Source organism: Vicugna pacos, chromosome 22, assembly GCF_048564905.1.
Source record: "Vicugna pacos chromosome 22, VicPac4, whole genome shotgun sequence".
Taxonomy (NCBI): domain Eukaryota; kingdom Metazoa; phylum Chordata; class Mammalia; order Artiodactyla; family Camelidae; genus Vicugna; species Vicugna pacos.
Window position 1 is genome coordinate 10,411,777 of NC_133008.1, and position 144,179 is coordinate 10,555,955.

A 144,179-nucleotide genomic window follows, 5' to 3' on the forward strand; every position below is an offset into this window, starting at 1 on the left:
TCCCCTTGTAGAGTGGCTAGAAATGAAGGCTCTCCACTGACAAAGACCCCAAACCAAAGCTCTCAGATACTGCGCTTTCCTATTAAATAAATATGTGCGTGTTCTCTTATTTTACTGGACATTTGGCCTCATGCAGATGCCTGAACGCTCAGAGCCTGGGCTCAGGCCTCACACGCACACTGAAGGCTACCAATAAAAAGACCTCTGCAGGCCGCATGAGAACCAGGAGTGCCGCCAAAAACAACAGCCCGCTGACATTTACGGGCTTAAATAAGCAACGCACGCCTGCCGGCAGGTCTCATACAACCGGACATCTTTCCATTTCAGTTTGTTCTGCTTTGGCCAAAGAATATATTCTTAACATTTTTTAAATGTTACATTCCCAACCATGGAAGCATAATCTACTTATGTTGAAAATAAATATGTTAAAAGAAAGCTGAGTTAAAAGTTTTATTCATTCAACATCTCACATTACAAATATTTAAAAATTATATGCATACTGGTATAAATAGTCATTTGCAAACTATTTAATAACATTAATTTTCCACTAGCACTTCAACAAATGAACTCTTTTAAAAAAGGAACTGTGTTATATAACTTAAGAGTAGAACATACAAAAATAGGAACTTAACGTGAAAATGACTTTAATAAAAAATGAATTACCCTTATTTAAAATGCTATAATAAATACTACAACCTCCCCATACACAGTAAAAACTATATGGAAATTCAGCCAAGTAGTACAATTAACTGACATACTTAAATAACTTTTCCTTCTGATAATATGAGCAATACACTGGAAAAAAAAACATTAGGGATTAGTAAAAACTAGACACCCACTTGCTAAAAGTTTCACTTCCAAAAAATATAACAAAAATCTGATGAAAATTATAAAACCTAATTATACTTTAAATTTTAAAAATATAAAAAATAAAACAGTTGAATACAATATTGTCCCAATTCTTACAATGCTATCAATCACAGTAGCTTTAAAATAAGATAATAAAATAAAGCAGATGACTAAAACCTCTTTTATTCCATTTTTAAAAATAATCTCAAATTTACATTAGTAGAAAGATTGATTTCTGATTCTTTTCTTTAGAAACACCAGCAAGAAAGAGGATTACTCTTAACAGTAGAAAATGACATTTTTAAATGTCTGCAATTAAAAACAAAGAATTACACTGCAAAGATCTTTCAAAAGTTTGAAATAAGTATTGCACATAACTTGAAGTTAACTTGCCACAATTCGTCACATTCAAGTTTTAAATCACCTTTTAACAGAAGATTCAACTCTTCAAAACAAAAAGGGTGAATTATCAAGTCTTTCCAACAGCACTCTCATAAAATGCTAAATTCATTCACTGCAAGTTTTACATATTTTGCATTCTGCAGAGGTCTGTGTATGGAGAAGTATATATATTATACCAAAGCGTGGGGACCAGAGGGGGGAAGGGAGAGGGTTCCTTTACATAGAAAATAATCAGAAACACTTTATTTTACATTGCAAAAATAACCATGTAATTACTCTGTAACTACATTGTAAGTACATGGCTGGTGCCATGCTAGTGCGCGAGAACTACATGCTTGGTAAATTGACGTGATACCCTAAAATCTGTAAACTAATTACATGTTAATTATGTTTTGAGTTACATGGTAACTCCCAACTACAATCCCATGTAATCTGAAGGACATGTAATCAATAAAGTTCAGAGTAATAGATAATAATTGTTTATGCCCTGTAAATTGAAGTGTAACCAAATAATCTGTAAACACGCTTGTCACACAATCACAAGTAAATATTAGTAGAATAACGATTTCTTACATTAGTCATGCACACTAACATTACACACCTGGCCCACGGCAGGCGATTTTTTTTTTCTTTTTATATAATTTAAAAGAGCAGACATCTCTGAATCAAACACTTAACATCAATTTATTAATATTAAAAATGGCTAAACATTCACCCAAAATGTCTGCGTTATGAATAATTTTAAAAACTTAGTAAGAAGCTGTAGACAATTTCGTTATTTTAAATTTCTACCCTATGCTTACGCATTTAAATTTTTTTTTTTTAGGAACTACAGTGTTATCTGTCATTTTCATGCGAATTTTTTTTCATTAATTTGTGACTTTACATAGATTATTTCTTAAATTATAGGTACACCAATAGCTGGTGCTGGGGAAGGAAATTTAAGCAACATGCTTTCTCTTCTCTGCAGACTCTAAAATAGCATTGCCAGTGCACAACATTCATAATTTAAAATGTATGCAGAGCACTGAAATGTATAAAAAGCAGAATATAAGAAAATAAAATTTATTAAAATTATTTATATTAAAAAATGAAGTATATGAAGATCTCTCAGTAATAAAAGTACAAAAAGCTACTCTTTGCAATATGAAAAATTGAGGTATTGCATAAAGAGATATCCCGTCAGTGAAAAGTGTGCCTAAAAATGTTCACTGTTGGAAAAACAAGATATACAAAAGTAGTGCATAACAAGTATACATTATGTGCATGACAAAATAAGTTAGCTACAAAAACACTGTACCGAAATTCAGCAGGTCATGTACAAAGGGAAAAATTATTATTCAAAGCGAGTTCTCAAACAGTGTTATTTCTTGTTAACTCATCACACCTGTTTACTGAGTAGGACCGGCACGATAGCACACCCCAAGCCACCTACAAGCATTTAAAAGAATAAAAAGAGGCAAATGAACATTCCGATTAGAATTATGTAGTTCAGGAGAAAAGAAAAAAAGTCCCTGACCAGCTACACCAGAGCGCCCTCCCCTCGCATGGCTGCTTTCTGTATTTGCAGAGGGTTCTTTTTAAAAAGCAGCTCCCTTTCTGGGTCTGACTGTTTTGACAGCAAATGCCTCCATTTTGACCTTTGGAACTTAACAGGTATTGAGTTCATTAAAGCCGTTATTAAAAATAAAGGACTGCTTTTCCCAAAGAGCATCAGTAGGGGTCATCAGCCAGGTGGTTCCACCGCAGTGTTGGGGCAAGTCTTTGGTTTTGAAGGATCCAAGACGGTGCTGTTAGGTAGCACAGCTAGCAAGATGGCCATTAGTTTTGTTCTGTTTTGTTTTGTTTCATGTTTTGCACACTGATTCTAATCCTTTTAACGTCAGATAGGGCGTTGAATAAGACAATGGCAATTAAAATAAAAATTACTTCCGTGACCAGGGCTTCAAGAGACTATTTTAAACTTACCCCTGAAGCATACTGTTCAACACATAATAATGCCTTTCAAAAGCTAGAATTTTATTTATAATAAAGCATGCATTACTTGATGAAGTTGGCACTTCAAACACTGACTATGTCCCATGCTAAGTTCTGAAACTGTAATGTTATTTTATTTTATAGGAAGAGTAAGATAAACATACGTACCTTTGCACAGATTTACACAGTTACTTAGTTCAACAGTGCAAAACACTTTGCAACTACTTAACTTTTTTTTAACTTTTTTTTTTCATTTTCTATGTTACAGCTAAATTACAGGATACCCAAAGTAACTTTAAATCTAAAAGTAAGCCAATCAGCAGCCAATTCGAATATAGGTTTTGTCTTCCAGTTCGGGCGACACATGTAGCCCAACACAAAATCAAAGTGATATCCTTGAGGTATCTCTAGATCTGTTTTTTGTTTTGTTTTGTTTTGTTTTGTTTTGAACGTCAAAATGGAGAGCAAAGGCTGACACCTGATGAGTGTTAGTAAATTAGGATATAGAGTTCATATATGACAACAAAAATAAAATTTATATATTTGTTCTTCAGAAGAGGAAATGCTAATTTTTCCCACCAGTTGTCATTAATTTTCGCTTTGGTAGGTTTCCTGGGGCTGTGACCAGACAAGTAAGTTTAAAATAAATAAGTGCGCTCCCCTAAGTAGTAAAGGTACCCATTTTTTACATTCTAAATTTGAAAAATTGTTTCAAAGAAAATAAACCTAGCTCTACCTACTTTACTATTTTTTTTCTGATGTGGTAGTAACTTTGAGGCATAATGAAATTATATTCCGCCTCTAAACCCTTAAAATTAGTTATAATGCTGCTTCAGTCTTGCTCATGCATTTGTGTTTGCTTTAACATGCTCCTTCCTGTTAATAATGGTTAACTTCCTCCACTGCTGTTACAAGAATTAAAAAAAAAAATAAAGGGGATGGAAAAACAAAAAAAAAAAAAAAAAGAGAGAGGCAAAAAAGATGAAAAGAAAAGAAAGAGAAAGGCAAACGCGCTTCCCTGGGGGAAACCCCGCGTCAGGAGAGACGGATAGTGTTACTGTTACGTGGTTATTTTAATAAAAGTATTCTTATCTGTTATATTATTAACAATAATTTAATTAAAAACCCAAAATACTCTATTGTTTCATTTCTCTTTTAATATTTCTCTCTCTCCTCTAAGAAAGTGTTGCGGGAAGTTTGGATCCTCTTGGTCTCCAGCTAAACAAGAGGAGAGAAACTTCCAGGCAACATGATGGCAATACGAAAAGGGAGTTCATACGCATCGTTTTCAGTGACACGAGAATCTACAAAACACCTATATTATAGGTCATTCCTCCCGTTGGGCTATTGTTAAGTTAACAGACTGCACAAAAGGACATGCCAGGTGAAGAGGTTGAGGAGGGGGTGAGAATTAACAGAAGAGTGCACTCATTCTGAGGCCTGGACACGAGCACTGTCATCATCCTTTAGTTCCAGCGGAATGAAATATGCCGAGGACGGTCACCGCCTTCCTTCACCAGGGGCTTGTGGAATTCCCTGCCAGCACGAGAATGAATAGCAGCCCAGCAATATTCACAGTAATACTGCAGACAGGTAACATTAGCACAGAAGAAGGGAGCGAATTTTCCCCCACAACGGGCCCCCTGACATTCATCACACAGCTGATCATCCAAGACATATGGCTTAACTTCCACCTGCAATCGAGAGTAAAAGAGAGGAGTTTACATCGGTGAAGGGATGTGAGTGTACATTGCCGTCCACGGTCTGAATGAGTCTGCGCCAAGCTGCCCAAAAGGAGGGGTCAATAATTCTTTTATCGAAATTAAGACAGTCTGTCTTTTAAGAACCTGGTAATAAGGCTTTTATACCATCGTTTTACATTTTTGTCTTACTAAATGAGCACTTTTCAAATGAAGAAAAAAAAAGATTCCAACAGAAATTAAAAAGTGAAGTCAACTTAATGTTTTAGACTATTATGAGGTTAAACCCACAGGAGAGTTTTCACAGTCAGAAGCCGTCACTTTAATTAGTAGATCTGAATTCTCGTCACATGTGGAATTATAATTTAAACAAGACCAGCTGAGAGATTCCCTGTGCCACAAAACAGCACTTTAAGGCACAAATCAGAGGGAAGCTGCCTGGCTCCTGCATCACAAGCATCTGAGCTGCAATAAGGCCTGGGTCCTGGTTTCTATTTCCAGCGCACACGTCTTGGGTTATAATCAGAAACCTCGAACTCGGGGGAAAACAAGACGCAGCCATAGGACTCCTGGTCTAAAGCCCCGCTTTGTTCTTTGTCAGGAAGAATGGTTTCCTTCAGTCGAAAAGTCAGAGGTGAATTTATAAAACTGAACTGTTCCTGTGTTCAATAGGCCAACCTGTCATTTGAGCCTCTCAAGCATTAAAAATAACCTGGCTTTTAATTCTCCAGCGAGAAAAGGGTGGGTTATTTTTAGTCTTGGAGAGGCTCACGATTGAAACGCCATTGCACCGAGCTATTCCTACCACTGGTGCCGTCCGCTGCTGACAAGGAGGCCTAACAAAGATTAGCCGGGAACAAAAAGAGTGACGTGGGAGGCAGGAAGAGCGGAAGTGACTAGAGGACTCGGCGTCCGGCCCCGCGGCCGTCCCATCACATCTCCAGAGTGACAAGAACGCTGGTCAAAGAACTGGATCGTAGAGGAATACGACTTAAGTCTGAGTTTCTAATGGCCAACTTCACAACCCTGAAACCTGTGCTGGAGTGAAGTGGTGAGGCAGGAGGCTGTTTACTCAGAGGCACTGTTTTTTAAAGTGTGAATGAAATACAAGGAGGCGTGTGAAGGTTACATACTGCAGCTAACCTTGCCTCTTCCTCTGTGTTTACAATAGAATCCACACCTTTCTCCTTAATATGATCACAGTATGGTATGACGACCACTAGGACGATAAACTTCCAGCTGCCAGTAAAGTGGAATTGGAAAAGGAAAACGAGCAGAGGGTATAAGCTGCTACTGACTTGACTGTTTCTACGTACTGAATTGAGAACAGCACCATACAGTCCATCAGTGAAGACTTTTTGAGCACAATGCCTCAGAGAGCTGGACGTCTAAGCAGCCCTGATGAAAGCGCCAGTCTGCTGTGAAATAAGGAGCTGACACCAGAATATAAATCATCGCACTGCTTCCTTCATCAAGAAGGTCTTTCGATGTAAAAAAAAAATGTCTCATCTGAACTAAACACTGTGTTTACTACTGCAGTGGATTCACATTCTGGTGTAAATTCCTCTCTCTCCACAAACTCGTAACAAGCCATTTACTGACTGGCAGCGGGTTCACAGGCCACACTCTGAGTGGTATTGGTATAAGACAGAGTTCCATCCACCAGAACATAAACCCATAAGGACAGGGACTTCTTGTCCCAGGCGCTAACATATTTGCTGAGTGCATCACACACAAAGATAAGAAATTTGTGACTGCAAAGAGAGAAGACACACAGTGGAGCGTAGAGCCTCAAATACAATATATTCGAAAACAGAGGGAAGAGTTACCTTTGAGGTTTTCTCCAGCCTTTTGAGTCAGAGGGTAAACGCAACAAAGAGGAATTTAAAGTGAAAATAATGCCAGTGAACTACTACCTAATTTCAGGTGGTAAAACGGGTTACAAATGCCAAGGGTTCAACTTCTTCTACTTAGTCTGTTATGATGAAATATTTCTAAGAGTACAGTCCTAGAAGTGAATTTATTTAATCATTTGTTACACAGTGCATAGGAAAATAGGTCTTGCTGAGGTACTTACTCTCCATATCCCAGGCTTAAAAAGGTCAGACCTCAAGGGCATTCGTGTTTGTACACTTGATATAACATCGTACAAAGGACTTGGTAAATATTTATTGAGTGACTAACTGAATGGATGGAGGTGATAGCTTAGGAAACATTAAATGGACTGCAGCAAATTGACTCTAGTGCTCTGGGGAGCTAGTCACAAAACGAAGAGAGAGCAGAAACTCACAGCAAACTCTCAGATGCGTTCTAGACCACGCATCTAACGGGTCCTCTAGGTGTAACTGTCAGCTGTCAACATGCCGTCATATAAAACTGCCCCATTCCAAGCCTGGTGCCAGCACAGTCAGAAAGCCATTTCAAGAACTTTCCAGAGCGTAGGCCAGGACTTACCCGTTTGTCTATCTCTCCATGCTGCAGCTGCACGAAGCGGGCACTGATAGCAGCGATGTAGCTCTGTTGATTAGAGAATGCCACGCGCCCGGCTCCTTTCGGGTATTTCAGCTCAGGGTCAGTATCAATCCCAGCGTAACACACGCCGCCGTATAGCCGGTCCATTATCATGGCGAGCTCCACTGCACAGGGAAGGAGTAAGCAGGGTGTTTGCAATCAGGACAATTCACCTGGCTCACCAAAGGTTTTGTCGAGAGCAGCTCATCTGTCGTTACAATCGTCATGCAAGTGAAACTAGCCCTGACTACCAGTTGTCCGCTGTGCTCATCTTAGTAACTGAGGGCAGGGGCCCTGCGGGGTGTTCCACGTACATTCACTTTGGATCTTCACAACAACCCCGTGAAGCAGGTAGCAGCTTCCTGGGGAAACTCAGGCACAGAGAGGATGCTCAGTCTGTGCAAGGGCACAGTGTTTAAGTGACTGTTGAGCTTTGTAGCCTGATTGCCTGCTCTCTACCATGATGCCGCCATATATTTACCAGTTAACAAGGTACTGCTTAATATAAATAATCATTTGAACACTAGAAAACTGATCGCTAGACTCCCTGGGGGTCCTTCTAGCGTATTTCCATCAAAACCCTTTCACTTTCCCTATAGTCTAGCTATTCGCCCATTTTTCATAAAGAAACTTGAAATAATAAATGTATCCTCCCCATGAAATGTTACAATTTTGAAATGGCTTTCTTGTTCATTTTATGTTCTTCATCTCATTTATGCTGTTAAACCTCAAATTATCTGAAGTTGGGGGTGACATTTCTTCCGTAAGTACTGCTCTAAAAATAAGATGCACTGCTGAGAACCCTGTTTCAGTTCAGAGCTCGGTGAATAGCTGCAAAGCACACGAGGACTGGGAAACAAGCAGCAAACACTGTGACCCATAACCCGCTCCTGAGAGACTTCTCTCAGATGACGATGCGACCGGTGAGCATCAGCACTCTGCATCCCTTATCTCATTTAACCCTCAAAACGACTCTACATAAAGTGCATACTTATAACTCCATTTGACAGATGAGGAAATTGAAAATCAGAGAAATTAATTTGCCCAAGGTTATTCAGCTATTAACTGGGACCAGAGTACATGAATTCAAACCCAGACCTTTGATTCTAGAACTTTCACTCTTAAGCCATTAACACAAACGCTTATGGAGAATTAATCCCTAAAAAAATCTTTTAAAAATCTTTATATTTCTTATGGTAAAGGATAAACAGGGTTTTTTGTTTCTTTGTTTAATCATACCAGCTCGCAATGGTCGAGGAACACCACCAACAAATATAGTTTTTCGTGGATCAAGAGGCTGTGAACCATCCATCACAAAGTCACTGTCACTGAGATTCCAAGGCCGAATCTGTACCTGGGGAGTGTGCAAACCAAAATGTCTCATTCTGAATACAATTAATGGGGGAAAGATGTTTAAAACTATTGCAGAGTATTTCACTTTCAAAAGTAATAATCCATATCAGTACAAATGAATAAAACTGTAAAACTAGAAAGGACTTAAAAAGTAGCATATCCCAACCCTTTATTTCATTTTTAAGAGTAAACTAAACCAAGGTGGAAAGTTCAGCTTAACTGCTTATTTATTATAAGCCAAATTACTTAACACGTTCATAATTATCTGTAAGTTAATTAGCTATTTTTCAGCTTATTGGGGCCTCCAGTCTACCCAACCCCCCAGTACCCACGTAATTTAATTTTGGCATGATCTTTGACGTTAATTAGCATAAAGTACTAAATACACGAGGATCGTGTGGCCAATTCTATGTGCAGGAAAGACAAAAAACTCCCAATGCTAACAAATCTGTTTGTTCACTGTTTCAAAAAGCATTTCAAAATAAAAATATTGATGCTACTTGCAGTAAAACTTTTTATGATAAAACACTTCAGTGTGTGTGTCCATTACATCAGCCAAGAATCAAGTACCTCAATTGAACTGTTCACATTTATTAATTGTTACTAATGTCACACCAAAGGCTGAGGGATTGATAATGGGGTATTCCCAACATGCATGCCAACCAAGTCCCAAAGCCAGAAGGTCCCAAATTTAAATATCTACGGGGACTGGCAGGGAACAAACAAGTCAAGTAGAAAGAGTCTAGGCCACACAGGAACCCCGGGACAACCCCAAGACACCAAGAGATACTCCACAAATGCCTGCTTGAGCTGAGCCCACTGGCGCCTCCGTTATGCACTCCACCTCATCACCAGGCTCTGGCTGAGTGATAACAGATTACTGGTTTGCCAGATCTGTCAAAACAGACTAGTTGCTACTATTCCTAAAGATTAAAGAAAAACTTTTTCAAAGAGAAACAACACATAATGTACATCTATGTACAGACATAATTCATTTTACTTGGTGAGAGTCCCATATGCAAAACGTTAAGGAGAATATTGGATAAAACCTTCATCAAAGAGAGGAAAAAGACAGACAGATACATTTGTGGTTTGAGTTCCATTACTCAGAAAAAATTCAGCTACTTTATATTTATCAAATGTATTCCCAGGGGGAAGTCTTTTAACAGAATGATTTACCAATATTTTAAGTAACAAAAATTTCGATGTGAAAATCATGTCCGCAAATATACAAGACGTCAATGTCAGGAACTTGACAACAACAAAACTTTTCCATTTCGATTCTAATTACAAACATGTCAATTAACGGACACATTAAGACGTCTGTGGGCTTTTCGGAGCTAATGAATAGAGGCCAAAAACCAGAAGCTATTTTCAAGCTAGACTGCACTTACTGGCTTGTCTTTGATAGTGGGACTGGATACACACAGGTAGAGTTTTCCATCTTCTTCAATGCACGCATCGATGAGAGCCTGCACAGAGCTTTCGTCTTGAAACAGCAGGAATGCATAGCCTAATAAGAAAGGGGAAATTGGCTTATATATTTTCTTTCTTTCTTCTTCTCCTTTTCTTCTTTTTTTTTTTTTTTCTGGTAATTCCTCAAGGGAAAGGAAGCATAAAACTAAGGAAGGGAAAAAGAGTGGGAAGAAAAACCCCCAAAAAACTAAAACTGAATCCCACCCAAAGGCTGATAATTCAATATTCAGTTCAGTTTGGTATGATCTTGAAACCTCTTTTAGAACAAAATTAAATCTGAATTGAGAGTATATAGTAAGCAGAAACTTTAAAGAGACATTTAGGAAAACGTAAGTTTAACAATGAAAACTTATACAGTGAGAGTAAACACTTATGAAAAGCATATAGGGATAAACTGTACACGGATGTTGAACCTTGAGAATTACCTTTAGGAGGAAAATAGGATTTGCTCTCTGCTTTATGAGGCCAGTCCACGATCAAAGGGCCAAAGCGACGGAAACTAGCTGTGATCTCATCTAACGAACAACAAACCAAAAAGGTAGGCTTCAGTATTTTTATCATCACTTTTAGAAAATAGTTTAGCAAAAACAGTTAACATTTTGCACATTTGCCTTCCCCCTCTTTCCCTTCCTCCTCCTATCTGTGTGAATGCACTAATCTATCTATCCATCCATCCATCCATCCATCGCATCTATCACCTTCTTCTGACATGACTCTCTCGCCGAAACACAACTGCTGGTACCTACTCAAAGCAAGGTCACTCCTTTCAATCAGGAAATCAACATTCATACAACACTCTTACCCAATTCACACACTCCATCCAATTTTTAAACTATCTCAGTTGATACCTCTTTTCTTTCTGATCCAGAATCCTATCCAGAACCATGCCACGTTTAGATGTCATGTCTCTAGGGCATCGGTCTTTTTCAGGCAGTGTGCCATGGCTCCTCACTCTTTCCTGTCTTTTACGTACCTGACAGCCTTCAAACATACAGGCCATCCGCTCTGCAGGATGACTCTCAACCTGGGTCTGCACTGCTTGCTCACGCCCAGACGCGGGCTATGCATTCTGAACAGGACCACCACCGCAGTGATGCGAGGTCGCCCTGTCCCTTCACTGGGTGTGTTAACCTTGACCCGCTCGCCAGGTTGCTATCTGCCTGCTGTCTCCACCAATGAGAAACCATCTTCCCCTTTGAATTTGATTAATATGCTGTGGGGGAACACGGTGTCACCCATCAATATTCTGTTCCCTCGTTAGGCTTGGCGTCCACTGAAGACTCCTGCCTAGATCAGCTACCACGATGATAAATGCCCAACGCTGTTTACCTATTTCCAATCTTTCTACATTTACTAGTTACTACTATGCAGGAAGGAAGAGTCTTCCCTTCTCCCCCATTTATTTACTCATATATTTATGTATATCAGAATGGACCTATTTTATTTAATGGGTTATAATCTGATTCGCTCCTTATCTATTCTGATGCTCAGTTTGTTCCCAAAATTGTCCCTGACTTGGCCAGTGGGAGTTCCTATGTCCTCTGTCCTATCCCCATCCTTCTGTAAGTGCTTCCACACTTTCTGACCCAAGGCTTTCGTCTTGTTGTTTCTCTACCCAGAATCAGCTTTTCTTTTTTTTAATTCTTAAGTCCTGGTTCCTTTCAGTAACAAAAGATAGTTAGAAACTAAGATCTGGGTATTCCATACACCCATTGCTAGTGGGCATTTATTATTTCTAAGTCTTCTCAGAGGACAAAGCTAGGAAATACATGAGTATACACACGGACACATTTATAACTATTTCTGTATCTGTATGTGTGTTTATAAAAATGAGTTCATACTGACACTTGCAAGTCTACTCCAACGTCTCCCGGTTTTTCCTAGCCTTCCCCCTGTCCATGTTTGTAAATTCCCTCCTCGTGGTGAAAATCCAAGCTCCCAACATCCTCAGTACGTTTGCCCCCTTGATCGATGGGACCAGCCTTTCAGCTAGGAGACCCTGGCAGTCTCCTCCACCTTCCTCCTCTGCACCCCAGCCCTTGTTCCCTCGTTGCCCTAATTTATCAGACACCACGCACCCTTCTGCCGAGGCTGCTGCCCAGGACCCCTCCACATACACACCCACACACACCCTCCACTTGGCACCCTTTCCCCCCTCACCAGTCCTCTTCCTTGGACACCAATATCTCTCAGCCTTATGAGGAAGGAAAAGGAAGGGCATGTGGGACGGGCAGGGAAGACTTGATCGCATTTTACTATGAATTTAAACAATACCAGCCATGCTGTATTACACAGGTGGTAACTGATGAGTAGACTCTAGGAAAATAAATTTCCACGGTATTTCTGGAAAGAGTAAGCAAGCATGTGTGGATACGACCTGGGAGTAGGGAGGACAGAGGAACAGAACGAGAGATGAGAAATACATTCTGTACCATTTAGCCCATGTGAGATTAGTAAACAGGGGAATGATGTCAGGGTGACCTGGACATTATACTTGTTCACAAATGATCTCTCCTAAGCAAGGCGGGCGAGCATGGAGGGAGAACTACAACCTTCAGCAGGAAAGGGAAAAGCCCCCAGTTTGTGTGATGTGCAGAAGCCCCCTCAGCTCCATCATAAGGAAATTAAAAATAAGCACAGCAACCAAGGCTCTCCTGCCAGAGAGGTGCGCGCCCAGCCTCACAGGGCTCCTGTCTCCTGGGACATGGCACTTCCTCAGCTGCTCAGAGGTCCAGTTTTGTCTACGCTGCCCCCGAGCCAGCAAAGCCAGGATTTCTGCTCTGTTGGTTTTGTGTACTTTCAGTATTCCTTGAGGCAGCCTCTAACCATGCTGAGCCACTTGTCTGAATCGTCCAGGTTATTTCCAAGGTACTAATTCTCTTTTTGTTACTGCTTCTGATACAAAATTCATTAGGTTTTACGTGCTCTGCCTCTAACCCCATTTCCCCCATGAACTGTGTAATTCTCAGTGCACAATTCTGCAGAACACAATACTCTTCAGGAAGACATGTTTCACACTTTAGTAGAGAGGCCTGCCCACCTACATTGCTACTGTTATCAACACACTTGGTTTCGAGCACATAGCAAGATGACTAACACAATTTCCATTAATTTTGCTCAGCTTAAACCACGTCATCTGCCAAACTGGCAAATTCACTGGTGCCTCTAGGAATTTTAGGAACGATATATTTAAGATTGCTCAGTAATTTTCTGAAAAAAATTTAAACTATCTAGGCCAGAGAAAGAATTTATTCCAAGCAAGGTCAGATAAGATTCAGCTTTCGTTTTTTTGTATATAAGCATGTTAATTTACTCATCAAAGTCCAAGCAGGGCTCAGGAGTGTTAAGGATCTGACCTCAAAGGGTCAAAAAATTGACCCTGGTCTGTTATTACCCTAGAATCCACTACAGTAAGAAAAGTGAGGATTCCAGCTAGAGAAAAGAGAAGGCCACACCCAGGAGCAGTATTACTGGAGTAGACAACACTGTGGCCAGACGTTCAGCCCAGGATGAACACTCTGAACAGAAGCTACACTTCCTGAGAAAAGGATGGAGACTGATTCAGTTTGGCCTGATATTTCAGCATAGCTTCCTGCAGGACATTTTATCACAGACCAAAACAAACAAGAAAAAAACAACCCCGAAATCTGAGTTTATTTTTCAATCCTTGGCTGTTTGCAACCATTTTTGTCTCAACTTTCCAAAAGATCGATCACCTTAAGGAAAACATGGTGGCTCAGTATGTTTAATCCCAATCTAAATGGGAGATTATTAAACCTTATTATTAGACACTAAAGATTTTTAGAGAAAACTCTTCAATCCTCCATCAGCATTTCTTTCCCTTTCCATTCAGGAACCAAGACAAAAGAGATCAGGGGGTAAAAAGCAACCACAGATACATGATTGCTATAAGGTCTGCTCCTCTGATTTTCATTGGGGTCACTTAGGCCCACAGGTGACAGCTAGTCCTTTATGTCCTTTTGCTTGCTCCTTACTCAGGTCTCAGCTCAAGTATCACTTCCTCAAAGAGGATTTTCTTAACCACCTCACCTCACACGTCTTCCCGCATCGCTGTATCACATCGACCTGTTTTCTTTTCAGAACTTGCTCTCTAATATTTTCTTGCATATTTACACACTTTTTTATCTGCCTTCCCCCACTAGAATGTCAAATCTATCCAAGAAGGGGCTTTCTATCTTGTTTACCATTGTAAACAAGCCTCAGAACAGCACATGGCATTTAGAAAGCATGTAAAATATTGGACAAGTGAAAAAATACTCACAAAATGATGTAACTCAAGATTCCCTACAACTCTAGGTTATGTTTTTCAAAAATTCATGCTTAATCTAAGATTTTACACTTTTAAACAATTGACTGTACATTTAAAAGAGCACTCATAAAAAGAGATAAGAGAATGCGTAACTGAATTTGGCCAAGGCAGGACACACAGAAAGGCAGTTAGCGTCTGTGTTTGCCCACAACAGAATCCTTGAGAAGTTTTCCCAGTGATGTGCACTCTTTTTCATTTAGTCCAATCACTTGCTTCAGCTGGTTCCCAAAGTTCTGTTCCCCTTCTTTGTGTGAACTCATCTTCCACACTATGATCGGAAAATCTGACCAGAGAACAATGCAATCAAAACCAAACGCCTGGAGCCAGATAAGATGGCCATTATACTAACAGCAACCATTACTATGCGTTACCTACTCTGTGCCAGGCTGGGCACGTGCTACACACAGCTCTTTGTAAATATACCTTCATCGATGTCAGGAGGTAATCCGCCCACAAACACCTTGCGAGAGTATCGCTCCACTCTTTCTCCATTCTGGTGAGTGAAGCAGTGAGGTGAACCCAGGCCACTATGAAGAGGTTGATCCCCACGGCCATCATCCAAGAATCCATCTTCCATTGGAAACAGTGAGGACTGACCTGGAACAGAAAGCAGGAAAAAAAAATGCTAACAGAAAATGCTCCTTGCCACTGATCATCTTACACGAGAAACAAGGAAAGCAGGAGACTCAATAAAGCTTTTCTTTTTCTCACTGAACAACAAATCACTTAGATATGCTCTTGAATTTCCATCACCTTAAAGTCCCAACCGAGTCAGAGAGAAAGGACATGGTTAAACAGAGGCTGTTCAACTCTCCCCACTGGGCTCCAGACACTTCAGCGAGGTGGAATGGCAGTACAGTAGGAGAGAGCACTCTTTTGAAGGCAGCTGGCAGCAAACTGCACTGCCTTGGCAGGGTCCCATGGCCACAGGCAACCTGGACATGTACACTAAGTATTAAATTTGACTACCAGATGCTAGATGACTTAAATTTCTTTAAAACATCACATAATATAGCCTGCACAATTTCCTCTAAGAATGTCCTTAAAATAAACGTCGATTTTTTTTTGAGGGGGAGGTAATAATGTTTATTTCTTTATTTGCTTAATTTTTTTTAATGGAGGTACTGGGGATTGAACCCAGGACCTCATGCATGCTAAGCATGCGCTCTACCATTGAGCTATTATACCCTGCCCCCTAAACAAGTCAATTTTTAAAGTGAATACTCATGTTAATTTACCTAACTGATGGGATATTATCAAAACCCACTTAATGCTGTCTTTTTACTGTCCAGTCTTACAAAATTTAAGAGCTTTAGGCATGCAAAAGCTATTTTTTTTAAGTTGAGCAATTATCAGCTGCTACAGGTGGTATCTAATTCTAAAAACTAGTCATCACATTTGCTGTTAGAAAAATCCCATCATACAGAATATAAAAGCAGAAAAGACCAGAGATGCCAGTGTGGTTAATATCTTTCCCGTACTTACCTGCCAGCAAAATACAAACTTATAAATCATAAGCAAAACAAAGAACTACAAATAACTGTAGACTCTCTCTCAGGCACTGTTTGGTCACTTTCCCAGCTGCAGATTTACTTTAGGTACTACATAAGGAATTTGTTAATGGATCCGGCAGAAATGTATCTTAAGTTTTCTTCCTTTATTGAAACATTCCAATGTCTTTCTGTCACCACACTTGTCTTCCTTTCAACTTTCATTATTAAACACAAACAACCACCGCTTATTTGTTACGAATTTACCCTTTAAAACCACAGTTCAAAAAAGTTACATAATGAAGATAAAAAATGACTATAAAATTGGAGGTTATTTCTGGATCCTCAAAAACTCACTTATTTTTAAAGCTAAACTATTTAACTGTCTAACTCTCTTGTAAAAAGGAAAAACTAGTAAAGGAGGCAAAAATAAAGTTTACTCAGGCACCTCTAGGAAATGAATCTTTTAAAAATCCTCTAAAATTTCTAGAGCTTTCCCCTCCCCCAATGTTCGAAGTTTATAGGGTTAGTCATTAATTTAGCTAATCTCATTTTAAACCAAATGTATTATGCTGACTTCATTAAAAAAAAAAAAGCAGACATAAGGTATTCAAGTATAATTGAACCTCCAATATAACCAGGTATTTTGAGTCTAGTCAGACTGTATTTTCCTTTTTAAAGATTCTTAATTTTATTCTCCTAAGAAAGTCTTTCCAGAAAGAAAAAAAAGGAAACAAAACTTCAGATATAAGTAAGTTGAGTTTAAAACATAGGGCAATTATTTAGATTCAAATCCAAATCCTCCCATTCTGACTCTTTCAAAATTAGAATGTCTACAACATTAACTGTAACACATAAAGTATGTCTGGATCAAAGCTATGTTTCATCCCCCCGCCCCCAGGGTTAGAAACTGAGCAAATTTGGGTCCTCTCCAAATACAACTACACATTCAAAAGTTAGAAACAATAATGTTACCTCTCCTTCGCCCATATGTCCTTGCTGCATGTCAAATGAGAAAAAAAAAAAAAAACAACCTTTCAAACATTGTCAGAAGAATTAACCATGATTTTATCTACCAGCTTTAGAAACTGAAAAAACAAAAACTGACTAAATTCCTCATTTCTTGGTAAATATCTCAAAAAATAAGGAATTTGAATGTGAGAGGTCAATTTAATGCTTTTTTTTTTTAAGTTCCTCAAGGACACTGTAAAAGCGTATTGACCCTTTCTTGTTTTCAAGGAAGCTTTCTGCTATCACTGTCACCCGAAGTCCAAACTCACGTGAAACTAAGGCAGTGTGTAACATGGTCTAAACCAGCTCCTACCATACTGATCTGAATTTCTCCCACAAGTCCCTGCTAACTAGCCATTCAGTAGATATTTCAATATTTAATTCAGGACTTTTTCCACCATTACAGGATAAACAGCAAGTTTATACCATTTCTCAATTATTCCCTAATGAAAATTGTAACAAATGAAACCTTTGAAACTTCTGAACCTCCTTTTAGCCAAAGTTTCTTGTCCCTTATCAAACCTTCTACCATGTTCCAAATGTTGAAAAGTAAAAAGTGTGGCACTTTATTACCAAGGCTACCAAGAAGACAAGAAAAACCATGATACATACAACACTTACATGAATACTCAGAAAACGGCAGTATAAACTTCAAATCAGGAAAGCTGAGAAAATGTCTTCCCTCAAACAAACTGACACTTAAAAGTGCAGTTTGTCCAAATACCCTAATTCTATTCAACAAACATTTCTTGGACTGCCTGATCTTGCCAAGCACTATGGATAAACAGCACGTGGCCCTGACTCCAAGGAACTTAAAGACCAGACAGCCACATAAGCAAATAATGATAATGTCTCTATTACAGCAATTGGCACGTTAAATGTTAGGTGCAACAGGAGCGGAGGAAGAGGAGAAACTGGTTCTGATTAAAGAGTCAGAGACCGGAGGGTGTGGCTTTGAGAGGGACCTTAAAGGAAAAACAGGGAAAGGGCACTGCAGACCCGGCAATGTCACAATTGGAGACGCTGGAAAGCTCACGGAGAGGTGCCCAGAACAGAAGCATATGGAACAAGTCAGGTCCTAGCTGGAGAGGAAGTTTAAACAGGAAGCTGGGATAGGTTTTTGAGTTAGAAATTGCAGCACCTTTTAAGAGATCATTACACAAACTGGTCAGGGTTTTAATCCTTCGCCCTTTGGATAAATGCTAAGTTAAGTATAACTCAGTTGTAACTGAGTTATAACTTACAAGTACCATGTGCACATTTTTCAAAATGAAATTATGTCTCACACTAAAATACAATTTTATCATTACTAGATAACACCGCACGTCACCGAAGTACTTGGGTAAACGGATTAAAACCACATAAAATCTCCCTCAAGCGGTAAGGTTTTCACTTTAATAGTTCTTAAATTAGGGCGAGGGGAGGTATTTTCTCACTTAGTGAACCTGACAGAGGTTAGAAAGACAGATATCACAAGAGTAGCTGCTTGTTTAAGAACATTCTATTCATACAACTGCTTCAAAGACAAGGGAGTTTGGGGAAATGAATGATTTGAAAATCTTGTCAATCTTAAAAAGCTGATTGATGCTACTTGGATTTCTAAGAAAACAGATATTTGAAAAGGGTAGGCTTTTAAAGGTACAAAATTAAGGGGGAAACTTTCATAGCTCCATTAGTTCAAAAATAGTTTCAGGAACAGTAAAAAAAAAAAAAAGGTATAGATCAAAAGCAAAAATCAAATACTTTCTCAGAGTCTTCAAATGTATACTTTCAAACTTTGATCCCGTACCACAAAATCAAGCTGGTTAATATAACTCATGGTTAAATTCTGAGATTAAATTCTAAAATCTATTTAGAAACATTTTCCCATATTTAGGGAAAATAGGCTATAGGTATACAATGCTTGTAACTACAAACCTGCCCAAATTAGTACTGGGGAAAATAAAATGACAGTGACATTCTGGAGCATAGAAAATGAGAATATTTAAATTTTTGATTTCCACTTATTATAATGCTATTAATGCTGTATACTATTTTTATGTAGATTTTGACATGTGACATACACAGGAAATAACACAAATCATAAGTACACAGTTCAATGAATTTTCTATGACATGAACACACCTATGTAACCAAAACCCAGATATTAACAGAATGATATGTGGTGCCACTTCATCTATATATGAGAGAGGTTCTAAGCACCTTTTTCTTATCTATTTCAAATTATACTTGGCTCAAAAATATTAGGATGAAATACTTGTGACACAGATCTTCACCACTTTCCTGAGGAACATGTCAGACAGACTTCCAGTCTCAGATACTGTGAAAAAAGAAATCCTCTAGCTCCCATCAGAGTTAAACTGAATACTATTTCTATGTTTAGCTTTTATATTTATTTCTTAGTTTTGATTTATAAAGTCCTCAATAATTTAATGTTCAGTACTAAAATGGTTCAAGAACGTTCTAAATGGGTTGGAATCATCATGGCTATAAATTTTTATAACTTCTAGATGCATGCTGTTATTAGATCTATTGATAAATACTTTATTTCCAAAGGGTCTTTACCAGATTGCTTTCAAATGCCCTATATTCATCATTAAATTTCCTCTAGTAAAACATTCCACTAGTCTGAGATGCTCGACTTGCAAGAAGGTACAGAAAGACTTACCAGATCTTTTTCAAAATACATTTATATATATACATATATGGAAATATTGTTTATCTCTTAAAATGTATCTTTTTTCTCATTTGTTGTAAAATTTGTTACAGTCACAAAAGAAAGTATCCATAATAGTGGTATATTCATAAGGAAAAATGCAGCCATTTAAAAAATATAGCACATATTCCTGTGCACCAATGAGGCTCTCCAACTATGTATTGTATGGTTCTTACTGTGTGAATTCTAAAATAAAGAAAATATAAGTAGGTATGTGAGAAGATACGTAAATATTTTTTTCTAAACACAACCACTAGAACCTTTGCGAACAGGATCTAAGACGGGCAAAGGAAGAATGATTCTACTTCTTGTTTTACCCTTTTTTGTACTATTCATATTTATTACTACTGGGAGCACTATGTTACTATATTTGTTAATGGACTCTTTTTGGTTTTCTTCTTGGTATTTAGGTTAAAAGCAAATAAATGATACATTAAAGAAAAGCATCCTATCCTACATGAGGACATCTCATCAAATCTGGTAGGCCTTTAGGCCACAAGAAATAAAATATTATTAGCTTCTAGGTCAGTGAAAGACTGATCCTACTCAGGCTTCACCTCCCTCTCGCTGGCCCCATGCTGAGAAGGCAGATAGCAAGGCTACTCGGAAAAACCAGGGGAGAGGGCTCAGATTAAAAGATATTACCAAATAACTGATTTTTTCCAGTAGGACCAAAAAAAAAAAAAAAAAAACCAATCTATGTGGGGAAATTAGTCAAATGAGTAAATCAATTAAAAAGATATAAATCAAAGGCTGGAAGCTAAAAGGAGTTAATTTGTTAACAAAAGAATAAAGGTGGCAGAACCAGAAAGCAGACGATCATCTATCATCACAAAGACAGAAGCACACAACTCAACAAAGATGCAAAGAGTCATTTTAAATGATTTTATAAATCACCTCCTAATTTATTAATGGGCTCACTGTCACAAAATTATTTTAGATACAAGCTTAACAGGACTTCCTGTGTTAAAACTGGCTTGTGTTTGTACTAGCTTGTTGGTATAACCACATTCAAAGTATGCTGACAAGACATGAGCCAATTATTTATAAAGAGCTGCCTTACAGAAGGGCAGAGAATGAGTGTAATTTCAGTTTCTGTATATCCCTAACCCTCTTATCTATAAAATGAATGAAAAGTTTCTTATTTATAAAACGAAGAAATGAAGAGAGAATAACAAAAGATCCCATGTGTATATATGATGGTCGGACAGTCAGATGCTCAGTAAATAATAGTTTTTTCTCTTCCTCAAAAGTGAACTCCTATGTACATACTCTTAGCTTGGTCTTCAACAGTGACTCTCAGCTCTTCATTGCTATTTCAATGCTAATGACTACAGAGCACTTAGGGTTGACAATACGTTTTCATATTGTCTTTTTCCCGAAGGGATCGGGATCTTTCAACGTGCCCCTAACTATAGCAACTAGAACCACACTACATACATTTTCATTAAGTGACTACAACCTACATTTCTCCTGGGTAAATTATACCCTCCCTTTTCATAGATTTCTGTCCCCCACCCCTCCTTAAGCAAACAATCTTTCCCCTTTCATTCCAAAGAACTATATAATTAAGAGATGTTGTTCTATGCTAACCTTTAAAAGATCTCTTACTAATCTCGTCTTCTGGGACACGCAAATATTTTAGCTGATGCTTCTAAGTGAAAGACATCCGTATTTTGCTGTTCTAGAACTTTCCCTGCTGTAAGGTTCATTTTTGAAGCAGCTAATCCTAAGGGCTAAAGCAGTGAAATGGGAGGTTGAGGGAGAAAGTACCATGGCACGAGCCCTTTTACACAGAGGTGGTGGTGGTTAAATGTTAGTTTTCTGCGGCAAATTAAAGCTTCAAGTCAGGTAAAAAGGAAAATTAATCATTTAATCTGATGTCTATCTCAGAGCTGAACCAAGACACACGGGGGAGTGTGAGGGAAGTCTGACCTATGCTCAGCACTCTTTTCTGACTTAGCTGAGAAACTAAGATGCAGGCTTGCTTTTCATAACCGTAAGACGGATATTCTAACTGTATTCCTATTATATAAGACTAACTAGGAAAAGGTATCTGTTACGGAATGAATAGTGTTCCCTCTTCAAAATTCATATGCTGAAGTCCCAAACCCCCAGAACCTCAAAATGTGACTGTATTTGAACTAAGGTCCTGAAAGAAGAGATTAAAGTTAAAGGGCACTGGGGTTGGCCCTGACCCACTATGACTGGTTGGGACACAGTCATGAGCAGAAGAAAAAATTAGGTAAAGACCAGGAAAAGACAACTATCCACCAGTCAAGGAGAGGGGCCTCAGAAGAAATCAACCTTGCTGTCACCTTGATCTCAGACTTCCAGCCTCTAAGACTGGAAATAAATTTCTGTTTAAGCCACCCAGTCTATGGGACCTGTTATGACAGCCCTAGCAAAGAAACACAGTATCCAAAAGGTAGCTAGAAAGTTTTTTTTAAATACATTTAAAATACAAGGATTTCCCAAGAATGCCCCTCAAAAAAAATCTGTACAACTAATAACACAACAACAGTAATTTCTCTATAATTTGTAATTACTCTTTGTTGAATTACACTGGCAATGTCTTTTACAAGCCAGGAGTGGAATACAAAGGTAACGGCATAGTATGAAAACTGATGATTGAGCGCAGCCAAGGGGAAAAAAGCAACTTGACCCGCTGGATGAGTAAGCCCTTTTTATCTTCGTACGTGCAAATTCCAGTATTATTCCAATATGAACTGCTGAAGCTGGTAGACTGACTACTCTGAATCTTCTTTCTTTTTATTTACTTAGGATTTAAACCCCACTTCTTTCCAAAAAGCTTTGAGATTGCTTGAAAATTTCAAAACAAGTTGTACAATAAAAATCATAGCTGAAATTCAAATGTGCACAGGAGAAAGAAAGGAAACAGCTCGTTCAGATTTTTATCCAAACAAAGCAAGAAAAGTTTCAACTCAACAGAAGCCTGAAGGATGTAACTGCAGCAAAGTAGAATATATATAATCACCTTCCTAGTTTTTGAAAGCCTGAATAGACTATTTATGGTGGACAGGAAAGATCAGCTCCTGATAGTTTCTTAAAGTCTTAAAATTGAATAATGAATATAAGGCAACACAACGTATCAGGCTTTTATTTTCAGTTTTAAGAAAAAGCTGAATGGATTTAAGATGTGAAGGGACTGCATTTAAAAGGGCATAAAGTAAGTTTCAGGTTATGTATCTTAACAGACAAAGAAAGCACATTCAATCACAGACAAATTTTACAACTCCTCATAATCCCCTGCTTTGTGTTTTTTCCTTATCTTTAGCACTAATATTTCTAATCTCCCCAAAATGACATGAATTATTTTAATTTGACTATACACCAGGTGCTACGCTAAATTACTTTACATGCACTTAATCTTCACCGCAATGCTATGAGATGGGTAGTATTTGTGATTTTTGAATTTAACTTCATTAAACGTAATTAGTGCCTTACACTAGATTTGTAATATGGGGAGCCCCAAAACCTGAGCACTCAGGAAAACAAAGCTACTACGAATCAATACATGAATGAGATCGATTTATCCATAGAAGCAATCCACCATGGAAGATGTATCGTAAATCTGACTGAAGAGAATGGACAATGCCTAAGTCTAAATCAAGGTGACGAAAGAATTGTCTTAACATCCCTCCATCCCCACTGTGCTTTAATTTCAAGATTTTAAAGCAATCTTCTATAATCTGGACTTTGCTGTTGGAGAGAGAATGGGCCTATCACTTAACACCAGTATCTGGTCTACCTAGAAGTTCTGCTCCTCATTATGAATGCATAAATTGGCATCCGGTCCTAGGTGGATGGTTATTAAGAACTAACACTTGATCAAACCTGACAATCAAGTTTTGGGACCCTGCAAAGCTCAATTCTGGACCTAGGGCTACGGCAGCCATAACCCCATACTCCGGGTCTTGCCTGAGGAGCCAGCAAGTTTCCCCTCTCTGGCATCTTTGTTCTTTATCTTCCTATCTTTCAGTTTGAGACAATGTTAACCTCAGTCAGTATACTTTCATAATAAAATTTCCACATATATCACAATAAGAACCATCTAGTCTCCTTCTAGAGTTTACTGACCAATAAAATTTCAAAACATAAAATGCTTAGAGGAGGGGAAGTTACCTTTATTTTTTTCTTTGCCAAGTAAGGGTCATTAAAAAATAATCTATTCTTTTAAAAAAAAAAAAAGGATACCAACAGGGGGAGATAAAAGGAAAAAAAATCTCATCATAACAGACTCTAAAAAAAAAAAAAAAATTAAGTGAATTTGACTTTAAGGAAAACCCACCAGAGAGTTACTTCTTCTCAACTCAACAAAGATGAACGAACCCCAGGGGGAACTGATCTAATTTAGTGACTTCATGAAGAAACTGGGACAAAGAAGAGTTGATCATTTTGCCTAAGATCAGACAACAGTATCTCAAATCTTGGCTCACTGCATTTCCAGCACCTGCCTCTGGAACTTGGTCCACAGGAAAAGATAAACCCATGCTCCAACAGGAAGCCTTCCATTATTTCCCCTTCTCCTGACTGCCACTGTCACCGCTGTGTTTGGTTTTGGGTCTACAAACATTTATGTTGACATATTATGCTTTGGCATTACTTCTGGCAGCTGCAGCATGAAAAGACCAAAGACTGATGAACAAGTGAGGTTCTTACAGTCCCTAGGGGATCTTACACTCCCACTAACTCTCATAAATCAAATCTCCTAACTTTTCCCGGCTCAACAACTCTATTTTCTACAGAACACTGACTTCAAACACTAACCAAAACGAAATCCAGTCATAAAAATCATTTTTAATTCCACATTCCTTGGACAAGGAGTAGGATTTTTCAGCTTTGCTTTGTTTTGGAATAATGAGAATAAAGCTATTTAGTCAAGAACATCTCTTAGGTGGTGGGACTTACAATGTTAAGTTTCAGCAAATGAAAGGCATTACGAACACACAACTCTGAAATCCACATTCAACAGGAAAAGAGTGGGAGTAAACAAGACTTCTGTATTCCACCCAATTATTTTAAACTATAGTACTATAAAACAGACACTTAAACTTTATTTATGCATTTATTTTACGTATCATATTTTTAAATTGAAGTATAGTTGATGCACAATATGTTACAGGTATACAGTATAGTGATTCACAATGTTTAAATGTTATACTCCATTTATAGTTATTATAAAATACTGGCTCCATTCCCCACAGTGTACAGTACATCCTTATAGCTTATTTTATACCCGATAGCTTATATCTCTTAATCTTCCACCTTCATCTTGCCCCTCCCCTCTCCCTCTCCCCACTGGTAACCACTAGTTCCTTCTCTACATCTGTGAGTCTGAAAACAGTTTTTAATTCTTTTAATTCCTTTCATGAGTAGATGGCCCCTCCTTCCCTATGAAATTTAGTTTGCTTAATATGCACATAAAGAGACTCAACTGTGCAATGGTAATATTTAGAACAGGCAAGGAGAACTTACTGAAGGCGCTAGAATATTAAAGGCCAGTAAAACTTCACTTTCCTTGTCCTCATCAGACAGCAAACAGCGAATGACCTCGGCCTCCACAGTGTCGAGCCCCGTGGTCTTACGCTGCTTTTTCTGATTTTAGATCTGATTACCTTCCCTTTCTCCTGGGACATTTTTTTCCAACTACATGGAAATGTTTATGTTGAAATTTCAAAGGTCACTCTACAGAAGCTAATGTCAGATGAAGCCACTCTTTGTATGTTGTCATGGGATTCTCAGTTAGTCTCACTGCCACCAGTTTCAAGACAGCAAATCAGTTGGCTCTCAAAGTTTCAAAAAGTTCCTGCCCTGATTTGGAGGAATAATCATTATTCATAAAAAGCTGATTGGTTAGTAGTAACTTGCAGTCACCATTACAGAGCAAACTAATGTCATTTCTCCACTTGCTGAAGCATAACTACTGTATTTTCTACCTGGTACTAACAGTTCTGTGAATTTAGCTAGGGTGAATCAGTTATCACTTACCATTAATAAGCAGAGAGCTATCGGATCCTGGATATGAATAGTTTAGACGACCTGAGGGTAAAAGAAGGCCGTTACTAAATGTATTTTTTTCATAGGTGGTTTAAACGTATTCAACAATAAAGCTGAAGTAACTGCATTAAAAGGTATTTAAAAAGCTATATTATGGGAATAAAACTTTGCTGCCCTAATGAACACAATGAGTCAGAAGATGTATCAAACAGCACGTTCACAAACATTCAAAAAGGGAAAGTCTGAAAGTGGGAAAACAAAATTTCCCTCATATTTAACTATCTGGTTATTCTAATTTCCAAATCTCCATCCAAAATAATTTTCTTTATACCATTATGTTCTAATACCAGCTCATAATAACAACTTTCACGTTCTTCCCCCCATAAATGTGCAATTTTTTCTTTCATGTGTAGTTTTTGGCTGCTTTTTGAAAGTATATAATTAGGGGGGAAGGTAAATAACTCAGTGGCAGCATGCGTGCTTAACATGCACAAGGTCCTGGGTTCAATCCCCAGCTCCTCCATTAAAAAATAAAAATAAAAGTAGGTAATTAGCAGTAATTTTTATATGATTCATAACAAAAGTGCTAGTCTTATGGCCTACATGAAAAGACATGCTCATGAGTTTAAATTCATATTTTGGGGAATAAATACAGAAGGTAAAGAAACACATTTCATTGTACTTACACCTGAAGAAAACATCAAAACACATGGCACAATGCCCGGAGCACAACAGCATTCGATAAATGCTGGGTTAATTTCCTTTGAATTATGAAGTGGTTCAAAATTACATTTTGAGTCTAAAATGGGCACCCAAGATATCCATGGAAAAGAGTTTATAAAACTCTAAAATTTTTGGAGGATGCCCCATCTTCCAAGTTGGTAGCCACAAGTAAAGAGGGGCAATGCATTTCTGTTTTGGAAGCGTTTCTACACGTAAGTCGAGGTGTCCAGACCACATACCATGTACCTAGTTCATGCTACAAGTCATAAAAATCATTATGACAACATTTTTATGCCACCATATTATTCCACATGCCCTTCACAAGGATGGTGGAAAACCGTCAACAAGTCTTGTTCATCTGAGGAATGGATAGAGGAACTTGATAATTATCTACCATAGTCCAGCACTCTATAAATCAGGAGTGGTATGAGAATTTTAAATTGACTCAGAACTACAGACTACAAACTACAAAACTACAAGGAAGCAGCAGTCTAAACTCTGACCCCACAGAACCACAGCAGGCTCTCCAAGACAATGAAAAAGTGGGCAAGCACTAGCGGCTGAGGCAGGCTTTTCAAGATGCCAAGAAGACTCTACCTAGTTCCAATAAACACTGCAGGAGTCAGAGCTAATATGTGACCCTATCAATCCAACAGCTACAAATTTTTAACTCTTTGGAAAGGAACTTTAGGCCACAACTATTCTTCAACCTCTCAAAAGCCTGCTTCTTTGAAATAGTCTCCACAGAAATAAACTCATGCCATTAAAAAGATGAAATGGTTCTCTGTTGCTAATAGCTTTATTTAATCCATACGCAAAACTTGGGAGTCCAACGTGAAACAAAATCTGAACTCAGTTTTTCTACAATTTAAAAAACCAAATACAAGGATTTTAAAAATTGAGTTGCTAATTGTTTCACTTAAAATTCAGCTTGTTTCTGTTTAGGGAGGTGAGGTAGGGAGAGATGGGCGAGGAGGAGGTAAAAATTAATTCTGGTATTTCAATTTCTTCCTAAAAATTACTTTCATTATTTAATGCTAATGTACACAGCCAAGTATCCAAATCCAGTGAATTCCAGCTGAACTGCTTTAAATATAAGCCCAGATCACACGACCTGCCACAAGCATATCTTTAAAAAAAAAACCACAGACTTGAGATGCTGGAATAAGAATGTGATCTTAACTGTTAAAAACTCAGGGTGGGGTGAGTACTGTTTCTGAATCACTTAACTCAAAGTAGCAGCTGATTTTCTATAATGGAACATTTGCATAAATATTGTAGCTGTAAAACTCTCTAGTAAATGAACTAACAGCTATCACACATCACCACTTCTATTTATCATAAAACGTTTTTTAAAAAGATGATATAAACACAGAACAAAAACATTTAACAATATTAACTGAAGAAAATATTCTGTTATTTCTAAGAAGATATTTTAATTTTTGTAATGCTAACATGGGAATTGAAACCATGGGCTGTCCCATATGAACCATAATGTCTCTTATTTGATAACAAAGAGAACCCAAAGGACAAATTCCCAAACTAGCTGGCCCAGTTTAACAAATCAAGTTCCACCTTATCAGAAACTCACATTTGGGGTAGCTTTTAAGGAGAGAGAGATAAGACTATCTCAACATGACAGGCACAAAAATATCCCTTAAGATCTGAGTCTGCCTCAACACACATTTCCTAAAGAGATGCCACCTTCTGCCCCAGAGATAGGGAAGCCTTGATGCCTTTTCTGCTCCTTAGACTTCCAAATACAGTAGTCCTGCCCTTCAGCTAAGGCAACAGGGCACTGAAGGATCACTGGCAAAATTCAGTTTAACTCTGAAAGTGATACTTGCTTTTATTTTTTGACCTGTTCTTATTACATGAGTCCTGTCAGGCTGGACTCAGTTCTGGCCTCTGAGTAGTAAATACACCTGTAATATTTTGTTAAACCATCAGCGATGCTTTCAGTATTAACAGTGACATTTAAAAAAAAAACAAAAAACCTTAAGAAAAAACGTTCATGATGCTCCCCTACCCCACCTGCCCAATCTTTCTATAAATTCTTTAAATCATTCAACTATCTAGAGTCATCCATTCATGACATCTATTATGGAGAACGCGTATCGTTTGCCTTCTGGGAATCCTCCAAAAGGTCCCACTGTAAGCACCGCGGGACTTTACAGTCTTTTACAAGCCTTTCACATTCTCCTTGTACACCTTTCATTTCTGCTCCAGCATCCTCTCTGCTCTACAGACGCCGACTTTAACCGGCATATCTGCATTTCCTATTCCATGGCTGGATTACTGACAATCCCGCCCCTCCCCCCGAGACAGTGGTCCTTCTTCTTTGTTTCCACAGGAGGATATTTTCAAGTCTTTTTTTGTTTGCTTGTCTGTTTTTCAGATTCACCTTTTTCCAGGGTATCTTGCCCAAAAAAGGAAACCCCCTTTTTTAGATTAACTCACCAAATTTTATTTCTCTGTGTTGTAACAGCCAACCTTCTTAGGTAATCATTTCAGCTACTGGTTAACTTTCTTATCTCTTTCAAGTAATAGGCGCTTTTAGGAACTAGAGCTTTTTTTTTTTTTTTTTTTTAAACCGAGGGACCTTGAGTTTCCTGTTTGGACACCAGGTAAGCACTCTATGAGTTCATTCCACGGAACTTAAAACACCAGCATTTCACAATGAGTAAAGTGAAGTAAAATAAAAATCACTGAGATATCTAAATATGAATGTAACCCAGTGTCTGTAGGTTTTGTTTCACTGGTTTTTTGATAATTCATCTACCTACAGACATAACCCAGGTTTTGGCACATTTAGAATTGACTTCCTCAAGGGAGAAGGCAGGCGTTAGGATTTTAGGCAAGTAAATCTATTTAGTGAATGAAATGCAGCCTCTGAGGGCTCTTGGTATTGACTGTGTTATAAATACAAAGAAATACTGCCTGATCAGCAGTCCTAACCTTAGGGGACACAATGACAAGGAAAGTAGTAGCCTCTGGAGGCCAGCTGTGGCATTTGGAGCCAGAAGCCTGGCATACATCATGGAGAAGGCATACACTATATTTGGTGACATGACTCAACCTAGCCAAATATAGGCAACTGATACAGTGTGAGTCTGGGGAACCACACTACCAAATTCTACAGCCTGGAAAAGATTCAGACTCCGACTAGGCAATTCTATGCTAGGCATTTGCAAGTTGGAAAGAACCAGTATTTACCAACCAGAATGACTAAGAATTGCTGCGGGGAGGAGGTGCTCAAAAGAACAGTATGTCCCATCATATTCTTTTTAAGACGCTAACTAAAGGAACCAAGTTAATGAGATGAAAGGAGAAAAAGACTAGAAGGAAATACTCTAAAATATTGGCAGTAGATGTATCTATCACTTACAAAATTAGATAAAATAAGTTATTTTCTAAAAAGTAACCCAGATATTATTGCTACTGGCGATTCAGCAAGAAATGATATAATAAATGCTGCCACTTCAAACATATAAACAACAAAAAATATCAAACGTTCTACAGTGCTATTAGGTTTCATTCTATGACCTTCTCTTTTCCAGTCACACCAGTATTGCTGGGGACGTGGTATGGGCCACAGAATGATAAGAGGGGCTAACTCTGCAAGGTTGTCTAAAACATAGCCGTGCAGTCCAACAAAGTGACAAGCAGTGTGAAATTCTGACTTTTTTTTTAATTGACTCACAGTATAAAAACTTACATACTCCAAAGAAAAAGGAGAGGTTTTCAGAGGACAGCACTGAAAACTGCTAACAAGGGAAGGATAAGCAGGGACTTAGGCCCAGATCTAAGACAGATCAAACATCTACACACATGACCACATGTATGTACATATTTAACAAGGATGCTCCTCCCAATTGTGCTCCTGCTAATTTTATTTAGCTCACATCTAAGTAAGCCAAAGCTGTACTGCCATAAATAATTTTTTAAAGGAGGTGCTCCACCTGCCTTTCCGCATCTGCTGTTTTTTTTTTTTTACCAACACTGCCCGAGACTTGCAGCAAGATGGCGCTGTGGGGACCTGGACAATGCAAGCAAGGTTCAAGAAATGTGTAATAAATTGTTTTTGAATACCAACTTTATATTTACACAAATGCAGAACACCTATCAATATGAACTAATAAAAATGTGTTCATTATTTTCTATCATTTAATGATACAAAGGTAATCATTTTTAATAATTTATTCTATTGACCTAAAAGTAACTCCTCAAATCAATCAGTAACCTTATTCTACCTCCTGATCTATCTGTGATACAACCAACTTCCAGTAAAGACATTTCCATACAAAATTACAAAGGAGAAACTGACTAGGACTGACATCAACTGGATGGAGAGTCTTACACCCTCTCAAAGAGCCATTTAAATTACACACAGACACACACACACACACACACACACAAAAAGAGTTTAGGCTAAACAAAACTCCTCTCCAGGACGGATCTGACTTTCAGTTTAAAGGCCAGGGCTTCTAAAAAATACTTGAATTCTCTTGCCTATCTCTTCAAGTTCATCTCTCACACTGCCATTTCCCTTCCCACATCGGCTACTCTAGACAATCAGAACTCCTGGTCCATTAACTCCTGGGTTCCTTCCTCTGTCTGGAATGCCCTCCTTTCTTTCTGTCCCCAGTGTTTTACCACTCCAGCTTCCCCTGTTTTGTCCAGGTAGATTCCTTGTTAGGCCTCACATCCTATGGAAAGTCCCTGCCCCCAGCCACCTGGGGTTCACGTATCCCTATGGGCACCATACAACACTCTTTACACTTATACTATATTTAAATCACCTGTTTCTAAACTCTGTTCCTCTAGGGCAACAAAATATTTGAGGACAGATTTGGGGTCTTGCATGTCAGAGCTTAAAGCAGAGAAAGATGGTCAATAAATAGCTTTTGAATGAGTGATTGAAACAAAGTCAGCAACTGGTGGTCTCTCTGCCATGGCACACCCAGTGAAAAGGGTAGAACCGGGCCAATCCCATTTTGTGAGCTAGGTGAAATTACTTAGTTTCTCTTAACTTCAGTAAAAGATATTTCTATTGACATGTGAGAAACTCATGAGATAATTTCTACAGAATGCCCAGAAAAGTCCCCCAGTCTGGAGTGTGTGCTCAATGAATATTAATTCCCATCCCCTCACCAACAGTAAGCCAGAGGTAATCAACAATTTTCCACTTGTGAGAGAAAGAAAGAGGAAGGATTCCTCTTAGCCAAATAAGACCCAAACTGGAACCGTGGAGAAGGGAGTGGCCAACCGGGGGATTTCTCAGCTTCAGAGAAATGAGAGTTCGCTAATGTTCTTAGCTACAAACGAGGATCTCATTCTTCTCTAGGGAAGAGAAGAGAAAAAAACCTCTTTACTTTTATGGTAGCCAAACTGGCAAAGTAGCAGAAGTATTTTAGGAAATGAAAACTTCAAAACTTCAACTTTAAAATATTCCTTTTAATAAAAGCCAAGGAAGATCTTCCTTTTGTACCAACAGCTCAGATTTAATTTTTCAACTGGGATATGATAGCTGAAAAACAATGTAACAGTGGCAAAACAAACAAACGAAAAAGAACATTTATCTTTAAGATAAGTAAAGTCAATGGGATATGTTTCTACAGATTGAGGAAAGTTTCATATACAAGGATTGCTTTGACTAACTCAGGGCAGGTGCAAAGCTGGAAGATCTAAAATCATCTAAGAATTTCAGGCAGAAGAGAATGTCTAGAGAGACACCAGCACAGAGCTGACCCAATTAAGGAATTCAAAAGATTTCCTACTGCCAGTAAACCTAACAACAAACCAGCAAGCAGGAAGGCTATTTTTATCCCTGCCAAAGGCCTTCTGACTCTGGACGCTACATTTAGAGGACAGAGCAACAAGATAACTTGCCTTAAGAGGATGTTATGATACCAGTGATTAATGGCAATTTTTTAAGCTGTAAAAAAAAAACTAGGCATAGTTTTTAATCCAAAGTAAACCAGCCAAAGCCAGTTTAAAAAAAAAATAATAATATAACGAAAAGAAAAGTGGAAAAACAGACCAATGGATAGTAGAAAAGCTTTTAAGTAATCCAGAAACAAAGCCAAGACAGTAAATTAAAATTCTCCCACCTTGCAAACAGTTGATTAAAAGAAGCCTGTGTTTTAAGAGACACATTTTAAAAGAAACAGTGAACAAAAATAATTGCAGAACTGGCCCAAGGTAAAGATGATTTTTGAGAAATGGCTCTTTGTACTGACATGAAGATCAAGACAAACTTATGAAATCCCTATGGACCACAGGCTAAGTTGCTTGCAAATGACAGAACTTTAGAGATGAGAAAAGTCCCTCTTAACATTGGTTACTAAAGTCCAAACCCCAAAAAGCAATCAGCAGAGTCAGCAATGGGCTTTCTGCATGCATACCAACCAACAACTCTAATCACTTCTTTAATATAAATGCTGATGACTTTATTGAAACTTAACGAAGATCGCGCTTGAATTTCGTATCTAATCTAATTTCACCTTTTGTTATTTCTCAAAGGCCCAGTTCCTAATTTCCTTTATCAATACGCAAGGCACTGAGTCTTCCTCTTATTACCCTTCAAAACTAATAAACAGGACATCCCAAAGATGTCTGTAAATTATTTGGAGGATAAGCTGCATGAGGCCAAGAGTCTTAGTTTTTATTTCCTGATATCCCAACAGCCTAAAATAGTGCTTGGCGCACAGTATATGCCTGATAAGTATTTGTCTTATGAATGGCCTCCCCTCGCTTTAGACTTTCCATATGTATCCAAAGTGCTTCTCAAAGCGGAGTGAGGGCAGGGGTGAGGAGGGAGAGCAGCGCATCTGAATCACTTCGGGAATACAGATGCTTCAGTCCCATGACAGCCCTGGTGAATCAGAATCAGCAAAAATAAGCCAGCTTGGAAAAGTTCCTTCGGTGGTTCTATTTTGATCTCCACCCCTAAAAAGGCAGCCCTTAATAAGAAACCAGCAGGTGTGAGATCTGAATGTTTTTTACGAACGATTATGATAAAATACAGATCTAAAATTCTGTCCCGAGTCTCCTAAACAGAAATTAAGAAGCATAATGCCTTACTTTCTGTCTAAAGTATACTAAGGTAAACTTTTTTTTTTTAATGTTTGTTTCTCTCTTAAAAGCTACACAGTAAGTACCTAAACTACTAAACCAGAAGCCAGAGGCTACGTGATCCTATCTTGATCCTCTAGGCACCAGTTAGTTGAATGACTTTACAAAAGCTGTTATATCTCTCTGAAATGCAGTTTCTTCCACTGTAAATCAGAGATCACAAAAGTCACATGAAAGGTTACTGTAAGGATTTAAGTTAAAAGATAATTCTCAGAAGGGGCATATATTCTTATAAAAGCCAGAGAAATGGTCTCAGAAGTAACTGCCCTTTCACTTGACACTGGTTGTTAACAATGCTTCCTATACAGGCTGAGCAGGTCCACCACAAGAAACACGCTGACCAGCATCAAATGTGTCCTGTGGCCGACTATACCTAGTCATGGAATATGCTCAAATGTTTGTAGAACCAGAATATAAGCAGAAGCTAAAATGTAAGGTACTTCCAAACCAGGTGACTTGAAGAAGGCCATCTCCCCCTCCTAACAGAGACTGCCATATTACCCAACTCCAGGATGCACCCCACTTGTCACATGACTCCCCCTGCCTCCTGGGATTGTGCTGGATGAAGCCTAAACAGTTCACACTCCTAACCATGCCTCCAAAGGCAAAAAAAATGGCTTCAGATGCCAGAGACAAAGTTCCAAGATGACATTTAGTGGAGATGACAATCTCTGATAGGGTAAGTGACAGCTCACTCTTCTCTGTCTACTTCCCCACCATTTCCTCTATTAAATTCCCTTTTTTGTTCCATTCTTTTTGGTATTGGGGAACATTCTAATGGCAGGAGTTTCAAGTAGAACAATTAGAGAAATTCTCTACAGCAGTGTTTCATAATCTTGTATAAATATTAAGACCTCTTTTGAAGACACTTCCCAGAGGCTCCCCACCATAACAACTGAAGCCCTCATGCCCCACTTCAGTAGATGCTACAAGTAAACAACCACAACAAAAAACCTTAATAATAAAAGGCTACTGTGAATTCAGCAACACTTGTAAATATATTTTAATCGTATCACATCAGCATCCTCGCACATTTGGAAGATGATCATGCACATATACATGACAAACCTATCACCTAACTGGAATGCTTGGTTCTGATAGGTTCACAGACCCCATCAAATAATTCCCACGGCAGAAGAGGCCCTGTGGTCCACAAATGGAGAACAGAAACATTACATAAGGCCAAATTTAAACAACTGCTTCCTGAACACAGTATTTTTAGGCCTACCTCAAAACAGAAAGATGCAGTCTAGAAACAAAACCTTCACTCAACTGAATGCATTTGATTGATTTCTGGTGATAGCCCTTCTTGCCAGCTATTCAATAGGAAATGCTGCCACACCCAAGTCACATGAAGTCCACACGCTACTTTCCATCATTAAACTCGAAAACCTTCCATTTTGTCACTTAGGAATACCATGCCAGAGACTGTATAGAATTGCTGATGGTAATTTAAAGATCACTAAGTTCAATCCATCCATTTACAGGTGAGGCAACCAAGATCTAGAGGGAAGTGACCCTCTTAAGCCATGTAACTGCTAACGGCAAAACCAGGTTTTAATAACAACCCTAAATTCTTCTCTTTTTTTTGTCTTACAATTTGGGGAAATGTATAAGAAGCTAACAACGTCTGATTATTTACAATAAAGAGCAAGTGACTGATTTAAATCTATTTAATTAATCATACCAGGCATTTATTATTTGGAATATCATAGCCAGTACAAGTTAGTTTTTTTTCATTTTGGGTTCTTCATACTTCAATTAATCATGGCTACTCTTCAGAATGAAGATCTGCATTTTACTGTCGGTTTCTCATGAATTAAAAAAGGGTCCTCTAATTGGTAGACTCCTCCTCCTCTTTCCCAATATATAGCAACTGGCATCAGCCCAACTGGATTCCAAAGAGATTATGGAACTGCTTTCCCTTCAGAGTTCCATTAATGTTCTTAATTGACTGGTTACCAGGTAATACCCAGAATAAAACAAAGCCTTGCTTTTAGAACGGAGTGCACTGGTGTAGGGCTGAATTCAGAATCAGTCTATTAGACAAAATAGCGAAGCCCAGAGGCAGCCTGGCCATCTCAGTATCTGATTTGAAAAGTAGTAAATAGTTTAAAACGAGTTTAAAAGTATTCCTTTTGCCATTTTTTACTGCTGAACAGCAACAAATTTGCCGGTTTTGTTTTTGTTTTTGTTTTTTTTCTTTTCTCCTTCCCCTCTTTTAACTTTAGGATGGAGGATAGTGGCAACATGAGGGCAAAAAAATAGAACAGTGAACAGAGAAATTCACAAATCAGGCATATACAACAGCTGATAAATGAATCAGCTGCACACCATATTCAAGTAGAAATTCCATGCATGTCAGGAAAAAATAATTTTGCGGCACAATTATGCAACTGTTCCATCCTTCCTGTAGCTAAACTGAATGGAAAGAGAATCCTGGATATTTTTATGACTATGAATCAAGCAGCATTGCTTCCCCACCCTCAAAGTCAGCAAAGGACGTACTCCAGTGTTATATAACATGATCGAGGAAAGTCTTAGCCCTTCACAGAGAACTCCCCATTGTATTACTCCATAATCAAAAGGGTTTTCATTATGCAGATTATTAGCATATAGGGCTGTTCTAACAGCTGTCAGGAAATGAAACAGCAAGTCACTTCTCTACAGAATTTTATATAGAAGGAAATAACAGAAATATATTAAGTGACACTATCAGAAGGTACAAGATACTATTATTAATTTGGATGTGGTGCATGAATAAAACGGATCTTTACAAATGTTCTAGGTGGACCTCTTTCTACTTTTTTAAACTGTAGGGAGGTCCCTAATATTTAACACAGACACATTGTTGACAAAGTCTGAGAACTTTACTACTTAAATGTTGTTCAGATTTCGTTTCTGAATGGAAAATATTATTGTTTGTCCAGATGGTAATACCTATCCTTAAATTGTACATAATACTTAACGTGACAATGTAGATTACAGAAAAGCCCCTGTTAATTTGCTACCTGACTGCTGCTTGTCTTCTGACTTGGTATTTCCTAGCGTTAACTGTCACACATAGTTTATTCCTTTACCAATCCCGGCCCTGAATGTGAATCAAACAAAATTATGTCACAACAGCCATAAAATATGTAAGCCTTAATACAACTGTAAAGAGGAAAAAAAGTTAATGACTTCAAAGAATCTTTGGAAGAAATGTTTAGGCTCTTTAATCTTCTAATAAAATAAAAAGTTTCCTGTCACCTTTCCCTCTGCCCCACTTTACCCTCACCTCTCACCCAGGTGATAGCAGAGTTGTAACATTGTTTTAAGATGTCTATTCCGTTTTCATGGACTTAAGTAAGATCCTTCATGCTCAAATGTTCAGGATTAAGATAAGGAGACTGCTTGAGTAATTATGGACTCACATCATGGATGACATAAGACAAACTCCCCCTTTGTGACAACTGCTTATAGGATTTTCAGAACAAGTAAGAACAAGGGTCAATATTCTATCACACACGCGTGGAGGGTAGAGGACAGAGGATCACTACTTTGTACTTACCAGTACGTATTATATAAAAAACTGGCACATGAGGATCTGGCCAAGGCACAAGGAGCCTTTAGTATGAACCGAGCAGGTTTCAGTTCAGAGTAAGGAAGACTTCAGCCCAACGCTACGAGGACATCAGTGTTGACAAGGACCACATTTTGGCCTCCCTGGCACTTCCCTTTTCCCTCCTCCCCTTGAAAAACAAAACAAAAAACAAAACAAAACAAACCCCAAAACAACAGCAGTCCTCCACCTGGAAAAGTACAATCACGCAGTTTGAAATCCACATCTCTGTAAGCTCTGGCTACAACACACAGTGCGGTGAGGGATCCACCGAATCCTGACCGACACTAACCCAGAAACGAGGCAGTGGGTCAGGACTAAGAATACACCCCGCGCCGGTGATGCAAAGACAAACCTGCCCCACTCCATTGCCCTCTAGTCCTCACAAAGGAAGTTACCTCAACACAGAAGCCCAGGTCCCATCCTGCCGCACAGCCAAGCCAAGAGAGAGAGAGAGAGAGAGGAACTGTTAGGATGTTCCATCTCCGCAGTCAGGGAAGGGGGAACGCAAGAGGGGAGGAAACCACTTCACTTCTAAATAGCCACGCGCGAAGTTCACTGCGGCCAAGCGGAAGTGGTTCTCTCTGCTATGTGCCTTACTCCATTACTCCTGAGGCTTCTAGGACTAAAGCAATTTTCTACTCCCCAGGGACCTCAGCCGCTCCCCTGCGATGCTGCTTTGAATTACTTGGTATCACCCAAACAGAGCCAGAAAGAACCAGCCGAGTTCAGGAAAGCTCCAGCCCGGTTTGTGGGGAGCTGCCTGGAGGACCCTGAATCTGGTAGTATTTAAAGATCCCCCCATTTACCAGAAGACCACGTCACGGTAATTTGCCTGGAAGGAGAAATGTGATTCTGAATCCAAGTAAAATTCAGCTGTTTGCATTATCCATGTCGTCTTTGTGGTACTTTGTATCATGCCCCACCAGATATCCTTTAAAGGAAAATGTCCATCTGATATTTTAAAAAGGTGACGGGGGGAGGGGGGGTGGGGGGGGAGTGGGGTGCAGAGCAGTGCATAGTTGTATATTCTTAAATTGCCTCAGGCAAACTGGTTTAATAGAAAAAGTCTAAATACTGGAAGAAATTATATACTCCCCCCACCACCATTTTAAATCAATTGTTTTAATACTATAGCAACAGAGTTTATTTTAGTGTAAGTTCCTTTGGTTTCTCTAAAACTGTATTTACTTTGAAATTCAAATTTATAACTGAATGATGTTAAAACTTAGCCCTGTTTTCAGCAACACTCGTGAAAGGTTTCCAGAGCTATCTCAGTGTACATAAAGTCAGTATACGGTATCTGTTTGAAAACATCTGTATCAGTATACAACATCTGTTCTTGTAGAGAACTACCTGACTGCAATTCGGAGTGGAGGAATATTAAGAGAACTAGTGGGTCAAAGGAAAATTTAAGGCTTTTTGGTTATCATTTATGGTATCTTTTTCAAGTAGCACTAACTTCATTCCTCCCTCTACCATAAAGATACATAATTTAGACAGTCATCCCAACAGTGGCTCACTTGCTCACCGTGCCATAAAAAAATCTTACATAAAATTAACAAAACTGGCTTTGTGTACTAAACTTTCAACTGAGTTTCGTGATTTTCTTCTAGAGAGATTATTATAAATTCTTTTGCTTAGCAACAAAGAAAAGAGGCACAGATGGAATCAGCACTTACCGACTCATTTAAGCATTTGTTTCAAACAAATTCACAGCAATGAAAAATAGTGGGGGAAGGGACCCCTAATTTAATGTGTAGATAAACAAAAAATCGCAGAAGTATTTTAAGATGCAAGGTCACAAACACCTTCAGCAGTCAGGAATCAAATACATAGCATTTCTGGAGTTGATCCAGCTCTTAAAAATAAATTCTTATTAAATGAATGCATGAAGTAAGGCAGTAATGTCTTAACTGTGTAACACACTCCCACTGCTCACTCAACATATGCAATAGGTTTCTTGGGCACCATGGGAATAAGTAAAAGACTGGCACTTTAAACAAGCTGCATTTCTGAATGCAATCATCATTGCCCACATGCAAATTAAGTATTTAAAATGCCTGAAACTCGGAGCAGGGCGGATATGTTGAGTTCCTCCTTCCAAAAATTGGAAGCAAGACATATTCTATAATAATATGAAGCATAAAGGACTCTAATTTCCCAATATTCTCCGGAAAAATTAGATGATATTCTGATTCGTAATTTAGTTAATTAATATCTGAAGAACAACTCTATAATATTTTGACAATTTACAGATTGCCTTTGTTCTCCCAATAATTTTGCTGTCTCATTTGGCTTTCTAGTGAAATGAAGCTAATTGGATAGTAAATGGTTTTCATATATAGGATTTAAAATACTCAATCTCTTATTATGAAACTGGATTGCTCTACTCTGTCTGACATCTGATGATTTTCAAGGACTAGTTTTTGTCAGTTGATTCCTCTGCCCTCTCCTTCTGCTTCCATTCCATGAACTACTGCGTCCTGGTTTATACCCATATTCCTTTATTCCCTTCACATACAGGAAAGGAAAAAAAAAAGGCTCCTTAATTTTCAGAGGTCTCTCCTACTGTACACTGAATGTAATACCGCTTCATGAAATCTCTATTTCACTATGTCCAAACTATGCTTCAGAAGCCTGAAAACAGATACATCGCATGTGATTTTAGTCTATTTCACACTGCTTCATTTCTAAACAATATGTACCAACTTCACAGGTGAGGAAAAGAAAAAAAACACAAATAACAGTAAGTTACAATATTCCCCAAATAATCATCTCAGTATCTACAACAGTAAAAGATTTTTCTTTCCAGATGAATAAAATACTTGATGAGACGAATCAATTATTGTAGCTACGCGCAAGCTACCACCTCGGAGATCAAAATTCAAAAATCAGTCCGCAGCTCAGGCTCTTAGTTTACGCAACTGGGTGTGTAGTGAAGAAAATGGAATCGGTCTCTGGGGAAGAACTGGTGTTAGTTATGGAGGAGGCAATACATAATTTCATGGATAAAAATAACTTAGAGACATGCCAGCTGATCAGTGAAAGGACATGGAGATAAAGGACAGGGAGGACCCCTTTTCCTCTCAAAGAGGTAAACCTCTGCACATGCAGAAAATGATAGCAGCCTTAAAATTCTTAGAAAAACTATTTTTAAATAAACTGTAAAAAAAAAAAACTAATGTAAATTATGAAATGAAGGCTAGCTACTCCTTTTGTACATTTCTTAAAGAAAAAAAAAAAGATAAAAGGTTTCTAAACAAGCCAGTTGGAATCAAACAGCACACTCATAAAGAAACTCAAAAATTATATTTGAAAGTTCCTAGGCATATTAACGTCTTGTTAGTTGATGGCAAAAATAATTTTAAATCTACTACATTAAGGAAGATTTTTTTTCCCCAAAAGGAGAGGCAAATTCAGTTGTGTTTTTTTTTTAATTTAAATAAATAATACATCCTTACCAATTCATTCAACTGGTAGTTCTTATTTCAATTTTAGGCTTTATTATTTAAACATATACACACAAACTATCTATTAGGAATTGCAAATGAAAATTAAAAATAAATAAGGTCATTCGAAACATATTTTATAAAATGATTTTTATGGGAAAAGGAACCCAAATATAAAATCTGCCTCCATATGATAGTTTTTTAAAACAATTTTCAAATTAATCTAATTTTTTATACTTTTTTTCTAAGAGGCATATTATTCTCTACTAGACTTTAAGAAATAAGGCCCATTTTCTGTTTTCTATATTTCTAAGGAAGCAGAGCACATGAAAAGGCTACTTATTCATTTTTACAAAAGATAGGCAGTCTTACATACTTATTTTGAAAGGGCAGTGTGTTATGTTTTTTAAGATATTCAACTTTTATTATCACCTTTTAACAAAATCTCACAATAGAACCACTGTTGAAATCAAACACAGTTTTCTTAAAAACAGTTCTTTAAATCAGAAGAGAGTTTGACAAAAAAAAATTAACTATTCTTATTCGTCTGAGCAAAACTGCCGTTTGGAAGTGACGGACTACAAAGGTAGAAAGGGCAGCATCCTGATTTAAAAAAAAAAAAGATCAAACCTAAGTAGAGTCTGGCATTTTAGGACCATGAACTCATCTGTGAATTCTTTATTGCTCTTAGAAGGAAAAAATACACAAAATTCATTTACTATGCTTCAGTCACACCTTGGCACTTAAATTGAAATTGATTTTCTCATTTGATAAGCATGAAAACATACTTAATAGATTTTTAGTAATAATCGATACTATTTATTGAGTGTCTTCTCAGTGAACTAGGCAGTATGCTGGATTTCACAGACACATCACATCATTTAATCCTCACAACCTCACACACAGAATGGCAATTTAAATCCAAGTTTATCTGACTCCAAAACCCATGTTATTTCCACTCTGCCACACTTCTTACAAGCCACAATTTTACAAAACCTCTGTATTCCCACACTAGGTCAATCAGATTTAAATTTTTCCTGTCACCAGACTTAACTTTTGATTATCTCTACAGAGTCAGCCTAAAGAAACCTAATGTAGGTAAAAATTGGTAAGAAAAAATTAAAATGGGAATACAGAATAAAGGCAGAAGTTTACACAATGAGCCATTTAGCAAACTAGGAGAGAAGAAATAAACGTGAGAGAGTTGTCCTGACTGTGTCTGAGAAGCCAAGGAAACACAGTTAATCCTATTAGAATAATGTGTGCAAACTCTTATATAAGTACTAGTTAGGGGTTTACTTCTTAGAAGCATCATACAATAAAGTGTTCATACCTGCTGCTTTTATATCTGCTTTCTTTTGTCAGAGAAAAGACATAGGCACTTATCATGAAAGTGAGTTCCAATTATCACCCCTAGAATCTAGTACATAAGAGGCTCTCAAAAAAAAAAAAGGTGCTGAAGTAATCAAATACATTAAAGGAAAAAAAAATGTCCTTTAGAAACCTTTTTTGTACTTCTTCACTTTTAATTCTGAAACAATCAAAGATTCACAGCAAATTACAAAAAGTAGTACAGAGGGATCCTGTGTATCCTCATCCAGGGTCCCCAGCGGGGAGCATCTTACATAACTACAGCGCACAACCGGGAAAGTGACCCTGGTGCAATCCACAGGCCTCATTCAGATTGCTCCATTAGCTACTTTATTTCCGAGTGTGCATACCCTCCAAAGAGTTCGACCAGATGGCTGGGTTGAGCCAGGCTGGGCAGGGCTGGACCCTGAGCGGAGAAGGGTTGAAAATGGGAGGTAGGGATGGAGCGGGGTGAAATCAGAAGGTGGGGGAGGGGAGGGGACAACAGGTTGAGGGGGAGGGGAGGGAGATAGCAGCCATTACAGTACTTAACAATGATTTTTACCATCACTGAGAAATGCTACCGTACATAATTCTAGAAGAAGAGTGTGCAGCTTCTCTGGTGCTAGAGAGGGCCTTAGACGCTCCTCATTTTTCTGATGGGAAAACAAAGGGTCAAAGAGGCTGAAGGACCCAAAGTCAGAGTGCTAAAAAGTGGCAAAAATAAAGCCAATTCTGAGAGATCATCTTTCCTCAAAACAAAGTATGCAACTGGATTAGAGTCCGTCAGAATTCCCTGAGGAATTCGGTAAAGACCTTCAAAATAATCCTATTTCAAAATTAGTTCATCAGATGGATGCATATTTTTTTCACATATTATTTTTCATCTCTCCAGACCTCAAAAAATTCCTCATTAAAAAAATGACTATCATTGGTCTGTTGGTTTTACTGCACTAGTCATATGATAAACCAAACTCAAAGGAGAACTGGGCTAAGCTGGTTACCACTTGAAGCGACAGGCTCTTCGCCACTTTGAACCCCAGTGCAAAGCTGTGCTGGCACAAAGCAGGCTCAAAAACGTTGAATGAATGAACAAACGAATAAATGAACAAACAACTTAAGTGGGATGATGAAATACACTAAACAACCCAAATTTCTTAAAAAAAAAACAAACACCCTGCAGTCTAGTAAAATGATATTTTTGTGCAGAATAGTATTTCATTTTGTAGGATATTTTTCACAAAATCAGAGCTAGAAGGGCCCTTGGAGAACATCAAATCTGGTCATTCTCAACTCTGGGTACACATGAGCATCACCTGAGACATTAAGAAATAACATAAGCCCCACCCCACACCTGGGATGTCTGGGGGCCCAGACATCTGTATTTTATTTTTAAAGCTCCCCATTATTAAGTCCCTTATTATAAGAGTGGTTCTAAGTCCTTTATTCTAAAGAGGAAGAAACTGAGGCCTAGTCAAACTGCAATATCATATTCAAGGTAAAAGAACTGGGACCAGAATCCAAGTAGGAGTAACACTTTTTTTTTTAACATAATATACATAAAAAATATTTCAAGAACTACAAAGCTTCATTTTAACTCTGAAACTGTCGGCCATTTCTTAAAATGTGAAACTAGGTTAAAAAAAAATCTGTCAACATTTGAACTCTTCCTAGCACACTGTCACTGTTCATAGGTGGACAGACATACACGTTTGAGGCACTAACCAGGTTTTGCCTAAGATATTACAAAAATGAGGAGAATGGTTCCCATCTTTCCGGTTAACCGCCATCCCTTAGCAATTAGCACTCTTGTAGTTCCCTTAGCTGTTTTTATTGTGAAGGGCCGACAGTGGGTATCAAATGCTTGATTTTTTTTTTAACAGGAAGAGGTACATGTATAAAATGATGGAACTGACTGGATACAAAATAGGAACCTTTAATATCTGCCATATTGCCCATCATATTACATAGATAATACAAATTTTAAAATATTTACTAACATCAGATAGTTACATTTTGAAAATTACCTTTAATCGAATCATTTTCAGCTCTCATTATGTCAATGAGTGAACTCTCCAGTGAGTGCATGTCAAATGTCCTGGGGCGATCCTGTAAACACAAACAGCCACAGACCACTTTTAAAACAGGACTTAATTATAAAAGAGGACGATAAGCTGCATTTGATGGGACAAAGATCAAAAAGTGGCAATCTTCCTCCCTCCCATGTAAGGCACATAATTACTACATTTTATTTTTAACACTTGCGAAACACCAAAAACCACAAAATGAGTACCCAGTGCTCAGCAAAGACTGATTCGGTTTTAATAATAATTTCAGTTAAAGCATTACTTTTATGAACAGAGCAAAAACAAACTAATTTCTATCCGGTTAAGAACATTACACAAAGGTAAAAATAAAATTTGTAATCTTTCTCTGCCACTTACGACGGCAGTAATGTGTTCCAGCCGTCATTTACTAAGGTGACGTCTACACGTGCTATTCAGAACAGCTATATTTACTCTTAGGCCAAGATCTGAAAATAGTCATCCAATGTCTGTAAGACCACTGAATGGCAAAGTATTCTTGATTTTTCTGCCCTTCAAATTAAAAGGCAGACAGGGAGTGGAGAACATTGCTGGTCTAAACCCTGGCTTAACAAAATCCATGTCACAAGTGGGTGAGGAATCTGAAAAGACACAACCCTCCAAGCGCTGAGGCATTCTTCAGGATGAAAAGTACAAGAGAGAACTAAAATTAAAGTTTAGCTTGTTAGTAGAACGTAGATGAAAACATTTTCAAATTAAATACCAAAGGGGAAGCAGTAGTACACATTTCTGACCCACCTTAAGAATAAACACATCTACAGACAGAGACCACAGCAAGGGTGTTAAAGAAAAGGGGGCTGCTAAAGGAATCTGATGAGCACGATTTCATAACCTTCTCTTCAATTCAATTTTCTCTCATTATCTTTTTTAAATTTTATTTTTATTGAATTTCTTTTGGGGGGGTGTAGGTAATTAGGTTTATTTATTTTATTGTATTTTTTTAACAGAGGTACTAGGGATTGAACCTAGGACCTCGTGCATGCTAAGCACGCACTCTATCACTGAGCTGTACCCTCCCCTGCCTCTCATTAGTTTTTAATTCAAAGCTTTGGCTTTTTCAGAGAATTCACCTAATTGTATCCCCCCCTTTTAAGCTTGTCGGGATCTCACTTTTCCAGCTTCCTAGCTTACCTCTAGAACTTTCAGGTTGACAGAGCTTGTCCTCCACTCAAGAGCATCTTTTGATCACCCTGACGTGTCTCTTTTGTCCTTCTATAACACTACTCACCCTGTACTATTTTTCTTCCTTGAAATAGGGACCACTCCCCCTGACCCCACCCCACCACACAGATAGTCAGTAATGTTCACTGAATTGTTTTATGATACAAAAATTTTTTAAACTTCTGCAAACTGCGGAGTCCAAGGGCAGTTATATTGGGATATAATCCAATATTTTAAGCAGGAAGTATTACAGATTTTTTCCCCTAGCATGGCAGGGGATGAAGATGGGATGGGGAGTAAGTGCCTTAAGATGCTATTCTGCTCCCAACTGGTATGGCTCCTCCAGAATATCTTTCCCACTTTTCCTCCTGATTCTTTCCTCATTACCCTCATCTTCTCAACAAGGTCTATAGGGAGGCAGGCGGTCAGGTGGTCAGAATGAGAATTTCTAAGGGTTAATGTTCACAAAAAAGAAAAACTCTTCTGTTTTTATCCTTCCTCATCTCAAGCACTGAATAAAATCAAAACTTCACTGCGTATTCCTTTGGAAGCAAAATGCATTTGACGAATAACTTAAGAAAAAGGTTAAAATAAAATTCCACTATCTCATTCTGCTGTAGCTGGATGTGTCCACCCTTCAGCATCCTGTGAACCACACTCATAATCAGGCCAGCCACTGTCTGTATCTCCAACACAAAGCCAGTCTCGGAGGCACTAATTCTCAGTGTCTGCTCACTTGCCTGTGTCTTCTGACTGTCAGTTTCTCAAGGGTAGGAAGTATGTCTTCCATCAAATGTTCCCAATGTCTGTAACTCCAAAGGGTGATGGTGTGCCGAGATACTCAACTCTTCGAGCCACAGGACTGCCCAGGGGGCCTGCTGTGGTAGGAAGTCCCTGGCAGATGATTTCTGTTTCAATATGATCACTTTCTATATGTGCCATGATGCAAAACAGGCTGAAAAGCCTTGTTCGATGTTTCTGTATCACTGTGCCTCACACAGGAGCTGGCAGGTTAGAAAGCATGCATATGTTTGCTTAATGAATGAATTCTTTCAAGTAATTTTTAAATGTTTAAAATATTTCTTTTCTCCTATGTCCTTATATTACAGGTTTGTTTTTATACATCCCCTTTCTGGCTATAGAGTTGTAGGGGTTTTTTGTTCAAAGTAACTGCGATCGTGGTGGGGGCGGGGGGAGAGATGGAGAAAAAGACCTCAGCCTACTATTTTTTTTTTTTCAGTGAAACTAAAGTAGGAAACAACCTTTCAAGTTCCAGAACTTGCATTTTGCCAATCACTGAATGACAAGAGCACCGCAGAGAATCAGTTGATGAGGAATATTACACACAGTGTTTTTTGTTTGGTTTGTTTTACGACAGCTGTTTCCAGTAAGTAAAGAAGCAGCTTTTTCACCTATAAGTTTCCAAATGTGTTATTGGAATTTAGCAAAGCCACTTCATACTCACACCCTCACGCAGGCTATTGCCTAGAAGGTAAAGACTTGCGAAAATAACCACCACTGACTTCTAACTGGTAGAGTACCTTGAAACTAAAACCCTAAATGAATATTTAAAATTTTGGTAATGCTTTGTAGGATTAAGAAGCAAAAAAAAAAAAAACCCTTTTCACACGTATACTAGCTTTCATTTGTCACAATGTTATACAAGGATGACAGACAAATACCAATATACAAACTCTGACCAACTGGTACTGACTCTCAGATGCAATGCGTTGACAAGAATCTCCTGGCTCTGTATGTATTAGAAGAAAACAGTGTTTCAACAGATCACTAAGGATTACTACACACAAGATATAAGACCCAATGGCACAAGTACCACATTTTTGCCAACTCTGGTCTAATGTGTACTCCTCCCCATAATCCAACCTTATTTGTAAATATGATCATTACAAACTCCTTTACATTTGTATATCACGTTGTTTCTTATCACGCTGTGGCAATTTAAAGAGTTCAAAGCCACATATTTTGTCAAGTAAGCATTCTGTTCCCAGAGAGGGTCCAAAGTTTACCATTCTGATTATTCCCTCACTGATCTGTCCATTTAAAGTATCCATTTTTTTTAAAAAGGACTGAAATATAAATGTCTGTGCCATTAAGAAGTAGACAGAGGTGTACAGACACAAATAAATCCAAAGAATAAGAACAGCACAAACAATGCTGGTTTTCCTGCCCAACAACCAAAGTATCAAATCAAGAGTGCTTTGATCTCTGTATTTCACGCTTCAGTCTTACGTTTTTGGCTTGCTAATTGGGCCAAATATCATAACCACTTATCTATTTTCTAGTATCCATTTCCCAGAAAGTAAACTAACTATAAAATAGAAATCTTGTTAAGTGACAGCTCTTCTTAATGGAACTTGAGCTGATGACCAAGATATGAAGGTAAGCATCAGTGGAAACGAGCCTTAGACACCAGGAAGTCCGGCGTGTCTTGTGAACTTGGGCACGTTCATCCTCTAGACCTCTTTGCTGATCCGAAAACGGAGTTTGATTAGATCTCTAATGTTCCTTTCCTGGCTCCATAATACATTTATTTATATTCTAGCTTTCTGACATTCTAAGATGGTCTATGCTCTTCAAGATTTGCAGTTTAAGTTCTGATTGAGTATGGCAGCAACCAAAAATGTGAAGGGCAATGACTAACCAAAGTTTATCACTTCTTGCCTACAAAAAGGTGGGGTCAATGACAGATTAATAAGAAAATGATGTCTTGGAGTCTTAAAAGGACAGTCACTGACTGCATCTTCATTAAGCTATTCACAAATGCAAAATATCGAGCTTTTTCCAAAAAAGTTACTTAAAATAATTTGTTGAAGCAGGATATTCTGATTTCAGATAAAAGTCCAAAGAATCTACGATAAAGCAAAAGCCAGTGACAACTCTATTTGCTCCAAGCTATCATTGCCAGTCTCTCTCGGCAGCGTACAGGGAAGAAAAAGAGAAAAGCGCAGCTGCCCTTCACTGAGCATCCACTAAGCACCTGACATTATTCTAGGTGCCTTTTAAATACTGTCCTAATTAATCTTCAGACCTCCTTATAAGTTAGACTGCATTATTCTCATTTTAATGATAACAACCAAGACTGGGGAAAATCCACAGTTCACTGCACAGGTATGTTACCACGCAGTTCAGCAGCTTAGCCAAGATTCAAGCCCAAGTTTCACTCCAAACTAGGTGGTGCTTCCTTGGGTAAAGTAATGGTTGTGGTAGTCAAAATACCACACTCCTTAAGATATAAATTAGGATAAACAAGACACTCTGCCATAAGGGTCCTGGGGGCAGGAACATGCTGGCTAGCAGCTAGCAAACAGTAGGCACTCAATTATTACTCAATAAAACAAAAGAACAAAATGTATGCATAAGAGTAACATAGGATAATATCAGAGATACTTAAAACATAAGAAGAGATAGAGAAGCTGTATCTTCCTTCTTCCTATTGAGATGACAGATAGTGGTACACAGATTAGAGACCTAACACAAACGCATCTCTAGGTTAACTGCAGCCAACCACAGGAACTGAAGTGGCAGTAATAGTTACAATAATAATATCAGCAGCTAACATGTATCAAGCTCTAACGCCTTACATGCACAATCGCATTTACTCCTCACAAAAAGCCTATACAATGAAGTGTTCAGTTATCCCATTTCACAGATGAAGAAAGTAAAGTGATTAAGTAAGTTTATTAATGTCAGGTAAGTGGAGAAGGCAGAATCTGAACCAAGACCTTCTGATTCTAGAACGTGTACACTTAATAATCATCAATAAAAATAAAAGACCACCAATTATTTCCAAGGCTCAGCAAGGCAAACTGGATTACAACTGTGCCTAGATCTCTTTTTATTTTGTAATCTTAATTGTTATACTAAATATATTGAGTTACAGGTCAGTAACTGGTTGGTTTCAGTTTCTGTCATCTCTACTTCACAGGACAATGTCTAAAGGAAAAACTACACAAGATGCTATGAAAATCAAAGTTGATAAAAATAACCTTCTGACAAAGCAAATAAGTGTTTCACAGAGGAGGACCTGTCCTTTTAATATATACCTGAATAACCCTGACTGCCACGGCAAAATAGCTACATCAGCATAGAATTGATGACATGGCTTTTTATTTAACATCCCAGAAGCAGCCAAAAGCAGCACAGGAACCTGACGGTCTATCACTGTCAGGATGAACAACTAGATTCCAACTATGCTACAAAATCAAAATTATTATTTCATAACTTTTTCTTTTTCTTAAACATCCAGATGGATAATATAAGCTGGTGTTTCTCATATTTAAGAGTACACCAGAGCCATCTGGAGGTCCCATCAGAACATAGAGTACTGGGTCAACCCCCGAAGTCTCTCATTCAGTAGGTCTGGGTAGGATCCAAGAATTCACATTTCTAACAAGTTTACAAGTGAAGCCAGGGACCACACTTGGAGAACCACTGAGTTAAGCAATTCCATTCCACAGGTTAACATCATTAGATACTTGGGGGTGTGATTTGTAACTTACATCCTGGTTGACGGCTGTGATGCAGTCCAGCTTAAATAGTCTACACCAGCCATTTTAAGGTTTCCTTATGAAGAGAAGGGCTTTGCTCTCAAAACCCAAAACAAAGCCCTCTCTTCCCAGCTCTAAGATGCATTAATTGGAAAAAGATTACAATCAAGTTCAACTTCAAGAAATCAACCACCATGACCACTCCTCTATTGGTTCCTGCCTTATTATATTTGAGGTAGTATATTTTAGCATTACTAGATCTGGTCTAAAACACAAAATGTACTAAATTGAATATAACCACATTATTAAGAACCAAAGCCAAAATTCAGCTACTCCCTTTACTCATTATCTTCCTATAAAGACAGATATTACTGTGATCATCACTTCTCAGACTGCTATGGCTCTGTATCAGCTTATGGAAGTTTCTCTTTCTGTCTTAAACTTTGAAGGGAAAGGAAAATATTTTGGTTTGAAAGGAAAGTCTATGCCAGTGTACGAGCTGCCAAAATAACTAGGAAGTCTGAGATGCCAGCAGAGCCCATAATCAAAGGTAACTATGGGAGTTTTAATCCAAAATTTGCCAAATGTAAATACTCTACTTGGATTAAATACTTAAACCCACCGACATCACAGGTTGACAGTATAGTCAACTTTCAAGACCCTTCCATCCCTGTTGCAGGCACAAGCCCCCCTTTCCCCCAGACTCCCCTAGCACGCTGACATCCCACGTGATATCGACAAGCTCGGTTACAGCTAACCCCGCCTCCCAACACTGGACTGTGAGCACCACTCATCTCCACAGCCACAGACCAGAACAACTGTGCAGCATACAGCAAGTCCCTCATCATCGTCACCATCATTATTAAAGTGACTAACATGTCCCTCCCGGCTCAGTGTTGTGTCTCACGTGAGTAATGTATGACATATGTACATCAGTTCCTCACAACCATCATGTAAACTGGGTACAATTATTAACCCCATTTTAGGCAAATGAAGCTATGAGAAGTTAACCAATTGTCCTCAAAGTCACCAAGTAAGTGGTGGAGTCCGATTTCAGAGCAGAAGCTCAGAAAAGTGGTCCATTTAAATGAGCTTTGTCGTGACCTAGAAATTTCAATCTGTTAACACCTGTAAGGTTTGAAATCCTTCACCGTATACAGGGTCTGAATGCAGAGAACAAGCGTCAGTGGTTAAAGTGAAAGAAGGAGAAACCAGGTTTAGTACCATCTCATATTTCTTAGCAGGGTCCCTCTTTAGTAGGTACTTTCTCATTATGACCACTTTATAATGAAGGCAAAGCCTCTTACAGAGCTGAGGCTAGCAAGTGCCCCCTAATAGAATACACTATAACAAAATCCATCCATGTCTTCGGTGGATTACCCTGATTGGATCAGGAGCTCCATTTGCTCCCATGTGAACTGACGAATCAGATCTCTCCAGAAAGTCTTTTAGAAAACTTTCTTTTATTCTAACTTCACTAAATAAACACACTCATTTTCCTCATTAAAAGATCTTAAAATGGTAAATATTTCTTCTCACCACTTAACTGTATTAAAATCACAACTTGGCATTTCTAGACTTGATCAGTCAGTTCCTGGGTCAATAGACCCCTTCCTCTTATTAACTATTTGTTCATTTTCACCTTGCCCGGCGGAGAGAAATAATTAAAATCTATTCCAAGACCGGCATTTAAATCACCACTCACTAGACGAGTAATCTTGATACTGCATCTCTGAACCTTGACTTCATCAACAAAATGGGGATGGCATCTCCCTCATAAAACAGGAGTGAGGAGAAATGAGATGAGGTCCATGACAGACCGTGCACGACACGAGCCAGTTAAGAGACACGCTCTGCCCCTTCTCTCTCTGTGGTCAAACAGCAAAAGGGCCTGAAACGAACATATTTAAGTAGGTACTGTTTGTGTATATCTGAATAATTCAGCTGTGCCATGCTTTTTCCTGTAGCTCATTTTCATAAAGAAACAAAATAGAAAAAGATTTTTTTCCATCAAATAAGCTATTTGGGGCAAGAGGTCATTAGTTCGGGACAGTAGGTAAATACTACTAAAATGCAGCCCTAAGGAATGAAGTCATTTAGATCCTTCTGGCCATTCCTCTATCTTTGGCTGCTTACTGGCTGTCAGCATTCCTCTGCTCCACGTCTGCTGGGCCTGATCAGGGTCCAGAGTTAGCAGAGAGAATGGTCACCTAAATACACAATCTTTATTCCTAAACTGAGGCTCGTATCCTATAACCCACAATATCCTTAACATCTCTGAGCTTTCGCGAGCCTTGACAGCAATGTCAAGAGGCAGCCTGTGCCCGGTGTCAGCCTTTCTGGGCCCTCACAGCTCCCACTCTCACACCCTTAGCTCTTCAGAGTCTCCTGAGCAGAAAGCGCTTCTCAACACTCAGGCACAAAGCAAGAAGTCACTGGCCTGTACACTCCTTGAGAAGCACGTCTGCCTTGGTCCTGTATTCCCAGCACACAAGCCACTGTAAGCACCAAACACTTGTGAGTTGAAAAAGAGAAAGAGATGAAAAAGTGTGATGTAGTCCAAAGGCCTGCAAAAGACTCCAAACCTCTAGATTCCCCTTAAAAAAAAAAAAAACTGGTCTAGCAAATAAAAATGCAACCAAAAAGCTCTCAGTCCTGTCCTGTTCTCTCTCCTTTTGGACAGCCTTCCAAAAAGTCTAGAGAAGCCTGAATCCGGGAGAAGGCTGAGATGGAGCGAGGAAACCTGGACAATCTCCTCTCACATTTTTGGTCATCAGATGATGTTTTGTTGGATCTCTCTCTCTCCCTCTTTTTTTCTTTTCTGATGGCCATGTGACCACCAGCGCCCTTCTTAGCCCAGGAGGGAGGAGATGGGGCCAGAAGTGGTTTCTTTAGATATTAGCACCAGCTTGAGTAGCGAAACAGGCTGAACAAGCACAACAGAAATGTGGGCCTTGCTTCAGTTTCCACTATCTTTCTTTAAAAAAAAAAAAAAACAGCTAGAAAATATTTTTGTATGTTTTTTAGGGAGGAAAAAAGACTTGCTTTTAGAGATACTAAATATCTCTGAAATACTAAACCATTTACAGATGAAGTGATATATTAGCTGGGAAATAATTAGCTGGGAAATAATTAGGAAATATATTAGCTTCAAAATAATATGAAAGCAGGAAAAGAGGGTCAGGAAGAGAGATGAAAGAGGACCGTGCAGGAGCTGACCACTGTTGGAAGCCACATGACATGTTCATGTAGTTTGCTACATTATTCCAGCTATGGAATATTTTAAATTTTTAAATTTAAATTTTTCCAAAATAAGAAACTGAAGAGACATGAGGGGGAAAATCTTTACCCAAAGAGGAAACAAACAGCTGGTCACTTGATTTTCCTGCAGTGCTCAAGAAAATGAGAGCGTCATGTAGGCTGTTAAGTACAGTGACTATTAAGTGCAGTGATTTTATTAAACAAAATTGGCAGTTCAGTTTATAAAATCCTTCTTTGACAGGAAGCTCAAATTACCTCACACAATGGTTTTCACATAAGAAGAATCTGTGCTATTCACAAAATTTTTAATATTTCTGTGTTGACTTTCTTATATCAACAAAATCTTTTGGAAGCCAAATATTAGACATATTACATTTTATCTTCAAAAGGACTGGACAAAAAGAAATGAGAAAATGAAGGATCAGGAAAGCTGAGTAGCTTGCCCTGGTCACATAGCTAGCAAGTGGTAAAACCATTGTTGGAACTCAAATCTGACTTCCCTAAGATAATTAAGATAACTTTTCTAAGTTCTTATACTAACTCCTTTTGTTTGATTCCTTTTAAGGTTCTTAGAGACAGTAAGCTTATAACAACTACTTTACTAACTAGCACCAGATGCATTCCTCAAAAACACCTGGAAAAACTGTTATTAAAAATACGTTGCATAATATTTAAATATAAACATGTTTTAAAATGTATACTGAGGGATTAACTATAACTTATTTTAGATCTACAAGAAAACAATGATTGGGATATATCTGAATATTCAGCAAATAGAAATTTTGTCCAATCTAAATAACTCTACAAATATGAAAAGTACTTGTTCAGCTTAAGGCTTTAAACTAAAAATTCAGTCTGCAAACATGAGAGAGGACCTCAAGTGGCTGGACGGAGTTTTTCCCTGGACATGTAATGAGATCTGAATTCTGCAACCCACTGGCTAAAGTCTGCCTTTTGTGGTACGATGTTGTCACAGAACTTAAAAAAGCACTTACTGTGTATAGGTGTGTATTTATAAATATGACCATTAATAAAACATTTGGAAATGCCATTTACACATTGTTTCTGTTATACCTAAAGCTGAACCTGTTAGTTTGCCTCAAAGTTTAAACAGCTCTTGGATTAAAATAAAATATAACTATTGGGCTAGTTGCTAATTTGTTTATAATGATAAAAAAATAATGCATCTTCATTATCATTCAAAGATTAGCAGAGAAATACATTACAGATCAAAACAATTTTTATGAGATATCTAGTCCTGTGCCTAGCTTATAACGCAGGAGGCACTCAATAAATAGGTACCAAATATATTAATTAAAATATAAAAAAAAAAAACTTAATTCCACGATAAAAGCTAAAACATTCCCAACTCAAATGTACGGTACGTTTTCCTGTTTCTTACCAACAATCATAAATGCTCCATTAACGGAGAGTCTCCTTTAATGCATACAAAAACAATCAAATGTCCTAAATTTGTTAAAACTACTATAAGCCGAATCTTTCAAACTACTGAAAGATGCAGGCTGCCAACGCCAATAAAAGTCTGGGTATATGTACAATTATAAAACTTCTCTTCAAGAAAATTGATAATCCTGCTAAATGTCCTACCTGCTCTGGGTTGCATCTAGCTTATTCAAAAGGAGTACTCTGAGAAGTAGAGCTTATATAATACAATAAGCAATTCTAAGGACTGCTCAGAATCTTTCATAGATACCCAAGCTTTTTGTAATTACTTTAATTTCATGATTTTACCCAATATTAGAGAGTCATATTTTAAATTAAAAAAAAATTAAGCCACCTAATATGGCCTCATACTTAAAGTACCTCACAATAATCCTTTCCTCCTAGGAATTAATATCTTGATGAGGATTGTCTTCCCAAATTTAAACGATTTGCTCAAGGTCGCACAGCTAATTAGAGTTCAGAGTCAAACTTAGGTCTGTTTGGATTCAGGGCCTGGGCTTCAGTTTACTACATTTTTGGCTTCTCACAATTGCCTTTCTCAGTAATTATTCAAGTTTCATCTTCAGAAACTGATTAAAAATAGGATCTATAGACCTTTCTATCTACTAAGAATTTTCTGAAAACCTGAAAGTGGAACTCCTTCTGTTTCAATATTATAAAATATGATGAGACTCTACACTAAATTTGAAGTAAAAAATGATAATATTGCTATCAATGTATCATGGTAAAAAATATACTTAAATTTCTGCAAAAACAATTTTCTTTGAACAATTAAATATAACGTAAGTTTTTGTCAAGAACAATTAAAGTGAATGTTTATGTTATAAGCTCCCTGCCTTAAAGAGAAAAGCATCAGACACATTAGTTTACCTGTGATGGGACCAAAAACTAAGGTACAATACAGTGGTGAAAAAAATGTGATAATGGAACTTCAAGCTTATTTTCCTTATAGCAAGACAGAAAAGTCATAAGGAAAATAAATTTAGACTAAAATTCAAAGTAGGTATACGTTAACTTTAAAACTACTTTTCCGTTTCTGTCTTGTTAACACCAACAAAAATTATTCTCAAAAGCATAAACTCATGAACTCAGTAGCATCTTTCTAGTTGAAACTAGCAACAACCACATTCACTAGGCTTGCAATAAACAGGTTTTTCCTGAAAGATGTTCGAACAGTGTGTTGATCATATTCCATGGCTTCTCTGAAGACACGACAAAAAATAATCAGAAAACTCTATCCGGCCCGAGTTTTGATTCCATCAGAAAAGTAATTAAACCTAGTCAAAAGGCTTCCTACAGAAAGGAGTAACACTGCATCTGCATTCCCAAAGTTCTCCCAATATTTCAGTTCTGCTGGAGCCAGAACCATCCAACCCATACTTTATAGTTAAAACATATATATTATATAAACTATATATATATATAGTTTCCCCTCTTCTAATATAAACAAATACAAAGTCAAAGAAAATGTTTCTTATGCAAAGATCCCTCTTGGGACTACATTAAAAACCAAAAAATGTAATGAGGTTGTACTTTAGACAATTTTAATAATTCACCATAACTTTCAGAACTGAAGCAATGCAGTAACTTCCTATTCTCAAATATAAGATGACATATATAATTTTAAGGATCAATAAACTGACAACACAAGGAGAGTTATTCAAGTGGCATGGATTATTTGCCTGATCAAGACAACTTAACAACAAATCCTTGATGACCAAGTAAGAGCAAACGGGCTCTAAACCCCAAAAGGTCTCCCCTGTCAACCGAGTTTTAGGATGGTCTTTGTGACAGATTTTGTCTCCCCTGCTTTTTTTTTTTTTTCTTGTGGCCTACTTCTCGGTTCTTAGTTGGGGTGTAACTGAGCTGAAGATAAGAGGGTATCAGAATGTATACCACACAATTTCCCTTCACTTTCCTGTAAGGAGAGAAGATCTAGGCACCCTTCCAAAGAAGTGCTATATTCAAATGTAATTATTGGCAGGTGCCCCAATATATTATTTGGTTTGGACATCAGAATTCCAGGATGTGTTTGGCAGGATGGGTAGCATATTTTTTCCCCCTTAATGTAAGGTCAAATCATGCCTTTAGTCACATGAATATGGACATTGTTTCTTCATTTTGAAATTGAGACAAGAAAGCCAGGGTTTAGAGGTTGAGAAATCCTATATAGGAAGTGAGATAATATATGTGAAAGCACCTAGCTCAGTGCCTGGTATATAGTAGGTACTAAAAACAAACAAACAAACAATTGATTTGAATATTATCTAATATTTTAAAGTTGATAAATAAATGTATTTTATTATTTTCCACTTTCAAAACTTTATCCATAATCAGCTTTTGATCAGCAGGTATCAATTATTCACTCTAAAAATCTTTCTTCTAATCTTACATGCCTCTTGGAAGCATTCCCACCACCCCCAACCTCATGTGTGACTTGTAATAATAATAACAAAAACAGTAATTTCTACTTCATAGGACTGTTGAATGAATTAAATGAGTTAATATACGTAAAACAGAATTATCATAGGCATGTTGGCTATTATTAAATACACATTCGTTCAGTTGTATTTGAAAACTGGGTTTGAGGCATGTTATCTGAATTCACACGAAGAAAACTTTCAGCTAAGCAAGAACAATTTAGAAACAAATTTTAATACATAGAAAATACCAAAACATAATGCCTGTCATATCAGTTACTTAGAGGATTATTCACATAGTTGGAATCTTTGCTCCTGCTCATAAACATTGGTAAAAGAGAGGTTAAGATTGGCAAAACAAACAAACAAACAAAAAAACAACCTAATGTCATCATTAATTTTAGTTCACTATATGTACCCAAACCTGTATTAAACAAATGTAAAAACCATTCTGATTCATTTCAAATTAAAATAAACATTTCCCAGTATCAGTTACATTTCAGGTAAATTATTTCCTTTTAACACAATAATATTATCCTGGCCTTTGACTGAATACCAATATTGTAATATAGCCATGTAAATTCTATCTTGTAATTTCTGTGGTAAACTTCAAGATCTCTCTATAATACCTAAGGAATTCTTTCTAACAGCAATGGGAATTGAATATTAACATCTATAAAATGTCTTTGCTAAAATGAATAGCATTTAAGGTAATACATTTAAAAAAGATAGCAGTACTTAGGAAAAAGAGTGTGGACCATGACTGTAGCACTTTAAACCCCACAGCAGCTTGTTTTAGGATCATAAGGAACTTAAGAATCATCCCCTCCTCCGATTTTATAAAGAAACTGAGGCCCCCAAATGCTATTACACTCATAGGGCCAAGACTACAACCTAGGTGTCTGGGCTCCCAGTCAAATAAATGTTCCTTCAACTTTTTTCATATCAAATTTAATCAAGTAATTCATATCAACTCAAAATGGTATTTTTTTTGCCAAAAATTAATTCAAAAGAATAATTGTTTAAAACACACATATACACACATACAAAGAACTGCATTCATTTAAGTAAGCACCACAGTACTCAGGTCACTAACTTCTCATATTTTTCAAAACCCAACTAGGAATTTCTTGTCATAAAGATTTTTTTTAAATCACATATGACTTTCAAATCACCCCAATGCTTGCTCTCAGCTCCCCACCCCCCAACCGCTCCCTCTCTCTCTTCTCTCTTTCACACACACAAATACACACACTCTCCTAAAAATGATGGGGACAGTGAGCAGAAATGAACAACCTAGTTTCTCATTCTACCATGTTTGAGGCAGGTATATTGACTCATCTTTTTTCCATCCTCAGCATAATAGACAACAATTCTAAGGGAAGAGTTAGCTTCTAACGATACCTTTTAGCATCAATCTTAGTCTATTATTATTTCATAAACCAGCTTAATCTCTAAGAAACCATCTGATTGAAAAAAATTACATGTCAAGCACATTCCATTAGCTCCATAAAATATCAGTAATGTGCATATATGTGGTTTATTCACTTTCTGAGATTTTTATTTTTCCCAAAGCAAACCTTTATCAAAAATCAATAAACTAAGAATGCAAAACAAACTATGAGGTCACATATTCATTCTGTCAGTTTATAGTAGCAAAAGAAAAGAAAAGTATTTTCAATTCTGAGCCAATCTTAATCTAGTTAAAATGTCGGGAATGCCATCTTGGATTTTTTAAGTTAGCAATACATAAATAATTCATAAAAGTTACTTTTGCATTAAATTTCCTCTAAATTTATGTTCAAAGGAATATCAAAACCAACTTTTTAAAAATAGATTTCATGGGACTGCCAACGTCTTCAACAGCCTTCTACCTGACCACTAAGGCACGATAATTGCTCTCTTCAGTTTGAGTAAAAACCCTTTCTAAAAACAAAAGCCAACAGCTTCTTTATACCTGGGCAAAAAATTATTTTCAAAAATCTAAAACTGGATTTCACCAAATATTTTAAGATACATCCTAACCATTCTACCTGAATCCTTAGAGAGCGATTTAATTCCTTGGAATGACATGGGGTTCTATTAGCAAACTTCCCCCTCCTCTGAGCAAATTATTAATTAAAACAGATAATTCTACTGGTGCTGACATCATATTTGGAGACACCGCACCTATTTTGAATCTGTTTTAGTTCTTGCAGAATGATCTTTAAATTAACCCTCTAGATGTATGTAGCACGTATGTTTGTGTACACATGTATATAGACATGTACACATGTCTACAGACATAGCTTTTAATCCTTGCTTTTTAACCTAGAGTTTGTATTCTTATCAGTTATGTGCTTTGGGGCAAGTTATTATACCTTTCTGATACTCAACTTTCTCATCTGTAAAATGGGGATAATATTAGAACTTACCTTGTAGGGTTCGTTGTAAAAACTGATTCAATGTTACCTTATTACCCATCTAAATTTCCTAAAAACATATAAATGACCATACGCTAAAGTATACAAATTCAGTGGGGCATCTGATGTTCAATTAACTATGAAATTCCCTTTATCTCACATCTATCAACTAGACTTGGCTGCTCATTAAAATCAAAAACATCAAACAATGTGACTCCTGCAGCATAAGGCTACACTGGTGGCAAGCAAGACAAGTGATCTTTGCCTGGATCTATTTTTAGGAATGGCTGAATTATCTACACCCCTAGCGTTAACACTGGAAAATAAACAAACGGGTGAAAGACATCATAAAAGAGTCACTCTGAGATCAACAGCTTCACAGTATTCAAAAATACATAGGGATGACGAAAACATTTAGATCTTCTCTCTAGCAATCCTTACTGCCACAAAGCAGAATTTGCAAAAAGGTTTATGAGGAACTGCCAGTTTGTGGAATTCTGACTGTTCAGACTGCGTGGTTCAGAGGGGTTTCAGGTTTAAAATATAACCAGTGAGAAAACTGTCATTCAATAATTGATTTTCAGGGATTCACTACCTTACAATGGAGAAAAATTAAGTGTTTTGGTTATACACTTATGGATATAGATAGAAAATGCCCATCAGCTGCCACAGTGAAATATATTTATATCTATATATTATTTATTCTCACTAAAATAAGTAGGGAAAAATCAACCCCGAGTCTCTTGTCAAGCTAGACAGAGATTATGGTTAATAATTATGACATCACTAGCTACCTGGTATTCATAATTATGCCAATTTATACAATTATCTATGGGAAGATAATAATTAGAAATTTACCCCTCAAAAAAAACAGCTGAATATTTTGTTCCAAATTACACTCCTCTCCTGCCAAAATAACATCTAGTAATTAACTCGTTTTCAAGAAGAGCTCTGATATGAATACGAACAATTCAGACTCTCGTAGTTACACAGTTATTACACCATGCCATTTCCTTATTCATCTTAATCTAATAATGGAACATAATAATCTTACCGGAAAAGGAAAAATGTTGTCAGCCCTGTTCAAGCTATCTTCCATCCAGGATTTAGGAGCAAAAGCAGAGCTGGGGCGAGTGTACTTCTGGAGCTGAATATGATTGCTTGCAAAATTTTTCTTCAAAGGCGAGATGGAGTTCAGGGGCGTTATTCCTCCATTCAGCCCTCTGCGGTGATCTCGGCCTTGGGAACCTCCCCAGCCACCATATCCACCACCTCCTGGGCTCCAGGAAGAAGACGGTGTAGGAGAGGGACTCTGGTAGCTGCTCCATGGAGAAGGGGGCTTGTTAAGATTATTCGCCAAATGAGGCAGCTGGTTAAAAGCAGCATTTCTATGTGTGAAAGGTGGGGGATGGGGACTGGCAGGAGACCTCCTTTGCTGCTGATGCTGGCTGTGATGATGCTGGAAATGAGGGTGATGAGGGTGGTGCTGGGAGAGAGGCCCGATCTGAGGAGAGAAGCTGCCTCCGAAGCCAGGGCTGACATGATGGGGAAAATTTTGAAACAACAGAGCACCGTTATTAGCCGAAGCAGCTGGGACCCCTCCCTGGTGAAAGAAACTTGCATCTTCACTGATGATTGTAGAGGAAGAAGGCGCTATTGCTGCTGACCAGTTACTGAAACCAGTAAGAGACGATGCACTGGATGTCAAGGGTTGGGTCGAAGTACCTAGCCCCGTGGCTTCTTGATAATCAAACCCTGTCAACACTGGTGATTCGATTCTTATTTTGTCCTTCCCATTGCCATTTTCTGAAGAATTGTCCCCTTGATTTTCTTCAGATTTTGCCTTCTCAGTTTCAGGCAGTATTCCAGCTTCCTGACCTGGACTTGGGGAGAGCTGCTGCTTTTCTAAAGGGTCTTGCTGTTCCTGCTGCTGACTTTTTGCTTTTTCTGACCCCAAGATCTCATCCTGAATGTTATGGGTAGCTGGAGCAGGAAAGAGCCAAGCTGACCCGGCGCTGCTGCCATTGGCAGCTGTGTTATTATTTATAAAAGCAGCAGGGCTGGGGGTGGCATTTTGGTGATGGTGTGGAGGCTGCAGATGTGGATGGAATCTGACTGGAAAAGCAGATTTATTCCCAGTATTGCTTTGCACTAGCACTCCAAACCCGTAATCCCCCATTTATTATTTTTAGGCTCAGAATCTTACAATAAAAATCTTACAGTAAAAAACAACAAGCCTTTGTATCTTCTACCCCAAATTTAAGTTGCTTGTTTGAAATGTCTTAGTTTTAACTAGCTCAAAGATCGCAGCTTATCACCCTAAATAGTTCAGATTTGGAATTCTGGTCTCTGAAATTTAAAAAAAAAAAAAAAACCTAAAAAAAAATCTTAAAACATTGACACGAATCCAAGTGGGCTTATTTCTAGGAGGGACTAAAAACGAAGAGGGTAAAAAATCAAGTCTTTGGTTAGTAAAATAGGCGCTTTCTTTTTCCAAAGGAAAACGTACATGAATGACAAAAACACAGCTTCTCAAGCATCTATGGATGTAGAAGAATAAGCACTGCGCAGAGTAAAAATATATATATATATATATAATTTAACAATCACATATGGTCTTCTTCAGCAGTTTAGATTTACTCACATAAAAATTAGAATAGGGCTAAGTGGAGAATACGTTCTTTTCTTGGCAGCTTGGTTAAAAAAATCAGGAATAATTTAAGAACATTATATATTATATATTTATATATATATATGTAGATAGATTATATTAGGTTATCTGGGGTGGGAGGCGAATTCCTGGTTGCGGGAGAGGAAATCAGCATTGACTAATGGAAAGATGGTTGCAGGGAGGTTTCTGCTGTTCCTGGTCCTGTTTCTGCTCTTTCACGGGGTGCAGCTTTGGCCGCTGGGGCTGTTCCTGAAGCTCTGGGTGCAGATCTTGCTGCGGTCTCTGTTCCTGGGCTCCCCCCGGCCTCCTCTCCCCCATGAAATGGGTTGGAAACACCCGTTTCTCCCTCTTGGGGGTGCCGCGGTCAGGAGGGATTAGCGAGACTCGACGAGGACGAGCTGGCGGCCCGGGGGTGCGGGGACCAAGGGGCTGACCTGGAAGGTCCTGCGGTTTCGGCCTCTTCCCCTCTCTGCGGCTCCGGGGTTTTTTTCCCTCATGGGACCCAGGGGCGGTTTGTTCAGTTCTCTCAGTTCGATTCTCCGCAGGAGGAGGGGGAAGAGGAAAAAAAGGAAAAACCCACTAGGGTGCTTATCCTAAAAGAGAAGGGCCTCCCCCCTTTACTCTCTCTTTTTTTTCCCCCCAGATTTTTTTTTTTAAAGTATAATTTAGAAGGCTTTTGTTTCTCCTCACGGTTGCCGGGCCGCCGCCGCCGCCGCCGCCGCCGTCGCTTTACCCCGGTCCCGCAGTCCCCGCTGTCGTTGTGGCGGACTCCGCCCGGTTCTTCTTCTTTTCTCCTTCCTCCTCTTCTTTCTCTGCTGTCGCCGCTGCTACCGCCGCCGCCGCCGCCACCGCCTCCCGGTGCCCGGGTCCCGCAGCCGCGGCTGAGTCCTTCTCCTCAGGACCGAGCCGAGTGAAATGACAACCAGCTGGAAAGACCAAGAGACACTTCCGGTTCGAAGAGGGAGGCGTGGGGTTGGGCAGACACCCCGCCCACCTGCCGAAAGACCAATCAGCTGTTAGAATTCAGATGAGGCCACGCCTCTTGGCTAAGGTCCCCTCCCAGGAAGGTCGAAAAGTTACCTCGAGGGACGCCCCTTCCGTCTGCGCCTAGCCCAGTGAGGCCTGGAGCCTGGAACCCGCTTCCCCACCGAGAGGAGCGCAGCGGGTCGCCATCTTTAGTGTGGGCAAAGGACTCTTGCGCTGTTTATCTTGCCTAACCAGGATCCGCAGGAGGAGCATACAGGCACTCGCGGAAGAAAACCGATTCCTCTAGCACCATAGGAAAGAGTCCAGGTGTGGGAGATACGAGTGGCGATCCGCGGAAGCGTGGAGGAATCGGAGGACCGACCATAGTAAACGTGGTTCCCTAGGCATCACGTGCTTCGGCCCGAGCTCCGCCCCAGAGGGATCTGGAAGGGGAGGCGGGGCTTCCCAGCAGCTGTGCTGTGCCTAGAACTGCGTATGTACTCGTTCCGATTGTAGACCTCACGCGGGACACTCCCTTCACCTTCCATCCCCCCACCCCCACTCCTCCTGCTTGGTGTAGGCTCCTGTCTGGCGCAGTCTCTCAGGCACAAAAGATACAGTTGCTGTAGGCATACGTGCCTCAGCCCTCATCCTCATCCGGTTCTAGTCCACCCTAACCGCCTATCAGAGGGACATTTCCAAAACGAGAATCTTATCATGGTCCTCGCCTGCTCAGATCTATCTATGGCTCCCCACTACCTCCTTGAAAAAGACTAAATTTTTCAGTCGAGTAGTCAAGTCTTTAACCCTCTGGGGGCAGTATGTTTTAAGACCTCCTCTCCCTCCAAACGCTCCACAGCAAGCTGTTCCAAATATAATCTTCAGTGCTTTTTGCTTTTCCTCTCCTTTCTTCTCCACCTGGTGGACTCCTGTTTAGTTCTAGAAATCCGCTCAAAAGCTACCAACTCTGTCTTCTGAATTACCTTTTATGAACCTCTCCTGCTTGTTTATCATCCTCTAATGATTACTTATTGTCTCCTGGACCTGTGGTCAACTGTGGACTCTTTGAGGAGGGGACCTGGTAGACAGGCGTCATCAGTGAATGAAGGCTGAAGAAATGAGTGAACACTTCAACTACAGTGAAGTCTTTCCTGAATGACAGTCCCCTTTCCAAGTCTGAATTATTTCATTCCTCATGCTGTTTGGTTTGGAGCTCACATCTCTCAGACTTTCATCCTTTAGGGTATTTGTTTGTTGCTCAGGGGCTCCATGTCTTATTCATATTTGTACATTTCCTCCACCATGAGCACCAGCAGGACCTAGGGTAATGGCTTGCTCTCAGCACAAACTCTAAAGATGTTGAATAAGTGAGTGTTTTCCTTGAGTGGGAAATGAGAAATGAAAATGAAAAGGAGAAATCAGAGTAGAGCCCAAGGGATTATGGCAAGAGTAGGAAAAAGAGAGAGAGAGCAAGAAAGAAATCGAAGACTTTTAAGAAGAATCTATGAACAAAGGTGGCTTCCATTTCATTTCCATAGCCTTTCCTCAGGGCCCCAAGTTCTGCTGCCTCAGTTTCTCAATCCTCCCACACTTCCCCATAGAATATCTCTTTGGGATCTTAGTCAGTGATTTTATTGTCTTTCCTTGTATCATGAGTATGAGTCTAGTCTCTGCAACTGCACTTTGAGTACCTTGAGTGTTAGGAATTGGGTCTTACTCGCTGTTAATTTGCCACAACCGGACATACCTTGAGACTTAGCTCATTCGGTTAGGTGACATTTCCTCCAGGAATGGTTCCCTGACTGCTCCTTTCTCTAGCTTCTTGTAGATTCATCTTATTTAGTTACTGCTGGTTGTCAGTGACTTAGTTTTTTTGAGGGCAGAGGTTGTGTCTGATTTATCTTTGTGTTCCCAGTGGCCAGCAGAGGGTCTGGCACAGAGCAGACTCAGGACATGTTTATTAAATGAATGAATGAACTTTCAGTGCCCAGTGGATGGTTGAGAGTCCTTTGGAGCTACTAATTCTCAGTGCCCTAAAATGGCTGCCAAGCTTGAAGGAAAGAGGGCTGTCTTTAGAGCCAAACAGGGAATTTGAATCCCAGCTCTGTTCCTTCCTGATCATAGAGGCCTGGACATCACCTCTACAAGCCCCTGGTTCCTCATAGATAAGAGGTGAATGATATTTCCTCCCTGGCTCAGAGATGGTAAATTACATAAGATACATGTGAAGGGCTGGGCTCATAGGAGGTTTTCAAAAATGTCAGTTCCTTATTAACATAGTAAGTGCAGAGAACTACTTCACAAGTGTCTTTTGTCTAGAAGCTGCATGCATCAGTGAATCCAGGAACCTGTGTTGGTTTGTAGAGGGAGAGGGTACACTAGAGCCACAGTCAGGGTGCTGCCAGGTCAGCCTGATCTCTTAAGGCTAAATCAGGCATCCGCAGTAGGTTTGGGCTGGGCTGAAGTTCAGGTTGTCACCGGAGACATCAGCTCCTGGTTAGGGACTAGGAACATGGGAGAAGGAAGAGGAAAGCAATTCTCTTGAGTCAGTTGCCTGACTCTGAAAGCCAGAATATCCATCTCTGAGCTGCCCTCCTGGAAAACATTCTGGCCTGAGAAACAGTCCCAGGTAACCATGACAACAATTCGGCAGCTCCATTTAGGATTTCCAAAGAGATGAACAGTTGCACATGAGTGTTGGCTTGAACACTCTGCTGGCAGAAGAGAGCCCCTCCCTTGAAGCAGCCTCACTGGGAAGCTTTCAGGTTGCTGAGAAAGCAGTCTCTCCCCGAACGTTAAGGTGCTACCAGATATATATATATATTTTTTTTTTTTAATTAAAAAAAGGTTTTTAAACTCTCCCTCCCCATCCAGCGAGGGCTGACACACCTTTAGAGAAGTCGTAGGCTAGTGAATGGACCCTGCTGGCTACTGCCCAGCCCCCTCTGGGGTTTGAGGTCAACCATAACCCAAACTCGGAGCCTGCCAGGAAACAGGGCCTTCACCAGCCTCTTTTAAAGCTTAGCAGGGGGTATAAATCTCACCCCGTAATCACACAGAGTGAACTCTGCACCGCACTTGCTAACGTCCACCACTGCGCTTGAAGCATCCATTGACTGCTCCCAACAGCACACACCCAAGCTCCCCAGGGGCCTATCTGATGACTTCAGCAATCAGGGCCACCACCTAAGGTTGCCCAGGTTGTGCACAGTGCAACTCCATAAGGTACCACTTACCATGATGTAAAAGCCACCCCCTGGAGTTGCACCATGCAACGGCTCTGCTTTGGTTCATTTCCATCAGCCACAGAGGCACGTTATGGAAATATGACACTCATACAAAAAGCCACCAGATACTACCATAAATTACCTGAGCTCATGCTCATCACATGCAGAAATATGTAAAGCAGTTGATATTTTTAGATTTGGTGGCTCAGGGACTTTCTGTAATGGAACTGAAGGACACAGTGTCCTTGGTGTTGTTTTGGGTCCTGAGCTGTAGTGAGAAGACAAGTCTGGGCAAGTATATGGTCCAGTCCCCTAAGAGATTAATACCCAGCAGTTACTTTGCCTAGCAGCGCTAGTAAGCATTCTAATGTAGTGGTGGAATACGTATGTTACTGAAACTAAAATAATAATAATATTAAAAGGCAGGTCCTGCAAAGGCAGAGGAAGAGAGAATCGTAGAATTACTTTAGGAATAGCCTCTTTTCCAAGGGCACCTGGAAGTTCACTCCCAGAAGGCAAACTGTACAGAAATAGAACCAAGTTCTGAAAGCAGATTCTATTAAACTCCATCTCTGATCTTTACCCTGTTTTGGTATTGGGAAGTGTGCATGTTTACTTAGAAAGCACCGTTGTTGTTTTTTTCTTACAGTCAATTGCTGGGTTACATTATCCCCTTTTGTTTGTTGTTTTGTAACCTGCACAAGCCCTCTGCATTTTCAATTCCTGCTTTCCCATGTAAGGTATCATCATTCACATGGAGCCCATAGTTAACAACCCATTTTGGTGGGGAGAGGTGAAGACAGTTCTTCTAATGTGTCGCTCCTGAACAAAAGGTTTGGAAAAGTCCAAGACAGAGACACCGCCACTTGAAATTGCCATATTCCTGGCAACGATTTAGGTGAGCTGGAACAGAGAGGGATGACCTTCCAAACTGTGACTGGCATCACATGCGAAGACTTGGATTCTTTTGCGGCCCCAGCCACCTATGTGGATGGGCTGTTGACCTAGATTACCCCTGGCTGTTTTAATTGGACACACTTCACTTCCCTGTATCAAAACCATGGCCGGGCTGCCAAACAGCTGCCATCTCACCCTCAGTGGCTAGACTGGAGGATTTTCACCTGTGATGCTGGAAAAATAATAGCTTTTCAGAGCTTGCAGGGAAGCTGCAGAGTCCAGAGGTCAGAGAGCTGGGAGTCAGAGACCAAAATTCTAGCCCCAACATAGCCTTAAACTCACAGGCGCTGGTCCAGTTTGTTTGATGATTACCTTTCAGACAGAATTTTTACTACCAAAGGAGTTTCACTCTGGAGCCCTTAAGGGCTCAAAAGGGTCAAAGAAAGTCATCTATATATATATTTAAAAAATTATTAAAGCTGATCCTTTCATTTTATGTCCAAATTTCTTGCTTCCCAATTCTCAGAGTATATATATTTTAAGAACAATTACAAGAGTTAATTCGTAAGCATCCAACCTGAAACTTTAGCATGCTTCAGTCCTCATAGGAGCCCATCAAATGCAAATTCCCAGGCACTGCCCCCCAAGATATTCTGATTATGTAAGTTTTCTCACAGTGTTTCCTCATAAAGTTATAAGGTACAGAGATTTTCTGCTACTATTGTGAAAGCACAGAAAACCCAAATGAAAAATGACTAAAACAAAAAATTTCCTTTCTCACATAAAAGAAGTTTGAGAGAATCAATACAGGGTGGGTGGTGTGGGTTCAAGTAGTCATCAGAACGAGTGTTCCTTCCTCTTTCACTCCTCTTCCCTCCTCAAAGTGTAACTGCTGCCTGGGATCTAAGATAGTTGGCCAGGCTCTCGCCATCACATCTGTATTCCAGACCGAAGGAAGGAGGAAAAGATGAAAAGGACACAACCCTTCTCTTTGAGGAAGATTTTCAGAAGACATACATATCACTTCCGTTCTCTTCTCTTTGGCCAGAGTTTGGCCATGTGGCCACACCCAATGGCAAAAGAGGTTGGGAAGTACGGTGTTTATTTATGTAATTAGGTAAAAATTTCTATTCTATTACCAAAGAAGCAAAAGGAGGTGTATATTGGGGGGTGGGGCACATAGACCCAGAGACGTTTCATGACTCACCTGAGGTCTTATAGCCAAGTCAGTGCCCTCATTTGGCAGGTGAGGAAACAGGTCCAGAGAAGGGTCTTGTCTAAAATAGCTCAGGATTATATGCCCAGCACACAGTAGGCCTTTAGCGAGCTTGTTGCATTAAAGTTTGTTGCATTAAGTTTGAATTAATTTGCTTTCTCCTTTATATGCAAGTCATGCAAAGCAATAAATGTTAGGTTGCCTTTAACAATAAGCATACCTTGGGAAAATGGGGGTCAAATGCAGAAATCTCTTCATAGCATACATCAAGTTTCTCTTGGCATAAAACGTCTACTACGCTGCCGAGCTTAGGGCAAATCAGTCACCGTAAATTCCCGCGAGAGGATTTATAAACTTAGTAAACCACTTCAATCTCGTGTAAAACACATTATGAGGGTAATAGCTTCATTTGGCCGAGTCATCTTAGGTGCAGTTTCACGACTGCATTAAGCCAGTCTCTATTGATATACCCTCATTGTTAAACAGCTTCTTAATGGAGTGGATTGCCTTGAAGCCATTGGGTAGTTGCACACACGCATGTACGTACACACAAAGTTATCACCAGCTGAAAACAACTGCGGGCGCTGGAATTAGGTCGCACTAACGAGCAATATCATATACAATTGGATGTGCCTGTTTCTAATGGAGCTGAGTTGATTCTCAGTGATGGGTTTCTTGAAATGACCTGGCCCCCCACGGAAGTACCTTCAGGTTCAACAGCCCATGTGAAATATAATAAATACATAAATAATTTAGCAAGGGAAATAGGTAGTGTTATGGCCATACTTCTGTGCTACTATTATTTAAAAGCCTGGCAGCTTGGTAGTTAGAAACCGCTACATCCAGGGGTGTTGTAATTCACCATTTGCTCGGAGTTGAAATGAGGCTGAGGGGAGCTCCAGGCCCCTAGCTCATATTTTATTTAGAGGCAGGTTATTTTTTTTTTAATCCATTTGACCACTTAAGTTCCAAATATAGAAAGAGGAAAAAGAAAGAAACACGTGTCACATTTAGAAGTTTAGAATCTAGTTAGACTCTCCTTAGACAGGCTCTGGGGTGCATTTTATAAGCCACATTCTACAAACTTGTAAGTGCGTGAATTGAGTTCAAAAATTAGTTTCATTTTGTGTGTGTGTGTGTGCACGCGCGTGCGTGTGTTTCTTTTTAATCCCGTATACGGCAGTTTATGAGGTTATGTTTTTCAAATTCTAGTCCTTTTTAAAAACTCGGGCACATAATTTTTGCTTTATTGTTGTCTGATCTACCTTATTTATTATTCACGCAACATTATTTGGCAGTGGACTCAGTTTTTTAGAACTTAACTGAATAAGTTTAAAAGAAAAATTCTGTATCACGAATGTAAATAGAAAAATCAATACACCATGCCATAAACAGAGGCCATCATTTATTTTTTCCGAACACACACTGAAATAAATACATACTAAATCAAACAAAAGCCTAGAAATTGAAATAAGAGTTCCTCTGTGTACTGCCTAAAAACATCTCAAGAATGGTCAGTGGCACTTTTAGGGAAGCCTGGCTTACTGGTTAAGTAATATGTACCTTTCAAATCAGGCAAGTTTGGTTCAAGCCCCACCTCTGCCATTTGCCAGCCGAATAACTCACGAGTAGGTCTTTTGTCTCTCTGAGCCTCAGTCTCTGCATCTGGAAAATGGGGATAAAAATTATTGAGCAGTTAGTTGAGAGAACTATATGAAGCAATACATGTAAAGCTCTTGGCATGACATTTAACCTATAGCAAGTGTCTAAGAAATGTCTGTTAAAATTTGTGATTGTGGAGATGTGGGTCGTCACAGAGAATTAAAGACCAACAAATTCAGTTCAGAACAAACAAAATGTGCTAGGTGTCTACCATATGACAGGCTCTGTGGTAGGCCCTGAGGACATGGAGATAAGTCTTGAAGTGACAGATATGTATATCTAGTGACAGTGGTTTATGGGATGTGCAGTGAGAGGTATGTGCTCAGGTTATGATGGCGGGCCAGAAGGGGACATGATGAAAGTCAATCTCAGGGAAGAAAAATATGCAGATCTCCAAATCAGGCCTTTCCTGATAGCTTATGGGAACATACATCAGTACTGGTAGGTTCCAGGTAAGTTGGATTTCTGCTGGGGAACAGAAGGTGCATGAAATTTAAACATACATACAGCAATGGAGACATATTTGCTTACAGGTTTAAGTGACATTAATGAATTGGTGAATATCATTTTCAAAGTCAGATGGTGGTCCAGCAACATGTAAATGAAAGTTTAAATTTCTGCCCTTCTGTAGAGGTCACAGTGGCTCACAGATGTTTTTCGTTTGGCCGGCAGAATGATTTGTGTGGTTTTTTTGAACTATTATTGTTACTTGCTAACATGTAAAAAGTATGCAATTCCATGAGAAAACCCAGATTTGTGTCCTCTGTTTAAAAAGTGGAGGCTGTGGTTAGCTGAATCCATGTCCCCACATGTGGCCGTTTAGGGCTGGAGTTGAGTAGCTGCTGCTGTTGTAAGATGGGGCGTTTGCTCTGCGGGAAATCATAGTCGCTACCCTCAGGCAGGTACAACTCCTGCCTTGACGCCATGCGGCCAGACGTCTATAAAGCCAGAGGATGCCCCCGCTGCCTCTTCTAGACCATGCTGCTGGGTGCAGACCCTGGAGTTCCCTGCCCAAATGACCCCAGCCTGCTTCCAGAGCCTGCAGGCCCCTCTTTCTCAGTTAGTTCTCCCAAGGGTGGTCAGCACTGCGAGGGAGCACACCCCGTGCCCAGGGGTGACCGAGAGAAAGTTGGGGTGTCCATTCCCACCTGCCCAAAGTTCCTTGCTGTGGGAGATGGAGTCAAGCACAGGAAGAAAAGAACAGACGATGTGCTGAGTGGGATGGGGAGGGCCCTTGGCCTGAGGACCAGTCCTCCCCACGTCATCATCTTCAGGTCAGGAAATCCGAGGAGTCTGAGAAGTCTAAATCTGCACCTGGCCTTGCAAGTCACTACAAAGTTACATTTGTTCAGGTAGGAGACTAGAAGTTACTTCAGTTCATTAACTCAATGTATAACTTGTAAGTATTGAGTCATATAGTAAATGAACTTCCATTTACGCTCTTTCCAGGGCCTGCAAGTATCAGCAGATATTAGGAGTGGGCCTGCTGGCGGGTTTTCATCCTTCCTCCTTGCTGCCTGGCCCCCATCAGTACTTGAGTTTGTGGCTCCCGCTAGACTGGGAACTTTGTGAGGATGGGAAGTGTACATGATTTTCGTGGTTTAGCCCCCGCCCAAGCACAGTCCTCGGCTGTGGTACCCAATTAATACTGAATGATGCCTACCTAGCCTGAGAGATGATAGTCCAGGTTTGTCCTCTTGGAATGATTTTCTCCTGTCATAGATGGCCACACATCGCAGATGATTTTAAATCATCTCCTTAGAAACTTCAATTATGGCTAGGAATGTTTTTGGTTATTTCTGTCTTTCTTATGTGAAACAAATTTACATACATGGTAAAATAATCAGAAAGGTTTACAAAAAAGTAAAAAGAAGGCAAAACCATCACACATCACCCTGACTCTGCCTGGGCAGCCATTATTAACATTTTGATTTATTTATTTCAGTCCCTTTTTGTATGTTTTTTTTCATAGTTGAGATGCCACCCAGAGATTTATGACAGTGAGCTGCCACATTCCAACAATTTGAGCAGATTTCTTGCTGCTGTTTGTCGTTCCCTGTGATGCATTTTAAAAGATGAATTGCGTACGAAACTCCTAGATTTCATGGAGAAATACTGAAGTGGGGAGTGTTATAAGGCATTTTCCCCAGAGGTGAATGATGTGGTTCTACATTTTTGCGTCGGGGAGTGTTTGGGATGCGGCCTACTTACCAACTGTTCATCATTTTTGTCAATATCATAATCACCATCAAGGGTCAATTATTAGCCATCTCCCTTTTTACAACCTTTTCCTGTTAAGCTCGGTGTGAAGAATGCTATGTACTCTTGGCCCCTTCTCTTTTGAAGCCGATGGACCACCAGGCACACGAGCGTGTTGCTCTGACTGCAGTCCACAAACACTGATCAGGTGGGGCCTGAATGCCACGCACTACTGAAATCCCCAGACTACCCAGTGTAACGGAGGAGAGGTGGCCAATTTCCAAACTGCAACAAGCGTGACAAGCCAATAAATCAGGGTGTCATGGGGACATGGAAGAGAAGCTGCCTTACTCACCCGGGGCTCCAGGGAGGGCTTCCAAGAAGCGGAGATATTTGAGAGCTGTGTGGAAAACTGAGCTGGAGGTTGGCAGCGGTGGAAAGGAATCTGGTGTCAGGTTGAGGCCCATTGAGGGTGTGGCTGGTGCAGAGGCAGGCACCCAATGAATATTTATTGACTGTGTACTACGTAACAGGGCCCATGCTGGGTCCTCAGAAGAGTGAGGTGGATGGGGTTAATGAATGAATACATGAACAGATCTCTGGGTAACATCCTACCTGATAGAACACTTCAGAAATACATCCTAATAATTAAGCCCAAATCCAAGGCATTCTAGATCGTTAATAAAAGTAATTTAAAATGTCCTCTACAATTTGGCACTATTTATTATAAAAAAAAATGTGCATATACCATGAGCCAGAAATTCTCTTTCTTGGTTTCTACTGTAGAGGAAAAACCTGCTTAAATCATTTGTTTGAATACAAGGATGTACACATTGCAGCACTATTTGTAAAAATGAAAAACAATTGGGATCAACTCAAATATTCATACTTAGATGAGTGGCTATCAAAACTAGGCTGACTCTATCCCATAGAAATGTATGAAAAGTTAGAAAGAGTGAGGTAGATTTCTATACACGCAGTAAAGGCTATGAGACAGACAGCTGAGGGGAAAAAAATCGCATAATACACATACAATAATGGTGTCATTCACCTAAAAAAATCCGCTCACAAAAATGCCATGTTTTTTATAGCTAAAGAGATATACATGTTTTTATTAGTTCATAGATATACATTTTATATAAGCACGCAGAGACTTAATAAATCTCATTGATTGGGGGCTTTTGCTGGAATGAAAACTGTGGCTACCTCCGAGGGGTTCAGAGATTGGAGGAGCTAGTGAAAAGAGCTACAGGCCTTCCCTTTTAAAATCTTTTACAAGGAGTGTGTATTCGATGAGTTGCTTCTGCAAATTAAAGATTAATTAAAATGATGAAAATATTCTTTCAGGGTTAATCAGAGCCACTTATTTAGAATCAAATTGAGCAACACGAAACAAGATACTAAGATGTTCCTACCTTGTGACCCAGCAATTTCCCTTTTAGGAATCCATCCAAAGGAAATAATCTCAGAGTCACAAAGATTTTCATATAAAGATGTTCAATGCAGTATTATTTATCACAGTGGGAAAAAAAGGGGAATCATCTGAAATGTACAATAACTGGTGAAAGCTTCAATGGTAAGTTTATGTAATGGAATGTTGAGTAGTCATCCAAACCTTGTTGCAGAAAATTTTATTGCCTTGTAAAAGTGTTAACAAAGTAATACTGAGTCAGAATATAAAAATGTGAAGGTAGTATGATCTCAGATATAAGATAAGTCCAGATACACATACACAGGGCCACGGGGGTCGGGTAGGGGAACCAGGAGAGCGATTTGACTGGGCTGCATGTTCCCCCAAGGTCTCAAATTTAGACTTTTGACATGATCTCTAAATGCAGTTATATAAATAATCACAGGGATGCTCTGAATAGTCACACAGAGTCACAGAGCTCCTCTTGCTGACACCATGTGACTCTGATTGTTGCACATAAATATTTAAAATACAGCAGTTTTTTTTGTTTTTGTTTTTCCATCCTGCTTTCATATGTGCCTCCCAAATAGAGGAAGCCCAGACTGCTCTCACTGGGTGAGGGGACCTGTTTCACCCCAGGCACAAAGGATCACGAGGAAATACCCCAAACGGAGGCTGTGCAGGCTGGTTGTCTCTTGGCATTTAGATTTTTTTTTAATGGAGAATTTTCTGCTTTTCCTAAATTTTCTACAATAAGCATGTATATTTCTTTCATAATTTAAAAATAGCTCCTAGAGTAAGAATGTTAAAAACAAACAAGTAGGAAAAGGAAAAAAAACAAAAAACAAAAAAACAGAAGAGGAAATGTCCTCCTTTAGAACACAAAGGCAGCGCCTGGCTGGAGAATGTGCCACATCAGGATGTCCCCGGGCGGAGTCCTCGGCAGGCTGGCACCAGGGCTGGAGAGAAAGAAGGCAGCTGGACCCTGCTCCAGCGTGTCCCAGGAGGGCCGGCGTGACTCGGGCCCCCACCCCTCCCCACGCTGCCCTCCTGGGGGAGGCCAGAGAGGTTCCCCGGCCAGAAGGGCAAAAGAGGATTGTGGTTCAAAGCCCAACCTGGTGTTTGGAGGGGGCGGGGAGATCATCGAGGCTCCTGATAGACAGGCGAACCTGCCTCCGTGGCTCTAAATCAGAAATGCCCAAGAGCAGGGAGGAGCCGCTCTTTCAGGTCGGGCTGATAAATAAATCCCTTTATCGGGGGACTTCAGAATAGAGGATTTATTCGCATGGCAGACAGGCTACAGGCAGGATGGCAGGCACAAGAGGCTAGGAAGACAAGAATCACTAGATTTTTATGGTGGAATCACTTATTAATAGATTTTGTCCTAGTCTTGACAATTTCAAGGCATGTGTATGTGTGTGTCTGTGTGTGTGTGTGTTACAGGCAACAAAAGTGAATACTCCTTCCCACCACCCTCCACCCCCACGCTCCAGGCTTTTTCTTCCCACTAACAAAGCAGATATAACTGGTTCTATCAGCAGAACAAACACGAGGCATTCAGTTTTCCCCCTGGTGAGGAAATCGCTCCTGCCCCCTCACCAGAGGAACACGCGCACTGATGGGTCAGGGAGCAAGCAGGGAGTCTAGTGGTGAACAGCTGGGGCCGGGAGCCAGCACCCTCATTAGAGGAAGTTGCTACTATTTCCAGCCTGCCTCTATTCACTGAAAGCAGGTCATTACAAACACAGCGCGTTTTTGCATATTAACCAAATTAAAATAATAATATGTTCCCTCCTTTCATGTGCTATACTGATAAATCCCAATTTATGAATGAAACATGCTGATTAGTTAGTTAAAAAATAATGAGTCCCAGAATGTGTTTCTGAGTTGGAGACTTAATGAATGCACACACAGATATGTCTTCCCTAGTCCTCAGCACATTAGTCTTTTAAAGAAAAATATTCATAGGATGATGCGTTCACGAGAGAAGAATGATGAAGTAGCCTGATTTTATTTTCCTTTTTTTCTCTCCGCATAATGTAAAATTTGGATGGTATTTGGTGCCTGGGTTAATTCAGGCTTGGTCATTTTGGAAATACGGATCCAAGGGATGACTAGACTGAATTTTGAGGCTCAGGTTGTCAAGAGAAACAGTTTCAACTCAGAAGCTCCTCTTGTCCTGAAAAGGACTTTCCAAGTCTGAGATCGAGTCTTCATTTTGGGGGCTCAAAGGTTAATGACAGAAAGACCAGCAGTGGAGAACCAGGGTGTAGCATCCACAAGACCTGAGCGGGGTCTGTTAGATTTTCATTGTGTTCCCACAGCTGGGAAAACCCCAATATTGGGTCTCAGACAAAATCTGGGTTCTTTGGCCACTGAGAATCAAAAGTTTCCAGACACTCCAAGGACAAAGGGGCATAAGGATGACCGCCAAGCCAAGGGCCTTTAACTCGAAGACCGGCTCACCATTCCTAACCCTGGCGACTGTACACTGCACAACTACACCTTGCAACACACTTCAGCTTTTACTGCAATGTATATTGGAAAAACCACCCTTGAAGATGCCTAAACTTTCCTATCCAATGTGTGTTGTACCGTAAGATGGTTTAGCTTCCATTGTTGGACCAGATCACAGTTTCTTTGATTAAGCCCCAAAGTATAGGTTTGCATTTAAGAACCTTGTGGCATGGCAATCACACTGAGATGCTTTAGCTGTGAGAGGCCATGTGTGAGGGGAACTGCACATCCAGGACTCTTCCCCACAATTACTCCGGGGTGCAGGCCATTAAAATGTTCTGTTTTTTTGTGTGTTTTCTTTTCTCAAATAGCTATGGTGCAATTCACATAAGTGAAACAGTCCTATTCCCCTGCAGGATATGGGCTAATAGAATGGGGTTTGCTGTCAGACAGGCCTGGCTGTCCAATCTGAGTTTCAACGTGTGTATCTGTAACTTCGGGATGATAATAACTAACACCGATTTAACACCTGTTCCATGCCAGGGACTGCCTTAGGTATTTTATATATATATATCTCTTCACTCCTCCGATCTTGGCAATTCATCTCCCTCTGACAGGCAGGAGGGAACACAGTAGACAACAATACATGGCAGCTACATTATTGCCCCTCTTCAGTCTCATCCTCTGTGACTTCCCATCACCCTGCCTCCACTTCACTCATTCATTTATTCATTCAACAAACGTCTCCTGACCACTCTGGGCCTCTAAGGGACCAGGAACAAAGAGGTCTCGATAGTTCCCCCAACTGACTCTCCTAATCCGTGCTCTTGAAGTCTGTCTGCCTAATGACCAAGCCCTCACAACCCAGCTCAGGCGTCTCCTCCTCCTTGAAGCTCTCTCTAGGTCTACCACGAGTTGATATTCACCTAGTTTTATGTAAAGGCTGGAATTTGTTCTGATGGATTAGGCAACCATTCTGCCCAGTCCTTCGGTTTCAGTTGTAAAACATCTTGAAAACCCGCCCATACCCCCACACCCAGCCTTCTTTCTCTTTCCTCACTCTGGGATTCCCCCAGCTCTCTGCATGCATCTCCACCTTTACTTTGTTATCCTGCATTTTCATTGTTGGTTTCATTTCCTCTCGCACCTCTCCGACCTGACTGTGAGCCCCTGGAGGGCAAGTCTGAATGCTATGCATCTCTGGCACTGGCCCAGGGCTGGCCACTAGAAACCATCAGTAATGGAGAGAGAAGGTGAGGAGAGAGAGGAAGATGGGTAGAAGACAAGAAACTCAGGGGCGGTGGGGGGGGGGGACGAGCTGGTGTGTTTGGGGCCCATGTGTTGTTCACCATGAGGAAGTGGCCACAGGCTATAAAGCTGTCTTCATAGACACCTCCCCCAGCCATCTGCCCCCAAAATTCTGGCACCGAGAAATCTCTGCCTTTCCTATAAAAAAATGTCAGCTCATATGCAAATTGTGTGTAAGTGTTGAGTATTATCCGGGTTTTGCATTTGGAAAGGAAAAAAAAAAACATCTCTTGCTCTTGCCTGTGTCTGTTTCATTGTCCGGCCCTTTGAAGGCGCTGGTCTGTGAGTGTCTGTGCCAGTGCGTATGGCTGAGAATGGATGCTTTATTTGCAAAGGAAGCAAGGCTTTTCTTTGGCTGGTTCTCTGAACCCAGCTGCCAGTCACAGGGCTGGCTGGCTCAGTCTGCTTCAAGGAAGTCTCCGGTCTGTGGTTCAGGTCTGTATTGAGGAGGCTGCTGCCTTTCCGGGCAGGCCTTTAGGACATCCCTCGAGTTGGGAGTGTCTTGGGGCCGCAGAAGGCCCACAGCCCAAGTACCAGGCAGCACAGAGCAAGGGCACAGAGCTTCGATCTGCCTTCCTCCTCGGGAGGCTGTGTGCCGCAGTGGAAAGGAGTCAGGTAGACAGTCTGGCTCTGAGTCTCCAGTTGTGTGATCTCAGACAAGCTTTCTGATGTCTCTGTTCCTCAATTTCCTCATCATAAAAATGGGGAGAGTGGAATTGCCACCTCGTTAGAGTTGCTGTAAAGAATGAGTGAAATAATGCAGCTGATCACATTTTGTGAACGGAAAGTACATGTCAACACGTTATTCTATTTTGTTTATTTTATTGAGGTATAGTTGATTTATGGTGTTTCAGGTGTACAGCAAAGTGATTGAGCTATCATACATCTAGCCTTTCTCAGATTATTTTCCATTATAGGTTATCACAAGATATTGAATATCGTTCCCTGTGCTAGACAGTAGGTCTTTGTTGTTTATCTATTATTTATTTATTATGTTTTAATTGAAGTACAGTCAGTTACAATGTGTCCATTTCTGGTGCACAGTTCAATGTCCCAGTCATGCACATTCATACATATATTCATTTTCATATTCTTTTTTATTAAAGGTTATTACAAGGTATTGAATATAGTTCCCAGTGCTATACAAAAGAAATTTGTTTTTTTAAATCTATTTTTATATATAGTGGCTAATATTTGCAGTGGTGGTGTGTATATGCTAATCCCAAATTCCCAGTTTATCCTTCCCCCTGCCTTTCCCCTTGGACAATCATTAGTTTGTTTTCTATGTCTGTGAGTCTATATCTGTTTTGTAAATAAGTTCATTTGTATTATTTTCTTAGATTCCACCTGTAAGTGTTATCATATGATACTTATCCTTCTCTGTCTGACTTACTTCACTTAGTGTGATCATCTCCAGGTCCACCCATGTTGCTGCAAATGGAATTCTTTCTTTCTCATGGCTGAGTAATATTCCATCATATATGTATACCATGTCTTCTTTACCCATTCATCTGTCAATGTGTTATTAACAGGAGAGTCAAATGGGAGTTTCAGCCAGGATGCCCAGGTATGGCAGCTGCTGCATTCCGCAGGAGGGGCAAGGCCAGCCAAGTGCAAAGTTTACAAAACAGAAAATTTTAAACACCAGTTGCACCCTTCTCAAAGCTCCTCATCATTTTGGAGGATCGAAAAGGGGTGGTTGTTGGAATTTCGGGAAGGTTTTGTGAAGCCTTGGAGAAGGAGTTTATGCAAACTCCACAGTGCCCTGCAGCCCCAGCCCATGGGGACTCTCAGAGAGCTTGTTCTGTGTGCCCTGACTCTGCTCACGAAAGCTGCAGTGGCTGGTGGCAGCAGAGAAGGGGAAGGAGGGACATGGCCCTAAGATGGCAGGTTAGAGGTAGGCGAAATGAGGACGAGGGCCAGTGGACTGTCACATTCAGAATAGCAATAGGAACGTCAGCCTGGCATCCTTGTCAAAGGGATCCTTTCTGAAGCAAGTACCTGAAGGGAGAGGCCAAGAGGGGGAATGGGGACACTGGCCAAATGGAAAGCCAGGGCCTGTCATCATAGGCAGTCCAGCAGAAGCATCTCCAGAAAACCTGGGTGCGAAACTGCCAACTGAAAACACCTGTCAGACTCAGAGAGCGCAAAGCCAGGCTTTGACGGTCCCAAACAACTGAGAACTGTCCTAACCCCCTTACCTTCCTTCTCTATCGCCACATGATCCTTGGAGGGACCAGAAACTAGGTTAGCGAGCTAGTGGAGGAGAGCATACACCAAACCGGCAAGATCCTGTTGGTACTGGGCCCTGGTGGGAAGAGGGGACAAGAGCTGAGAAGTGAATTGAAGAAGCTGTTCCTGACTTAAAGTGACCACAGGACCTTTTATTACCTAGTAGTGATTAGAAAATTCATGGGGCTGCCCATAATCTCATTCTGGAGTGAAGAACAGATTACATGCAATGAATAGGTTTAAAGGGAGATGGGAGACAAAAATCAAGTTGCTATTACAAGAATCCTGCTTGTTCAGTCTATTGGAGGGGGAGGGGATAGCTCAGTGGTAGAGCGCATGCTTAGCATGTATGAGGTCCTGGTTCAATCCCCAGTACCTCCATTAAAATAAATAAATACACTTAATTCCCCGTTAAAAAAAAGTTTTTAAAAATTGTAACTGTATTGGATATACTATACTATTTGTACTTACCTAGCACTAACCATGGGCTAAGTACTTGCAAAACATTTTATATTTTCAAAATAATCCATGGAGGTAGGTGCTATCATATGGTCCATTTTGCAGAGGAAGAAACTGAGGTTCGGAAAAGTTGGTTCATTGGACACAGGTTGCAGGATGGATGGGAAGGAGCCAGGACTGGAAACCAGGCAGTCATGCTCCAGAGTGCCATCCCACCCTCCCACCTCGGTGTCTCAGCAGGCAGATCAGGCAGGGGCTAAAGTCGTCCCTGTGCCTCCAAGTGCACTGAGCCAAAAATACTTCAAGAGTTCACAGGAATTTTCACCAATCCCTCCGGGGAAGGACTTCAAGGGGACATACTGTTGTGGTTAGAATGACTGGTTTTAAATATCAAGACCCACTCAAGCGCGCTTAAGGAGAAAGGAGGGTGAGGGGGTGAGGATCGTTTCCGTAAGGACACACGGATGTATTCTGGAAGCCTGCTCCGACTCTCTCTGCCTCCGTTCCTCTCGTTCCTGTTCCTTCGTCCTCCTCCTTTTGCCTCTGCACAGTCCTCAATCCTTTGAACATACAGATCGTGGCTGCCTCAGCTCCCGGGTTAGGGGGTCCCTCAGGGCCAGCCCTTGCAGAGACCAGTTGGCTGAACCCCGATTCCAAATGCAGAGAAAGATTCAGTTCAATATATGCCGAGTACCTACTACGTGCCTGGCGTTATCTCAGGCACCTGGAATTCAGCGGTGCACAAAATAGGACAAAAAGAAACAAAACAAAGCAAACTCAAGGTGGGGTAGGGGTCCTTCCCGGTGAGATTCTGATTGGCCTATCTTGGGTCAGCTGACCCCTTCCTGTGGCCCAATCAGATGTGCTCACGGGAGGGGTCGCAGGGTACAGCTTTGGTGGCTGGAAGCCCAGAGGAGAGACCGAGTTAGGAGTAGAATCCAGGGCTTCCGGTTCCCGAAGCCAGCGAGGCCAGGTTTCCACCTACAGCGGGGCTGCTTCTAGCAAGCGGCACCCTTCCCTCCCAGCAGCTGCCGGCTGCTAGATCTTGTTGGCTTCCTGTCTCAGGACGGCTCCTACCTCCTCCACCTTGTCCGTAGCCTCTTTCACGCCGAGTTTGACACACATTGTCCTCCTTTTCTGTAGGATGAAGCCAGATCTTATTTTCCTGTTGCGTTTTGTCCATCTCTCCTCCCTGAGGGAAGGCCTTGAATGGAGAAACAAGATAGTCTCCCTCTGTCCTGGGGCGGGCGGCCGGTGGAGGGTGATGACAGAGCTGGGCAATGACAGCACACACCGAGGTCGGAGGACTATGTACTGGGGCGCCCGAACCCCAAGTGGTCTCCTCTGAGGCAGTGACACTGCTCTGTACAGCTGGGCCCGGCTGAACTGGGCCTTGTCAAAGTGCCCTCATCCTTTATTGTCCCACGGGCAGGGATGGTGATGACCTGGCCAGTTAGGGTCCTCCCCTGCTTCCTGTTTGAGGGCCACTGTGATCAGCTTTGACAGGGCCAGCTGCTACTTTTCAGTTGGCTGGGTTCTAAGCCTCCTGCCTTCCTACCATTTTTACAGCCTTTTTTTCCCCCTTTCTTTTTTCTTTTTTTTTTTTTTTTAACATGAGCTACTGCGCATTCAGTAATGGAATAGATTACATCAGATCTGCGTTTGCCAGCCTCGGTGCTGAGCTACGCGTCTCACTGCTGCAGCAGAGGATGCCAATCTAGTTTATACTGGGATGGAGTTCACAGTGCAGAATCCCCCACCCGACCAGGCTTCTGTAGGATCCACGAGTTATGTCAGTAGAGAAGCGTGGTACCGTCCTTTCCTGGTGGTGAAGAACATGACTGTCTGAGTCAAGGAGATTCCAGGATTCCATGCTGCCAGAGCCACTTAATATGCATGACCCTACGTGTGTAACTTAACCCTCGGTGCCCCAGTTTCCTCCCATAAAATGGGGTTAATAATGGTTTCCTCGTTGCATCATTGTAAGTTGAAATCGGGATAATGCGTGTAAGATGCTTAACGCACGATCCTGCGGGGATGGTAATGACCCAACATAGCAGCCATTGTTAATATATTCGTTACACCCCTTCTCCAGCTTCGTCCCCAGCATAATCTCCGTGGCCTTAGAGGCAGCATGCTGGAACCAGACTTTGGGGTCAGACGGACCTGCAGAGAGCTCTGACGGTCACATACACCTCTGGGTGGTGGTGAGGGTTAAAGAACTGCAAGATCATAATAAGCACGTGTAAGGGCTTTACACAGCTAACTCGTCCCAGCCTCACGATAAATCTAAGCGGTAGCGACCATTACTGTGTACATTTTACACATGAGGAGACAGGCATGAACAGAGGCCTTGAGTTGCTGTTTCAAGGTCACAAGCTGGTAAATAAATAAGGCAGGAAGTAGGTAGAGTGAGCATGGCTCGTCACTCTGCCACCCCCACTCTGCCACAGGAGATCAAAAATAAAATGTGAATTATATTTTTCCACATCGCAGGTGTAAAATGACAAGGCGACAAAGCAGAATGGATGTTTGGGACAATATCTGTGTGAATTGTCAGGGAATAAAGACAAGCCACTGATATGAACAAATTAGTTTATGAGTGCCTGCTGTATACCAGGTGTTCTCCTGAGGGCTTGGCCCGTGTGACTGCAAATTTTTCCGAAGAACCAGCACGCATGGTAGATAAACAGGCCCCAGCAGATCATGTGAATCCTGTCCACACACACGTTTGAGGTTCCTGAGCTCAGATTAGGCTTGAAAACCACTTTTCCTTAGAGCTGGGAAGAAAAGTGACTGTAGCTGCTCCAAACCAAAGAACAAACAGGATGTGCAAAGATTCGGAAGGGCAATTTCGCCGTGGCCAAATTTCCAGCCTCATTTTCCACTGGTCCAGAAAAATATATGCACAGAGCAAAGCGGTCTCCAGGCTGAGAACTTGGAGGTGTCAGTCAGGGCTGGCAGGAAACAGATGGCACGCTCAAATTAGGCAACTGGAGGAGAGATGAATAAAGGAGCTATTTACGAAGGTGTGGGGGAACCACAGAGATAGCGCGGTTCCCTGGGGCTGGTAATAGCTGAGTGCTGTCACCTCCCCTAGGCTTGAAAGGAGAGGGGACAGAGCGGTGACCTGAACCCTGAGACAGAGTGCTGTATGGAGAGGTCCACCTGGCAGTAGCTGTGGCTTTTGGTAGAGGGACTCAGCCAACCGGACAGGGACCCAGCAGGGCAGAGGCAGGGAAACAAATAACCAACCGCACCTTCCTGCCTCCTTCCAGCCTCCTGTTCAGGCTCCCCATCGTTTGAGCCCAACCAGGAACCAGAGGGTCAGGGGCTTCATTGATTCAATCCACCAAGATCAGCCTCACTAGGGCACAGAGCAGGGTGAAAGAGGGTGGCGTGTGGGTCTGGATGGACACAGGGAAGATTTCTGGAACACTCATTCTCAACTGGAACCACAGAGAGGTTGTTGCCCTCCTGGGACTGGAGACTCAAAAGCCAAGAGAAATGAAGGGTCTTAGTGATGGCGGCCTGTTCCGGGGATTGTGGAGGTGGATGGCTGGTACATATTTAGATTCATGCAGGCCAGACTGGGAACCTGACCTCACCTCCTGTCCCTCCACACTTTGGATGGAGTCTCTTAACCAATTCAAATTGAATCGACTATGGGATCTCATTTTTCTCCATGGCTACATTCTCCAAAAAGCCAAAACGGCCAATGAGGATTTTGCAAGCTTAGGAGCACCTCTGACTACAAACCCATTCACATCCTTCAAACCTGGCATAAATTTCGCTTCTGGGATGGCTCTCCTGATGTTTGCATGTGTGTGTCCCACTGTTTAAACTGCAGACCCCATAATGGCATGTTTTATTCATCTCTGCCCAGTACCTGACACGAGACTGACATACTGTAGGATCCCGATGAATATTCGTTAAATCTTTACGTCCCTGAAGTCCTCGGCAGATTCTAATTTAACCGGCATTGATTAAGCCCCTACCACCTTGTCAGCACGGTGTCAGGTCATTTTCATATCAATTTTCTAACTTAATATTCCCTACAGCCCCAGTTACTAGCCCCATTTTTCACAAATGAGGAAACTGAGGCTCAGGGAGATAAAAGAGGCAGAGTCTGGATTTGAACGGAGTTCCGCTTCCCTGATCTAATGCGCTTTCTTCTCCTGATCAGAAGGTGTCCCTTGGTTGGTCACTGAACGCTAACTTCATGCATATGCACGAGCTGACTGCATGAATGAGCTCAGCGGAGCCACTGTGTGTGTGTGTATGTGCTTTGTGAAGCTCTGAAGATCATTGCTGGTGCTGGCCTGTTCCCGGTGCTTATTCCAGTGTGATGGCTGCTGCCAACTAGAGCACTCGTGGACCTCCTCCCTGTGTAGTCTCCGGAAACCCACGCTGTAATAGGACTATGAGATCGGGTCAGACGGCTGTTGCCCCTGAGCTCGGCTCTAAATTGGATGCAGGAGCCTGGCCCTCCCATAAATGGCTTGCTCCCATGGATTCAAAGCACGCATGCTTCTGACAGTTTCCTCTGTCGGATATTGAAAACATGAAATTGTCAAGTGCCTACCCTTTAGTCATTCTGCAGTGGAGCTGCCAAAATTCTAATTGGCCAATAAAACCCACCTGTCTCAGAAGAGCCCCCAAACACACCCCCACTTACCAAAGAGAGAGCAGAAGTTAAAAGCTGGTCCTCATTATGCCTATTCCATATGCCCTGAACTTGAATCTTTCATAGCCCTCCCCCTAGCCACCCTGAAGACAGAACCATTGATCGTTAGCTGTATTTTATAGGTGACGGGCCTGAGGCTTCGAGTGGTGGGGCGTGTGTCCAAAGTCACGCAGCTGGGAGGTGGCAGAGGGGGACTCGGGGCAGACCTGGACTTGTGGCTCTTGCCCGTGGACAAGGCCAGCCCGAGGGAGCTTTCTGCTGCTTCTAAACCTGCTGGCCTCAATCATAGGTACCATCACCTCCATCCCTGCTTATTACCTTCTGCCCTATTTTACTGAGGATTCAGGGCAGATTTGAATCTGGCCTAGAAAAACATCTTCCTGACCCGTCACAGAGAGAGAGAGAGAGAAAAGAATGTGTTTCTAGGCTGTTCTTTAGAACCTAAGGCATTGCCATGACAATGCCTGCTAGTCCACAGGAACTTCAAGTGCCTCTTCCTATGGCCCTTGACACAGTCTGCCTTGATTTCTGCCCTCTCTCTCCTTCTAGGCAGAGAGCTCTTCCAGGGCAACGTCTGCATCCTGCCCTTCTGCCTCCTCCCACGCCCAAAGTCTCAGCGTCCCCCCACATTCACCGAGCACGAGTCTGCACGCCACGTTCCATGCCAGACAGTGTCATGCTGCAACCGGCTTTGCTATTGGTGGCAACCCCTGTGGAACAGAGGGTACAATTAACCCATTTCACAGGTGAGGCTATTGAGGTTGGGAGAGAGGAGAGAGCTCGCCCAAGGCCACAGAGCTAGTAAAGGGCAGAGCTGGGAGTTGAGCACGGGCTATTCAGCCTCGTTATTGGTGCTCTTTCTGCAACACCACAGCAGCCGAGCAAGGGCTCCGTAAACTCGGGGCGAATGACGAAGGAGGCAAGGGAGGAGAGGAAGGAGGAATAAGGAAAATAGTTGAAGACAGCAAAATAGACAGAAATCATAGAATATATCAAAGCAGTAAATGGATGGAAGATAAATGGGTCTAGGATCGAACTTCCTTTCTTCTAAGGCCACGAACAGACAGGCACTTGCCCAAGATCAGAGAAAAGAAAACACAGAAGCAGCTGGAATTTGAGCTTCTGAGCGAATCTTTCACTGGGGTTGGACATGCTCAGGAGATCTCCCCTCACAGCATCAGGATGTGTTTCAAAGCTCTGTGTTCAAACAGTAAGTCTTTTCAATGAACTTGAGCAATTTATTAATACAATATACATATACATACCCATGCAGGGAAGTTAGAGGGCTCGGCCCTTGGCGTTCCATGACCAAGGATCAAATTCCAGGTCTATCCTTTCCTTGCTGCCCAGCCTTTGATAAAACCTCTCCTGTCTCTTAGCCTCAGTTTTCTCATCTGTAAAATAGACATGACAAGATTCTTCAGTTGACAGGGGGGTTAATGAATCAAAATTAAGTAAAGTAGTCACTATAAGCCCATAACAGGGGTTTAGTTTCATGTTTCGCACATCGTCTAGCAAATGAATTCATTTTTCTTCCATTTTTTCAATTGAAGTATAGTTAATTTACAATGCTGTATTAGTTTCTGGCACACAGCACAGTGATTCAGTTGTACATATATGTATATATACATATTCTTTTTCATGTCCTTTTTCATTGCAGGTTAGTACAAGCCATTGAATATAGTTCCCTGGGCTTATTGTTTACCTGTTTTATATATAGTAATGTTTATCTGTTAATCCCAAATTCCAAATTTATCCCTTCCGCTCCTTTTCCCCTTTGGTAACCGTAAGTTTACTTTCTATGTCTGTGAGTCTATTTCTGCTTTGTAAATAAGTTCGTGTGTGTCCTTTTTTTAGATGCCACATATAAGTGATACCGTATGTTTGTCTTTCTCTGGCTGACTTACTTCGCTTGGCATGATAACCTCCGGGTCCATCCACATTGCTGCTGATGACACTGTTTCACTAGTGGATTCATTCTGAACGAGGAAAGACAAAGGAGGCACCCTGCGGCCAGCTCCAGCTCCCCACCTGGGTGAGCACATGGAGACAGTTCAGAGCAGTGGGAGTTTCCAGGGACTCTCGAGCCAGACTGTTGGGGTTTAAGCCTGACTTGGCCATCTCCAAGCCGGGTGACCTGGGGCAACTTACCTAACCCCCTTTGGCCTCAGTTTCTTCACCTGTAAAGTGGGAATAATTACAGCACTTCCCTCTTAGAGTTCTTTTAGAAGCATGTGGTCCCTTGGAACCCAGCCTGGCACACAGCAACTGTTCAGAAAATGTTAGTTATTGCAGTATTGTCATGACGATGATTATTATGCACTGAGTGTTTTTCTTGTGGCTACATTTCAACTGTTGCCCTGCCCCCCCCACTCCCCCCGTACTCCAGCTGTGGAGCTGGGGGACCAGGATCTGCAGGGCAGAGAGGCGTTACTTCAGCGAGGAGAGAGCCTCGTCATCTTTCAGTGATGTCAGGAGGGCTCCTTATCGATAATGGAACAGTTTTTCCAGGAACCCAATCTAGAGAGTGCAGTGCCCTGGCTGCATCAGGGTCTGGCTGGCTGGGGCTCCTGGAAGGCCCAGGGTACAGTGGGGATGGTTATCTGCCTGCCTGTGCTGTGGGCGGAGGGGTCCGGTTGCTGCTGGAAGGGCTCCCGTTGCTGGGTGGGACTCGAGACTTCAAGCCTCCCCGCAGGGCCCTTGATCTTTCCCCAGGCCCTGCCCTCACAGTCCTGTTCTAACAGCCCCAAAATAGAAGCCCCTGTTCTGCACCTGGTGTGCTTGAGGCCAGACATTCTGAACACCCCCCTCCCTCGCTGCTCACTTTCAAGCCATCCATAAGTACTGATCATTTTGCTTTTTAAGCATGACCCAAATCTAGCTCCTTCTTCCATTCTCATTACCACCACCCTAGTCTGGATGTGCTGGAACCACCACAGCAGCATCTCACTGGCTTCCCTGATCCCCACCTGCCACCCCTACCCCCACCCCCAGCACACATGCGCACACACACACACATACAGCAGCAGCAGCAGCCAAAAGTAATCTTTCTAAAATGCAAATCTGGCCACATCACCTCCATGCCTAAAACTGTCAATGTCTCTGTGTCGTCCGTAGGAAAATATTCAGCCCCTCCACACATCCTCAAGCGGCTAGCCGGAGTCCAACTTCACCCCGAGTTTACTTCTAGTCTTCATCCGTGACCTTCCAGCCACCCTCGTATCAGTCCCTGTCACAGAGCCTTCGCACCTCCAGGCCCTCCCTCGCCTGTTCTCTCTTCCGTGTCTGCCTCCTGCTTACCACGCAGTTCTCAGATAACGTCACCTCCTCAGAGAAGCCCTCCCTGACCTCCTGCCTAAAGCAGCGACCCCTCACCCTCACCCCTTCTCCCCTCCACAGCCCCTGCATATTTCCACCATGAGACTCATCCCAACCACATTGATTCTGCCAACTTACCAGCCTCCTTGTTTAGAGTCTCTCTTCCCCCCTGGAAGGTGAGCCCAAGAAACACAGACCCCGTCTGTCTTGCCCACAGCAGCACCCTCAGGGCCTCCAGTAGCTCCTGGTCCCTGGCAAGTGCACAGCAAGTATTTATCAGGTGGGTGTGTGGAAGCTACGAGGTTGTGTGGTATTGTAGGATGAGGTCTGGACTCGGAGTCTAGAGCCCTGGGTTTGAGTCCCAGCTCTGTGACCTGCTCTCCGTGTGTGATTAAGTCTGTCATCGGACCTCTCGGAAGCGGCAGTGGAATCAGGAGACCTGGGGTCTAGCCTGAGATCTGCCGCTGGCTGGCTGTGTGTGATTGGACAGCTCATCTCCTCTTTTTGAACCTCCTTTTCCTCATCTGTCAAAGGGGATTGTACTGTCTACCTCACAGGAGACTTGTTAAGATTCCTCAAAGTGGTGTGTGTGGAATCTGTGCGTGTAGACAGACTGGCACATTCCGGGGGTGATGGGAGGGGAGCCTAGGACCTGTTGAATCCTATGGGTATTCTGTATTGAGCAGGGCAGACAGATACCATGTTCATCCCCACACAGCCAGAGGGGTGGAAAGCAATCAACCAGCCCAAATCCTATTAGATGGCATCCACTTCAAAGAAGCCAAGTCAAAGCATCAATACCTAGACTGTGTGCTTCAGGAGGAAGAGCTCCCTCCCCACTTCACCAAGTTTCCCTTTGGGAATGGGCTGCCAGGGAGCTCAGAGAGACCTGAGACCCTCAACCACAGGCTTTTCTCCTACAGTGTGAATGCCCATTGTGCAAACTGGCTATAATCCAATGGATTATTTACGGTGTACAGTTTGCCTTACAGGGTCCCCCAAGGGAACCACAAGGGTGATTGATGAAAGGCTTTGAAGTTGTAACATTTGCTTTGAGAGACTTCGTCATAACACCGACTGGAAAAGACGATGGAGAGGATAAGAAAATACCTAAGATGTTTTGCCCCAGTGTCAGAACCGGTGGCCATAAAGGGAGTGGCACGTGGTCCAGCACCACGGGAGCTGCTGACTTAGGTTTCAGGGCTGTGAACTCCCAGCTACAGAAACACTTTTACTGCTGGGACTCCTGGAGGAACAATTATTTTTGCTACTGTAACATTAAAGCTCTCTAGCCCAAACCCCCTTATTTTTTTCTCCTATCGAATTGATTTTATAACCATGACCCAGAACTCAGGGTCATGCTGGCATTAAAGCCAGAAATGGGCCACCAGTGCTTAGAAGATCTACTGCCACCTGCCTGCCCGAGTATTGATCTTTTTTCCATCTTTGGAAAAACAATGTGGGTAAGGCACTTAACTCGGTACCTGGTATAGAGTAAGCACCCTGTAAACATTTGCTGTTTATTATTCTTACTCCTGCTTTATTAACAGGAGTCTATATAAACACACTCTGTGATGAACAGCCTCCGATCTTTTTTGGGGGGAATAGGGTAAATGGGAAAGAAATTCTGAGTCTGGGGTATGTTTTAAGTGACTGGATGGAGTAAATTTGTGTCAGGTGACCCTATATCCATGAAGTGATGCCTGGCTATGTCTTAAAGCTAATCTGGATAAGAAGCCTTGGATTGGACAGGAGGAGGAAATTTGCATAAAGTAACCACCTACCAGGTACCTCCAAGTACCTTATCACATGTAAGCGTCATGGCAACCTTGGGAGGTGTGCCTTACTTTCCCCAACTTACAGCTAGAGAAACGAGTACAACTTAGTAACTCACCAGGGAAATAGCACTAGAAAGGGACCAGGCTGGATTTGAACCCAGATCTTTATGACTCTAAAGACTGCAGTCCTCCACCATCCCGTATTGGTTCTCAGGTCACAGGTACTTCCTTAGGAGTCTGCAGCGAATGTGAGCTTGCAAAGTTTGCATTTGTTTAAAAAGTGGCATCCGAAGCTGCGATTAATTGTTCGTGTTCCTTCCCTCTGTTGCAGCCTGCCCCGCTCCAGACCTCCGACTTCTCTTAGCTGATCAGACCTCTCATCTGTAACTCAATCCACAGTCCTAGCAGAAGCCCGTCAAAATAAGTTATCTGCTGCTTAAATATTTCATGGTGGCTTGGATGGAGGTGGAGAACAGATCCCTCTGTTCTGGTGGGGGTTGGAGGAGGGAACAGGCGAGGCAGCTAATGGACCAGCCGCAGGCACCAGATGTCTGGGATCTGGGAGAGATGGCCCGTCAGACGAGGATGCTTTAGTTAAGCGTCCTTTAAGGACAAGGATGCGTGTTTATAGGAGGTCAAATTTTAAAACGCCTGATTTAGATGGGCCTTTGAACCTGGCCTTAAAGAAGCAGCTAATTTGGTGTTTTTATCAGCCTTATATCAGCCCTTGCGTTATCTTCTAAGAAACACACACATACAACCAAGAAGCTGGCTGAGCACCCCAATCTTCAGATGGGTAAATTGAGGCTCGTAGAATTTAAAGATGACTCTGGAGGTAATGGCAACTCTGGGGATCTGACCCCAGTTTTCTCCATCTCCATCTAAGAGAAGTAACAGGTTATTGAAAAGATCTTGGAGTCTGAAAAGAGAGGACACCAAGGTTCTCGTCCATGTCTTCCACTCACTGCCTGTGGCCAGATCACTTCCGTGGTCTGAGCTGCAGTTTCCTTCTTACTGAGGAATTCTTGGGATCCATGGTGCCATTGCCAATGTGACATGACGTTTCTTTTCCTCAGCAGCAGATGAGGTGGAGGGCTCCCGGCAGAGGAGGTGGTGGACCAGAGGCATGATAAAGCCATTCCAATCCTGTGCCCGGGATCTCAGCCTAGGGAACCATCAATCTTGGGCAGAGAAACCAACTGCAGACCAGAAAGCAGCTTATATGATGGTTGTCCGTTTCTTAAGAGTCCAAGGGCAATGGGAGAATGCTGCTGATGAGGGGGAAACGCCGGGGAGGTTGCCTGTGCTGCTAGGGAAACAAGGAACCTGAATCTGAAAAGAGAGAGAAGAAGCGTTCTGAAATGGGGTGTCTAGCAAGGTGGGAGGTGCTTCGGTTTAGAATGCCAGCTCTCCACTTCTCCTTTGTCTGGAAACGGTTTCCTGAGTGCCTACGACATGCCAAGCACTGAGCTGCGTCCTGGAAAGTGGGATAAATAGCCCTCATGGGGCCTTGCGTTCCAGCATGGAGGAGGAGGGTGCTGCCCCTACACAGGAGAAGTTTAATAAGTGAGTCCCGAGGGGTCTACAGGAGACAGAACGAGATGGAGCGGAGTGACCGGCAAGAGGCACGTCCAACAGGGAGTTAACCGGGAGTAACCCAGGAGGTGGACTGAAGGGTGAAGTCGGGGGGCCAGCCAGAGGGAGAGGGTCAGACAAGCAGAAAAGCTTTAAGGTTATTCCTACATTTTCAGCAGAAAGTAACAGAAAAACCCAGCTCAAGGTGGCTTAAATGATAAGGAAGTTTCTGGTGTCCCTGACTGCACGTTCTCAAGTACGAGGGTGAAAAGCGGGGGACACAGCTGTGTTCAACCACGTCATTAGAATGTGGAGTCTTCCAGGGGTCACTGCCAGTCCCAGCATCCCAAGGCTGCACCACCCCCCCTTATGGTCCTAGAACGGCTGCCTGTAGTTCCAGGCATATTTCAGATCTGTGTCTAAGGGAAGGAAGAAAACTTCTCTTGTGTCATTTTTAAAAGAGAAAGCTTCTCCAGGCGCCCTCTCCCCCTGCCCACCAAGTATATTTTTTCTTAAACGAGAACTGACTCGCAAGCCCCGCCCCCAAGCCAATCCCAAGTCAGAGAAATGGCACCAGCCATGACTAGATTGGGCATCTAATTGCAGTGGGGTAGGGTGGACCCCTCTACCCTCCCTGGGTGGACAGATTTATCCAAACCAGGGTTCTGTTAGCCCGGAGAGAGGGAGAGAGAGTGTTAACAAGACAACCAACAGTACCCAGTATAAATAAGAACAAACTGATGGTGAGAGGTGGGAAGAGAGCATAAATGTACAAGAAGGTGTCCTGGGAGGAGGGGAAGTCAGGGAGACGGGCGGGAGACCCCTGATTCGCTTGGGAACAGGCTGTTTGTTACTCATCCGTGAGAAATGAAGATGATAACGATATGTGTCATAAAAAACAAGGACCCACCGTCTAGCACAGGGAACCATATCCAGTTTTTTGCAATAACATATAATGGAAAAGAATCTGAAAAGAAAAAACACGTATGTATGTGCATGTATAACTGAATCACTTTGCTGTACACCTGAAACTAACATTGTAAGTCAACTACACTTCATTAAAAAAATTTTAAAAATAAATAATAGGTCATAAAGGCACCTGCAATTATAAAGCACACCGTTATTTTATGAACCAGTAAGAAAGAATAACCACTGTCAAACTATGACATGCCATTCATTGTAAATTATGCTCTGATTTCTCAGATGTTAAAATGTGAAAACAAAAAATATGTATGAGTTCAAGTCATTGAAATATGGTAGCGATCTCCGGGGCAGAGGCAGAACTGGAATTTAAGTCCAGGTCCTCTGTTTCTTGTCCCATGTTGTCGTTTGATTTCTGTTTTTCTTCTAGTATGGGGATGAAGCTTCTTCGGGGGCTGTTATGGCCAGACCTTAAAAGTAGGGCTGACGTGTTTGACGCCTGATGGGGTGGGAAACATACATGGCATAGAGTGAAAGCGACATGAGTTTGAGTTCCTCTTGGGCCACTCAGCTGTGACGGGAGCTTGGACAAGACCCCTGTCCTCCCTGGGCCTCTTTCCTCTTCTGCCTCTCGTGGGCACTGCGAGGATTCACAGAAGCACTGTGCAGGAGCCTTTCCACCCATCACCCAGCACATCTGCAGGTGCCTGATCAATTCCCTTCCTTTCTCTCTTGCGACTGGGTAAAGATTCAAACATAGTTCCCCAGAGATAGAACGAGCCTTTGCTCTCAACTCCCCTTCAGGCCCACTGGCCCTGATGTTGCATTTTACCTGGGAGTCCGCGGTGCCTGGAAAGGGACATCACCTTGGACTTGGACTCCTTGGGACTGTGGCCGAATCAGCTCTGTCCAACCTACCACGTGCCCCCATGCACTTGCTATTTCAGTCACAGTCACTCAGTGCTTCCAACTAAACCTCTTGAGGCTACAAGTTACCAAATGTTTTCAATTAATTGGCTTCTATTTTCCTTCCCGTACGTGTGCCTCAGTGCCTTTTTAGGGCAAGATTGACTAGAGGAATCCTTCCTGAATTCTGGCAGCCCTGATTCAACTTGGAGTTAATTATCTCTAATATGCTGTACAATTCCCTCTGTACTTTTTGTGACACGGGGTGGAGGCATAATTTATCCAAGTCTATCATTTGAGACTATCTTTTTTTTTTAACAGGAAGAAAATTATTATGTGTGTGCCTTATAAAAAGATTCATTCTGTCCGTCATTGTTTATTTACAAGATGTGTATGGAGGACACTCCTCTGTGCCAGGCATTGCACTGCATCCCTTATAATTCATTATCAGGTTAGCTACTCACAAGCCTGCCAGGTCAGTGGTCTCATCCCCATTTGGCAGAGGGAAAAACTAAGTTCAGAATGAAGTGGGAGGTTGAAGTCTTTGGTTCCCACTTGTTGGCATAGTTATCCCCGTTTTACTGATGAGCAAACTAAGATTCCAAAAGACTAAGTGTCATTGGAGAGACAAGGTCCGACCCCAGGTCTGGCGGGCTCACTTCAGGATGGGGAGCTGCCTTCTCATTTATTCCGAGAGGACAATTGATCTGTTTTATGGTCAGCGATTGCAAAATTAATAAATACATAAATGATTGAATTGATTGATCAATTCTCAACAAATATTTATTAAGAACCTATTATGGATCCTCTTCTGTGTCGACGATTTAGGAGGGGGGAGTGCCTTCAAAGACGGCTGCACATTTTTTGCCTCTACTCCCGTGAAGAGTCCATTTTAAATCCAGACTGACCCGTGCCTTGGTTGGACTAATACAAGTCAGCCAAAGTGATGCTGTGTAACTCATGAGGCTGGGCTTTAGGAGATTTGCAGCTTCCACTTTCACACCTTTTAAAATACTTCCTTTTGGGATCCAGCTGCCCATGCCACAGGGAGACACCACATAGAGAACAGAGAAGCCTGGTTGACAGCCCCAGCTGAGCTCCCAGCTGACAGCCAGGACCAAAGACCAACCGTGAGATGGAGCTGACTCAGCCGAGTGGAGCCTCTAGATGAAAGTAGCCCCTGCCAACATCATGTGGAGCAGAAAAACTGCTCAGCAGAGCCCAGTCAACCCACAGAGCCCTGAGATCATCTACAGTTATGACTGTTTTAAGCTACTAAGTTTTGGAATGTTTTGTTATGCAGCATCAAATGACTAAGACATAAGGCATGTCCTTTGCCATTCAATAGGTTACAAACCAACTTCTGTTGATGTCATGTGTTGCTTTATATCCTTTTCATAAATTTATGTTCTGTGTAAATAGGCTAGCCGTCTGATTGCTGTAGGAACCCTGACTGATGGGAGCCACTGGAGGCATTTTTGCTAAGCAGTCTCCAGATGAGTCTGCATTTGACAAAGACCACTGGCTGTGACTTGGAAAACACCTGGGAAGGGGAGAACAAACACCTGGGGGCAGGGAGACCAGTTAGGAGACCACTGAGGAGGAAGATGATGTCAACTTGGCAGTGGCAGGGGGAAATGAACACTTTGGGAAGATGTTGAAGATGTACGCTCTGTATGTCCTGGTGACACAGAGGGTAAGAGAAAGTAGGAGTTAAGGATGATGTCCAAGTTTCTGACTGGATGGATGGAAGTTCCAACTACAGAGATCGAGAACCCTGGAAACAGAAGGACAAATATTAGCTTCCTTCTTTCCTTAGTGGGTGATAATACTGAGCAGTTGCTGGCCTCAAATCTACCCTCCAAAAAAAATTTTTTTAAACTACCCTCCAATCCGTCTTCCAGCCTTAGGACATCTGAAGTCTAGGTGATCATTCTAATAAGCATGTCTGATCATGTCACATTTCTACCTAAGACCCTTCATGGCACCTATCCTCAGTCCTCAGAGACCTGGTCCTTCCTTCTCCAGCCTCCTCCCAAACCTTTTTGTGCAACTTCCAGGAACATGCAGGTTCCACCATGCACCGTGCTCTTGTTCTTGCCAGTTTCCAGAACTTTGTTCTCATGATGTCCTTCTGCCTGGACCATCCCTCTCCTCTTTGCTTGGCTGATTCTTACGTCAAGATTCAGTCATCACCTCCTCCAGAAGCTTTCCCATCTCAGGGGAGGTGTCAGTCCTCCAAGATCCGAGAATACCCTCTGTTTACTTCTGGCACCACCCTGCTCAGATTCCAATGTAATGGCCTGTTGATGTGTCTGGCTCTCCCACTGGGCTGAGAATTCCCTGAGTAGTTGTGTCCTCAGAGCTGGGCTAGGACCTTTCTCCTACATTATCTCATTTCTTAGCTATCCTTTCATCATCAGCATTTTTACGATTGCTGCTGCCTCTCCTTCTGTAATGGAGTGCTCCTGGGGCCACCCTGTCCAAATGAATTCATGAATGTACTTAAGAAAAAACAAACAAGCAGTATTTCAGAACTGAAAACCAAAAGGGAGACATAGACCCAACGTTTATACACAACTTCCTGTGGTAGTGGTTTCAGCCAGAGGACAGTCAGTCCCCGGGAAGTGTTTTACAGCTAAAACAAGTCCCTGAGGACAAATGGAGAGTCTAAGGGGTATGAAATTGCCCAGGAAAATTGGGGAGCTTCAGCAGAAAGCAGCTTCTGGGAGGTTTTGCAGCCCGGCTCGTCCCTACCTCCTCCATCCCAGACCCTTTGCCCAAACTGCTCGCAGGCTGGGGCTCCGTACCCACACCCTGCGCCCCGGGAGTGATGCCCCAGGCCTTCCTCTTAGGGCTGTGTCTTGGGCTGAAGAGCAGCACCTGCAGGGAGGTCCTACAGAGTCCCAATACTGTTTGCCCCACAGGAGAACTCAGATTCCCTCCCGAAGCTCCCACTGGTCCATCCCTGCCCTTCCTCAAGGACTCTCGGCTGCAGATTGTGGCGGGGAGCATTGGCGTGGGGGACAGATGCTACTGGATCCCATCAGCATCAGTGCAGGCACTGGCTCTGTGGGGGCAGGGCTGGGTGGAGGAGGCTGTAAACTGCCACCTGGGACAAGGCCAGCAACACAAATAGGTGAACTGGGCGGGGGTCAGAGAGAATGCTGGGAAATGAGGAAAATTAGGTGCCCTGCCCCAGCTAAATGCAGCGGCTGCTACTCAGCTCCCACCGATCTCTGCCACGAGGGACTGGCAGGCCAAAGGGGCCAGATCTTCTCATGTTTCTTCAGATGGACCCAGAAATCAGAATTTTAATGTGAAATCTCCTAATTTTTTAATTTTTATTTTTATTATTATTTTTTAATGGAGATTGAACCCAGGACCTCGTGCATGCTAAGCACGTGCTCTCCCATGGAGCTATACATTTCCCCTGAAATCTCTCAATTTTAATACAGAAAATAAATTTATAAAATTTTTTTAAAAATCTCTTGCCGAGCAAAGCACAAGCCCACAGGCGCTTCTTCTGACAAGGTGTGTCCAAATTATAATCTATATCTGAATGTTTGCTACTGCCAACAGAACCAACCTTTTATGCCTTCCCGGTTCTGGGTTATTAATAAATCCACAGGGGGAACGAGGCCGTGCAAAGATCTGGGGAGCCAGGAAAAATGAGCTTGAATCTCAACTCCACAATTTTATAACTGAGCTTTACATTACCCATCTGTAAAATGGGGACAGCTGTCCCCATTGCAGGCTGCTGATTCCCTGCAAGCAGCCATCCCCTACCCCCACGCCCCGGTTGATTCTTGCTAATAGGAAATAATTTTGTTCTGCCACTGAAGCTCACCTGCCATTATCTGAGAGAGGATTTTGCCCATTTGTGGAGACACCTTATATATCAAGCAAAGCCATGGTGCTCAGGTAGACTTTAATTTCTCTCATTCTGTCTTCATTTTCATCTGAAAACATCCAAAAAGGTCTATCACCCACCCAACCCACCCTGCTACAGGGCCAGCTTAACCTAACAGCCTAAAATGCTTCTCTCATACAAACAAACAAAAAATTCATCATGCTAATGATGAAGACAATGAAATTTCCCCTGTGTTTCTCCCCATAGAAACTTTCACCTCTAGTGTGTTTGAGAAACCATGAAAAGTGCTGTATGGGACTGGCTGCTACCCTTAGGACAAAATGTCTGTTCAAACCTTTGGCAAATTTCATCGACTGAGGCACAGTTCTGATTATGCAGATTAAGGGCTTGTGATCAAGAAATTCCCCCCGTACAGCTTTTTTCAGAAGCCTCCATGTGGTGACCTTAAACTTCTCTCCTTTACTAGACACCCACCTCGTCATGCCCAGAAACCAGCCTAACTGTTTACCATAGTCTCCCGTCATAGTCCCGTCTCCTCAAATCTTCCCGCCCCAGACCTGCCTCGGGGCACTTGGCTTGCTGTCTCCTTGTGACCATAATTTTCCTCCTTTTTTTTTTCCTTTCCACAGATGACTATGACTCTTTTTCCTATTCCCCAAGCCCTCCACATTTTCCGTTTTCAGGCTGTGCTGGTCTTTCCTGCCCATTTGGAAGGGTCTCGAGGGAAGATGGAGTGGATAAATAGACACAGTCCAACCAACCCACCCTACAGAGCACCCCTGCCTGGCTCCGAGTCCAGCTCCGACCCGCTATCGGCGGAGTCAGCCAGTCCAGGAGCTTCTGAAGCAGCCAGATTCTCAAACTTTAATGGACAAACCCATCATCTGATGATCGTGCTGAAAGGCTGCTTCTGTGTTCCGTGGGACCTGAGACTCCGCAAGTGCTGTCTGTTCTGCTGGTCCTCGACCACACTTGGGATCGCCAGGGTCTAGACCTGCACTCCCACAAAAGCTGCTAGCTCCTGAGTGTCTGTTGAGCATCTGAAGTGAGGCTGGACCTACCTAATTGAGATATGCTATCTGGAATTCAGAGACTTAGGACAAAAAAAGGATGTACCATTTCTCATGAATTTTTTAAAATAATTGCTTACATGTTAAAATGATAGGGTGTTGGATATATTGGGTTAAATAGAATGTATTACTAAAATTAATTGGACCTGTTTCTTTTTACTTTTTTTTTTTTTTTTTTGGTAATGTGAGCTAAGAGTAAATTTTATATGCCACACCCGACTGGCATCTGTAGCTCATATTATATTTCTACTAGACAGTACCCTTCCGGATCCTGCTCTGTGCACACATACTGGGGACTGTGGACGCTTTGCCCAAATGGCTAAGAGCCCATTTCTGGAATCTGCATAGACTCCTTCCCTTTGCCTGTCCTCCCAAAGGCTGAGAGAGCTGCCCTTGTGCAAATCCGAAAGCAGTGAGGCCAAAGGGCAGCCGTTGGAGGGGAGGGGGAATAGAGCATGGGGCTTGGACAGGAGGCTGCGGTCCCCTCAGGTGCTGGCCTGCACAAAGCCCATCTCAGAACAGGACAGAAACCAGGGTGGGGGCGGGGCCAGACCTGGGGCTGGGGACTAGCTTTCTCACATCACCGGATTGAGGCACAAAATTCAGAGGCATCTGAGATTTCTCCACTCCATCTTAGCCTTACCGATTGTTAGGTAGACATATTTGTCAAGGTATGAGGATAGAACATATTTTATTTACCAGTTTGTTAGCTTGATGTATAACTTTCAATACTTTGACCTATGATACGTGGACTTTTATTTGTGTTCTTGGCCCGGGGCAAGAAAGGTAATTACCATACAGCTTCGTAAGGGCCGTGATGCGGATGGATCCAGTGCCCGCGGAGCCCGGGGGTGGGGCGCTCTCTGCCTGGTTCACAGGGGCCTTGAATAATGTGGCAACTCAGAGGAAAAGAATCGTAGCTGAAGGATCACCAGTAAGTACGGTGGGAATAAGATGAACTCACTGATTTTTCCAGGGCAGAAAGGCAAGAGGAACTTCCCAGGTGTCCTGGTGAGCAACACAGCCAACCAGCGTTGCTTCTCTCCCCTGCCTCCCATTTGCAACCACGGGGCATCTGGTTGCTACACTATTCATCTGCTTCCTTAGGGTAAACAGCAGACTGATTAAGTACCGTGAGCGTCCAGGCTGGGAACCCAGTTCCTTGAAGCCTCCTAACAGTTGCATCATATGCAAGATACAAGACCACTGGGGCTGGAATTTCAGGTCCCCTTCTCTGGGTCTCAGGTTCCTCATCAGTATAAAATGGGCTTGATCATGCAGGCAGATCTCGGAGATACTGTGGGTTTGGTTCCAGACCACCGGAATAAACAGCATATTTGCAACAAAGCAAGTCACACGACTTTTTTTGGCTTCCCAAGAAATACGACAGTTATGTTTATACCACAAAGTGGTCTATGAGGTGTGCGATAGCATTCTGTCTACAATAGCAATGTACATGCCTTAATTAAAAAAGGCTTCGTTGCTAAAACATGCTAACCATCATCTGAGCCCTCAGCAAGTTGTAGTAGTAACATCGCTGATCGCCGATCACCCTAACAAATATGATAATACTGAGAAAACTTTGAAATATGGTGAGAATTACCAGAATGTGACACAGAGACATGAAGTGAGGAAATGCTGTTGGAAAAATGATGCTGGTAGACTTGCTCAACACAGGATTGCCACAAACCTTCAATTTGTTAAAAAAAAAAAAAACCCCACAATATCTGCAAAGCACAGTAAAGCGAGGTACGCATGCAGCAGTGTAAGAGGGCTCCTAAGGGAAGAATTGAGAGACTATTTATAAAGGACCTGCCCGAGCATTGTACAAACTCCGGTTCTCACTGATTCCATGTCACAAATGGGACATCAAGGTGAAGAGACGGGAGGTCATCTTGCTTAAGGACCACACCTAGTTCGGCGGCAGAGCTGATGTTCAAACCCAGCTTTCCTGCAGTCCAGAGCCCAGGCTCTTTCCTGTTGTCACGTTGCCTCTCCCATGTGAGCCTTTCTCAATCGCAAAGATAAATTCGTCTCCTCTTTCATGTGGGGCGCATTCGCTGGAGAGAGAAGGCTAAAAATACCGCTGAGTGTAAATCTGATCCAGAGAGAAGAGGTGAGCTGTGGCTGGGCTGCACGCGGGAGGAAAGGCCAGGCAGACAGAGCAGGAGACCTTGCGGTGGCCCTGCTGTGCCCTTCAGCCTCCTCTCCTGTGGCTTCCTTCCGCCCCGCAGAGCGTGTGCCTGATCCTGGAACAAGCGAAGCCGGTGCCCTCTTCGGGACCTCATGCGCGCGCCCGGACTCGGGTCTTCCCAGGGCTAGCCGCTGGCTGAGACATCAGAATCAAAGCGGCCCTTGATGACCGCCTTACTTAAAGGGATCTCTGCTACTTTCCCACACCGACCCCTCCCTCGCTAGCCTGGTGTCCCTTTGTAGGCTGTGTAGCACTTAGCACAATCTGAAATCCCCTGGTCCATCTGGGTTAATCTGCCCTTCTAGGATGGGAGCCCAGTGTTCATCTTGCCCGCTGCTGCGTCTCTGGCGCCTGCAACATGCCTGATGCCTGTTCACCCTCAAAGATCGTTTTTAAATAAATAAATGTGTGTATGTAGGGATGAACGAACAAAGAGGCATGAAACCTCAGTTCTGGTCCTGACTGTGCTTCTCGCTGGCTGTGTGATCTCAGGAAAGTCCCATTCCCTCTCTGAGTCTCATTCTTCGCGATTATGAAATGGAAAGGTTGCACTAGATTAGGAAGTTCAAAGGTTCCTTTGTGGGTAACCCTGGGATCCTATGGAAAGAGGGTCAAAAGTGATCATTCTAGAACCCAGGGAGTGGCCAGGAGACCGTGACAGATGGACAGACTGGAAAGAAATGAGTCACCCAGGCTTATCAGAAGACAGCAGACAAAGATCACAAACCCGGCATCCAAGTCGACTACGGAGTTATATATGCTGTGCTCGAAGCGTCTCTCTGCCTCTGTCTTTCTCTGACACACCTACACACACAAACACACGCACACACGCACACAACCCCCTTCCCCCACCAACCTGCTTCATTATCATTGGGGTCTACAGGATTATCTGATTATGGCAGATTGGAAAATTAATATTTTGACAAATCATCTTCACAATAGCTATTAATAGGTATGTAATTGACCCCTTTCTATGTGCCTCTTATAATAATACATCCAACACTATGTGTGTACAATAATACAACACAACACAGTAATACAACGAAGAAGAAATTTATAAAGGGAGACGAAATCAAGATTAGGAAAAGATAGATGTAATAGACCAAGATCAGGAAGGAAGGAAGAACATAAACAATCCAACAGAGGATTCCAGGCTTGAGTTTTGAAACCAAGTCTTCCTCTCTGTAGAAAAATGAGTAAAAAGAGCTCCTATTTATTGTCTTTGTTGTGTGCCTGGCACCAGGCTAGGCAGGAGGCAAGAGGTATAAATAAGCCTGGTCCTCCACCAGACCAGGGAGGAAGAATCATCATCCCACCGACCGATGGGTTTAGCCCGTTGGCGGATCTGGCTGGAGATCAGACAGCTCTTAACAATGATCCTTTTGACCCCAGATTTCTGCCCCACAGCACAAGCCTCCTCCTCTCTCTGGGGAGTCTGTGAAGGGTGCTGAGGATGTGGGTATTGGCCACAAAGCCAATTTTATTTCATATCCAACCAAAAAGGAAGGATCTCACAGGAGACTTCATCCCAAGATGAATGCACAAAAATGTCCACATCAGTTTCAGAGGGAGAAACTGATCAGTCCACCGAGATGCGCCAAGACCCACCGGCTTTCTATGATGGGGTGGTATTTTATGCAGGAAAAAATAAAATGTTCATTATCACACTTGCTGGGAGGGGAGAGAGAGGGAGAAGCCCCTAGCAGACAAGCTGTTCGGTTTTCCTTGATTTTGTCCATATTGCAGTGTAACACCATTCCTACTAGAAGACAAATGCTGAAAATGACAAACCCAGTTGTTTGCAGGAAACATCCCCAGAGCGCCCCGTGTCCACCCTCTCCCTTAAGTGTGAGCCTGGGGTCTGGAGTCGGAAAGAACTGAGTTCAAGTGCTGGCTCTGCCCTCCCTGATTGGCCAGTTACTAACCTGCTCTAATAGTAGCACTGACCCCGGAGGGTTACCGTACAAGTGAAGGAGTGAGATGCCGCGCAGTTAGGTGTTTTGTCCCATGTCTGGCATGCGTCAGGTGCTTAGCGGACGAGAGTTACGATACTAACATGGATTTCAGCCCATCCCTGGACCAGTCCCGCTGGCCAGGGGGATGGTGTACACTCACTGGCCTGGCCTGGGTCCCAGAGTTACACTCTGAAAGATGATGTCGACCGCTGCCGCCTGGGTGTGGACTAGGGGGCTGCAGGAAGGCAAGGGGGAGAGTGTGGGAAGCAGTGATCAGGAGACAATTGCAGATACCAAGGCAAGAGATGGGGTTCAGGCAGCGTGCTCCTGGCAGGCTGTAAGCAGTGTGTGAGGAGCCCTTCCAGCTGCACCAGTAGCATTCCTTCTTAGCCACATGCTCACGGACGGAGAACACCGTGGGGGCAAAGGCGCGACAGCACATACCGTGGGCCCAGGTGGAAGGCCGAATAAAGGCTATCCTTCCTACGTCAGGTCAGGCCACCAGGTAATGCCTTTCTTCCATCTCGGATTTTTATGCAAAGGAACCCCATGGAGGGAGGGTGCACTCTTATGCCAGAAGCAGGCTCGAGGATACGGGGTTAGGCGCGCTAACCACGGGTGACGGGCAGCCCTTATGCATGTGGTGCTGGGACCTATCCTCCCCACGCCTCAACTGCTCATCTTTGATTGCAAGCAAGGCCCTGAGTTTCAAAACAGGAAGTAGCCCAACCTGGGTTGCCGATCTTCCCAGCAGCTTCCCGTCCTGGCAGCCCCTCCTTCAGACCAGGAGGCGAGGCAGCTGTTCCACAAAGAGTGAGACAGCACCCTTCACGGAGCTCTGGGGCGGGAGACGGGATGCGCGATGCACTGGACAGGGGACCGTGGGAAGGGACAGCATGGCAGAGCTCCCACACGGCCCACCACCTCTGCGCAGGGCACACTGGGCATTGATGGAGAGGGAAGGGGACCTGTTAGGCACTGAGAGCCAGCCATGTGGCAGGCATTGGCTTAAGGTATCTTATTTTAGAGATGGCTCCTGACCCTGAGAGGTGGGTGCTGTGTCTCTCGTGTGACAAGCTCAGGGTTAGTAAGTGGCACGGCCAGGACGCATACCTCTGTCAGACTCCAAAAGTCTGTACTTCCTTAGTCAATCACCCGGTTGTCTTGACCTCCACAGGGAACCCATGACTTCAGCTGTTTTTCCCTCCTATTGAGTTGGAGAAATGTTCAGAGCAGTAGGAGACAGTCAGAGGCTGCCCGCATCCACTGCCAGCAGGTGAGAACAGCCTCGTGGCTGTGTGTACACACACACGTACGTGTGCACGTCACATGTTGTAGGAGGTAGTGAAAATGTTAGGGCTTATCACCGTGAGCAGCTCTACTATTTATCAGTCTGAATGCCCCCTTAAATTAGAACAGTCTGATTTCCTTGAAGTTGGGAAGCACCTCTATCCGTTTAATCTTGTTCATCCAAAGGATGGTGCCCGATTGATACGTCGCACATGGCGGTGCTGGCTGCATTTTGCTCAAATGGAAATGAATTGAATTATATATTTTCTCTGTGCTTCACACCTCTTCGGAATTTAAAGGGTCCTGGTAGTCCACAAATTTTACTGCCTTGTCAACGTTAAAGAGCTTTTCTTTAAACTCCAAAGGAGTCTGTAAACATGATTTTGAAGGCTTATAAGGGCACAATATTCAGGCTCATGTCTCCAAAGGGATTTCATGTCTCACACATACACAATTGTGCTGTGTCCAAAACTCTTAACGCTTTTCAGTTTGGCTTTGCCGAGAGCCTGACCAACACCCAAAATCTCTCCGGCTTCAGCTAAGGCTTGTCTTGGCCAGAAACCAAAGCTCCCAGCCATTAATCAATGTCTGACCCCTACCAGGCTGCGAATAGACCACTTCGCCTGTAAAGATGTTAAGGAAACTGCCAGTGGCTTCCGGTAAAAGCCGGTGTGAGTGGGAAAGACATAAATTGTCGGGGTGGGGGGTCAGGGGAGGGTGAGTGGATAAAAAATGAGGGACCATTGTCAAGGGCTTCTTCCAAAGCTGGGTATGATTTGAAGAAAAAGTCAAAGAAAAGAAAATGAAGGGACTATCGTAGGTCCATGTCACCTCCTAGTCCATCCTGGGTTGGACAAACAGTGATTCTTTGTTTTCTGTCTTTTCTATGAGGCAAGATGCGATTGCAACTGAAGTACGTTGATTAATTTAAAATAACTTTCCCTCAATTTGCAGGATGCTCAGGAATATTCCGGGGACCTTGCTTTTGTTTTGAGTTGGCCACTTGGGAGTTTGGCGCCGATCCCTGCGCGACCATTCAAACCGAGTGAACCGGAAAAATGTCAGGGACTACACAAGGACATAGAATACAGTTTAATTAGTTTAGAGAGAGGGTGGGTCCCCGCCTGGGTCCCCGTCCCCCCTTCTTCCTAAACATCACTCAAGCAAATTTCTTTTTTTTATGGTCTTCTCAAAATAATTTCATGGTTGCAGTTTTGTTCTCATGCTAACTGGGCAGGATCACGTGGGTTATTAAAAAGGGTTGTCAGCCTGGCAAAGGTGGGTGCTTTCTCTTTGCTTTTAAAAAACAGAGGGGTTTACTCACCTGCCTTGTGCAATGACATAAGAACCCAGTCTTGAATGTCAGCGCAAGGCTGAAGCGCCTGTTAATAATAGTCGCCAGCTAGGAAATTCTTCTGCTGACTTTTATCAGGAATTTTCCATAGTAACTGTGGCTGCCCACGGCGAGCCGGCCAGTAGGATTTTCATTCCATCACACGTATTTTTCTGTTCATGGTGGAAGGAGAAGGTTACTTACTGGAACATGTGACCAGAGTTACGCTCTCTGGGAGTGTAAGCTTTGCTCTTCCTCCTGCTCGGGACAATTCTCAAGGAGATGCGATGACTGTTTTCTTGAAAGGGAGACAAGCCACCTCTGTGTCAAAATATTGGTCTGTTACATTCATTCCAAGCCCCCAAGTTCCAGTGTGTTGCTCTGTCTCATCATATATATCTTGGGGTCATGATGGCAATCGAGGCAGCCCTCCCACCTTATGTGGGAGCCAGGTTCTGATTGAAGAGACGTCACTCCCCTGCTGAAGAAACGTCCATGGCGCCCCATGGCCCATGGGATAAAATTCGAACCTTTTTTAAGCTTGATGTTCAAGGTCATTCATATTCTAGCCACAAATCATTTCTGGCTTCTTTTCCTTTTTCCCTATGCTGCCCTGCTAGACCCTGGCCACACTGAGTGGCTGTTTTTGGCTTCCTTAACAAAGGCACTTCCCAACCTACAACCATTAGGGTAGCTACTGCAAAAAAAAATAATTGAAAACAACAAGTGCCGGCAAGGATGTGGAGATACTGGAACCCTTGTGCACTGCTGATCAGAATGTAAAGTGGTGCAGCTGCTGTGGAAAACAGCATGGCAGCTCCTCACAAAAGTAAAAATAGAATTATTGCAGGATGCAGCAAATCCATTTCTGCGTATATACCCCAAAGAATCGAAACTAAGATCTCAAAGAGGTATTTGTACATCCATTTTTATAGCCACATTATTCAGGATAGCTAAAACATGGAGGCAACCCAAGTGTCCATCAGTGGATGAACAGATAACCACAATGGGGTCTATACAAATAATGGACTATTATTCAGCTTTAAAAAGGAAGGCGAGTCTGCAGTATGCTACAATGTGGATGAAGCTTGAAAACATCAAAATGAAATAAGCCAGTCACCAAAAAACAAGTACTGTACCTGTATGAGCTACTTGGAGAAGGTAAAATTCTAGAGACAGAAAATAGAATGGTGGTTGCCAAGGTCTGGGGAGAGGGAAGAATGAAGAGCTATTGTTTAATAGGTATAGAATTTCAGTTTAAAAAGTGAAAAGAATTACGAGGAATGGCTGGTGGTGACGGTTGCACATTATGAATGCATTTAGTACCACTGAATTGTACACTCAGAAATGGTTAAGATGGTAAATTTTGTGCTATGTGGCTTCTACTACAATTTTTAAAGAAAAGAAAAGAATGCCTTTCTCCATGTTCTTTTGTTTTTTTTATTAAGGTATAGTCAGTTTACAATGTTGTGTGAATTTCTGGCGTACAGCGTAATGTTTCAGTCACACATGTACATACATACATTCCTTTTCATGTTCTTTTTCATTATAGGCTATTACAAGGCATTGAATATAGTTCCCTGTGCTAGACAGTAGGACCTTGTTGTTTATCTATTTTATATATACTGGTTAGTATCTGCAAGTCCTGAATTCCCAGCTTATCCCTACCCACCCCTTCCCCACCCCCCGCCTGGAAATCTTAAGTTTATTTTCTATGTCTGTGAGTCTGTTTCTGTTTTGCAAATAGGTTCATTTGTGTCATTATTTTATATTCTACATATAAGTGATATCATACGATATTTGTCTTTCTCTGTCTGACTTACTTCAGTTAGTGTGATGATCTCTAGGTCCATCCATGTTGCTGCAAGTGGCATTATTTTATTCTTTTTATGGCAGAATAGTATTCTGTTGTGTGTGTGAGTGTGTGTGTGTGTGTGTACATATCACAACTTTTTTATGCAATCATCTGTTGATGGACATTTAGGCTGCTTCCATGTCTTGGCTATTATAAATAGTGCTGCTATGAACACTGGGGTGCATGTATTTCTTTGAATTAGAGCTTCCTCTGGATGCATGCCCAGGATCCTCCATGTCTTTTAGACACATTCCTTTTCATCGTTCATCTTTTGAGGCAAAGCTAAAATAGCATCCCATGCAGTGCCTTGAAGACTACGCCTTGGGGCCAGACAGTGGGGCATCTTCAACTGCACTTTGTAGACCTACCTCTGACTGGAGCATTGACAGAATGGTGTGTGTGGGTTTCTGTGTGGATGTGTCATGTGCTTTTAAGCCATTCACCCTTCCCAGAGCTTTGCTACCAGAGTGAAGTTTGTAGCACGAGCCGCATGTGGGAGTCTTATCAGAAATGCATAACCTCGGGCCCCAACCCAGATCTTCTGAATCAGAATCTGTACTTTTACTAAAGCTTCAGATAAATCGTTTATGCATCAACGCTTGAGAAAGCTTGGCCTACAGGGCCCAAATTCATAGGGTCATCTCTGATTCCTCCATGGCTACACGGCAGAATTAGCATGGAAATCTAAACACAACACAGCCCTCGGCCTTACCTGACTCAGCAGCTTTGGGAGTAAGCCCTGAGCAAGGGTGTGTGTTTAAAGTCCACTGCGATTAAGATGCACACTCAGGGAAGAGAACCATTGGCTTAGCCCAGCGGTCCTGCAACATGAGTGTTGTCTCGGAATTACCTGAAAGGCTTGTTAATACAGGTTGCTGGGTCCCGCCCCAGAATTCCTGATGCAGGAGGTCTGGGGTGCGGCCCGTAATGTGCATCTCCAACAAGTTCCCCAGTGATGCCGCTGCTTCTGCAGGGGCCATACTCAGAGCCATAGGCTTAACACATAGGAAATATCAGTTGGATGTATAAATAAAAGGGAAGATTAGGGAAAAAAATTAGATTCCAGGAATGGGAGGTGTTTTTAGGCATCAGTTGTCATGGAACAAGCCATCCCCAAACATAGGGGCTTAAAGCAACAATAATGTATGATTTTTTTCACCATCCTGTGGGTGGACTGGGCTCAGCTGGGTGGTTCCTTTGCTCCACACGGTGCAGCTGAGGGCACCTGTCTCTCCCTGAGGCCTGGCTGGAGCTACAGGGCCCGAGAGACGGCCTCTCACCCTCAAGGCTTTTTTCCCTGCCCCAGCTTTTTTAGAGCCTGCAGTTGGCTTCCAAGAGGGAGAATGAAGAAGCTGTCAGTCTTCTTCCTAAGGCCTGGGCTTGGAAGCCCCAGACCATCACTTTTGCCACATTCTGTTGGTTATTACAAACCAAGTCTCAAGGCTGGCATAGATTCAAGGGGAGGAAAACTAGGAATCACTTCTTTAGGGGAGGAGTGGTGAAGGAGTTGTAGCCACCATTAACCCCTCCTATCCCGTATCTCACAGAGGACAAACCAAGGGACCGAATGAGAAATACCAATGTCTTTCCCACGCATCTCTTGCCCTCCACGCCGGACCTCCGTGGCTGGGAATTCAGCGTGGGCGTCAGCTCAGCCCAGCCTTCCTGCTCGGTCAGGCTCTCCTTGTGATTCTCTCTCCCTACTTATTTATTTATTTATTTTTTGGATCCAGGCTTTCCTCCTGTTTCATCCCTTATGTCAAAGATGGATGAGGCTTGGAAGAATCTGTCTGGGGGTATAAAACAACACTTCACAGAGGGTCCTAGAGGGCTCAGATGCTGACGTAGTGAAAGCTCCTAATTAGTGCAATAAAACCCCGATGAATCTCTTAACCTCTGATCAGCAGATGACAAAAAATAAAAAAAGTTTGTGGAATGAATGAAAACTCGAATGACTGCAATGTTGCGGGACTCTGCCCACGGTCCATTCCAGTGGGAGTTGTTACTAGTAATAATATTATGTTGGTTTTTCTTACTTTAATAACCATCCTTTCTGTACAGCATACAGAGCCCTTTACCAGGGGCATCATCACATCAGCATCCATCCAGGGGTACAGTTAGCTCCCTGCTGCCCACGAGGAAGCTGAGATTCTAAGAGTGGAAGTTGCCATGGTAACAAAAGGGCTGCTGGAATTCAAACCCAGGACTCCCAGCCACCAGCCTTCTCCGTGACTCTGTTTCAGGACATTCCTTCCAGGAAAGAACCTAACTGAACCTAACAGACCAGGGGGACATACAGCGCAATTTCAATCTCCATTATTGGGTCCTAACCCAGAAGTTACAATTTAACAAAGTCTCCAAGTGATTTGCGTGTCCCCAAATGTTTGAGAGGCAAGGTTTGGGCACATTTTTGGAGTCAGAAAGGCTGAGGTCAAACCCTGACTTTATTCCTTACTAGTTGCACGACTTGGGCAAGTAATTCTCTAAGCTGCAGTCTCTTTATCTGTTAAATAGTAATTTTGAAAAAGCACCTCTCCTCCCAACGTTATTGTGAGCATTCTCCAAGTTAAGGCACACAACGTGCTTTGCAGCCTGCCTGGCTTCTAGCAAATGCTCAGTAAGTGTGAGCTACTATTATTATTGTTTAAAATAATAACCTTCCTATAACTCAATTAAAAAATGTTAAAAAAAAAAGATAAAATAAGAAGAAGAAGAAACCTTCCTGATCAGCCCGCCAGCTGGGCCAGGATTCCCCGCTGTGAAAAGCAAAATTCTCCACCCATCTTCAGAAATGCCAAAGAAAGAAGAGACAGAGCCTTTGCCCTTGAGATGCTCTCGGAGCAGTGAGAACGGGAGGGCAGCTGCCAAGAGACACAGGCAAGCAAACTTCTCCCACGGAAATAGCCCCACGCAGCCTGGATGGGCTGTTGGGTGAAGTGCCACAGGGAGGAGGGATGGTTCTGGAGTTTGCTAACTGACTGATGAGTCAGGGGTGACGGCCACTGAAGCGTGAAGGTGGAAACGCACAAATGAGGCTCAGCGTGGCCACCCTGCCAGGGCACCCTTCCCCTCCCTGTTTCCCCTCTCGGTGGGAGCGCAGAGAGTGGTGGCATCTGGGGCGAGGGGACGAGTCCAGAGGGAGGCGGGGGTAGTGTGGGGTCAGGGCTGGTTCTACCTGGGGCAGTGGGGGACACTGGGACCTGAGGGGTTGACTAAGCCAGAATCTCTAGGGAAATGCGGGGCTCCAAGTCCTGGGGGCAAGTAAAAGGATTCCAAATCCAGAGGGGTAATCACAGGCTAGATGGCAACCATCAGGCGTGCACAGGAGAAGGCTCCAGATCCGTGTCCTATAAGCACCACGAGCTGGAGTGGGGTGACAGTGAGGGTCAGGGCCCCGAGGGCTGCCCTGACTCATGATCATCATTACAGCCACGCCTGACATGACAAGAACCATATCATAGTAACACTGATCAAGTGCTTCGTGCACGCCAGAATTTTCAATGTGTTACCTCATCCTCACGAGCATACGGAATCGATACTTTCTTAGATGAGAGGGCTGAGAAGTAAAGATGATAAACTGTTTGTCCAGAGCCACACGGTTAGTAAGTGGCAGAGCCAGGCCATTTGGCTCTCAGAACTGGCTCTCTGAACTATTAAACCAGACTGAACAGCAGTGGATCCTTCACACTATTATTTTTGTGGAGGGAGGGGGTGGCTGCTACGTGAGTTGGGTCTACCCGGCTTAAGGAGCCTGGGGGAAAAATTTAGGATAACCTATGACACTATCTTTTGAGGAGGAGGCCACCCTAGAGATGAGGTCAATCCTAATTTCCTTTGTCTTAAGTTTCAGTCCACATGGGGCAGATGCTAAGAGGTGCCCATTCTGAGTCACACACATGGGGCCAGGCTCTGAGAGAGATAGCCGGGTCAGGCACTGTCCTGACCCTGAGGAGCCTGGGGGTCCCATAGATGCCTGTTGGAGTAACACGTGTCAGAGAGGCGCAAACTACGGAGAGGCAGGAGAGGGTGCCGTGGCTGTGACTTCCTTCTCAGCCAATGAAACCAAGATGGTAGAAGGGTTGGCATCATTCTTCCTGCTTCTAACTTCCTCCATGTCCTGGGTCTTTGTGAGTCTTTCCCCCAAGCCCGGTTTTGGCTTTAAGTTGCTCTGCCTTCTTACCTTCTCCGATTTCTCCACACACCTCCTCAAGTCTCCTCATTTATGAGATTCACAGATGTGGTCCCAGAATAGAAAGAAGCTTTGGCAAAATCCCAATTTACCCGGCATGCGGTTAGAAATGACCTGTGGGCCAAAACAAGCCATGAGAAAGCCTCTCCTGTAGAGGCTGGTTAGGGCCATTCAGTGGAAGAGGCAAAATGCCTTATACAGCAGTGGAAAGAGACTTGGTTTTGGCTTGGAAGGTCTCTGTGCACATTCCAGCTCTGACACCTACAGCAATGGGATCCTGAGCAGTGATCCTACCCTCTTTAAGCCTGTGTTTCCCTTTCCTCTACAAAGTCCTTCACTTGCCTCTATTGCCTTGAGGGACCCTGCAGGATCTAGGCCCTGCTAACCCCTCCAGTCTCACTTCTCATGACTTCCCATTAGTTAGGATACTTTGGGCTGCAAATAACAAATAAGCAGTCACTTAAATCACAAGGATGTATATCGTTTACTTGGCAAGAAGTCTGGGGGGGCATGCTTCCATGGTTGCTTTAGCAGCAACCCAAGGTCCAGATATTGGTTCCATGTCTCCCCAGTTTTCTTGGCCTTCTCCTTATTATCACAAGATGGCTGCCACAGCTCCAGGCATTACACTCACACATAGCATTGAGGAGCTCTCTTTGTTGGCTTCTCTGTTTTAATCTGAAGTTCCCTGGGAAACTTCTCCTACATCTTTTTAGATGAGACGGTGTTACATGGCCATCTCTAGCTGCAAGGGAGGCTGGTAAATCGTGTATCTTACTCCTCTCTGTAGTGTGAAGTTGGGGAGATATAAGTTGATTGCAAATATCTGTTGCGTGGTCAAGCAGTGCTGTCTGCTATATCCCTAACCAAAACCTCATCCTGCTCCAATTCACTCAATGTTCCCCCCAAAATAGCATATAATTTCAGCTTCCATGTCATTGTATATGCTGGTTCCCTCTGGAATGCCCCTCCTTCCCTTCCCCATCTGGTAACCCCTACTTACCTTCCAAGGTTCTGTGACACTTTCCTTTCATTTCACTTCTAATCTAAAGTCTGAGTTAGATGAACCTCCCCTCTATAAACTGAAAGCTTCTCTGATTTACTTCTAGAGCCTAGCGTCTAGTATCTTACCTAATATAAAACAAGTGCCCATTACATGCTTACTGAATAAATAAATGAAAATAATAGTCACTACCTCGTAGTCATTGCGAAGTTGAAAATGAGATAATTTATGAACATTTTTCCTTACGAAAAAAACTTTTTTAAAATAATCATTGACATAAAAATAAAAGTAACTTTAGCTAGCATTCATTGAATACTTATTATATGTCTACCAATCTCCTCTCATCCTAACAAAAACCCCATGAAGTAGGTCAGTTAGTTAGCATACGGCAGGTTTTGCTGAAGTAACAAACAATGCTCACATCTCAGTGGATTAAACACCCCAAATTTATTTCTCACTCATGTTAAATGTCCTTTGTGAATTGAGGGGATCGCTAGTCATTTTAATCCGTCAGAAACCCAACTGATCAACCAGCAGTTACAACATCCAAGGCACATGGCCTCCTTGGTCTACGTGACAGAGAAAGAGAGCATGGAAGACCCATCCCAGCTCTAAGCGCTTCTGTCTAGAAGGGATGCACATCACTCCCGCCTACGTTTCACTGCCGAGGGCAAGTCCCCTGGTCACGCCCAAGTGCAAGAGTGTGTAACTGAAGGAGCTGGTGAGTGCTGGGAGCACCAACAGCCTAGAGACTCTTACCACCTTTCATTAACAGATGGAGAAACTGAAGTAAAGAAAGGAGTTAAAGTCATTTGTCCAAGATCACACGGCTGGTAAGTGGTTGATCCAGGATTCAAACTGGGCTTTTGTGAATTAGAGCGGAGGTTAGCCAGCCTCTTCTGTGAAGGGGCAGATAGTGAGTTTAGACTTTGCAGGCCAGTCTCTGTCACAACTCGACTCCGCTCCTGCGGTCCAGAAACAGCCACAGACAACACGTAAATGAACAGGCCCAGAGGCCCTCCAACGAGACTTCATTTGCAAAAGCGCGGGTCATGAATTTGCTGACCCCTGAGTGAGAATTCTTGCTCATGACCTCAAGGCTACCCTGAGCTCTGAAGATTGTGAAATGATGAACAAATGTGAGTTATTATAACCCTTTGCTACCACATATCCACAGCATTCCTCCCTCGCCGGCCAGAGTCAAATGACTTCACACACTTTAATGGGTCACTGAGCTTTCATCCAGCCAAGGTGAAGGGTAACCAGCTTCTCTTTGGGGCCTGGCTAATTATTACTGTACCAGTTTAGAGGGAATGACAGACAGGTAATTTTCTTACGGAAAATGCGAGCGAGAACCATAGCAAGGACCAAGCAAGCCAGTATTAAACCCCCATTAGCTGCGTGGGGTCATTTCTAATGGCACATTCACCAATGGGACAATTGCTCTGCTGGCCTGTGCTAACCAGCAATTGAAATCAATGGGAGGCTCCGGGCACCGAAGCAGGTTTTTTTCTGGGCCACCTAACCCAGACCTTGTTTTTCCAGCTGACACTCCGCCTGTGTCAGCTAATTCCTGCTTTGGAAAATGCATTCCAGGGCTAATAAAGACTTTAAAGTCACACAATTTTCTCACCACGTTATTAAAATCCAAATGGCTTTGCTTCTTCCTAACATGACCAGATTTCCTGGCTAGCTTAGAAATGGCCCGATTGTCACAGAATCTCGGTTTCCAATAGGAAAGACAAGGCCTGAGGTTTATTTGCAGATAGTTTCTGAATGATTCAAGCCCTGAGATGGAAAGGCAGTGAATCTGGCTCAACAGAAAAAGAACACGATGGAACGAAAACGCACGAGTGTTTGAAAATCTGCAAGGCAGATTCAGCTTTGCCTGTTAGCTTACTCCCTGTGGGGACCAGGGCACCACTTTTATCCCTGAGCCTCAGTTTCTACGTTTGCAAAATGGTCACAATGAGACGGATTTCTCAGAGTTGCTGTGAGGGTGGCAACGTGGTCTAAGTGTCCAGGAGGCCCTCCCCGAATGGCTGCTCGCGTGGAAGCAGGAAGGCCCTGGGTCTGGCCAAGTCAGAAATAACTGAGAACTGGCTCTGAAAACTGGCAGGATCGAACCCAAGCTGGGCTCCCCAGTGCTAATTGGAAATTAATCAGGAGAAAAGATCACCAGCCAGAACCATTAGAAGAGTGAGTTAACGGAGCCTGCCCACCCCAAGCCCAGATCATTCTGGGTTGTTACCCAGTCTGCCCCCAGGCCAGTCCACAGCTGCCTTGGGGAAGGAAGGCTGTGTGGGGGCAGAGGGAGAGCCTGGCTATCTTTATCTGCACCATCAGTTCTCACGAGTGCTGCGCTTAGCTCGCCAGAGAGGGCAGCCAGGGCCATCCCTTGGAGGCCTGGGGTGGGGGGGCTTGTGGCTGTCCCCAGTAGAACAGGTCACTGAGGTGCAGAAAAGGGCCAGACATTGCCCTGGACCTCAGCTCTCCTGTGTCAGGCAGGGGCCAGACTAGAAGTTTTAGACACATGGATGGCCGCTCAGGGCTCAGCTAGACTTTACACACCCCTTTTTCGGATAAGAAAACTGAGATCCAGAAAGAGTTAGTGATTTGCCTATGGTCTGAGACCAAGACTGAACTCAGATCTCTTCTTATTAACCTGTCTGCCTTGAAATCCCTTTAGAGATGGGACAGACACCAGAGTGGGGTTGGAGAGGCTGGGGCTATGTTTGAAAAGAAAAAGACAGTGTGAGGTCAGGAAAACAGATTTCTAAAATTCTGAGCTCGGTAAAAGGGAAAATATTTCCCCACCATGATGATACCCATATTGGAAAAAAGGGCCCTCCCAATCCCCTCCCCGCCAGATTGTATTCAAGTCAGGCTAACCCTCAGCGAGAAGGGTTAGCGGATGAACCAGAAGACTGAGCACAAACACTGTTTTTGCTTCATGGAAAATTTTTTAATCCCAGCCCTGCTGTTTCCTGGCTGTTTGTCCTTGGGCAAGTCACTTGCCCTCTCTGAGCTCCAATTTCTCCACCTGCAAAACTCAAGTCGTGCTAGAACTGAGAATCTTTTGTTAAGCCGCAAAGCACTGGACAAACATAAGGTTTTGACCAAGAGGCTTTTATTTTTTTGGTCAAAAACATTGAGGCAGAGAATTCCCAGTTGGGAGCAGGTATCTCTGTTCCTTTAAAAAGGGTGGAAAAGAATGCCAAGCAGCCGTCCTGCAAAGCTTGGAACCTCCTTCCTGTTTTAACAGCCTCCCTGTAAACTGTCCAGGGGGTGACCAACTCTCCTCCATGGAAGTCTGCAGTAAATTGCATTCCAGGCCAGCTCACCAATCATTAGCCATGGGATCCTGTTTATCCTGCCCCAGCCTGGAATTTGGCCTCTTACAAAACCTCAGCTCACAAAAGAAGAACAGGTTGGACCAAAAGTGTGTAGCGAGTGAAGGAAGCCTTCCAGAAGGCTAGGGGATGTTTATTAAACAGACACCAGGCCAGGGCCCACCCATCAGGTCTCAGCCCCTGAGTCCCAGCTGACATTTCTGTTGACACTGATTTGGGAGTTTGAGGTGTGATCTGACCCCTAGAAAGGGCAGCTTCCCAGTTCAGATCACAGTCCAGCCCCAGTCAAAAGTCAAATCTTTACTGCCAATGACCGCAGCATCACCTGAAATTATTAGCTGGCCACCTTCGGTGGGCCCGGGGTTGCGTAATCCACACAACTTCTTGAGGATGGTTTCACAGAAGTGGAAGTGGGGCTTTTGGTCCGTTGGGTCACTTGCCTAAGGTCACCGAGCCAGGAGGGAGGAGCGGACGGGGCAGCTGCTGTTTGTATGTGCTGGCACGCTCCCCGCCTCTCCCCTGTCCTGGGGTGACAGGCCCAGCTGCCTGTCCACCTGGGCTGGGCACAGGACCCAGGCTAATCCAGTCATGAGACCACATCCTCCTGGCAAAGTAAGAGACGAGCATGTGACCAAGCAGGACCAAATAGACGTTGTTGTAAGCACTTTACAGCTCTGAACACACTCATGCCTCGTAACAACACCATGACACAGACCCCTATTTTACAGATGAATAAACTGAGGTGCAGCAAAGTTCAGTCAAACAGGTGACCTGAAGGGGAAGAGCTGGGATGCAAACAGAGCGGTCTGGCACCAAAGCCCATTCTCTTAACCACTAGTTTACCCCGAGCCTGAGTGTACCCGGTATGAACTTGGGGCGTGTGCACTTGACCGCTGGCTGGCTCCTTTTCCAGTTCCACTGCGCTGCTTCTCAGGACTTTTGTTTTTCGTGAGACTTCCCCGTCCCTCTTTCACTCTGCTTCTAGGTGTCATTCTAAACAGTCTTATCAGGTCATTCTGCCTCTCGTAGCTTCTGAATCACCCTCTGTCTCCCATAGGGTCAAGTCCAAGTACTTAGCCCAGCCCCGGGCCTGCTCGGCCTCCCCTCAGTGGCTCAACTACTGCCCCCCTCAACCCCCCGCCACCCTTGCAGACAGACCAAACCACCTACAGTTTCTGCCAAATGTGCCTTTTCTCTCTAGAGCAGCTCTTTCCAGACATACAATGGGAGAACATATGTGATTTTAAATTTTCTAGTAGTCACATTCAAAAGTCAAAAGAAAGTAGTGAATATAATTTTAGTAGCATATTTAATATATTCAAAATATTAACATTTTAGTGTGTAATCAAGATCAAACAAATTATTAATGAGTTTCTAATTTTTGTTCTAAATTTTCACAATCTGGTAAGGATTTTACACGTATGGTGCAGCTCAATTTGGACCAGACATAAGTTTCGAGTGGCTATTTGGACGGTGCGGTAAAGCGTCTCCAAATGTTTTCAAGTCACAGCACACGGAGGACGTGATCATGTTTGTACGGTTGCCTGGGGTAAAGAGCTGAGCCTGCCCGAGGCCAGAGGCAATAGGCCAGATATCCTAGTTTCCCCCACCCGCCAACTCCCCGTTAAGGGCTGGACCGTATGCATAGTAAGAAAAGGCATCTTGCCTGGGGATTTCAGCCCCATTTTCCCTTGAAGCTGAAGCTGAATGTCTTTGTTCAGTGCGCAACCCGTACAGGTGTTTTCAGGACCCTGATGACGGGTGAGGCATCAGCTTCTGGGCAGACACAGCTCCAGCCGGGACACATCAGCTGGGAAGATCTGTGCTGGAACGTCCAAGCTTTTGTGGCCCTTCTCCCTTCACTCCTTCGCTCCTCTCCACTGCCTCCTGTAAAGCACAGCCTGCCCTGTGGCCTCGTAAGTGGTAAGTTAGGCCTGTGGTTCTCAAAGCACAGTTCTCGGGTTGGCAGCATCAGCATCCCCTGAGTCTTGGCAGAGATGCCCATTCTTGGACCCTACTAACCCAGAACTACTGAGTCAGGAATTTGGCAGGTGGGGCTCAGCAAGATCTGTGCTTAACAAACCCTTCAAGTGACCCTGATGCTCGCTAGGCATGAAGGTAATAATAATAATAACATTAAAACAACGCTCTTCACCCATAGAGTGCTTTCTGTGGCCATTCACTGACTGGCTAAATGACTGATCACCAACCCTATGAGGGTGTCATCACTAAGCTGCGTGTCACAGAAGAGGAAACTGAGGCGTAGGGATGAGTGACCTGGCCAGGCCACGCAGCTGAAGTGTGGCAGGGCAGAAACAGGATTTGAAGTGACTTCTCTTGATTCCAGAGCCCATGGGCGGAATTGCTTGTCCATGTAACTTTCTTCTCTATCTTCAGCACTCCTGAGGGCCTGAAGACTCTGGCTTTAAAATATGCTGTCCTAATCTCTCTTTCTCTCCCATTCATTCATTCCTTCATTCATTCTACGTTGAGCTCAATCTGTACCCCAAAATGTGTCAGCCTCATACTGGACATTGGGGCTACAGAGATAACAAAGATTTGGTCCTCTGTCTTAAGGAGCACCTAGAGCATTCAACTTGGACCTCAGAGGGCTGTGATGGACCAGGAGTAGTCTGGGTTAAGGAGTGAACTGAGGGCCAGAGAACAATCTAGAATTTGGTACTGGTGGGATCTCTTAGTTGGAACACAAGTGTTGGATTTTTCAAGATAATATTCATCACAGTTCAACTCCTCACCCCACCTCCATCACCATTTCTTCATCATTGATTTCCTGGAAGCAGAACTTTCATGGTATTGTTATAGATGCTAACCCGGCCTCACTTCCTCCGCTTATCAGTTGAAAGCGGGGCAAAAGTGGGGCGATTTCCTTGGGCCCAGTTTTTTTTAGGGATGAGGATGTTACGATACTTTGGAAGACTGGAAATGACTATATGAGACAGGTTTGGAGGGCGGGATAGACCTGCAACCTAGAAGTCTACTTGGGCATCTCTGCTCCTGAGGGATAGACCATCATTGCATCTGTTGGGAATGTCTGTGGCTGCAAGTAACTGAAAATACAACCCAGCAGTTTATTCTCCTTATTTCCAACAAGAGGTCTAGGATGGGCAGCGGATAGCCTGAGTCAGAAGCTTGCTAATGCCAGGGCTGGTAACAGACTCTCTTGGCCTCGCCTCTCATGTTTGTCCCTCAGAAGCACAGGATGCCCTCGCAGCTCCAGACGCCACAACTGTGTTCAAGGCAGAATGAAGAGGGAAGGTGTGCGACAGCCAAGTCTGTATTTTTTTTTTTAACTGGATAAGCAAAGCTTTCCCAGAGCGCCCACAACAGCCTTCCTTAAAGTCCCATTGGTCAAAACTGGGTCACATGGCTACCTCCAGCCTCAAGGGATGCTGGGAAAATATCACAATTGCCTCAGACTAACAGTGATTTATCAGTGAGACTGGGCACGGTTCTGGTGGCAAAGAAAGGGGGAGAACGGACAGTGTGCACTCCAGTCATCAGCACCATCTCCATTATCATCCTCCTCGTCCTCGTCCTCGTCACCATCAGAGCTAACACTGCATCCTATTCACCACACGCTGGCCCCGTAGAAAGTGCTTTACAAGTTCTTCTTCATGTAATTCTCACAATAATCCTAGGACATTAGGGCTCTTGTTACCCCATCTTATAGAAGAAAGAACGAGATTAAGAAAAGTCGAGTGACCTGCCCAATGTTACTCAGCTCCTACGTGGGAGAACTGGGATTTGGATGTTTCCAGATGTTGCCAGAGCCCGCATTTTTTATCTCTTCATAAAGAGAATGCTCCCAGAGAACAGGGCACCTCCAAGTCGGAGCAACCCAGTGTCTCAGACTTGAAAGCACACAGCCCCTCTCCATCCAGTTTTGTGATTTCTCTGTGGTCACGCCTTCCACTATCTTGCTGGCTCTTGAGCCATCCCTTCCCTTCTGTTGTGGCCCAAGTGTTTGTGTCTCCTCCAAATATCCATGTGTGGAAACCCTAACTTCCAATGGGATGGAATTAGGTCGTGGGGTTGGGAGGAGTTCAAGTCATGACGAGGACATAGCAAAGAAGACGGCAAACCAGGAAGAGGGTCGACATCAGAACTGAACCATGCTGGCACCCCGATCTGGACGTCTCAGCTTCCAGAACAGTGAGAAATAAATGCCTGCTATTCAAGGTACCCAGCCAAAGGCATTCTGCTACAGCATTCAAGCTGAGAGATCTTCCCATCCATCTCCTTTACTTTCTCCCTCCTTCTTAGAATTCCTGAAAATCAGAAAGTCTAGATTCTTTCCCTCTGCTATGCAAAGTGGTTCAACATCTTCTCCCAAATGTGGGTGGCATGAGGTAGCCGCTGGTGTCAGGGTTGATGGGGCCCTGTAAGTCACATCCCTTCTGTTTTCTTCTTGGTTTCCCTCCTGCTGCGGACTTCCTCGTTTAGTCTGGTCCCTGGATTGGTGCCCGCTGACAATAATTGCTCTCAACTGGCTTGTGGGGCAGTGGGTGGCCACCATCACTGAAGTCCACGGTCCAGCTGTTTGCCCCTGGTTCTAAAGTCCATTCACACTCGCCCTTGGTGTCTCAGCACCCCTTGCTGCAGCCCCTGGGAACTTGCTGAAACCTTGCACGCCTCATGGCTGTCTCGGGCTCATGTATCCAGCTGCTGACTTCTGCACAGTCTGCACTGTCATCTCTACACAGCTGCACGTGGCCTGGGGCAGCCTGCTAACGCCACTCAAGAAATCGAGACATAAGCACTCCTCCTGCCCTGCCCCATCCTCTGTTCTCAGGATCCTCCACCCCACCTGGATGTGTCCACCATGGCCTCCTTTGGGGGTCCTCTCTGATCTGGGAAAACCAGACACATCCATCTGGCCCCTTCATCACACTGGCTTCTTCTCTGTGGAACAAGCACAAGGGAGCAGAAGGGGCTGGCCTCCCCTTCCTCCCCTCCCTCAGCTCGGGACTTTGTGGCAATTTAATCTCCTCTATCCTGGGCTGGTCCCACTCCTTCCATGAGGCCACGACAGACGGGCAACAGGCAGACCACAAGAACAATTCCTACAGCTTGCCAATCAATAATAGAAGACTGGCAAATATTATGCTGCTTTCCATTGCTTTCCCAAAGCTTTCGAAGGGCTCCGCAGAGCAAAGGGCCCCTAGTTAAGAGTCACCATCTTCCTGTTGTCAGTCAGGGTGAGAAATGACCATTTTTTTTCATACCTTGTGATTATGACATCCAGGGGTGATGATTATCACGTTAGTTATTCGTTTAGTCAGCCACGGAAGAAAGGAAACACACAAACAATGCAATTAAGAAATGCGCTTGGTGTCGGCTTATAAGCCTCCTTCTCGTCTTGTGCCTCGTGAGGCATGGTGGAAACCCACTTCCACGCCCGGTCCCTGCAGTCACAATCTCCTGCCCCCTCCCTTCCTTCTCTCTCCCCAAGATACTTCATTTTAATCCAATTTCCTCCACCGAACAACGCATCATAGGAATGGAAATTAAAACAACATTGAAGTATCAGGTCTACCTTTTCTGACAAAACACATAAAATTATGACACTCTTCAGGGTGTGAACCGTCTGACAACAGCTTGGCAGTGAACCGTGAGAGCTCTGAAAAACTGTTCCTACCTTTTGACCTAGAATTTATCCTGCAGAAATGATTCCTGAAAGGAAAAAACTGTCACACGCATGTTCATTGCGGTGATAACGCTAATAGCTCCAAATTGGTAACCTCAAAACCAAATGACAGGGGAAAGGTGAGGGAAAACACAGTACTCTGAAGCCGTGTAATAGTACGCAGTCATTAAAAATGACGGGAAGATTACATAGCAACATCAGAAGTGCTTGTAATTTGATGCTCGGCATGAAAAGGCAGCATCCCAAACTGTCTCTCTGCACATTCTCCCAGACCCCCCACAGCCTGACCAGCCTGATCTTCCGTCCCTATCTTCCTGCCCAGCCCAGTTCAAGCCCCATCATTGCTAGAACACAAAATGGAAAATTCTGAGCACAGAGATGCTCATCCTCGTGACCACCTCTGGCCCCAGATGAGGCATTTTTGGAGGACAGGCACTCTGTGTTCTCTCTCTCTCTCTCTCTGCTACCTGGCACTTAATAAATGCTTAATTAATGTTTATTGACTTAAAGAATCAATGACAATAACTTTGATTACTGCTTCCTGGGCATCTGTTACGTGGCAGGCATTGTGATCGGCATGCCTCTTGTATTACTTCACATTATTTTATTCTGAGAGAAGTTGATACTCTTACCACCCGCTTTGGTACAGATGAGGAACTGTTGCTCAGAGAAGTTGTACCACATACTCAAGGCCATGCATTTGGTAAGGAAAGGAGACACAATTTGTTTTTATTTTTTATTTCAGTATAGTTGATTTACAATGCTGTGTTAGTTGTATGACAAAGCGATTCCTTATACATAGACATATATATGTATTTTTTTTTCAGATTCTTTTCCATTATAGGTCATTACAAGATATTGAATATAGCTCCCTGGGGAGTCAGAATCTGAATCCAGTTCTGTCTGGCTTCTGAGCCAGTGTTCTGTTTATTTCAAGATACACGTGTGTGTGTGTCTATATCATCATATCATCCATAAAAAATGTAGAGAAAAAAATCTGGATGATTTACTCGGCTGGTGAGTAGTGAAGATGCGGAATGTTTTTGTTCTGTTTCGTATATAATTTCTTTAAATGTTAGGGTGAGCGGAACAGAGAGGAAGCCACCTCGGTTCCAAGTTTTTCTAGGGTTGAGGCCAGTTTCCTGGATATCTTAAAGGGAGATACCAAGTTGGTCAGTTAACTCCTTTTTTGCATAATACTTTTCAGGGCCCAGGAGACATCCAGCTTCAGAGAGCTGGTGGTGTGTTAAGACCCGGGCCGTGATGCGAGCTAGAAGCAGAGAGCATCGTCTGCCTCTGCGACCCCCGCCCGCCCCAGACCCCCCGGCCCACTGCGCAGGCGCAAGTGTTTGCTCCCCACTCCGGCCGCGCAGCTTTTGCGGCCCTTCGTGGAAGCTGCGCAGCTGAAGTTCCCGGGGGCGTCTCATCACGGCATCAGTGCTGGGTGGAGGCGGGAGCGTGGGGAGGGCGGAAGCACACACCATGGCCACGCTATTCATGGAAGCACTAAGGTTTAGAAGGCTGATGTGACGTCTGAGTTGAGGTAGAATTCAAAGAAGACACTCATTGCACGGGGTTAAGCTTGTGTCTCATTACTGTACCATTCTGCCCATGTGTTCTGAGTTAATATATTTAATAAATTCTGTAATTATCTTGTGAATAGCATAATTACATTGCTTTGTGTTTTTTGGTCAGTGTTGAAAGTGTGAATTTGATAAATGCAAATGTTTAAAGACATATCATAATTTTCCAAAATTTTGTTTTAGCACATCTTCATTTAAAAAAAAATTTACTCAGAAATACTGAAGAAAACTGAAGTGGCCCAGGGCCATTTTATTCCCAGAGAAATCAAGACTCTTGGTGTCTGAGTTTATATGGTGTAGAGACAAGCTCAGAGCTCTTAGTGTATTTTGGGCCATTGAATGTGCTTGCAAATGGAATCTGTTCTTCATATGTTAAATAATGAAATAAAATAAAATAAAATAAAATAAAATAAAATAAAATAAAATAGGAAAAAACAGAAAATAAGATGAGAAGAAGCAATTTAGGTTTTAAAAAAGAGCAGAGGGGGACTTTCATTTTAAAATGGAGATCAAGTCCATTCATTTGTATCTGCTTCTTTCTTAAACACCACGAAAATGACAAGGGAATATCAAAGGTATAAGTCTAGAAAAGTGCAAAAAAAAAAAAAAGAGAACTTAGACATATCAATTAATTTTATGAAAAGGGAAAGCATTTGGGTAATAGTAATCAGCTTTGCCAACTAGAGAAAGCTTTAACCTAAGCCTACAAGAGAGAAACCAGAAGACCCCAAAGCATCTCAGGAATTGAATACCAGGTAGCTTGGAGATGGGATGAGGAGTAGATCTGAAAATAGTAGGAACGGCAGAAGCAGCAGGAGGCAGCAAGTACCACCATCACCACCAGCACAGCCATCACCACCAGCATCACCAGCACCAACAGCGAGATCACCACCACCACCATTCCCTCCCTCAACTGGTAAATCCAGACAAACAACCTTCCTCTATCACAGCAAAACCCTGGATGTGTTGCTTTGGGGAAAGATGAATTGGAGAGACACTACTGCAGCTCAGAATAGGTGCAAAAGATTTTATTTTACAAGGGTGGTAAACGAAAGTTTCCATGTTGAGTACAGAGATCTGCCCTGGGTATCAGGACAACAGCCCCCAGGCTGGAGGTTGAAGGACTCCTTCCTAGGGAAGCTAAGCAGTCTAAGAGCAAAACCAAGTCACCGCTTTTTCTGCACAATGGTGACGCTCGCTGAAATCAACAAGCCCCACTGATGAGCTTTCCAACAGCTTTTCAGCTCTTACAGATGAACACCAGCGCAAGCCACCAGACAACCAAACAAAACGAACAGAAAAGAGGAGAATCAAAAGGTGGCAGAGATGATGCTGAAGGCAGAAGCAAACTGCCAAGGAATGAAAAGAAGACCCATGGCGATAATACCCCCGGAGAGAGAGGGGCAGCTCCTCCACCCCTGAGATAAGACTAAGAGGCTATAAAAATGAAAGGTCAGAGAGTAAGAAAAGTCCGTGTGAAAGAAAAGAAAATAGAAGGACTCTAAAGGCCTCTGCCCTCCCAGAGTCTAGGGAGGGTAACACATTGGACGGCCATAGCTCGGGACAGCAGGACAGCTGGTTCCCATCAACCTGTGGCAAAGATGCATTTGAAAACTGGTAGGTCTGGCTACCAGATTCCTGGTGTTTATTGTTTGTTTCATCGCCACAACAATCCTTGTAGGTGTGAATTATCCTTATTTTAGACCTAGAATCTCAAAAAAGATACAGTATTCGGTTAAAACACATATAATAGTTTTGTAGGTCATTGCAGTTTCCACGGTTCAACCTAATATATGGTCTAAGGCCACACTGCAACTTTTTTCGCCAAAGATATAAAAGGTTAAAAGATAAAACATCATCGTCTGGGGTCTCAAATGTGACAATTTTTTCACATGTTATCCTTGAATCTAAAAGGGAAAAGAATGTATAATTTTGTAGTGGTTGCTAAAGCCCTGTTTCCAAGGTTGGTTGTGGTTGACTTGCAGCAAAACCACGGCATTAATGGTGAGTGAGTCTGTGTGTGTGCGTGTGTGTGCACGCGCGCGCTGAGTCGGGGAGGAGGGTGAAGAAATCAAATGTTATCACTGTCCAAGGAGATGGCGAATGTGTGTTGGTGGGAGTATAGGTTGGATGCAGAAAGCTCATTGCTAGATCTTTCCATCAGGCTGACTGTACAGAGGTACAGTTCTTGGTAGAAAAGTGCAAGTCATTAGGTGCCAGAGACCTTCATTTTTTCTTAGGAGTGCCCTTGTAAACTGTTAACCTGATGCCGTTCTCCCCGCTGCCTGGGATAAAATCTTTGAGAGGTGGAAATTTCACCATCAATTTCATTGGTCACTCATCTTGCACAATAACAAATCTTCCCCAGACACTCATGTCCCCAGGAATGGTCTCATTTTCGTAATGAACATTTCTAGTCTGGGTAATTGAAGGAACTCCAAAATTTTATTTAAAGTGAAGTTATGCCTCCTCCCCCAAGTTGGGGTCTGCTTAGGGCTGCCTAGGTCTTCTCTGGCTCCTTCAGGTAAAATGGAGGGTGGGGTTGGAGAGAGATCACCCCTCCATGGTTCCTGGTACCCATGGTCCGTGGCTTTGGTTTCTCTTGGCTTTGGCAGAGGTTTAAGCCTGACTCTTTCTCTCCTGAGTATTCCGTGTGTCCTTAGAAACCCTTATCATTGCAGGATCTCCCATCTGCGAGTCCTGTAAGCCGTAGATTGTCTATGCTGGCTGGCTGTGTACTGTCTTCATGTCTTATAGACTCATCATTGAGGTCATTACACCTGGGTGGCCTTTTTAGAGAAGGTCTCCAGCCAGCTCTCTCTTCCGCCTGGTCCACATCACCATGGGAAATGTTCAATCATTCTCTGCCCCACACATGCTGGCCGTTCACAGCTCAGTGGCCCTCCCCTCCGCTTTCCTCAGCCCAACCTCTTCTTGATCATTGATCTCTTGGATGGGGGGCCAACTCCGGCCTCATATGTTTTTCCAAACCCCAGGGACAGAGACCAAGTTCCCGAAGTGGTCCTCTGATGGCCTCCAGCCACAGGCTTAGGATGAGAAGGAAGTCCATCTCCTGCCTTGAGCGGGGCCTACCACAGATTCCCATAACTTTCCCCAAGATTGTCTCTCCTCTCAATGTCCTCCGTCTCAACACTTTTATACCGTAAAGTGGGGGTTGGGCTCAAGGTTAAAAAGCTAAATTTTGCCCCCCAACTCTGTAGGTCCTGCATAGGTGAAGGAGCTCCTTATTTTGAGGTAGAAAGGGCCCCATTTTGGTAAACCATTCAGTGTCCTCCATAAGCAAATATGCTCTTGGCAGATGTGGTTGAGTGGAAGCAGGGGCTTGTATGTGGGTCTGTTTCTGCCCGTGGGGAGTACGAGGGACCGCATGTATGTACACAGAGATGCACCTGTGTGTAGGGGGCGTGGAAATGACCTCTGTGGGTAGACACATGTTGTAAGCGTGCACCCGTGTGCGCGTGTGTGTGAAGCGTGTGCTTCAGCTGTGTGTATGAGATCTGTATGGAGACCAGAGCGGGGTCCTCACCAGCCTGGATGGCAGACATAGCTTCTTCCAGCTGCATGATGCAGTGGCAGGCACACCGAGAGGGGATGGGGTCACAGGTGCCCTTTAAATAGAGCAAGGCATTGTGCGTCCCCTCACCACTGGGAGACCTAGAACAATGATTTGATTTGCCTTAAAGCAAAAAGCTCCTCTCCTGGTTTTGCCTCTTAGCTGAATGCAGGAGCGAGAGGGCGAGAGATTTCTGCAAAGATTATCTTGTTTGCCAACCAAGCTTATTTCCCCTCCTCTTTGCATGTGAGCCGCAGGAGCAGCCCATGTGAGTCTTAAGTCGCTGCCATGTGACTCTCTCATGTTGGTGGTGTCACGGGGCAGCTAAAGCAAAGGCCCTTTGAGGTCATTGTGTGTGCACGCATGTGTGTAGTGTGTGTGCATTTTCAGGGCCCTCGGAGGTGCCAGTGAACGTCACTGGAATATGTCTTTCTGGAGAGCCAGGGGCCCATTTCCATGGCGATGCACAGAAAAAGCCAGGAAATCTGAGAAATATTGCCAGATGTCATGACCAAGGCAGGTTTGCCACAGTGCACAGGAAGGAAAATTCCCAGTCTGAGTGGTGGAAAGGCTTGGGAAGAGGGTCTGGGCTCCATCTGCTGCATGTAACCAGAAAACTCGGTGTCCTGGGGAGGAGCATTTGTATTTCTTCTGGCCTTTCCCCAGAGGATCCAGAACTCCACCCTGGTACCCTGGGCACACAGCATCCCTTTTAGGAAAAGTGCCAGCTAGAGGGGCTAGCTGATTGACAGGAACTTGAGGAGCTCACTGCAGAACCTGGGGAAAAACCCAGTCAGTCTCATTCTCCAGGTTGGGCCCTGGCCATGGGATTACCCAGTACACTCACCTGGAATGGCCAGTGATGCTCATTCTTCTAGGAAAGGCACAGCACAGTGAATCTCAGCCAATCACAGACTCTTAGACCTTGAGAACCCCTGCAAGTCACCATCTCTTTGCAGATGGGCACACTGAGTTTAGTCATTCATTCACTGGGCACATACATACGGAGGCCCCTCCATGCTTGAGACGGGCTCTGGGAAGACAGCAGTTTAGGAATCAGGTGAGATCCTGGCCCTCAGAGAGCTGACATTTGCAGGGGGGTGGGTATTCGATGATGATCAGGATTAATAAGTGAGCTATACGGCATATTAGATAGTGAGTAGAGACCTGGAAAAGTGGAAGGAGCACACCATAGAGCCAGCAGCAGGAAGAGGGTTCTGGGTTCAGGGAGTGCAAGTGCAAAGGCCCTGGGGCAGGGGTCTGCTAAGGATGTTCAAAGAACTGCAGGAAGTCCAGAGAGGCTGGAGCACAGGGCCAGTGAGAGGGTGGTAGGCGGTAAGGTCCCAGGGTAACAGTGCCAGTTATGTGGGCCCTGAAGTCCTCTGTAAGGACTTTCTTTTTACCGTGAATGAAAACAGAAGATATTGGGGGGGTTCGATCAGAAGAGAGATGATGTTACTTTTTTTTCAATTTCTTCTATTGTGAAATATGCATAAAATTTACACTCTTCTTTTTAAGTATACAGTCTTCAGTCATATTAAATATTCTCATAATAGTGTCCAGCCACCACCACCATCCATCTCCATAATTCTTTTCATTTTTTCACTGAAACTCTGTACCCATTAAACAAGAACTCCCTGTTTCCTTCTCCCACACCTTGGCAACCACCATTCTGCTCTCTGTCTCTGGGACATTGCCTGCTCTAAGTACCTCATAGAAGTGGAGTCATACAGTATTTGTTTTTTTGTGACAGTCTTGCTTCACTCGGCATAGTGTCCTCAAGGTGATCCAGGATTTCCTTCCTTTTTAAAGCTGAACAATAGTCCATTGTATGTGTATGACCCATTTTACCTACCTATTCATTCATCGATGGACACTTGGGTGGCTCCAATGTTTTAGTTATTGTGAATAATACTGACATGAATATGAGTGCTGGTAATACCTCTTTCAATTCTTTTGGGTATATATCCAGAAGCAGAATTGCTGGATCATACGGTAATTCTATTTTTAAATTTTTGAGGAACCTACCATATCACAGCAGCTGTCCCATTTTCCCATTTTACATCCCCACCAATAGTGCAATTGCAACAAAGGTTGCAATTTCTTTACATCTATGCCAACACTTGCTTCTTCTTCTTCTCCTCATCCTCCTCCTCATCCTCCTCCTCCTTCTTCTTTTTTTTTTTTTTTTGGATGTAATCATCCTAATGAGTGTGAGGTGTTAGCTAATGGTAGTTTTGATTTGCATTTCCTTAATGATTCATGTCTCGGTTCATTCAGGCTGCTATAACAAAATGCATCGTCAGGGTGGCTTATAAATGATACAAATTTATTGCTCATTGTCCTAGAGGCTGAAAGTTTCCTGAGATCCGGGTGTCAGCAATGTTGGCTAAGAGTTCTCTTCCAGATTGCAGGCTTTCACTGTGCCCTCACATGGCAGACGGAGCAAGGGAGCTCTCCGGGGCCTCATTTACAAGGGCACTAATCCCGTTCATGGGGGCTCCACCCTCATGAGACTTAAGCATCTCCCAAAGACCCACCTCCTAATATCATCATCTTTGAGAGACAGAGTTTCAACATATGAATTTTAGAGGGACACAAACATTCAGATCATAGCATTAGTGATGTTGAGCATCTTTTCATGTGCTTATCGGCCATTTATATATCTTTTTGGAGAAATGCCTGTTCAAGTCCTTTGTCCAGTTTTAAACTGGGTTGTTTGCTTTTTTTGTTGTTCTAGGAGTTCTCTCTATATTGTGGATGTATGATTTGCAAATCCGTTCCCCCACTTCTGTGGGTTCCCTTTTTACTTTTTACATATACATATCAGTAGTGTTCAGTATATTCACACTGCTACGCAGCAGAACTTTTCATCTTGCAAAACTGAAACTCTATACCCATTAAACAACAACTCTCACTTCCCTTTCCCCTGAGCAACCACCACTCTACTTTCTGTTTCTATGAATTTGACTACTTTAGGTACCTCATATAAGTGGAATCATACAGTATTTTTCTTTCTGTGACTGGCACTTCACTTAGCATAATGACTTCAGGGTTCATGCATTCTGCGGCATGGGTCAGCAGTGCCTTTCTTTTCACAGCTGAATAATATTCCATTGTATGTGTCTACCACATTTTGTTCATCCATTCAACCGTCAATGGACACTTGGGTTGTTTCTATCTTAAGCAAATAATACTGCTTGGAATATGGATGTGAAAATCTCTCTTCAAGATCCTGCTTTCAGTAAACAACATGTTTCTTCTGTAGAGCACAGAGAACTGTACAACCGTATTCAATATCTTGTGGTAACCTATAATGAAAAAGAATATGAAAGTGAACATATGTATGTATATGCATGACTGAAACATGATGCTGTACACCAAAAATTAACACAACATTGTAAACGGATTATGCTTCAATTAAAAAAAAAAAGATCCTGCTTTCAATTATTTAGGATAAGTACATGAAGTCCAGATTCTTAACCAGCGCCCTATCAACACGGTGATGCCTGGGGGAGGGGCAAACTTGCCTTAATGGAGCACGTTCAGCATGTCCTGAAGACGGAGCCCAGGTGTTCTGAGTGCACAAGGACTAGTATAGTAAGGGATATAGATGGCCATGCCTACTGTGCAACCCAAAGCGGAAAAAAATGATGAAGAAGATGCAGAATCTGCCCCTGGAGATGCTCACAGAGTATTTAAAAAGGAGCCACCCTTATTAATCAAAGGGGCTTAAACTCAACTTATAACCTTCAGATGGGGGTGGGGTGGGGGTATCGCTTAGTGGTAGAGCATATGCTCAGCATGCATGAGGTCCTGGGTTCAATCCCCAGTACTTCCACTAAAAAAGATAATAATAATAACCTTCAGATGGAGATGTCTCATGATCTTAATGTACCCAGAGCAGACTGAATCGATGCTTCAGATCTATAGTAGCAAAATAACGATGAGGAGGATGAAAACCTTTACTGAGTGTTTGCCCTGTGCTGCAGTTGGACACATATGATTTTACTGAATCCTTGCTACGACTGTTATTCTCATGCTTCTACAGATGAGGACACTGAAGTCGAGGGAGGTGAACCTCTTTGCCCAAGACATGCAGCTGGTGCCAGAGCTGCGGTCAAGCCAGCCCCGGCGGACTCTCAGGTCCATACCCTTGCAAGCTGCTGCCTGCTTTTGGCCCTGACATCAGATCGCTGTGCCTTCCCCTCTTCCAGGAAGCTGGCTGAATCAGGCTCCTGGAGGGGCTGCGTGGGCCAGGCCCCATTCCTAACAGCGAGGAGCCTTTACTACTGACAGAGACACCAGCAGATTTCAACACTCTGATTTCCTCATCTTCCTTTCCCAGCATGTGGCCCATTGCTCCGTGACGCAGTAACAGTCAGGGAGCAGAGGTCAGGGGATGAGGTGCGTAAGGAGCTAGACTTCACCTGCTGCTTGTGCGACCACATCACCTCTCCACTGCTCCCTTAGCATCCCTTGGCAATCTCCCTCTGTGTCGCACAGAGACCTGAGCAGTCTTTTTAAAGTGTAAAACGGCTACAGTCTTTTCGTGGTTTCCCACTGTTCTTAGAATAGAAGTTGCACACCCTACCCTAGCCTACGAGGTCCCATGCGATGCTGCCCTTGCTTGCCTCTCCCATGTGATCCCACTCCACCAGGAGATCAGCCTACTCACTCACCACGGTTTGGCCAAGCAAGCTGGGTCCTGTTTTCGCCTCACTCTGATCAAATGTTCCTTCTCCAGAAAGGCCTTCCCCAATCATCTTTAGGTAAATTAGACTTCCCCTGCTAGCATATAACCTTTTTAAAAAAAATCAGTAATTTTTACTGGGGTAAAATATGCATAATATGAGATTTACCATTTTAACCATTTTTTAAGTGTAAGCTACAGTCACAATTTTGTGCGACCATCACCACCATCCCTCTCTGGAACCTTCATTATCCCCCAAAAAGAACTCTGCATCCACTAAACCTTAATTCCCCATCCCCTTCCTCTCCCAGCCCCAGTCACCTCTATTCTAATTTCTCTTTCTACGAATGTGCCTGTTCTAAATACCTCATTTCAGTGGAATCAACTGGTATTTCTCCTTTTGGGCCTGCCTTATTTCATACGGCGTAATGTCTTCAAAGGTTCATCCATGTTGTAGCTTGAGTCAGAATTTCCTTCCTTTTTAAGGCTGAATAGTATTCCACTATGTGTATATTTCACATGTTGGTTATTCACTCGTCGGTTGCTGGTGACGTGTCATTTCCACCTTTTGGCTACTCTGAATAATGCTGCTATGAACACTGGCATACAACCATCTGTTAAGAGTCCCTGCTTTCAATTATTTGGGGTATCACAGAACCTTTTGAACTGTCTCTATAACACTCCACTACCCAAAATTATTTTGCTTATTCGTTTGTTTGCTAACTTGATTTCCATGCCCCTCCAGGAGTCTCCTTGGATGCAGGAAACTTGCCTGTTTGGTTCGTGGTTGTTATCACAGTTGATGGCAGGTGCTCCATAAACATTTTTTTAAAGGGTGAATGAATGAATGAGTAACACTGCAGATGGGCCAGTCTGTTGGGCACAAGACTAGTCACTTCTAAAATGAGGACATGTCTGAAACACTAAAATGTTGACAGGCATTCACAGACATTATTTAAATTTTTTTTCCTCTTTAAAAACGCAAATTTAAATCAAAAATGACATCCATACCTCAGTCCATGGAAACGAATAATGGCTGCCCAATCATTAAAGCATCGGGAAGTTGGAGAAATCAGAGAAATATTCTGCCGATGGTCAGCGTGTCTGCGCTGCTGGTCAGGGCAGGTGAAGGGGGGCGGTCCTGGGACAAGGGCCCAGTCTCCCCTCCCCGAAGTGAGCACATCTCTTTGCTGGCCCTGATCATCTGGACTTCCGTGAGGAGGAAGATGCTTCAGGAGAGACAGCAGCCCCTTAAACCCCAATGAAACCACCGTGTCAGGGCAGCAAGGCTGGGGCACGTCCCCAGTGCCCCTCCTTACGAGTGTATGTGCACATGCGTGTGCGATATTGTATGTGATACTGTGCTTTATAATAAATATATATTTGGTCTTCATCCCTGTTTCTGGCACAGAGCTCCTAAAACCCTTAGAATTCCCCAAAGGATGCAGCAGTCTTTGGAGTTCATAACACGCCCCTTTCAACCACACCTGAGTTTGCTAATGAGGTGACTTTTGGAAAGCCCCTGAGGATGGAGGCTGGTTGTCAGGGAAACCAACCAGGATTAGAGGGTTGGAATTTTCAGGCTCACTCCCCGCCCCCCACCCAAGCTGCCATAATGAAGCCTCCATAAAACCCCAAAAGGATGGGGTTCAGAGAACTTCCGGTTGGTGAACACGTGGAGGTGCAGGGAGAGCAGTGCCCTCCTGGAGGGGCGTGGAAGCCCCTTCCCCAGCGCCTTCCCCTAGGCATCTCTTCCGTCTGGCTGTTCCTGAGTTATTTTTTCTAATGAACTAGTAAACTAGTAAGAACAATGTTTTCCCGATTTCTATGAGCTGCTCAAGCAAATTAATGAGACCCCAAGGAGACAGAATCATGGGTTCTGATTTATAGCTGACAGATCGGAAGCACACGTGACAGCCTGGACTTGCGATTGGCATCTGCAAGGGAGGGTGGACTGTCTTGGAAGACTAAGCCCTTAGCCTGTGGGATCTCACGCTATTTCCAGTTAGATGGTGTCAGAATTGAATTACATAATAGAACTTTCACTCGGTGTCCACTGAGTTTTGAGTTAATTGCCTGGTAGTGTTGGAAAATACACTATGGAATGTGTATGTGTGTGTATGAGTATGTGTGTGTACGTTTGTGGATGTGACTGCAAAGTGTGTATGTGTGTGTGTGTGGGGGGGTGTATTTAACTGCATAATCTTCGGTCTCAGATCCAGTTCTGATTGAACTGGGCCACTTATAAACTTGAGACACTGGATAAGTCGCTTAAACTCTCTAAGCCTCTGGTTCTTTCGTCCATAAAACCAGATAAATAGAAACTCTCTGGCTGGGGACCTGTGAATTAAATGAGGCCACGGGGCCTGGCTCACGGTCAGTGCCAAGAAATGATGGTTGTCACTTTCGTCTTTTTCACTTTATTACTCAAATTCTTGGCCAAGAAGTCTGTTGTCGGTCACCAACAAGTTAAGCTCAACAAACTCTCCTCTGTTTCTATTCAGCTGGGGGTAGAGCACAAAGAGGGGACATTTGTGGAAGGAATGAGAGAAGATCTGATGCACAAACACATGGCAGTGCGGCACATTTTCTAGGTGTCCTCTGTGTTGTGTGTCCGTTTCCTCACTGAATCCTCAGCTGGGCCCTGTGATATCGGCTCAGCCGGTGAGGCCGCTGGGGAGACCATCCCAGGCAGAGGAGCCAGGACCCAGCACAACTGAAGACCCGAGGAAGCGAGAAAAAGGACGCGTGTGATTCTGGAGCACAGAGTGAATGGATGCAAAGAGGGAAGGTGAGCGAGGAGCGGATGACACAAGGGTCTGAAAGCCACACTGAGTAGTCTGGGATTTCTCCTAAGGCTGAGGGTTTTAAACAAGGAAATGAGGTCAGATGTGAGCTTAAGCAGAATGACTTTTGTACATCCAATAAAAATAAACCTACAGTTATTCCAAGGAAGAATCCAGGAGAAACAGCAGTGGCCTGGGCTGGGAAGGATGTCTCTGGGAAGTGTGTCTGAGGAAGCAACAACTCCCGGGGGGGGGGGGGGGGAACCTGCTGGGTCCTCACACTGACCACACCTGCCACAGCACCCTGGTCTCTAGGAGGTGGGCGTGGGCCGGGGGCTGGGACCCAGCAGCTGTCTGTCTGTCTGTCTGTCTCCCTCTCTCCCCCTTGCCGCCTGGAGCCCGTTGGTCTGCGCTGCAGGCGGAGTTCCAGGAACCCACACAGAAGTCAGTGGAGGGTCTGAGCACGGAGGCCACAGGGCCTCCTGGAGAAGGGAGGTCACCAGAAGTGCGGGCACCGCAGCCACTGGGAACACTGGGAACTTGTACCATGTCAGGTTTATGGATGGGGGGTTACTTTATGTTTTGTGCCCCTATATTCACTCTTCCTTTCTCCAGTGCAAACAGGTAGCCCCTTGTGATACACAGAAGATGGCCAATGATAGCCTGCCTCCTTGGCTTCTGTATTCAAAAGCCTGAACCTGAGGTTATTACCCTACAGGGAAGAGAGGATGCCAAGTGCCTCTGAGTGCAGTAAGACAGAGGGGAGCTTCCCCATGATGGGGAAGGGGGTGGAGGCTGGGGGCACATTTAACTGAGGCCAGAGGTGCCTTCCTCTAGGGGGCCACACAGGAGGGACCAGGGGGAGACCAACAGCAGCCATGGCTGGAAGATTGCCCTGGTGACCCATTTCAGACGAGAGTCTACCATACTGGGGGCTGCGCTAAGGTAGACGGGGCCACTCAACTTGCTGACAACTGAGATCAAATTTCCAGTCACCTCGACAAGAAGGTGGACTCAGGGTCCGATTTAATTAGACTTCAAGGAAATAAAGTAATGCAACATTTCTTACCCGGTCAAACTGATGGAGTAGGAATTACACCCGCCGTATGTATTAATGGGACATAATCATCACACTGAGGTTTTCATCAGGAACTGTGTGGTTGCCTGGAACAGACTTTAACTTGGCAAAGTTCACATCAAAGGGAGCTGGTCACCAAGACCTGGGGCAACCTCCAGACGTGAGCTGCAGGAAGTTCGCTGGGCTTCAGGGGAGCCAACGCCTTCTTTCCGCGTCTCTCTGAGCACATGCTCCCCTCCCACTGGCAGATCCCCATCATCCGCAGGTTTTCTCTCCCTGCTCCAGCTCTGGTCCAGCTCTCCATCATGCCCTGGGGAGGCAGGAGCATGAAATGATGAAGACCTAGGTCGTATCCTATCTATGGAACTTGGTTCCTGCATTTGCTGATTGAGGAATATTATCAATAAACGGCAACAGTGTAGACAAATTCTACCCCCACGTCCCTCCTTCTCCCTTCCCCGCTAAATATATCCAGTGTGTCTATATTATCGATGAGAGGCCCATAAAAAAGACTGTAAATAAGAGCTCGACCTAATGGCAGATATATGCTCACATGGTCTCAATGGAAGTCCTCCGCAGTATTCAGACCCCACGTAGATTCATTTCTTATATCCTTTATATTTTGTGCCGGTTCCAAGAAACACTTTATTTCATCACGAGTAGGACTTGTTTGGAATTTCTTACTGGGATTTCAGTATATAACATATTGTGTTTACATGAACAAAATAAAATGGTTTCTTCTACAAATACTTTCCAAGTATTTTCAATAGGTGTATGATGGGAAATATATTTTTAATTTTTTTTCGCCTGAGAACTGGGCTATATCTCAACCAGCTGCATACCGTAACATGCCAAATATAGTAATTCACTGAATCTCAGTTTCCCTACCTGTAAAATGGGAATGCTAATAGAGCCTACTTTGCAGGGTGATGTGAGAATGAAATAAAGTTCACTGGGGAACAAGTTTGCAACAATGTTAGTTATTCTTCTTCATAGAATATTGCAGCTACAGGCTTCATCTTTCTAAGTGATCCAGGGCCTGGATCTCTTGGTTTAAATTCTGCAAAGAACCGATCTGATTGCTATGGAATATGTCTCTCCAGGGCCAGGAATCCTCTGAAATCTGGTCTGATTAGCTTGGCCAGGGCAGAGAGGTCATGAGGCACAAACATGGCCGTCTAGGCCACTCATGTGGCTGGTGGGGAGGGTGTTTGCTGAGAAACTAACTGGTTGGGTAGCTTTGCAATGACACGTGTGTCTGGAATCAACAGTCAGAGGGATTTAGAGTCCCAGAGCTGGAAAAGCAATTGAGATCATCTGGCCCAGTCGCTCCAACTTTATAGGTTTAGATACCGAGGCTCTAAGTAACACAGTGACCTACTTGAGGTCACACAGTGAACTGGAGGCAGAGGCTGCTCCAAAAATGCAGTTTCCTTCCTACCCATCCAGCAGGGCAGGAGCACCGACGGGCGTGGAAGGGAGCGGTAGCTGACCCTCCCTCCAAACCCCCTTCCAGGAGCCTGGGAGTTTGTCCTGTCGACAGCCTCAAAGCCTAGGCTGCAGGAAGTATTCAGCCTCCTGGCCCTTTGCTGCCCAACCCTGGCTACCGGATTAACCAGATTCCACCCATTCCACCCAGCCAAGCAGGTCTGACCGGCATCTGTGCTCCTTCCTCTGCACCTTTGCTCAGTGAGCAGCTTCCTTTACCTGGAAGGCCCTCCTCCCCACCCATCTGAGTTCCACTGACGGCCTCCGGCAGATGTTCCCTAGGGCATGCCCCGTCACACCCTGACCTCCCAATTCCTGTGTCTTTTCCTTTCTCGTCTGCCCCAGCCAAGGAGCACATAATCACATAGTCCCTGCTGATTTTAATTTCCTTATGCGTTCTCTCTCGAGCTTAGAAACATTCCCGACACATTTTGCTTCGGCGAAGCACCCAGTGCTCAGTAAATATTTGTTGAAGGAGTGAGTGAGTAGGTGAGTGAGTGATTGGGCAAGCAAACAAGTGAATGACAGAAGTGATGGTCAGTGGGACCCCTCCTGCCCTCAGAACCCTGTGAGTTGGACCAGCAGCAGCCTTCTTGGGCCCCGGATTTCCTGGGAAAGGTGGCGAAGGCCCTGGTTTACCCGGGGACAGCAGCCGGTCAGGGAGGACTCGCCAGGATGGGTCAGGCTGGGAGTTCCACCAGCCACTGCCCACTGAGACTTACAAAGACCCTGTCATCACACCCATTTCACCAATGAGGAAACTAATTAAGCCGGGTTTACCGGAGAGCAGAGTCAGAGAGGTGGGTGACTGGCCCAAGGCCACTCAGAGACCAGTTGGGGAACCTCCTTTCCCCGCCTCCTCTCTGACTAACCGCCTCCTTTCCACTGCCCTGCAGGGAACTCCCCTTCTAGCGGGTCGGCTCTTGGTTTCCACACATGCCCTTCTTTATTTGGCCGCCCAGCCTCTGCTCAGGACGTCCCCCCGACCTTGCCTGAATGCCCTTTCCCCACCTCAACTTTCCAAGGCCCTGGCCTGGCAGGACCCAGCCCAAATCTCGCTTCATCTTGAAACTTCCCCAGGTCTCCTCCAATCTGAATCAACTTCTCCATCCTCCGCAAAGAATCTCTCTCTATATCATGCTCTGATTTAATACTTCCTTAAATCAGAATACAAGGAGCCGAGGGTACAGCTCAAGTGGTAGAGCACATGATCAGCATATACAAGGTCCTGGATTCAATCCCCAGTACCTCCTATAGAAATAAATAAATAAGCAAACCTTATTACCGCCCCCCCACCACAAAAATAAATAAATACTAAAAAAAAAAAGTTAAAAATTAAAAACGGCCATAGGCAGTTAATTAGGCAATTGTAATAAACAGCTTAGAGTGATGATAGGAAAAGCCCTCTTCATGGATGATTATGGGGCAAAAAATATATATAAGTGTTTGGCACATCGTGGAAGCTCAGACCATACTTTCTGGGGTGAAACGGTGTTCCACAAATTTTGGCAGACTGACGGTGTGAGTGACTGAGCAAACAGGTGCCCCACCTCTCACTGGCGCGGAGAGGACTCACTTCAGTGCGCTGGCCCGCGAAGTTCCCAGCAGGCAGCGGGGCCCCCAGCAGGTGCCTGTAACCTGCTCACTGGCATGAACTGGTCTCAGGCAACGCCGTCCCCTAGGCCACGCCCAGCCTGCATAGCTGAGCTTCCTGAACGGGGGGAACGCCAACACAAGGGCCCCAGTGGGCCGGGTGCCAGGGAGCTGCACCAGAAGGGGACAGAGTCTGTGGCCCTGCCCGCCCACCCTCAGCCCTGCCAGCTCAGTGGCTGTCCTCACTGCTCCGGCTGCCCTGGGCCGAGGTTTGGGGAAGAAAAAGGAGGGAAAAAATCAAGTTCAACCAGATGACTGAGCTGTTCTTTTAATCAACACTGGTAGAGCCCTGGGGCTGGGGTCATGAGGTGTGGCTGCAAACTAGGCCAGGGTGACTTGTGGTTCTAAGAGCACAGGCCTCAGATCTGGGTTCAGAAGTACTGATCTGGGAGGGGACCAGTTGCTGTGACCCTGGGCCAGGCCATCTCCATCTCTGAGGCTCAGATGTCTCACTTACAAAATGCAAACAATACATTGCCATATGCTAAGCCACACAGATACTGACTTGGGACAAGTTTTTACCCTTGTGAGACGTAACAGGAAAGATAATGACAATGACATGTACATATCTGTATGTGCAGATCTCTCTCTGTCACCGTATGTAGACAGACAGATAGACATAGACAGTGACACAGACATCACCATGATAGGTTTCCAATTGCCCTCCCTTAAGAAGGATCGGCCTTTATTCTGAGAAAATATCTTTCCTCTATTTTTATTATTTGGGGGTTGAAAAGGCTAAGGGCCTTTGTTCTTCGGTTCCCCCTGCCTGGAATCCTTCACCCACCCATCTGTCCACCCACGAACTCACTCCCTGATTAGTTTCAGAACTTTACTCGAACATCAGCTCAGGAACACCTTCCCTGACCCCTATTTAAAATTACAGCCCATCTGAGATGTGCGCTGTCCCCCTCCCCCGACCTGGTTTTCCTCCATGGTCCTCACCGCCATCGGACCCATTATTTATTTCCTGGTTTGGTCCATTGTCTGTCTTTCACCAAGAGGGCAGGGATGTCTGTCTGCCTCGTTCATAGCTATATTCCAGGACCTAAAATAGTGCCTGGTACCTAGTCGGCCCTCAGTAAATATATGCCATGTGAATAAACAATTGAATGAATATTTGTTTTTTAATATGTTTCTTCGACAAGATTCCAGGTGAGCCACTCACTTTTCAGCTCCCCAAACTGAGCATTGGAATTTTGCTGGTCTAGGAAATCTTTAAATCCCTGAGTAAATGTAAGTAAAAGTTTTGATAAAAGTCCCTAAATGTTAATAATGATGCCCCTGGTCCCCCTGTTCCTCTCCCCCGTCTCTTCCCCTCCCTCCCTCTCTCCTCCATCCTTATCTGTCCCTCACCAGGACTGTCCCCAGCCCAGCAGAACTCACAGGAACCCTCTGGTCTCTCGATTTGCCTAATTCACTTATTTTCTTTAAAAATCTTGATTGCAGGCCTGGCTTGGGAGAACCAACCAGGCTGTAAACAGGCTTGTAATGAAAGCAGGCCTGCCCAGGAGACCTGGAAACCTGTATCGGCAAGCCTGATCGAGATCTGACTGCGTTTACGATCCCAGGTCACAGATGAAATAAATGGAAGGTTTCTGCTGGTTTGCTTACTTCTCAGTTCTGGGCCTGCTGTTCAGGGAAGTCCAGGTGCTCAATTCTGAGGATCCCTGTGGCCCTGGAAGTGCAGCACCAGGCAGGAAGGCCTCGGGAAGCTGCTGAGCAACACCCGTTGGCCTGAGGAAGGGCAGGATCGGTGTTAGGACCCTGGGCCAGAGCCAGAAGGAAGGTCAGAGGTGAAACAGACCCTGTCATTTTTGCAGCTGGGAGACTGAGGTCCACAGAATTCTGGGACTGACTTGAGATCTCACTTGGAAGAAAGAAAACCAAGAACCTGATGTTTTTTTCCCGATTCCCTGTCCAGCACCCACTGACCAGGGCAAAAGGGACTTCAGCCCTGGGCCTGGCAGTTCAGAAGACCCCCCCTCTGGCCCTCTTCCTCTCCCATAAGTGAGGAGTCTTGGGGGACAAGAAGATGTGCCCAGTTGGAGCCCATGCACCTCCCCTCCAGGTGACCCTCCAGGTTCCCAGGAGTCTGGGATTCCTGGTTAAACGTCCCGGCCCGCTTCTCAGGCCTCGGCAGGCCTCTGCCCCATCCCACCTTCCCTAGGGTGGGGCACGAGGCCAGTGGGTGCTACTTGCTGGGGGGAGGGGAGGGGAGGAGCGATGTGTGGGCTGCTGCCCGGAGGCCCCTCACAGCGCAAGAAGACACGGAGGATGGGAAGGCAGCTGCCACATGCTGGTGTAAGACTGAGGAGTTTGATCTCATCCCAGGTCATTAGGAAGCCCTGTCACATTAGACAATAGAACCCATTTCATTAGCAGTTTATTTGCTTGGGTTATAACTTTTGAAATGTGAAGACTGTGGTTTGTGACCCAATCTGGGATGAATCTGATGTCCGGCGTATCCGTCACGGCTCAGGGCAGCATCCAGCACAGGGAGAGGCAACCCCCAGGCTCCTCTGAGGAAGGCGCTGGGAGAAGTGAGGGAGCGTGGCACCCTCCCCCTCACGCAGGTGCTTTGCATACCGCATCTAGGGCCACCCACATGTCACCTTTTCAGCTGAGGGAGCTCAGGCCCACAAGGCTTTGGCCAAGGTCACACGGCCAGGAACAGATGGCCAAAGGGCTCTCACCTTTCCCAAACAAACAGCAAGATAGTTTTGAAAGGACAAAAGGAGGGGACAGAAAGAGAGGTGTCTGGCCCTCCCGGCAGACCCCTTCAGCATGAGCAGGCTGTCCTGGCTGGGCGTCTGCTTGGCTGCTTGACCCGGCCAGCTGGGATGGGCAGGGGTCATGTGCCTCTCTTCCTGCCTACTGCTATGGTCTAAACATCCACCATGCCGTGACTTTCTGATGAAATACCCAAACCAGACGCCTCTATGGTCCCTCCCCCATTTAGAACGTCTAAACCCTGGTCCCATCCACTGCTCCAGTTTTCTCTCTTCCCATCTCCTTCCCCTGTGCCCTGGGCTCCAGTAACAGCTTCCTAAGCCACCTTTTGCTTTTGCACATGCTACTTCCCCTGGGGATGCCCTCTCCCTCCTTCCTCCAACCAGCTAGCAATTTCTCCTTCCAGAGCCAGCTGAGTCCCCATCCATCCCCCTGGCTGTGCCCCTCCCAGAGGCCCCCAGGCTGTCTCCTCTGTGCCTTCTCAGGACTCGGCCTTCCTTGTATAAAAGGACTCCACCTGCAGGCTGATTGCTACCTGCCGGTCTCCTAGAGTAACTCCTGAGCAGCTGGGGGCCAGGGACTGGATCTCATTCTCCTCTCTGTGCCCCTGAGCAGCTTGGCCTGGAATGCAGTAGGTGCTCAGGAGAGGTCAGCTGAGGGCAGGAGCCCCGCTTCCAAAGGGTGTGCTCTCAGCGTGACCTTATTTGCTATTTACTGAGCGAGGAGGACTGGCCAGAACAGCTATAATTATCCCCATTTTATCACTCTGGAGGCTGAGAACCACTTGACCATGCTCATCTCTGGGGGCTGGGACAGCTGTAAAGCAGCCCCCATCGCTCCCCTGCTCGGCTGGGGGCAGGGGAGCCACACTGCACCGGCCACATGCTGCCCAACCGAAGTGCAAGGTGGCAGGTGACCGGTTTCTCAACAATTGCCAGACTTTGCCCCAGGGCGAGGAGGAAGGGTGAAATGCGAGAGCAGGGGTAAGGAGGCCAGAGACCCTCCCTCTCCCAGGGCCTGGCAGAGGTCCAGGCTTGGGGCATTTCCAGGCAGGAGCTGGGTCCAACCCCAGGGACACACTAATGCAGGGCTGCGGAGGAGGGGAAAGGTCGATTGCAAAACCCCATGTGTGGTAGCCTAGCCGCCGGCTGCTGAGTCATGTTCCTAAGGCCAGTCGAGGACTAAAGTCGGGGACTGCAGGCCTAAACCACCTGGTGAGCACTGACCCTGCTGCTTCGCTAGCCTTCCACATCCAGGGCCCCCTGGGCTCTCTGAACCCCCTTCTGTAGGGCACAGCTGTTGTTTTTCATTTTCTCCCAGCGCACCCCGCTTCCTTGGGGTGACAGCACTCCCGTGTTCCGGGGAGACCCTCCTCCCCACTCTCAGCCTAGGTGCAGTTGGACTGACTTCCCCCAACACTAAGGCTGGTCGCATGACCCGGGCTCAGCCAATCAGAACATTCTCTCTTGCCCATCCTTGGCTCCAGGATGGGAAGGAATATGGTGGATGCAGATGAGACTCAGTTCCAAGGTTTTCACCAGAAACAGTGGGAAAGAGATGCTCTCTTTTGCTACAGGGATTGCTAGCTGCCTGGAGCAACGCGAGCCTCCTCATGCGAAGTCATTGCCTGAGAATAAGGTCGCCCCAGAGACAAGCAGAACCCAGAGAGGGTCCGGAAGGATGCCCAGCCTTCTAGCCATTTTTGCGAAATTCAAAATGCACCTCTTACTTCTCAGCTCCGTGGACCAATGCTTTCCTCTGTGTTCATGCATTTTTTAAAGTTCGGTTTTTGTCATTTACAAACAAAAGATCTCTGACGAACACCACCCGGATAATATTCAGTTTATCTTCCGTATCTGTGTTCTCACTCTCTGTGTCCTGGTTTAAGCTTCGTCATTGGCCTTGGCATCTCCACCCTGGATTGTTGTTCCAGATCACCAACTGATAATTACAACCAAATAACAGTAGGAGTTGAATAACTGCCACTTATATGCACTTCCTATTTAGTTTTTAAATTTATTTTTATTTTTCTTTATATGATCAATTGTCTGGTTTTTTTTTTTTTAATGGAGGTACTGGGCATTGAACCCAGGACCTCCCTCATGCTAAGCTGTACTCTCATCCCTGCGCTGTACCCAACCCCAGTGCTTCCTGTTTATTATAGGGACCCTGCAAATCGATATTCTCATCTCCCTGATGAGGAGACCGAGGGTCAGAGAGACAAGGGACTTCCACGCAGTTTGCAAGCAGCAGGGCTAAGACTGAGTCTCAGATGGTCTGACTCCAAAGTGCACACTCTTTGAACAAAACCTCATCCTGCTTCGTTGAACTTCAGGTGGACCTTGTCTCTCCCACGACAATAGCAGATTTTTAGGGCAGGGATAATCTGGTCCTTCGGAATCGTGGAGCCATGAGTGAAGCTAGACCCTGTCAAATATCCTGGGCTTCATGGACACTTTCGAGGGGCACTGACTCTGCTTTTGGTGCATCGTTTTTCTCCTGCCTTCATTTTCCTCTCCCCCAGTTTCCATACTCGTCTTGAACTTTGCTGCCACCCTTTCACTGGCCAGGATTGGCTGGCCTGCCCAGCACCGGCCATCACTAAGGTCAGCTGTGCTGATCAGGTTGCCTTGGGTCGCAAGCTCTGCCCTGGGATCAGTGTCGCTCAGACCAGATGGGTGGAAAGTGGGGGGCTGGTTCCTCTGGGACAAATCAAGGTGCTGTTCCTAGAAGGGATAGCCACTCCTTCTCACCCCTCAGCCACCCAAATCACCGATCATTTATTTGGTTTTGCAGCATGTCAAGCACCAGGCTGAGTACTGGCAGGACAATGAGGGACTCGGCACAGACTCAGACTCCTCACTGATCCAGGTGGTCAGGGGTCTACTGTCTGAGAGTAAGCAGACTGTGGGCTAACCACCAAAATGTGTGGGATGAGGTCAGAGCCAAGAAAGCAGAGAGCACCATGGGAACAAATCATTTGCTTGGGGATGGGGAAAGGGGCTTTGGAGAAGCCATATTGAAGAGGTAACAGTGAGCTGGGTTTCAAAGGGTGTGGCAGCTTCCGTCAAGAAGGAGTGGCAGAGGAACAGCATTTCTGGCAAAGGGGACCAGCATGTGCAGAGATGCAGAGGTGGGAGAAATCTGGTGTATTCTGGGAAGAGAGTATTGTTGGGTGACGATGCAAAACAAGGAAGGGGAGGAGGGGAAGAGAAGCTTACAGGGGAGAGGGAAAGTGGGAAATAAAAGTATAAAATCAGTCACTATTTGTTAGGGTGACTTTTTTTAGCCTTTAGCCTAAGCTTTGCTTGGACAGCTCAAGAGGAAGTTGTTACTTCCCCAAGCTGCAGCTTCCCTTGGGAGAGGAAGGGTTAATTCAGAACACGAGGAAGAAATGCCCGGAGGGGCTGATTGTGGGAGGGAAAGACCAAGGCTGCAAGAAACTTGAGCAAGGGAGAGCGGGCTGGGGAGGAGGGGGGAAGACCAAGGAAGGGGCA

The 144,179-nt window shown here is 43.4% G+C and overlaps 1 protein-coding gene across 7 annotated transcripts; it reads right to left on the minus strand.

Annotated features, from left to right (window-relative positions):
- Positions 1-436: 436 nt before the first annotated feature.
- CPEB4 (cytoplasmic polyadenylation element binding protein 4) lies at positions 437-63,012 on the minus strand. 7 transcript variants are annotated; one of them, XM_072947218.1, is made up of 10 exons: positions 62,825-63,012; positions 60,475-62,628; positions 44,127-44,208; positions 25,828-25,878; positions 15,022-15,195; positions 10,694-10,783; positions 10,187-10,305; positions 8,679-8,793; positions 7,383-7,564; positions 437-4,922 (listed from the first exon to the last, which is right to left on the minus strand). In XM_072947218.1, exons 2-10 carry the CDS (start codon positions 61,597-61,599, stop codon positions 4,695-4,697), a joined length of 2,166 nt encoding a protein of 721 aa, XP_072803319.1. In that variant the 5' UTR covers positions 61,600-62,628; positions 62,825-63,012; the 3' UTR covers positions 437-4,694. The 7 variants fall into 7 exon arrangements, with proteins under 7 accessions (XP_072803319.1, XP_015090450.1, XP_006199032.1 ...); XM_015234964.3 differs by having other exon boundaries at positions 60,475-63,012; XM_006198970.4 differs by lacking the exon at positions 25,828-25,878 and having other exon boundaries at positions 60,475-63,012.
- Between the last annotated feature and the right edge of the window lie 81,167 nt (positions 63,013-144,179).

What these genes read in the sequence shown, in the direction of transcription:
- CPEB4 (XM_072947218.1), bottom strand. Translation starts at nt 61,599, where the DNA reads ATGGGGGATTACGGGTTTGGAGTGCTAGTGCAAAGCAATACTGGGAAT. An exon ending in TGAAAATGATTCGATTAAAG is followed by an intron (nt 25,879 to 44,126) that starts GTAATTTTCAAA and finishes TTTTACCCTCAG; the next exon opens with GTCGTCTAAACTATTCATAT. An exon ending in CCACTATCAAAGACAAGCCA is followed by an intron (nt 8,794 to 10,186) that starts GTAAGTGCAGTC and finishes CACACTCCCCAG; the next exon opens with GTACAGATTCGGCCTTGGAA.